At 42.1% G+C, this 144,179-nt stretch overlaps 5 protein-coding genes and 1 long non-coding RNA gene across 25 annotated transcripts; 3 read left to right on the top strand and 3 right to left on the bottom strand.

The window, feature by feature from the left end:
* Positions 1-7,768: 7,768 nt before the first annotated feature.
* LOC142957324 (uncharacterized) lies at positions 7,769-13,917 on the bottom strand. Of its 4 annotated transcripts, none has more exons than XR_012956098.1 (9): positions 12,872-13,917; positions 12,362-12,795; positions 11,542-12,201; positions 11,389-11,469; positions 11,201-11,279; positions 9,417-9,482; positions 8,984-9,089; positions 8,778-8,866; positions 7,769-8,359 (listed from the first exon to the last, which is right to left on the bottom strand). XR_012956098.1 is itself a non-coding variant. In XM_076099061.1 (8 exons), exons 5-8 carry the CDS (start codon positions 9,464-9,466, stop codon positions 8,317-8,319), a joined length of 288 nt encoding a protein of 95 aa, XP_075955176.1. In that variant the 5' UTR covers positions 9,467-9,482; positions 11,201-11,279; positions 11,389-11,469; positions 11,542-12,201; positions 12,362-13,905; the 3' UTR covers positions 7,769-8,316. The 4 variants fall into 4 exon arrangements, 1 of the variants encoding a protein (XP_075955176.1); XR_012956100.1 differs by having other exon boundaries at positions 13,398-13,917; XR_012956099.1 differs by having other exon boundaries at positions 12,362-12,468; positions 12,557-13,914.
* Positions 13,918-14,121: 204 nt separating this feature from the next.
* On the top strand, positions 14,122-33,093 carry LOC142957320 (uncharacterized). 6 transcript variants are annotated; one of them, XM_076099053.1, is made up of 5 exons: positions 14,202-14,352; positions 15,367-15,448; positions 22,832-23,139; positions 23,238-28,079; positions 28,640-33,093. In XM_076099053.1, the coding sequence occupies exons 4-5, from the start codon at positions 27,719-27,721 to the stop codon at positions 32,749-32,751; spliced, it is 4,473 nt and encodes a 1,490-aa protein (XP_075955168.1). In that variant the 5' UTR covers positions 14,202-14,352; positions 15,367-15,448; positions 22,832-23,139; positions 23,238-27,718; the 3' UTR covers positions 32,752-33,093. The 6 variants fall into 6 exon arrangements, with proteins under 6 accessions (XP_075955170.1, XP_075955168.1, XP_075955173.1 ...); XM_076099056.1 differs by lacking the exon at positions 14,202-14,352 and having other exon boundaries at positions 14,740-15,448; positions 23,238-23,447; XM_076099058.1 differs by lacking the exons at positions 22,832-23,139; positions 23,238-28,079 and having other exon boundaries at positions 14,203-14,352.
* Positions 33,094-33,264: 171 nt separating this feature from the next.
* Positions 33,265-47,493, bottom strand: LOC142957326 (uncharacterized). Its single transcript, XR_012956102.1, has 3 exons — positions 40,571-47,493; positions 40,294-40,461; positions 33,265-39,509 (listed from the first exon to the last, which is right to left on the bottom strand). It is a non-coding gene; the product is annotated as an uncharacterized LOC142957326 (long non-coding RNA).
* Positions 47,494-49,478: 1,985 nt separating this feature from the next.
* Positions 49,479-61,967, top strand: LOC142957321 (uncharacterized). The gene is made up of 2 exons (XM_076099059.1): positions 49,479-49,937; positions 59,088-61,967. The coding sequence occupies exons 1-2, from the start codon at positions 49,727-49,729 to the stop codon at positions 60,674-60,676; spliced, it is 1,800 nt and encodes a 599-aa protein (XP_075955174.1). The 5' UTR covers positions 49,479-49,726; the 3' UTR covers positions 60,677-61,967.
* Positions 61,968-69,177: 7,210 nt separating this feature from the next.
* LOC142957369 (golgin subfamily A member 7-like) lies at positions 69,178-86,396 on the bottom strand. Of its 12 annotated transcripts, none has more exons than XR_012956111.1 (10): positions 86,323-86,371; positions 86,189-86,242; positions 84,800-84,925; positions 82,266-82,418; positions 80,519-80,620; positions 78,020-78,072; positions 77,734-77,791; positions 77,061-77,121; positions 71,448-71,615; positions 69,178-70,891 (listed from the first exon to the last, which is right to left on the bottom strand). XR_012956111.1 is itself a non-coding variant. In XM_076099146.1 (7 exons), the coding sequence occupies exons 1-6, from the start codon at positions 86,329-86,331 to the stop codon at positions 78,031-78,033; spliced, it is 486 nt and encodes a 161-aa protein (XP_075955261.1). In that variant the 5' UTR covers positions 86,332-86,371; the 3' UTR covers positions 69,178-70,891; positions 78,011-78,030. The 12 variants fall into 12 exon arrangements, 2 of the variants coding, with proteins under 2 accessions (XP_075955261.1, XP_075955259.1); XR_012956112.1 differs by lacking the exon at positions 77,734-77,791 and adding an exon at positions 71,015-71,122; XR_012956115.1 differs by lacking the exon at positions 71,448-71,615.
* Positions 86,397-105,773: 19,377 nt separating this feature from the next.
* On the top strand, positions 105,774-115,691 carry LOC142957654 (secreted frizzled-related protein 1-like). Its single transcript, XM_076099608.1, has 3 exons — positions 105,774-106,296; positions 109,512-109,592; positions 115,366-115,691. The coding sequence occupies exons 1-3, from the start codon at positions 105,774-105,776 to the stop codon at positions 115,689-115,691; spliced, it is 930 nt and encodes a 309-aa protein (XP_075955723.1).
* Positions 115,692-144,179: the final 28,488 nt, after the last annotated feature.

The following is a 144,179-nucleotide window of genomic DNA, read 5'->3' as shown; positions in this document are numbered from 1 at the left end:
GGGCATACAAAATTACACAGGCCATACCTGGCTCCTACAAATGGGTTTGTTTTTTCTTTCTTTGTGTTTCCTAGAAATCTGATGAAATGTAACTAATAATAATAATAACTCCCTAAATGATAGTTATCATTGGGAAAGTGTCTTTTTTTTACTTTTGTCTACAGGTCAGCATACAGTTCAACATCTTTTTTTCCTGAAATAAATGAAGAGAAACATCAAACGTGATGGTTGAGTGTGTTTTATGATCTGATGAAACCAACCACAAAACAATCATTCAGGAAATTTCAGACAAATTATGGTTATTTCAATTAGGAGAGAGTTTATTAGAATTTAACAATAATTTACTATAGATGCATAAAATAGAGGGAAGTCTGGGTCAGCCTGCTTGGCCTGCTGCCACCACGACCCGACCTCGGATAAGCAGAGGAAAATGGATGGATGGATGGATGGATGGATGCATAAAATATGAATAGTGCAAAGTCTTTGACGATTGGACTCCATCCTGAAGTAGGATAACTGAGGGGTAATGATGTTGAAGTCGGATAAAGCCTAATCCCACAAAAGAGATTTATTTTATATGAATAAATAAAATAAATACCTTACATACTGCTGCAGAGAATTCCTAAGCAAAATAGAAAATTAGTCATGAGAGAAAGTTGAAGGGTAGAACTTGTTAGGGTGATATTTCGTGAGTTGACATTAAACCAGAGTTAAGAGAGGTCAAGTTAAGCAAAGGATAGAGTAGGGTCTCGATGGACCGCAGAACAGGATAGTGCGGGTCTAGATAGACCACAGTAAAGAATAGTGGGATTTCAACCGATCCCAGAAATGATAGAGGGGATCTCGATAGAACGCAGGAAAGGATAGGTTGGAGTTAAGTTAGACTGCAGACAATGATAGGTTGAAGTCATGTTAGACCGCAGAACAGAATAGTTGGTGGTCACAATGCCTCAGCACGACTTGACAGGTCAACTCAGACTGGGAAATGAGAAAATTGGGCAAAGGTCGGACTGGGAATCCTCCAGCATGCAGACTCTGAGGACGTGGTGGGTCGGCTCCTCGCCGAGGCGGGGTCTGCCACATCTCCTCCTGTCAGACTGAACCGAGGGAGACGATTAAGCTGTGGTATTTCATCAAAAACATTTTATTCTACATGTCATTTAAAATCTCTCCACAAATAAATCGTCAATCAGATTGTGTAAAAAACATTAAATTGTGAGCTCCTCAGTGAAACTATGAAGTCATGATTGATTCATCTGAGACCAACAGTCATGTGACAACAAATCAGTAAAACTTTGAGTGAACTTCAGGCTGCTGAACACAGAGCAGAGAGGAGAGGCTGAAGTAGAGGATGTTAAAATGTAAATAGTTTAATATTTATAGCCATAGAGCCTTCATTTATTTCCACTTCAACTGTTCCATTCTAACTGTTATTCTGGGATGATGACGGCATGACATTTTAGGTAAAAAATATTAAAAGTTACGGAGACTGGGAAATATTATGAGAAAAACCTTAAAATAAAAGATGTACATTTATAGAAAAAAGTACACATTCTCTGAGATTCAATTCGTACATTTACAAAAAAAAACGTGAACATTTTCTGAGAATATTAATCATAAATTTGCAAGAATTTTTATTTTTATTTTTGAGATAGATATTTTATATATGAATTATTTATTTATCATTTTATTTTCTAATTTAGATTCATTTAATTTATTTTTGATTTACTTATTTATTTTTTAACTATTCATTCTATAGTTTTTATATATTTATTTATTAATTGTCTTTTATTCATTAAATTGTTTTTATTTATCATTTATTTATTCATAATTATTTATTTTGTTTTTATTTATTCATTAATTTATTTTTGTGTTTACTCACTATTTATTAATTAATTTGTTATTCAATTATTCATTCAGTATTTTCTTTACTATTTAATTATTGACTATTAAATTGACGAGAAGATTTGGTAAATCTTTCATGGGCGCAACCCACATACTCAGCTCTGCTGCTCATCCCACAAATGCATGTTCCTTATGAATGTGGCCCCATTTAAAAGGCAAGGCAAGTTTATTTGTATAACACATTTCAACAACAAGGTAATTCAAAGTGCTTCACATAAAACCATTAAAAGCATCAAAACATAAGGCAAAAGAAAAGGAGATTTAAAAACAATTAAGAACAGTCATTAAAACATTAAAAAACAGTGTAAGAAATAAAATACAGTAGTAAAATGCAGAAATGCAGGAAATTGATTAATATATTAATTGAATCTGGTTCAATTAAAGGCAGCAGCAAACAGAAAAATCTTCAATCTTGATTTAAAGGAGCTGAGGGTCTCAGCAGACCTGCAGCTTTCTGGGACTTTGTTCCAGATATGTGGAGCAGATAAACTGAACGCTGCTTCTCCATGTTTAGTTCTGACTCTGGGAACAGAAAGTAGAGCAGTCCCAGACGACTTAAGGGGTCGGGATGGTTCATAAGGTAGCAGCAGATCAGAGATGTATTTTGGCCCTAAACCATTCAGTGCTTTGTAAACCAACAGCAGGATTTTACAGTCAATTCGTTGTTTGACAGGAAGCCGGTGCAAAGACCTCAGAACTGGAGTAATGTGATCCACCCTCCTGGTCTTAGTGAGGACTCGAGCTGCAGCGTTCTGAATCAGCTGCAGCTTTCTGACAGACTTTTTACAGAGACCTGTAAACACACCGTTACAATAGTCCAGTCTGCTGAAGATAAATGCATGGACAAGTTTTTCCAAATCCTGTTGAGACATAAATCCTCTAATCCTTGATATATTCTTCAGGTGATAGTAGGCTGATTTTGTAATTGTCTTGATATGGCTGTTCAGGTTGAGGTCTGAATCCATAACTACACCCAGATTTCTGGCTTGGTTTGTGGGTTTTAACATCAGTGATTGATGCTGAGCGGTGATTTTCAATCGTTCGTCCTTGGTACCAAAAACAATTACTTCTGTTTTATCTTTGTCCTTTTAAGCCCGAGGGGAGACCATTTGGGCGTCTCGGGCTCAGAACCCCTCAAACTCAAATGCGGAAAATAGCATGATTATTAGCCAGTAGTGTGGACGTGGCCACTTTTTTTTTTGGATGAAAGAGCAACGTATGGGCAACAACATCATATAAGTCACTTCTTACAAACTCCAAACACAACTATAGGCTACTCATATAAGCAGAAAAATATCGTGGCATAAAAGCACCAAATCCTGGCCCGAAATCGGCGTTATGAGTACAGTAAATCAATGTTTGTACCCTCATGCTAACGGCTACCAAGTCATGCAATGCATTTATTAGCATTAGCACACGTGGCGGAACACGTAACTAACTTCTGTTTTACGATCCGTATAAACACTAAACAGTTGTGAGTGATCAAACGTACCTTCGTGCTGCCCTCCGCCGAAAAAAATCGTAGGTATGTGCCCAAGTTTTATGAAAATATGGATAATAACTTCGCAGAATTTCCGTTCCAAAGCTGTAGTCATTGTTGCCAACTGCATACTGTTGACTTCCGACTTGTTTCCAGAATAAGAGCGGTCAAGCAGGCTTGGGCGAGTGGTCAGACTGCCTGCGACCGGAAATTTCTGCCGGGGTACACGCGTCACTTCTGGCGTCGAAGGAGGGGTTGTTTTTTGAAATCGACCGAGGATAGGCTGACGTGCAGCCACATACACACACATGAAATGAGAAAATCCTACAGATGACAGCCAAAACTGGCTCTGATGATGTTATGAATATGAATATGATTCCTATTATCTGTATTTGGATGTATTGAATCATATGAGTGATAAAGAAAGTGAAATATATAGTTATATAGTGTATAAAAGTACAATGTAAGAGCTGCAACAGCTGGTTCGAAAATGATGACCTCGCCTGACTAAAACCTCTTATTATTCACTTTATTCCACTTTATTCCACTTTAACCTTTTTTTAATAACTACTGATCAGTTGTGCTATGACTTGGGAAAGTTTTAGGGAGATAGCTGCATTATTTCAATAACCTTTTATCAATGAAAGTGCATTTTTCCAGGCGAAGCTGAATATTTTCAATTTCAGCTGTGTAATGTCTTATTTTCCTATATTAACCAGCAACATATACACAATATTACCTATCTAAACTATCTCACAGGTGTTGTGATCTGATTATATCAACAAAAATTATTAAAATCGACCTTGTAGTTACAGAACTATGGTCAGTTTTGTAGGGCTATGCATTTTCGCTCAGAGACCTCAAAAACGGCTCAGGGCTTAAAAGTTGAAGAAACTTCTGGCACATCCAGTTGTTGATTTGTTCAATGCAGTTACCCAGCCCTTTTATGGGATTATAGTTCCCTGGTGACATAGTTATGTAGATTTGTGTGTCGTCTGCATAATTATGATAACACACTTTGTTGTTTTCCATAATCTGAGCGAATGGAAGCATGTAGATGTTGAACAGAAGAGGCCCCAGTATTGAACCTTGGGGAACACCACATGTCATTTTAGTCAGCTCTGATGTGTAATTAGCTACAGACACAAAGTATTCTCGGTCCTTCAAGTAGGATTCAAACCAGTTGAGTGCTGTGCCAGAAAGTCCCACCCAGATTTTTAGTCTTTCTAGGAGTATGGCATGGTCGACCGTGTCGAATGCAGCACTGAGATCCAGTAATACTAAGACTGAACTTCTGCCATTGTCTGTGTTTAAGTGGATGTCGTTGAAAACCTTAACAAGAGCAGTTTCAGTACTGTGGTGCTGTTGAAAGCCTGACTGGAAGACATCAAATCAGTTATTTACGGCCAAGAAGTTGTTCAGCTGTTGGAAAACCGCTTTTTCAATTATTTTACTTAAAAATGGGAGGTTTGATATTGGCCTATAATTTTTCATTGTTGCGGAGTCTAAACTAGCCTTCTTTAGGAGTGGTTTAATAACTGCAGTTTTTAGGGCTTGTGGGAAGACACCTGAGAGAAGGGATGTGTTTACAATTTGTAAAAGATCAGTGGTCATGCAGTTTGAAATATTTTTGAAAAAGTGTGTTGGTAGAATATCCAAGCAGCAGGAGGATGGCTTCAGATGTTGTATAATGTCTTCTAGGCTTCTAAGGTTGATTGAATGAAATTGTGTCATGATATTTGAATGGATGTTATTCAGAGAAGGGGACAACACATGTCCTGTGGTTGGTGTGGAGGCACTGACTGCTTGTCTAATTTTCTGAATTTTGTCAGTAAAAAAGGAGGCAAATTGATTGCATGTGTGACAAGTTGGAAAACATGCACTTTTATAAGTTAAGAAAAATAGTAATTTCATGGTCTATTGTGTGGAATGTAATGTGATTGAGAGGATCATTCATAGATAACTTTACGATTTACTGAAACCAGGAGTTAAAACACATCACACATGAATACGTGGTTGAGATAATAAGATTGTGTTTTCTTGCATCGTTTGTTTTGTTCTGAATTGTGTAGTTGGAGATACGTAGTGTTAAACTGTGATCTACATAGTGGTCTTGATCTTGAGTCTGAGATCGATTGTTTTGGTCTCCACCCACATATCTCGGGGAAATCGCGATCTTTTCCTCATTGCAGTAAAGTTCTTGCTGAGGAAAAACATCATATCACTCTCGTGATTATTTATCCCCCTTTTTTCAGGTATGTTGTGGATTTTAAACAGCGTTAACATGTCGGTATGAATCTGCTAACATGGTCCTATGTTTTAAGAGAATGTTGTTACATTTTTGGGTACTTTAGAGCTAAGTTTTACCGAGAGTACTGTAGTGTGTGTAACTTACGTGAGTTCCCGCGTGTAATAGTAGCTGCGTCTACTGCCACCATTTTGTGAATTCACATGTACACAGACGGTAATATTTAGTAGTGATATTTTATTTGTTTTATCTGTAGAATATGTTTTATGCACTTTGAGAGTTTTAACAGTACTGAATGTAAGCTAGTTTGTGCTCGGGGAAATATCTGAAGTAATACTTTGAATAGTGTTTAACATAAATAGCGTATGTACTCTCTACTCTCCTGTAAATCTCTTCCTGTGTAAATTATTGTATTTTTGTACAAACATTTGCAGTAAAGTTCTTGCTGAGGAAAAACATATCACTCTCGTGATTATTTATCCCCCTTTTTTCAGGGGTACAACACATGCCCAGGTGGATTGGAGCTCAGCAGCTACTGGAGGGTTTGTTAGCCTGTCGACGGTAGCAAATAAGACGCGTGCATTGTTATTGTTTTTGGTTATGATGTCAGAGAAGGACTGCCTTGTCACAGTGAACCTGGAGATTAGTTTTTCGCCACCTGCGCTCAGCTTTCCGACACTCTTGTTTCTCTATTTTGACCAGCGTAGCATTTCTCCAAGGAGATCTTTGCTTACCCGAGACAACCTTCACTTTAGTGGGTGCAATGGCATCAATAATATTTTTAACTTTAGAATTGAAGCTATCTACAAGCTCATTGACTGAGATGCAAGAGGGGGCTGGTGTGGAGGAGAACTTCTGAATAAATAGTTCACTGGTGTTTTCAGAGATGCAACGCTTTGTCACAACCTCGGTTTGGACATTTGTGTGCAAGGAGATTGCACTCTCAAAGAAAACACAGAAATGATCAGAGATTGCAACATCAGTCACAGCGACCTTGGAAATGTTTAGACCTTTGGTGGTCCAGAGTGTGCCCCCTGTTGTGGGTGGGTCCTGTCACATGCTGAGTCAGATCATAGTAATCAAGGACACCACATAGTTCTATAGACCCTCTGTCCTGGGGATTATCAACATGGATATTAAAATCACCAACAATAACAACACAGTCAAAATCAATACAGATTATAGACAGCAGTTCAGTAAACTCATCAAAGAAGGTTGCACAGTATTTAGGCGGTCTGTAAATGTTTAGGAATAAAGCTCGAGTTGAATTCAGAGCCACATATTCAAAAGAAGTAAAATGACCAAAGGACATCTGCTTGCATTGAAGAGAATCATTAAATAAAATAGAAACTCCACCTCCTTTCTTATGCGCTCTTGTTTCACTCATGAAACTGAAGTTCTGAGGCGTTGATTCAATAAGAACAGCTGCACTGTTATCTTGATTTAACCAAGTTTCAGTTAAAAACAAAATGTCCAGTTTGTGCCAAACAATAAAATCATTGATTAAAAATGTTTTTACTGACATTTAATAAAGCTAAGTTTAATGTGGTTAAAGCTTTCTTTGCCCAATTTATTTGGACAGGCTGACAAGGAACGTATGTTAAGTTTGCAGGTTTACTATTGTTTCTTTGCAGCCTCACCTTTCTTTTTCTATAAACTATCAGGACAGGAATTGAGAAGGCTAGCTGCATACAGGGCCCCGACTTTTCCTGGAGAGAATCATTGATGCCATTAGCCTTGTAGCCTGGACCCAGAAGATATCAATTATAGCATCCAAGATAGTGGATCACATCACTCCAGCTCCGAGTCCTCCGCACCGGCCTGCCCTGCCTTTATCAGGTAGGGGAGACAGAGGATGGTTGTGGAGCCGAGGTGGTTATTTTAAAAGGGAAATAAACCGGCTTTCCAACGGTATGAGATTTATTGCCAAGAAGCATTGTTACAACAAAGAATGTAATGCTATAACATACAACACATGGAGAGAAATACAAATAAAGTAATTCAATAAGACTCATTTGTGCATTAAAAACATTCAATATATAAGTAGTGTGATTAAATAATAGTAATTGTTGATATGAAATGAAAGTTCTGTATAGTAGCTAGACTTTTTAGACAGAAGGAAAGACAATGATAAATTAGGATTGACAATCTCCTTTATTGGCCAAGTACGTGTAGAAAATCAATTTTACAGGGTTTCTTTGAACTGCTCTCAATTTATTTGTACAAAATGATATCTTCAGTTCTGGGTGTCCTGATGTTGTAGTCTGTTCCTGTCCAGTTCTAATCCAAACCACACAATGATGGATGTGCAGAGAACAGACTGGATTATTGCAGTGTAGAACTGGATCAGCAGCTCCTGAGGCAGGTTGAACTTCCACAACACAATTTACATTACAGTCATTTAGCAGACGCTTTTATCCAAAGCGACTTACAAGAAGTGTGTTCAACATCGGTATTCAAGAGAACTGCTAGTCACCAGAAGTCATAAGTGCATCTCCTTTAAACAAGCATCTAAGAGCATAAACCAGAGCAGAAGTACAGAAACAAACTAATATGAATACAATAAGTGCAACAAACTAGTACAAATACAATAAGTGGTAAGTGGAAGGCTCAGGGTAATACTTCTTGATTTTGAATTTCAGGCACATGCCCGACAAGTAGTCCTGATCTGTGGAGGGATGGCCTACGCATCCCTGGTGAACCAGTTTGCAGGTGGTGCACTCAATCTGAAAGGGAAAAATATTGCCTTTAGTATTTTCTTACATTTTGTCTGGTTCACATCACTCATCCAGATTAGGATGTAAAATTAACTTCATTAAACAGTCATTCCTTATAATCCTGTGGCATTGTATGAGTCTCAGATACTGGGTGTAAATCTTAGCTGTGTTCCTTCAGCTGCTCCTCCGAGCGCACGCACACACGCACACACACACACACACACACACCCCAGTGATGTTGAGGTAAGGTGCATCCCAGTCTTCCAGACAAATGTTGTTGGTCAGGATATAAATTAATCTTCTTACCCACTCGTCAATCTCAGCCCCTGAACTGAGCTCCCCACAAGCCCGACACAGCTGGGATAGGTCATCTCTAAAAATAAGTTATTAATGTTGGTTAATGCCGACACAGAACATTTATGTATACCTGTTAGAGTCCTGTATAACCGAGTTAGTCAGCAGAGTCACTGCCATGTCCAGCCTCAACTTGGCCACCCCCTCACGGTCCACAGGGTACTGAATTAAAAAAAAAATTTAAAAAAAATCTGCTCTGCAAGCTAAAAAGTCCTGATAAATTTAGTCCGATTACTTTTTTTAAGTGACAGATGGCCACAGAGATAATCTCATTGTTACCTTGCACACAAACACGCCACATGAAGTGGCATCCATTTGAATGGGATGACCAATTGTGGAGCATGTCCATCTCCCAACTGCTGGACACTTTTTACAGACTAGTGCTCTACAAAGACATCACAGATTGATTACAGTTTGCCATTTTTACAAACATAACAAGGACACTAGTTTAAGCAGTAGTAACAAGGATTATTATTTAATGAGCCATGTGTTGCTCCTTAAAGATTAGCCTAAATGCATGACTTTTTTTCCACACATTAAAACTGATATTTCACTCAACTTGTCACATCTTTGCATTTCTTAAAAATGGGTCCAGGTATAAGGACCGCATCACCTTAAAATACATGATTTATAGAAATGCAAATACCAATTATAGCCAAGCCGTCATACATCAGATGACTGAGTCTAGATCTGAACATTGAAGATTACTTACAATGAGTGTCCAGTGTCCTCCGTTACAGACCACTCCAGCTGCCACGTCATGTTTGAAAAGGTCCAACTGATAAAAAATGAAATAAATGCAAAACACACACTTTTTGCTTTTTTTTCCATATATACAGACAGTGTCCTACTACAGTTGTGTGAAAAAGTGTTTGCCCCCTTCCTGATTTCTTATTTTTTTTGCATGTTTGTCACTTAAATGTTTCAGATCAAACAAATTTAAATATTAGACAAAGATAACACAAGTAAACACAAAATGCAGTTTTTATATGAAGATTTTTATTATTAAGGGGAAAAAAAAATCCAAACCTACATGGCCCTGTGTGAAAAAGTGATTGCCCCCTAAACCTAATAACTGGTTGGGCCACCCTTAGCAGCAACAACTGCAATCAAGTGTGTGCGATAACTGGCAATGAGTCTTTTACAGCGCTGTAGAGGAATTTTGGCCCACTCATCTTTGCAGAATTGTTGTAATTCAGCCACATTGGAGGGTTTTCGAGCATGAACCGCCTTTTTAAGGTCATGCCACAGCATCTCAATCAGATTCAGGTCGGGACTTTGACTAGGCCACTCCAAAGTCTTCATTTTGTTTTTCTTAAGCCATTCAGAGGTGGACTTGCTGGTGCGTTTTGGATCATTGTCCTGCTGCAGAACCCAAGTGCGCTTCAGCTTGAGGTCACGAACAGATGGCCGGACATTCTCCTTCAGGATTTTTTGGTAGACAGCAGAATTCATGGTTCCATTTACCACAGCAAGTCTTCCAGGTCCTGAAGCAGCAAAACAGCCCCAGACCATCACACTACCACCACCATATTTTACTGTTGGTATGATGTTCCTTTTCTGAAATGCCGTGTTACTTTTACGCCAGATGTAATGGGACATACACCTTCCAAAAAGTTCAACTTTTGTCTCGTCAGTCCACAGAGTATTTTCCCAAAAGTCTTGGGGATCATCAAGATGTTTTCTGGCAAAACTGAGACGAGCCTTTATGTTCTTTTTGCTCAGCAGTGGTTTTCGTCTTGGAACTCTGCCATGCAGGCCATTTTTGCCCAGTCTCTTTCTTATGGTGGAGTCATGAACACTGACCTTAATTGAGGCAAGTGAGGCCTGCAGTTCTTTGGATGTTGTTCTGGGGTCTTTTGTGACCTCTTGGATGAGTCGTCGCTGCGCTCTTGGGGTAATTTTGGTCGGCCGGCCACTCCTGGGAAGGTTCACCACTGTTCCATGTTTTCGCCATTTGTGGATAATGGCTCTCACTGTGGTTCGCTGGAGTCCCAAAGCTTTAGAAATGGCTTTGTAACCTTTTCCAGACTGATAGATCTCAATTACTTTGTTTCTCATTTGTTCCTGAATTTCTTTGGATCGCAGCATGATGTCTAGCTTTTGAGGATCTTTTGGTCTACCTCACTTTGTCAGGCAGGTCCTATTTAAGTGATTTCTTGATTGAGAACAGGTGTGGCAGTAATCAGGCCTGGGTGTGGCTAGAGAAATTGAACTCAGCTTTCCAAAGATGTGATAAACCACAGTTAATTTATGTTTTAACAGGGGGGGGCAATCACTTTTTCACACAGGGCCATGTAGGTTTGGATTTTTTTTCCCCCTTAATAATAAAAACCTTCATTTAAAAACTGCATTTTGTGTTTACTTGTTATCTTTGTCTAATATTTAAATTTGTTTGATGATCTGAAACATTTAAGTGTGACAAACATGCAAAAAAATAAGAAATCAGGAAGGGGGCAAACACTTTTTCACACAACTGTATTTTGCTCTACTCACCCTTCTTAAACCACCTTTGTGTGTTCCCTGCCACAGTGCCGTCATCATATACGTGTCCAACATGGTAGCATTTGCTTTCCTTCCCACCATTTGAAGGTATGCATTCATGATTAAAACAGTAACTTGTCATCAATGTCAAAGTAAAATATCAGTCCAACATGTTTTGCATTTGTTTTGTTTTTATGCACCTCTTCCTCCAACTGCTTTCCTGGGGCCAATCCTTGACCACAGCGTCTCCCCTCTCCTCCCTGTCCATAGGTCTTGGATTACTGTAAATATAGCAATGACAGTTATTTGATAAATGCATCATTTGAGATTGTATTTCGTATCAGTTTACTTACAAGTTTTAACGTTGGTTGTTTCTTGGCCCTTGGATGGAGGTTTACAGCCAGTCGGTGGTGGTGGTGGTGTTGATGTTTGTGTGTCGTGTGTCTGTTGTGGACCAGCCAGAGGAGAAGGATCCAACACTTGTTTCAGTTTGGCTGGGATCCTTTCCTCTGGCTGGAAATAATGAGTCATGTGGTCAATGTAGGTTTTAGTTGCTCTTTTCTGTGGAAAGGACGGCATTGTTCCCTTCCAGCTGGGCTATTTTGTACGGACCCAACATGTCTGCCTCCATTTTTCCCCCTTTTCTTTGCTCCTGTTGAATGTTTAACAGAACCAGATCCCCCACTTTAAAATTGGCCTCCTGGCCCATTTCTCTCTCTTTTACGGACTCTTTCCTTGCCTTTTGTTATATTTTCTTGGACCTCACTAAAAATATAATTTTGTTTTGTTAGTCCTTCGCTTAGCTCCTCTCATTTAAAAAAAGGATGAGAACATTAGAGAATCTTATGTCATACTATTGTGGCACCTCTGAAGGGTACCGCGCCTCCCTCCCAAACATAACACACATAATACACTTGGTTGTCAACTGTTTTTTTGTGTGGAGGGCAAACATAGTTGACTGGAGGACTCTGTCCCATCTTGTCGGGTTATCGGCCACCAGTTTGTTCAGGGACCTAAAAATGCATAAATCAAATACAGGCATTTGGTACAATAAAGCAACCTATTTTCATAAAGTATATCACTACCAATTGCCTGATTCTGTTCTGAACAGGTAATCAGTTTGTTATTCTATGAAAAGCTCAAACTCATTGAACTATTGAAATGCAAATATACCTCTGTATTGTGCCATTTAATTGTTCCACAAGGCCTTTGGTCTGTGGATGGTCGGGCGAGCACAGGCTTCTCTCGATGCCCAGCTTCTCACACAGGTTATAGTTGACCTTAAAATTATCATTTGGTTAAATGTAAAATAAGCATGCGCAGCAGTAAGCCTACATAGTGGGGATTCATAATACATCATCAGTATACCTTATTGTGGAACTCTGAGCCCTGGTCTGTTAGCAGTCTTTTAGGTGCACCAAATTTGTAAAATAAATAAAGAATACAACTGGTCACCTCATCTGCTGTTTTGCTCTTTAGTGGGTAGGCCTCTGCCCATTTGGTGAAATAATCAACCATGACGCATATACTGTATACTGATTGCCGCCATCTGTTAGTGTGAGTTTTCCCACTAGGTCCATACCCACCAGCTCAAGAGGCTCCGTTACCTGGGAGAAGAAAGAAAAGACTAGCATTACAAGATCGTTCTGGTGTTTAAAAGATAAAAATAGAAGTTTCCTTTACCTCTATTAGAGTGTACTCCTGCTTTTCTTTGATATTGGCCTGGCACTGTGGACACTGAGCAATCTAAACAGACTAACTTCATTTCAAACTTATGCTGAATATGTTATATTGAAAATGTATAGTAAGAATTGATGCATACAAAATCAGCATTTTTTTTATATCCACATGACACTCTACTGTGCTCTACTTTTGAACCTCAATGTGTTTTCCACGTAATTATTTTGAAGAGAACAACTTAGCCACTTGCGAATGTCCTCCTCCATGCCAGGCCAATATTATCGCAATATAATGGCATGTGGGTTCTCTCTACTCCACAGTGACCACAATATCGCTGCAGTGAGACTCCTCAAAGACACAGGTTGCTTCCTCTGCAGTGGAAACAACTTTTGCCAGGTGCTCCGATTTTTTTTTTTTTTGCGCCTGCAGATGTAGTACAGATCTCCATCTGGTGTTTAAATGTCATAGTATTAGAGTCATTGGGAGTTTGATCATTGTGTTCTGAAGTCCATGTGGCATGCATCCTTACCCTTTAACCTGAAGGTGTTGGCTCTCCTTCTTGATCACATATGTTTCTTTGTTGGTTGACCTCTCAGGTTGTGGACTTTGAAATCCAGTACTTGTCTTATAATTGTAGGATCCATTCCACAAATGTCACCGACACCAAATACGACTATACGACTAACTATATGCTGTCTCTGTCTCTTATCTTCATTAACTCCTCACAAACCCACAAAGTTGTGCCATGTTACACCACCTTTTATACCATACCCTAATCATTTCAGTTGTCTACACCTGCTGCAGGTAGTTAAGAAATGAATGCCTCTTGATCACCAAACTAGAGTAACAGCCATGTGTCATCCACATAATAATAACAAAACATTAATTTGGGTCGCACTGTTCAAGCTGGGAGCACAACGTGCTTTAATTAACTGATTATTAATTAGGAAAAACAATATTATGAAAAAGAACTATGAATGGATTATTGAATATATGATTAAAAAACTGATTAAACACACTAAACTAAAAACTTCAAAGTGTATATACTGAAAAGGTTTTAGTTTAATGTATTTATGTGTATATATATATATATATATATATATATATATATATATATATATATATATATATAATCCTGTTGAGCAGGGATTATATATCCGAAGGATGCAGCCCCTGAATTGAGACACAGCTACAGACAAGTCATCCTCGGTAAAATGGGCGGAGCGAGCCACATCCGGGCATTTGGACCGTGCTTGGCTCGAGGCGGACTTTTATATTGGAACAGTTCAGTGGCTGAGACTGATGACGTTTCACATTACACGAGAACACAATACAGAGAAGTACGCATATTGAGAAAGGCCCTCATGTTATGGACCTCCAGCTGCTTCTTCCTCCGGTCGATCTCCCGCCTGAAGCCCGACGCCTCCTCCTCGTAGCCGGCCACGGTCCTCTCCACCACCGCCAAGATCTCCTGCGCGGCCGTGGTGAGTTTCTCGGTAACGATTCCTCTCAGAATCTCGGCTTTAGACATGTCGAGCGTCTCGGAGTAGCTGCTTCTCTTCATCCAGTAAAACATATTTTAAATATGTCCCACACACACACTGGTGTGAATTCACGCGCAACAACAACTGAAGATGTAGTTCCGGGTTGTGGAGCGGTGCGGCTGTAAATGATGTCCGACGAGATACAAAACCAAAGGGGAACCCTTCATCTGAAAAGTGAATTAAGACAGATACTTTATTAATCCCAAAAGGGGAAATTTGTTCGTTATTATATATATATATATATATATATATATATATATATATATATATATATATATATATATATATATTCATAAAGTATAAAAATGCACAATATATACAATAAAATAGAATAATATTAATTTAACTAACTAAACAGTAGTGTACCGTTCGAATGAACTAACTAATAATTAATAGTAGTTCAGGGCAGTATAGATTCAAATCCAGCCTTAATCTCAGTTCATGCTTGGAACTCCTCTGGAATTCCTCTAGGCTGCCCTATAGCGTCTAACTGGAGATGTTGGTCCGCCGTGTATTGTCTTCTTTACCTACGCCTCCCATCAGACGCTTCCCCCATCACTCACCCCCTCATATAGCACCACTATCGGTAACCTCATCAGAACCAATGCGCAAAGCCCAACCCATCTTGGAGGCAGAATATTCAGTAAAACATTTTCCCCACACATCCAATAACTGTCGGCTGTGCCTGTTGTTTGTTCACTTAACAAATGGAGAGTGGGAACGGTCATAGTTATGTTGTCAGAGTAACGGCTCCATTATTATTGTTATCTCTTCCCGTTGTAACTGATGGGGCCGCTGAGGTAAGTTGTATGGTAACCCTGCTGCTCAACTCTTGGTTTATTATCATCCCAGAGACACTCAGGGAACTGTCCTAGTCACACGTCCCCCTTCACTGTTTACGGCTATACATTTGAGTGCATATGTTCTGTTGGGTTGGATTATCTCGTCTTTCAGTTCCATCACCCATCCAGATGTCTTCGGTGCCACCCTCACCCCACACTCAACAGTTTTCCATGCTGACACACCGGTGACCAGGGTAGGAAATTTACATATTATACATCTTTTTTTTTTTAACAAAAAATAAACATAAATCAGAAAATCATATTCAATTGTATTCTTATTTCTTTTTGGTTATTTATTGTTATTACATTTTTTAAACAACTATTAACAATTATTAAGTCAACGATGCCTTGATTACATATACATCAGTCATTGTGTGGAATTTTTGAGAAAAACATTTTTATAGCACCTTAAAAATTAAAAAAATGTGCCATTTGAAGGTACAAATTCAGAGTTTTTGCTTAGTAAAATATCTTAATTGACTGTCAGTCAGGTATTATTAATTTCCAGCAACTCTCAAATCAAAGAATAAAGACACTTGTATTTTCCCTTTAACTCACGAGATGCAGGTAGCATGTTTTATACTTAATGTGAATATAATTCATTTAATCTAATTTCCATTATGCAATATGTATACTTTGTTGGCATCTTATTCTGAAAACCGGATGTTTGTCTGAAGAAACCGGATGTTGTCTCACGTTAATCTTTCCGTTAACTTTCAAAGTCCTTCGCTCGCTCCCGATCTGTGCCGTTTGAATGAGTTTACCGTGAATTTCAGCATATAGGTGCACTAAAATTTAAGTGTCTGCTGAGTTGACCGCAGCCTCGCAGTCACAGGTCTGACTAAGAAGCGCTCCATTTATTTATTCGTTTAGAAAGTTCGGCGGCATTTTTTGCCCCTCTTCTAGTGATATCAGGGGCAAAATTATATTTCTTAGGGGCAGTTTTGCCCTTTGCCCTCGTGTATTTCCGACGCTGCCTGATGGGTTGAATCATGAATATGAAACCTTTTATAAACATAAATATATAAACCTTTGTAATATGCGTGTGTGTGTGACGCTCAGGAATGTTTCAGCAATGTTTTTGTTTCTTCTAAAATCGGATGTCTCTCAATGCAGAGTGCAGAAACACCAACTTCTACTCATTTTAATTCAGATTGAAGTCGATGCGTTTCCTCTCAATTGACTGAAATAGAGTTCCCCCGCAGGATTCTTCTGGTTGATATTGTGCGGCTGTTTTGTGCTCAGACAGACAGGCGTTTCAGTCGTGATGTGTGGTAGGTGGGCTGCGGATCGTGACCTCGGGGCGGAAGGGTAAGGGGGGGGTGGACGGGGGTTGTGTTGCGGAGGCTTTACGCGCGCTTTGTCTGACGGCACTCACTTCCTCAGCACGCCGATCTCGTTCTCGATGCTGCTCTCCTTCCCCTTCAGAGCCTTCTTGGGGATGCACTTCACCGCAAACATCCGGCCGGTCAGCGTCTCCTGGGCCAGGACCACCTCGGAAAACGCTCCCCTGTGAACACATTTAAACAGAAGGGCACGCGAGTCACAAGCTGATCATTTATGCCAGTGTCCCACTAGTTTTCACAATAAATAGGTTTTCACTATACAGAAAAAAAAAAAAAACAATGGTCAAATTCTAAGTATTGGAGCTCGAGCTAACCAAACAAGTGTGGTCAGTAGAGTGTACCGATTCAACATTTTTTTAGTGCTATTTGCTGTTTCCAGATTAAACCTAATCTGGAAACAGCAAATCTGAAAACCTAATTTTTTCACCTAAAGGTGAAAAAAAAAAAAAATGTCCAGCCTAAATAAAATTGGAAAGAATTTGGTTATTTTGCCTTTGAGATCTCATTGACAGCAGGTACAGGTATCTGATCTTAACATGCAGAAAATTACACTGCAATGATCATGGGATTGGATCTGCCAAGTGTAACATCACCAATTGTTTTTACTCATTCACTTAAAACGACTGCTACGGATGAAAAATCATTTCTGTGCGTGTGTGTGCCGGGGAGACGAGCAGGGCGACGAATGAAGATGAGCCTATTGAGAGTTAATCTGCCTGAACCGTGCGTTGACTCCTGTGATGATCTGCCATCAGCTTCACTGACGTCGCATTAGTGGAAAACAAACGTCTCTCTATCCTCATCTCGCCATTTGTCTCCGCTCCCTCTGCAACGTCCTCTGTCATCTCTTCCTGTGCAACATTCAGGCAACCTGCAGCCGACACAAATCCAGATTTATAACGTACTAGGGCCAATAACATCGAGTTTAAAACCACAAGACACCTTTTAAGGCCCAGAGGAACAACCGTATGAAGTTTAGCAAACAGTTACCTATCGACACATCCAGCAGACACGGCGCAACATTAGCATTCATTTGGAGTCGCGTTCGTTGCCCTATAATGAATGGAAGTACAATATTCACTCGTCTTTTAGCTCTGTTTTGTTCTCCACCAACTCCTGAGGTAAACGGTTGATATAAAAACACACTGTCTGCTGTTGTGGTCAATAAAATCCAAACAAATTAGCTGAAGCGTGCAACCTGAATCACTAAAAAGCAATGTTCACACTTCGAGCGTCAAATCAAGAGGCCACAAGTCCTTTTTCCGTGGGAGCCGGTGACATGAAGCTACAAACTGACGCCCGACACTTGCCGCCACGTGACGCTCTACAAAACGTATTTGAGCCGGCCTCAACAGCGAAGCATCAACCAATCATATGTGTTTGGTTTCACCATTTCCAGTCCCCTTCCCTTTACCCGCCACCACTGTTCCGCTCCGTCGGAAAAAAAAACGAAAAGAGAAACGTATTCTTGCCGCTAGCCAGTTCTCAGTGCTTTTAACGACATAACTACGTCAACGAGCGCTTGAGCAACACAACGATGTAGCAGGCTACGCTTGGCCGCAGTGTGAACATAGCATAGTGATATTCCCATCAGCTTCAGATGTACTTTGCGTCTGGTGCTAATTAGCAAACGTTAGCATGATAACAAGCAAAACAAAAACGGTGCCCAGGTGTAATGTGCTCAGGTGTAATGTGTTAACATTACACCTGCTAAACATCCGCATGTTAGTTAGCATGCTAATGTTTAACATTTAGCTCAAAGTGCCGCATCGGGGAGCTGCTAGCCTCCGGCTTGCTAATCTGTTGCCTTTTGTGATACACTGCGTGTCTTTTCTTTTAAATAGTGCTTCTTAGGGTTATTTAAAAAAAAAAAAAGGGAAACGTGGCAAAATAACAGCAGTCAGGTTCATAGGAAGGACTCTGAGACTGCACTAGACTAATGGGAGCAATAAAAAGAAAGAGTTTTAATATTGATCTACTAATCTTATTCTGCCGATTTAAACATTTCATGTGAATATCTGTGAAACCCTCAGTCGAGACTCAATTCATGAATTTACTTCCATCTCTCCATCTTACGCCTGACTGCATAAAAAAAAGTCTCATCAGGCGGCCTTTCATACACTCGTCCACTGGACGTCATCACATCACACCTTCGCCCTCCCTCTCCATGCCGAGGTTTCCATTCATCCATTGTTACCTTTGTGTGTATTTCGGTGTGTGTGTTTGTGCTGTAAGTGTGTTTTAAGAGCCTCATCCCGGCGGTAAGAGGCTGTTGTGAATGAGCTCTCCATCACATCGATATGCGCTGCTGTGCGGCAAATCCCTCAAGCCCCTTAGAGAAGGAGCACATTTGACAAGCCGCCCATCAGCCTCTAGGGAGACCAGCCCCAAGAACGCCAGCGTGCCGTCACAGTTACCGGTTTGTTGCCGATCTTCTCTGAGGTGCTTGCTCTTGGTGTTTTTCTCACGCCTCTCGGCGAGAATCTCGCTCTCTTCTCACCTTCACTTCCTCCTCCTCCCTCCTTCTCTCTCTCTTCCTCTTTGCGTTTCTCACCTCACTCTCGACGCATCTTTTACAGTGACAAGTGATCATATTGCCTGTTGGCCCCCCGGGTGATCAAGGTGGACTTTCCGGCAAACCAATGAGATCACTCCAAATGCCCTCGCACGCCCGCACGCACAGCGGACACCTGCTGGCGCTGATAACAGCTGCTGTGGGTTTTGGTGACGTCAAAGCCAGATGAAACGAGCGGGCCGTAGTGTTTGCATTGTTGCCTTGCTTACACGCATGCGCGTACACACACACGCGGAGCTTTTCATTCATTACCCGCAGAGACTGAAAAAGAGACACACGTACACACACATGAATGAGCATCCATTGACAAAAACAGCCACACAGGGATACGTAACCACTCAATCTCTCTGCCACGCACTCCGTGTGTGTGTGTGTGTGTGTGTGTGTGTGTGTGGTGGGGGGGGGTACTTTCTACCATTCAGTCGTCGCCCTCGTGTAAGAGCCTCTCAGAAACTGCAGCACTGATTGGAGCCTATCCTGCTTTCAGAGCCATAATCACAACAGTGATGTGACCGCCAGCTCCAATCTCCAGTTTGCAATCATGATTATGATCAACAATATTGTGCTGTCCTCACTAAAAGTTGTTTTAGTAAAACGTAGTTTTCAGCTATACAGCCAGCTTGACAATATATTTGCCAGCACCGTATCCTCCAAGGAACAGACAGGTTGTTGTATTTGCAAGGTTTAATGGTGGAAAATATGTAATATTTTTGTAAAACTGAAAAAGAGCACAAACAATACAAAACGTAAGTGCCTTTGTAAGTACTTAATAATAGCTAGTACATCAGTATAAATACTACTAACACAAACCAAAGAAATATTAATATAAACATGTTAATATAACTTGCCGATTTTGTGGACTTCAAGACACAGGATTATATGGATTGAACACTGAGATGCTCAGTCAATGAGTCCATGGGCACACGGCACTTCTTGAACATCACTTCCTGTTACTCTGACTATTTACACTTCGCTCACTTCCTGTTCAGTGCAGCTATTCACAATCGCCACTAGGTGTTGCTAAAGGGCATATAAAATAACCAATATATTGAATACAATACAAATATGATTATTATATCAGTAAAAAATAAAAGATTTTTGCTCAGTCAATGAGTCCATAACCAACACATTGAATACAATACACTCCCCGCCTGGCATATTAAGACATATGCCACTATGTACATATTAACCCACAGTCCTTTCTCATCTGAGTCTGTACAGGAGAACTGCTACTGTACTAAATGTAGGACTGCAGTCTTACAGTGAGTTGACCGGGCTGTCACTCAGCGACTCATCCCACCTATGGCTTTGCCCTCAGCAAGCTGTGGACTGTGTGACACGTCATTCCCATAATTGTCTTTCTGGGAGAAAAGCAGGACCACTTCAGATATGGGTCTGGAGAATATCTTGAGCGTCTGATTTCTTGTCACTTTGACTTCCACCTTTCTTACTAGTCCATCTTTACTGGGAATAGTATTCACAACAACTCCCATTGGCCACTGATTTTATTTTTGCCTGACTGTCCTTCATCAGAACTATGTCTCCTTCTTTGAGTGGTGGTGCAAGCTCAGCATGCTCATTGTCAAGCATTTTTTGCATGAACTCAGTGAAGTGCACTTTCATTACAATGCACTACAATACAAATATGATTATTATATCAGTAAAAATAAAAGATTTGGACAGAATTTGCATTGACACACACACACACAGAGACTATGTTCATTCAAGCTGAATATTATGTCTGAATGGTGGGAAGAAGTGAATGAAATGTGAAGCTGAGCTATACTGAAATGACGAAAAAGGTCAGTAGAGAGAGAGAGGGAGGGATTGAAAGAGTGTGACATACACACACACGCTGAAAGACCTGTGGGGCTCATTTGATTGGAGAAAAAGGGAGCTTGTATAACATCTGGCTGCTGAGTTCACTAGTGTGTGTGTGTGTGTGTGTCGACTGGCTGGCAGTCCCCGCTTGCCGTTACCCGTGGCAACAATGATTGCATTTCCTCCTGTATAAAACCTGTGTAACTGAGCTCTCCGAGTGTGCCGCGCAAGAAATGCATTGGCATTAACAGTGCGTGTGTGTGTTTCTCCATCAAGTGCATATCCAACAGAGAAACAGTCTGTCACACACACACACACACACACACACACACACGGTGTAAGACAGAGATAGGAACGGAGAGACTAGAACAGGCCGACAAGGTGACAGTGACACAGTTAACATGGAGACTGACAGCAGCCATCAGTGTTTCTCAATGTCGGGCTGAAAGTACATTCATTACAAAAAGTTGTTCAGTCATCAGATTCTTCTGCATTTTTACTTAAAGCACAAATCCGCCTGCAACCAATCAGAATCAGCTTATCTTCTGTCTGTAAAACCCTGTCTCGTAGTGTTATAAACCAAAAGGTGCGTTGCTTTGCTGTACGATACACTTTCAACTCAACTTTTTACTCAAACTGGCAACCAGTATTGTATTTCAAACTGCTATCTACCTGCCGAAGCACATTTATTGCCAGAGTCAGAAACACAAAATCTCTATTTGACAGATAAAGGTGTGAAAATGGCTCAAGCTGTGGTCTAATTGGCATGATTTCACACCTCCATTAACAAACCCTACATAAAACAGGGTTGTTAAACAAGAGTTGTTGATGCAGGTAACCCAGACAATGCCAGAGAGTCCATTAATGCCCTTCTGTTGGCTCACAAAGTGGTCAGGTACACTGGAACAGACATAAATTGAGGCTGCGAGATGGCATTAATGGCGCACGGTAGCTGTACTAAGTGCAAATTGTTAACACATCTCTCACAAGATCCGGCGCCGCTCAGCCACAAACACCCTCCCCCTGCACAATCTAATCTGCGGCTCCTTTGTTAACCCTGTTATTCAGCGTCTGTCCTAATGCTTCCAGAGGTTTTCTTCACTGCTCCCATCACTGGGAAGGGATTTTATCTTTAAGTTCAGTTTCATTTTGGCTTTAACGCCATCGATCTGAAGTCTAAATGCAGCACGCTATTAAAATTAAATCAAGCAGAGCCTCAAAAACACATTGCTTTAACTGACAAGAATGGCAGAAAATGACAAAAAAAAAAAAGGCAGCTGGGAAAGAACCGGTAAGCTTTCTGGATGCATATGGTTCTCACACACACACACACACACACACACACACACACATATTCAGAGAGGGATAATGTCAGCCCTGTAAGTCTGCTCCTGCCCAATCAATAATTAGCAGTTTAATCAAAGCAGAAGCAGTTACCTCTGAATGTGCTCAAACACACGCACACACACATCCGAAGGCCTGATAATGACAGAGCATGGGCATGGACAATTACACACTACTGTCATCACTGAGCAGACCACGTACACGCACACACACACACACACACACACACCATTATTATCCTGTGCTTTGAATACAAAGTAATATGCTTGAGTCGTGTGTCATTGTCTCGATGCCAATGAAAAGATTGTTGCGTTCGTTGTATCGTTTTAGGTTCATAGGCTCAATTGCCCAATTGCAGGGCAGCCGATGCTTATTTGTCACATGGTGACTGTCAATTTTAACAATTAAGTATGAGTTACACGTCATCCTCCACCTCCTAAATAATTTAGGGTCCTTTCCTGTATCTCACGTTTTCATGGAACTTTTTTCAGGAGTCTCCGTGTTCCTCTCCACCAGCAATACCACCACAGATGGGACGAGCTCTGTGGCACACAATTAAACGGATAGACGTGAACCGATGCATGCTGGGCGAGATTACTTCAGGCCACCATGGAATGATAAAAAAGAAACTGTCATAATAGACGAATCAAAGACATGCAGAGATCTCAGGACACGATGCAAAACCCAAAATAGAGATTCAACAAAAACACTGGATACCTCCAACCTGTACACAAAACGTATTAGAGTTATCTGGACCTGAACTGCGAGGTGTCACATTCCTCACTTCCACAGAAAAAAGGTAATGCCTCCTTTAAATGGATTCGTTTCATCTTCTAGTTTCAGCTTATTATTCCTCGACAGCTAGTCATGATCAAGTTATTTTTCTAAACGCTACAGAGCCTGGTGACCTGGACCCCCCCCCCGAGATAAGAGAAACCGAATTCAGGAGTGGCATAAGAAGCGTCTGTGTGTTTAATTAAGCGGAAAAGGGGAGTGACACATGCACAGACCAACGCAGCCTGTGCGGTACGGACTTGCCATGGCAACAGCTCTGACTACTACTGAGGCTGTCAGGAGACTTCCCTTCTGTTTACATTAATCGCCATGGTAACAGCTTCAGCCAGTGTGTGTGTGTGTGTGAGGATGCGCTTGAACTCTGGGTAATTTTATGTGTGAAAGCGAGAGACTGAGCGGGTTCATGGTCATTTGTCACGATGCATGCTGTGTGTGTGTGTGAGTGTGTATGACCGTGTGTCAGAGAGAGAGTGTAAAATCAATCTGAAAGTCAAAATTTGGAACGTGCACAGTTGTAAATGGAAAATGAGTTGTGGGAGCATGGAAGGAGTGTATCATGAGTGCAGCGGTTGTGCAACATCACTCCATGGCTGTCAACGCTAAATTTGGCAAACAGCCATAGTTGTTGTGCTAGCTGATGGTGTATAGATGAGGTGTCAAATCAATGAATTTGGGATTTCGTGTGAGTGTTATTATATAAATGTACCATTAAAGAACGGCTCGAATCTACAATAGAAACCGCGGAGAAGAAACTGCTGCAGCGGAAAAAGCTGTTTTGACGACAGAGCAGTAGGTGACTCAGCAGTTTATCTCCTGTCCTGTGACCTTGGAGATTCCCCTAGCCCCACACACACACACACGCTCGCACACACACACACACACACGGTGGATGGCCCGCAATTGATCAGATGTGGCTGAAGGTACAGGGCTGACTGCAGTGACAGCAACATGAACACTGCCAGCACAGCACCGCAGTCGCCTCGTCAGTATAACAAGATCCAACGTGATGATAGTTTGTTTTTATGATCTGATGAAACCAACTATAAAACAAATTTCGGACAAATTGTTTATTTCAATCAGGAGAGAGTTTATTAGAATTTAACAATAATTTACTAAACATGCATGAAATAGGAATAGTACAAAGTCTTTGGCGATTGGACTCCATCCTGAAGTAGGATAACTGAGGGGTAGTGATGCTGAAGTCAGATAAAGCCTAATCCCCCAAAAGAGATTTATTTTATATGAATAAATAAAATAAATACCTTACCTACTAACGCAGAGAATCCCTAAGCAAAATAGAAAATTAGTCATGAGAGAAAGTTGAAGGGTAGAAGTTATTGGGGTGATATTTCATGAGTTGACGTTAAACCAGAGTTAAGAGAAGTCAAGTTAACCAAGGCAAAGCATACATACCTGCAAACTTGTCACTTTTCGGTGAAATTCACCGTTTTGAATCAAAAATATATCATCCACGTGAATCGTGTAGATCCGTAGAGGTTTTTTTTCGGGGGGCGGGTGTCAACTGGCCAGCCAGCGTTTCTCAGATTGGAGTGAGACGAGGAGAAAATGTGATGTCGTGATCTTCGCAATAGAACATCTTTGACGTGTCGAGTCTTGGCCAATCAGCGTTTAGATGTCTACAGCGTCTTTCCCTCCGTTACAGTTTAAATTACGTTATGTTCCGTTACCGTTCAGACTTGCTGGGTTAAGTTAACTTCCACTGCATGCAAATCTTTATCGACTGTTAACGTTCGTCATCATTGCGATTTAGAAGGAAAAAACGTAACGTGATGAAACATGCAGCCCCCCCCCCCCCCCCCCCCGTGTTCCGGTTCAGTTCACGCGGTCACTCATTAACGTTAAACTGGAACACCGGCGCATCTGGTTGCAGGTCGTTTGTTTTAACTCAAAGTAGAATGAGGCGATTTCGTGGTCAGAATAACTTTTATGACCACGAAACATGAGGCCCAGATACTGATGAGATGATGAGGTCAGAGAGCTCCAGGGAGAGGAGGCTGTCTGTAGCGCAGCTTGACGCAGGGCTGAGCTGTGAGTGGAGCTGGACCTGGATAAAGGTGGAGTTCTAAACAGACGTGAGTACAGCTTCCTGCTGTCACAGTATTTTAAATACATTGATAAGGCAGGGTATGCTAAATGCAGCCTCTGCTCCAAGGAGATGAACTACAGCAACAAGGGCTCACATGTCCTCTCATCACACTGTTCACACTGTTCACTGTAATGACCACAGCCAGTGTACTAACAGTCCCAACAGTCCCACGTTGCTCCCAAGGACCCTGAAGTAATGAGAGGGTTAAGGAGCCTGTACCTTCATTTCAGCAGGTTACTAATGCAGAGGTGTGTATAAATTACAGATATTATTTTACTCTTGATAAACTACTTTAGCCAGAGTAGATTATCATTTTCATTTAAATAATTGAACTGGGTTGAATGCATATTAATTGCAAATAGAAGATAGGCCACAATTCTACCAGCTTTACAGTAACAGTGGAAGTTAATATGAAGCCATACAGTAACAGGGTTCAATGAAAACTAATCACTTTATTTGTACAGGCGATGGTTCTCACTACTCTTGCTATCTGTGTTTTTATTTGACCAAAACTTTTGAAAATGAGACCTCGGTCTCTATGGATTTTGTCTAAATAAAGGTTAATATTAATAATAGAGCTGAAATAGTGATTAATAACTGAATATTATATTAGTTTTTTTGCTTAAAGTAAATGTCTTATCACTTCATTTTCTTCTCAGAATACACCAGAATGCTACATTTTAAAGCTCATATTTAAGATAAAATTCCCGGAGCACCCCTTACCCCCCCCCCCTCCCCTCCCGACAGGGTTTCGGTCTTGTCACCTTTTTCACCTCTCATGAGTTTGCAGGAATGGTTTCTGGCTCTCCTCCAGGATGGCTGAGTCACCGTCTGGGCGCTGACCTGCATGCTCTGTGGTGTCACAGGTTTCAGCACCGTCAGTCTCTCCTGCCCCACGCTTCCTAACAGCATCCATATCAGAACGCCCATTAGTTTCAACACATGTTCCAGGCTTACCTTGTTTGTCATTTTTTTCTCACTTCGCACTGCCCTTGGTTTTGTCTTGGACTTTCGTGCAATGGCTCAAGTGATACTACTTTGTACTTCTTTCGACCTGGACCGCTGGTAGCATTGCTCGCACCACTCTATAGGGACCATGCCGCCTTGGCTCGTGCCACTTTCGTCGGAAGACTTTAACAGACACCTGGTACCGCTGGTTTCTCTGGCTTCTGGTCGGAGCCTGGCTCTTTTCCCTTCTCCTGCAAGTAGATGGATCTATGTATGGCAGTGAGTTGCTTCATATAGTCCTTTAACTATATTTGCAGCTGCTCTAGTGGGGTTTCCTTGTAGGGGCCTCTAAGTTGAGGTGCGAGCACAGGTCTACCTGTTATCATTTCATGCGGTGTTAGGTGCATGCTCCTGTGAGTTTGCATGCAATAACTCATTAGCGCGAGTGGCAAAGCATCCACCCAGTTTAGCTTAGTGCTTGCACAGGTCTTATTCAACTTCGCCTTTAACGTTGCGTTATTCTGTTCCACTAAACCTTGACCTTGTGGGTGGTACACGGCCCTCAACTGTTGTAAAATCCCCGTGGCTACTTTCTGCACAAATGCTGAACCATTATCTGAGCATATTCCTGATGGTATGCCAAATCGTGGAACGACTTCCTTTGTCAGAAACTTGATTACAGTTTCAGCTCCTATGTTTTTTGATGGAGTTGCTTCCACCCAGGGACTGAATTGATCAATTACCACTAGCATGTAGCGCTTTCCATATGCTGATTTTATCATGTCTACATAGTTTATGACTAAGTGTTTGAACGGCCCTTCAGGGACTGGGATGTGTCCCATCTGTGTTTTTATGCTTTTCCGCACATTGTTTTGAGCACAGATTTCACTTAACACCGACCAACATCTCCACTTAGGCGCTATAGGGCAGCCTAAAGGGATTCCAGAGGAGTTCCAAATGAGATTAAGCTGGATTTGAATCTATACTGCCCTGAAGTACTATTAAGAAGAGAACTAAGGTATAAAAGTAAGACATAAAAACTCTGACATTTTGGATCTGTTGTGAACTTGTCATTGTGAGCACAAGAATAAACGGTCCCCGCTGGTTGCAACAAGAATTGCGTCTCTCCTCTTCATTCTGCCACAACACCTCCACCAGGGTTGTCCCTTGTCACCAATCCTTTGTGATTTTCACGGACAGGATTTAAAGGCACAACCGGGAGGAGAAGACTGTTTGGTTTGGGGACCTCAGAATTGCATCTCAGCTCTTTGCAGATGATGTGGTTCTATTGGCTCCTTCAGAACGTGATCTTCAGCACGCACTGGGGTGGTTTGCAGCTGAGTGTAAAGTTCAGGGACAAGAGTCAGAACCTCCAAGGCCATGGTCCTTTCCTGGAAGACTATGGATTGCACCCTCAGCTTTGGGAGTGAGTCACTGCCCAAAGCGAAGGCAGTATCTCGGTATCTCAGGTTCTTGTTCACAGTGAGGATGAAATAGAAAAGAGATGAAGAGATGAAAAGAGTGTGAGATGGACAGGCGGTTTAGTGCGGGCGTTGTGTCATACAGCTGTGGTGAAGAGGGAGCTGAGCCAGAAAGCAAAACTCGATTTAACCAGTCCATCTACGGTCCGACCCTCACCTATGGTCATGAGCTTCTGGTAGTGATCGAAAGTATGAAATTGTGGATACAAGCTGCTGCAATGAGCTTCCTTCGTAGGGTGGCTGGGATCAGCCTTAAAGATAGAATGAGGAGCTTAGACATCTGGAGGAAGCTTGGCGTAGAGCTGCCGCTTCTTCACGTGGACAAGGATCCAGCTGAGGTGGTTTGGAGAACTGATCAGGATCTTACTGGACGCCTCCCTTTAGATGTTTTCTGGGCACATCCAACTGGTAAGAGGCCCCGGAGTACCAAGAACACGCTGGAGAGATTATTGATCTGGACTGGCCTGGGAACACGTTGGGGTTCCCCAGGAAGAGCTGGAAAGCATTGCTGGGGAGAGGGACGTCTGTATTACCCTTTAATTTACATCTTCGTTCAGCCGACGAAGCCTCTCTGATATTACTGTATTACGTTCATAAGTATTGACACAAATTCAACTTCAGAGCCATATTTCACTGTTTGTCGTATTTGTAGACGAGCCGTGGACAGTAGATAAGGACACTTGTATATACATATGAGAGAAAAACACTCCCACTACGTCTGTAGCGAGTGGAAGCAGATATCTGCTGTCGCATATCGACTCAACTCCAAAATACGGCTCTTAATAAAGTGCTGCCATTCTTAAAACCGTACTAATGAAATGGGGTATTGAACTGTTTGTTAATGGCAGGGTATTGCGACACTTCTTTAGTATCGGTATGATGTGTGACACTAGATCTCAGTAACATAATGTAATGATACCAGAGACATCAGTGTGACCTCACAGTTGTCCATAATGTTCTCCCTGCAGATGTTCAGCCGCTGTTAGTGATGAAAGAAGTTATCCCCCCTGAGTGGAGCCCCAGCCTGGACCAGGAGGACCAAGAGCCCCTCCGCATAAAAGAGGAGCAGGAGGACCAAGAGCCCCTCCGCATAAAAGAGGAGCAGGAGGACCAAGAGCCCCTCCGCATAAAAGAGGAGCAGGAGGACCAAGAGCCCCTCCGCATAAAAGAGGAGCAGGAGGACCAAGAGCTCCTCCGCATAAAAGAGGAGCAGGAGGACCAAGAGCTCCTCCGCATAAAAGAGGAGCAGGAGGACCAAGAGCCCCTCTGCATAAAAGAGGAACAGGAGGACCGAGAGCCCCTCTGCATAAAAGAGGAACGGGAGGACCGAGAGCCCCTCTGCATAAAAGAGGAACGGGAGGACCGAGAGCCCCTCTGCATAAAAGAGGAGCAGGAGGACCAAGAGCCCCTCTGCATAAAAGAGGAACCAGAGGAACTCTGGACCAGTCTGGAGGCAGAGCACCTCAAAGAGCTGGAGGAGGCAGATGTCACCAGGTTCCTATTCAATACTGTGCTTTTGAAGATTGAAGATGTCGATGAGATACCTCAGTCTTCACAGCTTCATCATAGCCAAAAGGAGGATAACAGAGAGGCAGAGCCTCCAGCCAGCAGCTCAGCTACTGATGGAGAGGACTGCGGAGGATCAGGACCAGCCGGGAACCTAGATCCAGATTGTCTTGCACAACCGAATGCTAATGATGAAATGGTTTCTGACTCCCCTGAGACGGAAGTCAGTTATGATGATTGGCAAAAGCCTTTGTTAGATTCTGGATCTGAAACTGAGGACAGTGACAGTGATCTGAAGGAGACCAGGGTACCAGATTCTGCTACACATGCTCTGAAAGTTAAGGAAACAATTGTAAAGGATGTAGTCTGTAACACTGGCAAGAAATCCTTCAGCTTCTTCAAGTGTAGTAATAGATTTGACTACAAGGGCTTTCTTAAGAGACACATGATGTGTAATTATGGAATAATGTCCGTGAGCTGTTTGGTTCGTAAGAAATGTTTGAGAGTGAAGATGAAGGTAGATTCACAGAAAAGAGTCCAAACGGGACGGAAACGATTTGGATGTGACATTTGTGAGAAAAGATTTACAAAGCAGGGAGATCTGAAGAGACACATGAGAGTTCACACAGGAGAGAAACCATTTGGTTGTGATGTTTGTGGGAAAAGATTTACAGGGCAGAGAAATCTGAAGAGACACATGAGAGTTCACACAGTAGAGAAACGATTTGGATGTGATGTTTGTGGGAAAAGATTTGGAGTGCAGGGAAGTCTGAAGAGACACATGACAGTTCACACAGTAGAGAAACGATTTAGATGTGATGTTTGTGGGAAAAGATTTGGAGTGCAGGGAAGTCTGAAGAGACACATGACAGTTCACACAGTAGAGAAACGATTTGGATGTGATGTTTGTGGGAAAAGATTTGGAGTGCAGGGAAGTCTGAAGAGACACATGAGAGTTCACACAGGAGAGAAACTATTTGGATGTGAACTTTGTGGGAAAAGATTTACAGAGCAGAGAAATCTGAAGAGACACATGACAGTTCACACAGTGGAGAAACCATTTGTATGTGATGTTTGTGGGAAAAGATTTGCATTGCAGGGAAGTCTGAAGACACACATGAGAGTTCACACAGGAGAGAAACCATTTGGATGTGATGTTTGTGGGAAAAGATTTACATTGCAGGGACGTCTGAAGAAACACATGAGAGTTCACACAGGAGAGAAACCATTTGGATGTGATGTTTGTGGGAAAAGATTTACATTGCAGGGACGTCTGAAGAAACACATGAGAGTTCACACAGTGGAGAAACCATTTGTATGTGATGTTTGTGGGAAAAGATTTACATTGCAGGGACGTCTGAAGAAACACATGAGAGTTCACACAGGAGAGAAACCATTTGGATGTGATATTTGTGGTAAAAGATTTACATTGCAGGGAAGTCTGAAGACACACATGAGAGTTCACACAGGAGAGAAACCATTTGGATGTCATGTTTGTGGGAAAAGATTTGCAGAGCAGGGAAGTCTGAAGAAACACATGACAGTTCACACAGGAGAGAAACCATTTGGATGTGATGTTTGTGGGAAAAGATTTACAGAGCAGGGAAGTCTGAAGAAACACATGAGAGTTCACACAGAAGAGACACCATTTGGATGTGAGGTTTGTGGGAAAAGATTTACAGGGCAGAGAAATCTGAAGACACACATGACAGTTCACACAGGAGAGAAACCATTTGGATGTGATGTTTGTGGGAAAAGATTTACAGGGCAGAGAAATCTGAAGAGACACATGACAGTTCACATAGGAGAGAAAGCATTTGGATGTGATGTTTGTGGGAAAAGATTTACAGGGCAGAGAAATCTGAAGAGACACATGACAGTTCACACAGTAGAGAAACGATTTGGATGTGATGTTTGTGGGAAAAGATTTACATTGCAGGGAAATCTGAAGACACACATGACAGTTCACACAGGAGAGAAACCATTTGGATGTGATGTTTGTGGGAAAAGATTTACATTGCAGAGAAATCTGAAGAGACACATGACAGTTCACACAGTAGAGAAACCATTTGTATGTGATGTTTGTGGGAAAATATTTGGAGTGCAGGGAAGTCTGAAGCGACACATGACAGTTCACACAGTAGAGAAACCATTTGTATGTGATGTTTGTGGGAAAAGATTTACAGAGCAGAGAAATCTGAAGAGACACATGACAGTTCACACAGTAGAGAAACCATTTGTATGTGATGTTTGTGGGAAAAGATTTACTGAGCAGGGAAGTCTGAAGAGACACATGACAGTTCACACAGAAGAGAAACTATTTGGATGTGATGTTTGTGGGAAAAGATTTGGAGTGCAGGAAAGTCTGAAGAGACACATGAGAGTTCATATAGGAGAGAACCCATTTGTATGTGATGTTTGTGGGAAAAGATTTACATTGCAGGGAAGTCTGATGACACATATGAGAGTTCACACAGGAGAGAAACTGTTTGGATGTGATGTTTGTGGGAAAAGATTTACAGGGCAGAGAAATCTGAAGAGACACATGACAGTTCACACAGGAGAGAAACGATTTGGATGTGATGTTTGTGGGAAAAGATTTACATTGCAGGGAAATCTGAAGACACACATGACAGTTCACACAGGAGAGAAACCATTTGGATGTGATGTTTGTGGGAAAAGATTTACATTGCAGAGAAATCTGAAGAGACACATGACAGTTCACACAGGAGAGAAACCATTTGGATGTGATGTTTGTGGGAAAAGATTTATATTGCAGGGAAGTCTGAAGCGACACATGACAGTTCACACAGTAGAGAAACCATTTGTATGTGATGTTTGTGGGAAAAGATTTACAGAGCAGAGAAATCTGAAGAGACACATGACAGTTCACACAGTAGAGAAACCATTTGTATGTGATGTTTGTGGGAAAAGATTTACTGAGCAGGGAAGTCTGAAGAGACACATGACAGTTCACACAGAAGAGAAACTATTTGGATGTGATGTTTGTGGGAAAAGATTTGGAGTGCAGGAAAGTCTGAAGAGACACATGAGAGTTCATATAGGAGAGAACCCATTTGTATGTGATGTTTGTGGGAAAAGATTTACATTGCAGGGAAGTCTGATGACACATATGAGAGTTCACACAGGAGAGAAACTGTTTGGATGTGATGTTTGTGGGAAAAGATTTACAGGGCAGAGAAATCTGAAGAGACACATGACAGTTCACACAGGAGAGAAACGATTTGGATGTGATGTTTGTGGGAAAAGATTTACATTGCAGGGAAATCTGAAGACACACATGACAGTTCACACAGGAGAGAAACCATTTGGATGTGATGTTTGTGGGAAAAGATTTACATTGCAGAGAAATCTGAAGAGACACATGACAGTTCACACAGGAGAGAAACTGTTTGGATGTGATGTTTGTGGGAAAAGATTTACATTGCAGGGAAATCTGAAGACGCACATGAGAGTTCACACAGGAGAGAAACCATTTGGATGTGATGTTTGTGGGAAAAGATTTACACAGCAGGGAAATCTGAAGGAACACACGAGAGTTCACACAGGATAAAAATGTATCTTTTCACTTTGTTGTGAAAGATGAATTACCTAAATGTGTTGGTAGGAACCACTGTAGTTTTCATTGTCTTATATTTCCGTCTTTGTTTGTAATTGAGAAGAAAGGGGAAGTGTTTTCCAAACATATATATCTCAATTACATTCAAAGCAATGACAAAAAACAGTAGTTCTGTGATGGTGGAAACAAAAAAAGGAACCAAAGACTGTTCATCAGAGGAAATATGTGTATTTAATATTCAACATTTAGTTTGTCTAATCAATACATATTCAAACTGATTGTATTTTGAAAGTGTAATAGGATACCTTCTGTATGAAAATAAACTACATCAATGGGTTTGTTTTTCCTTTTTGTGTTTCCTAGAAATCTGATGAAATGTAACTGATAATAATAATAACTCCCTAAATGATAGTTATCATTGGGAAAGTGTCTTTTTTACTTTTGTCTACAGGTCAGCATACAGTTCAACATCTTTTTCCTTAAATAAATGAAGAGAAAGATCAAACGTGACGGTTGAGTTTGTTTTTATGATCTGGTGAAACCAACCATAAAACAATCATTCAGGAAATTTCAGACAAATTATGGTTATTTCAATCAGGAGAGAGTTTATTAGAATTTAACAATAATTTACTAAACATGCATGAAATAGGAATAGTGCAAGGTCTTTGGCGATTGGACTCCATCCTGAAGTAGGATAACAGAGGTAGTGATGCTGAAGTCAGATAAAGCCTAATCCCCCAAAAGAGATTTATTTTATATGAATAAAATAAATACCTTACCTACTAACGCAGAGAATTCCTAAGCAAAATAAAAAATTAGTCATGAGAGAAAGTTGAAGGGTAGAACTTATTAGGGTGATATTTCATGAGTTGACGTTAAACCAGAGTTAAGAGAAGTCAAGTAGGATAGAGTAGGGTCTCGATGGACCGCAGAACAGGATAGTGCGGGTCTAGATAGATCACAGTAAAGAATAGAGGGATTTCAACCGATCCCAGAAATGATAGAGGGGATCTCGATAGACCGCAGGAAAGGATAGGTTGGAGTTAAGTTAGACTGCAGACAAGGATAGGTTGAAGTCATGTTAGACTGCAGACAAGGATAAGTTGAAGTCATGTTAGACTGCAGAACAGAATAGTTGGGGGTCACAATGCCTCAGCACGACTTGACGGGTCAAATCAGACTGGGAAATGAGAAAATTGGGCAACCGTCTGACTGGGAATCCTCCAGCATGCAGACTCTGAGGACGTGGTGGGTCGGCTCCTCGCCGGGGCGGGGTCTGCCGCGTCTCCTCCTGTCAGACTGAACCGAGGGAGACGATTCAGCAGTGATAATTCATCAAAAACATTTTATTCTACGTGTCATTTAAAATCTCTCCACAAATAATTCGTCAATCAGATTGTGTAAAAAACATTAAATTGTGAGCTCCTCAGTGAAACTATGAAGTCATGATTGATTCATCTGAGACCAACAGTCATGTGACAACAAATCAGTAAAACTTCAGGCTGCTGAACACAGAGCAGAGAGGAGAGGCTGAAGTAGAGGATGTTAAAATGTAAATAATATTTATAGCCATAGAGACTCAATTTATTTCCACTATAACTTCCATTCTAACTGTTATTCTGCATTAAAGACATGTTCTAGTTCTCTCTACTTCTAGTCATGATGGTTCTGTTTCCATAGAGGAGCAGGACTTTTATATATTAAAGATAAAAATATAACTCGTCAGTTTGTTCAACATAAATAAAGTGACAGCGTCTCGACGGATTTTACTTTTGGACAGAAACAATCTAATTGTACACGTAGTAAAAATGATAATACCGATAATATTATTATATCAAAAATAATTTGTTCAATAAATCAAAATGTATCCGACACAAACAAAAACATCAGAATTTTGTATAAATTATTGCAGTAAATATGTTATTCTGATTTTAGTTATACAGGTTATTTATTTTTATTCAAGTTGGGTTTTTTTCTGTGGGATGATGACGGCATGTTCGGGACATTTTAGGTAAAGAATAATAGTAGTTACGGAGACGTGAAATATTGTGAGAAAAAACTTTAAATTTACAAAATAAAAGATGTACATTTATAGAAAAAATAACACATTCTCTGAGATTATTAAATCATACATTTGCAAGAATTATTTTTCACCCTTCTCTCTGAGACCAGACACCTGAGGTCTCTCCTCTCTGTGACCAGACACCTGAGGTCTCTCCTCTCTGTGATCAGACACCTGAGGTCTCTCCTCTCTCTTACCAGACACCTGCGGTCTCTCCTCTCTGTGATCAGACACCTGAGGTCTCTCCTCTCTGTGACCAGACACCTGAGGTCTCTATTCAATTCAATTCAATTAATTTTTGTATAGCCCAAAATCACAAATTACAAATTTGCCTCAGAGGGCTTTACAATATGTACACATTTGACATCCTCTTGTCCCGGGACCCTCACATCGGAACAGGAAAAACTTCCCCAAAAAACCCCTTTAACGGGGAGAAAAGAGGAAGAGGCCTGTGGGAGAGCAATAGAGGAGGGATCCCTCTCCCAGGATGGACAGAAGTGCAATAGATGTCATGTGTAGAACAGGATAAGTGAATTACAGCACATTCAATGTATGACAGAACCACGGCAGGAGGCAAGACCTGGTCCAGGTATAGCCTGGATACACAGGAGCCTGTGAGGCGAGAAAGCAGACACTCTGGTGAAGTCAATAATGTGCATTAATGGTATCGGTAATATGAAATAGTAATGCGAATAATAATAAAAGTGATATTAGCAGTTGGAGTCAGCAGGGCCATGGTAGGAGGAAGGACCAGGGTCCAGATGAAACCATGCTCCATGGAAACCTGTGAGGAGAGAAAGCACAAGGACTCCGGGGAAGAGACAAAGTCATTAATGTGCACTAATGGTATCGGTAAGTGGATTAATAATGTTAATAATGAAGATTGTAGTAGGTGTCAGCAGGGCCATGGCTGGTTGAAGGACCAGTGTCCAGATAGAACTGCGGTCATAGGAACCTGTGAGGCGAGAAAGCACAAATACTCCGGGGAAGAAGTAAAGTTAGTAATGAGCATTAATGGGACATCAATGCATACAGACAGAGGTGAAGAAGAGGAGGAGAGAGGTGCTCAGTGTATCCTGAGGAAGTCCCCCTGTAGTTTTTGTCTATACAACTTTGTCCAAGGGCCGGTCCAAGGCAAACCAGAGCCAGCCCTAATTATAAGCACTCTCAAAAAGGAAAGTCTTAAGCCTACTCTTAAATGTCTGCCCCCCGGACTGAAACGGGAAGCTGGTTCCACAAAAGAGGAGCTTGATAACTGAAGGCTCTGGCTCCCATCCTACTTTTTAAGACTCTAGGAACCACAAGTAACCCTGAATTAATGGAGCGCAGCTCTCTAGTAGGGCAGTATGGTACTATAAGCTCTTTAAGATATGATGGTGCCTGACCAATTCGGGCTTTGTAGGTAAGTAAAAGGATTTTAAATTCTATTCTAGATTTTACAGGGAGCCAGTGCAGAGAAGCTAATACAGGAGTAATATGATCTCTTTTCTTAGTTCTTGTTAGTACACGAGCTGCAGCATTCTGAATCAACTGGAGAGATTTAAGAGACTTATTAGAGCAGCCTGAAAATAAGGAATTGCAGTAATCTAGTCTAGAGGTAACAAATGCATGAACTAATTTCTCTGCATCGCTTTGAGACAGGATGTGCCTGATTTTTGAAATATTACGTAGGTGAAAAAAGGCAGTCCTAGAAATTAGTTTTATCTGAGAGTTAAAAGACAAATCCTGATCAAAGGTAACTCCAAGATTCTTTACGGTGCTGCTGGATGCCAGCGCAATGCCATCTAGAGAAACTATATCATTAGATAACTGATTCCGGAGGTGTTCTGGGCCTAGTAGAATAACTTCAGTTTTGTCTGAGTTTAACATCAGGAAGTTGCAGGTCATCCAGGTTTTTATGTCCTTGCTGTACATGCTTGCAGTTTAGCAAGCTGATTGGTTTCATCTAGTTTGATCGATATATATAATTGAGTATCATCTGCATAACAATGAAAGTTTATAGAGTGTTTTCTGATAATATTGCCTAAAGGAAGCATATATAAGGTGAACAAGATTGGTCCAAGCACAGAACCTTGTGGAACACCATAACTGACGTTGGTCTTCATCGAAGCTTCATCGTTTACATAATCAAACTGAGATCGATCCGATAAATAGGATCCAAACCAGTTCAATGCGGTTCCTTTGATGCCAATATAATGTTCTAGTCTCTGCAACAGGATGTAGTGGTCTATAGTGTCGAACGCAGCACTAAGGTCTAACAGGACAAGAACAGAGACTAGTCCTTTGTCTGATGCGATTAGAAGGTCATTAGTTATTTTTACCAGAGCTGTCTCTGTGCTATGATGCTTTCTAAATCCTGACTGAAAATCCTCAAATAAACTATTGTTACGCAGAAAGTCACACAACTGATTCGCAACTGCTTTCTCAAGGATCTTAGAGAGGAAGGGAAGGTTAGAGATCGGTCTATAGTTAGCCAACACCTCTGGATCGAGAGTGGGTTTCTTAAGAAGAGGTTTGATCACAGCTACTTTAAAGGACTGTGGTACATGGCCTGTTAGTAAAGACCGGTTGATCATATCTAATAAAGACGTGCTAATTAATGATAGCACTTCTTTAAGCAGCCTAGTCGGTATAGGGTCTAAGAGACAGGTAGAAGGTTTAGACGTAGAAATTGTTGAAGTCAATTTGTCAAGGTCGATGGGAGTAAAGCCATCTAAACATATATCAGGATTTACAGCTGTTTCTAAGGTTACCCTATTTGCGGAAAGATCGGTACCAGTTGAGGGCAGTACATTGTTTATGTTCTCTCTAATAGTTATGATCTTATCATTAAAGAAGTTCATGAAGTCATTGCTACTGAGGTCTATAGGGATACTCGGCACAACAGAGCTGTGACTCTCTGTCAGCCTGGCTACAGTGCTGAAGAGAAACCTGGGGTTGTTCTTATTTTTCTCTATTAACGATGAGTAATAAGCTGCTCTGGCATTATGGAGGGCCTTCTTATACGTTTTAAGACTGTCTCGCCAGACTAACCGAGATTCTTCCAAGTTAGTGGAACGCCATGTTCTTTCAAGTTTTCGCGATGTTTGTTTTAATTTGCGGGTTTGAGGGTTATACCATGGAGCGAACCTCCTTTGTTTTACTAACTTCTTTTTTAAAGGAGCAATAGAGTCTAGTGTCCTTCTCAGTGAGCTTGTAGCACTATCGACAAGATGATCAATCTGGGTAGGACTAAAGTTATCACAGGAGTCCTCTGTTATATTGAAGCATGGTATTGAGTTAAATATAGACGGAATCGCTTCTTTAAATTGAGCTGCGGCACCATCAGATAGACATCTAGTGTAGTAACTCTTGCTTACCGCTGTACACTCCGCTAGTAGGAATTCAAAGGTTATTAGATAATGGTCCAATAAAAAAGGGTTCTGTGGAAAGACTATTAAATCTTCTATGTTAATGCCATAAGTCAGAACCAGGTCGAGGGTGTGGTTAAAACAGTGAGTGGGTTTCTGTACATTCTGACAGAAACCAATCGAATCTAATAATAAGATAAATGCAGTACTGAGGCTATTGTTCTCGACATCCACATGAATATTAAAGTCACCTACAATAATCACTTTATCTGTTTTAAGGACTAGACTTGATAAAAACTGAGAAAATTCCGATAGAAATTCAGAATACGGACCTGGGGCTCGGTACACTATAACAAATATAACTGGCTGTATTGTTTTCCACGTTGGGTGTGAAAGACTAAGAACCAAGCTTTCAAATGAGTTATAGTTTAGGTTTAGGGTTTAATAATAGGCTTGAGTCAAAGATGGCTGCTACTCCTCCTCCTCGGCCGGTGCCTCGAGGAATGTGAGTATTAATATGACTTGGAGGAGTTGATTCATTTAGGCTGACATATTCTTCATTACACAGCCAGGTTTCAGTAAGACAAAATAGATCAATATGATTATCTGATATTAGCTCATTTACTAGTACAGCTTTAGATGACAAAGATCTGATATTTAAGAGTCCACATTTAATTATCCTATTTTGTTGCACTGTTGCGGTAGTTTTAACGTGGATTAGGTTACTTTGTTTAACTCCTTGACCATTTATTTTTGATTTAATTAATTTAAGTGGCCGTGGGGCAGACACAGTCTCTATGTGGTTTTGGGTGAGTAACTGCTCTAATGGAAGCTCAGAGAAGTGTGTAAGACTGCAACTCTGCTTCCTGGTCTGAACTCTGGGTTGTCATGGACCAGGTCCATACAGAAACTGGGTCAGATTTGCAGAAATGAGATCTGCTCCATCCAAAGTAGGATGAATGCCGTCCCTCCTAAGCAAACCAGGTTTCCCCCAGAAAGTGTCTACTCTCTGTGACCAGACACCTGAGGTCTCTCCTCTCTGTGACCAGACACCTGAGGTCTCTTCTCTCTGTGACCAGACTTCTGAGGTCTCTTGTCTCTGAGACCAGACACCTGAGGTCTCTCCTCTCTGTGACCAGACACCTGAGGTCTCTCCTCTCTGTGACCAGAAACCTGAGGTCTCTCCTCTCTGTGATCAGACACCTGAGATTTCTCCTCTTTATTTACATGCTGAAGGTTTCCGTCTCATCAGCTGATGTCATGGCCGAGCCGGACGGAGACCCAGCAGGTCTCTGCAGACCATGAAGGTCTTCACTATTGCTCTGAGGATCCTCTCCACCCTGAAACAGAGTTTAAAATTCAAATCTCAGTAAAAACTTTATTGATCTTTGCTGAAATCACAGTCTCATTTCTCATCTTTGACATTCTGACTTTGTTGAATTATAAATAAGCTTCCTGTGGTCCCAGAGAGTTCTCATTTAATTTAATTTAATTCATTTTAATTAATTTAACTTTAATTTATTTCATTTTAATGTCCATTAAATGTAATTAAATTTCCATAAAACTTAATCAAATTCCCATTAAATTTAATTTAAAGTCCATGAAATTCAATTTAAAAGTGCACATTAATCAACATTTCAGTTTTCACCTCAATGTAAATGTGTCACCGTTAGCTAAAGAGCTCATTTTCTACCTCATATTAGTACACAGACCAGAGGAAACTATGGGTATATGTATATATGTATGTGTATATGTGTAAATATATATATATATATATATATATGTATGTGTATATGTGTATATATATATATATATATATATATGTGTACTAACTGTAGAATGTCTATAGTATAAACAACATCGCTGCTGTATTTATGTAGAGATTAGCTGCTACACTGTTAGCTTAGCATAGCACTAATCAAACCAAACTCCATTCAGAAAAACAACAGTTTAAAAGTTGTTTGCCTGTCGTCTTGCAGAGAGAAAATATAAAAGATTAATTCAGACTTTTAACAAATCAACATCATTACGTTGTTATTTCTGCATCTTTTTTATCTGCTTATTGCGATTTAATTAGAGCTAAATCTTGATATGTTTTAGCAAACCAGCTGACTTGTGACTCACCTTCAGGCGGATGTAGCGGGCAGAGTTTCCTCGCACGGAGAGCCGGATGCTTCTGCAGAGTCCTCCAGGAAGCAGACCCTCAGGACCAGCTGGCTCTGTGTGTCAGTGCTCAGAGGTCTGCCGGGCCTTCTCCTGTCAGACTGGCCTCTTGGGAAAATTAAGCTTCCGCTGAACAACAAAGCAAAAGAAAGTGAACTTATTGTAACTTATATAAATACACATCAAAACTAGCATGCTAAGCTAACTAGCATACTAAGCTAACTAGCATGCTACATACTGTGTGGTTTGGTAGTCCAGGTCCTTCAGGTCTTTTCGTCTCCGTCTGGAGCTCGTCGCAGCTGCTCTTCGTCGTCTTCATCATCGAACCACAGGAGGCCCAGACTCCCAGTGTCCTCCACAGCTGGACCCAGACTCCCAGTGTCCACCACAGCTGGACCCAGACTCCCAGTGTCCATCACAGCTGGACCAGTTCAGACCACAACTCCCAGTTCAGTTCATCACAGACTCTTCAACTCCTTTCACTGTTTCAAAACGCTTCTACTGTACATTTTAAGTGACAAAGTACTTTTACTGTGATAGAGTACTTTAAAAGTGTGGTTTTAGTACTTTTACTGCAACAGAGTACTTTTACTGTGACAGACTACTTTAAAAGTGTGGTTTTAGTACTTTTACTGCAACAGAGTACTTTTAAAGATTGGTTTTAGTACTGTGACAGAGTATTTCTACAGTGTGGTACTAGTACTTACAGTATAATGTGGTATTTGTACATTTACTGAAGTAAAGGACCTGAATACTTCCTCCATCACTGGTGAAGGAACATTATATATTATTTATATTTTCATACTTTCACTAATACTTTATAAAGTAACTCACGTAACTGCTGTGACTCCTCCCCTGACTCCTCCTCTTCCTCCTCCTCTTCTTCCTCACTCAGAACAACCACCTTGTAGACGCCGAGTTAGGTGGGTTGAAGCTGGGAGGGGAAAAGTTTGATAATTTGGCCTTGAAAGCAACTTTTTGATTTGGCGGTTGGCATAAACTGGTTTGTGACTGGATTAGGGTGGCAAATCAGGAAATGGATGAGGATGATGATGTGGCTTGTGATGGCTGGAACACAGTCTCTGGTGGGAGAGGAGGACGAAAGAAGGGAGAGAACAGGCGGGCTGAAGGAAGTTTGAATGGGAGTCATAATAATAAGAGAAGCTTGGAGGGAAACAGTTCTGATGAAGGAAACAGAGTAGTTCGAAGCAAGATTGTGAGGGAGGAATTTAAAATTATCCTTAAATTCAGAAAGGAAGATGAGCATATCGGTCTGAGCCCCATAGCTCTGTCTAGGGAATTGAGAAAGAAGATCGGAGAAGTGGAAATGGCTAAAGTCTTGAGGGACGGAAGCTTATTGATAATATGTAAAACGGAAGAACAAAAAAACAAAACTATGGATATAGAAAGTGTCTGTAAGGAAATAAGTGAAAAAAGATCTGTGAGTGAGAATCGAGTGACACGAGGAGTGATAACAGGTATTCCTGTAGACGAGGACCTCGAAAAACTCAAACAGAGTGTTTGTGGGGGAGAAGTGAGCAGAATGAAGAGGTTGCTAAGAACAGTTAATGGAGAAAGGGTTGATAGCCTATCTGTTCTTATTGAGTTTCAGGACTCCGTACTTCCTTCCCAGTGAGGCCGTATGTCCCTCCCCCGCTTCGCTGCTACAAATGCCAGAGGTTTAGACATATAGCAGCAGTTTGCAAAGGGAAACAGAGATGTCCCAAGTGTGGAGCGGATCACAGAGTGGAGGAATGTAAGGATAATGTACAGGATGAATGCTGTAATGGTGGTGGCCAGCACAGGGTAACATATGGTGTATGGGAAGTCAGGAAGAGGGCTGTGGAAATCCAACAGGTAAAAGCAGGAAACAACATAAGCTATGCAGAGGCTGTGAAGAGGCTACAAGGACAAAGAGTAACGAATGAAACACCTAAACAAGTTTTGAGAGTAGAGGCAAGTCTGTCCGAGGAAACCAATACAGCACTGACAGTGTTGATCCTGTTTATTGCATATGTAATAAATTGTACTGGCCAAGTCAAACAAAAAACAGAGAGAATCTAAATAATAGTGAGGGGAGCTGAGAGATTTTTTGAGATAAAAGAAATGTCTTGGGAGCATATTAATAAAAGACTCGGAGAAGATGGGAAGCCAGGAGGCCCAGGGGATAGGACAGTATGATTATACTACAGTGGAACGCAAGAAGTGGACAAGAGTTTAAAGGATTCATTAAAAACCTTAAAAAGAAACCAGAAATCATATGTGTTCAGGAAACCTGGCTTAAACCAGCATTAGACTTTGTCATTAAAGGATATGATAGTATTCACAGAGATAGAGTGGGGGAAATGGAGGAGGGTGTATAATATTTGTAAAACAAGGAATACAGTTTAAAGTTTTGGAGGTAGGAACAGAGCTGGGATATGTGATGATTGAAATTTGGACAAGAGAAGGAAAGATTACAATTGCAAACTATTACAACCCATGTAAGAAACTTTAAATCAAATTATTGATGAATTAGTTGTACATTTAGAAGGAAAAGTGATATGTTGTGGAGATTTGAATGCTCATAGCACATTATGGGGTAATAGTAACGATGACAATGGAATAGTGATAGAAGAATTAATGGAGATAAAAAACCTAGTTTGCTTAAATAATGGAACTGGAACAAGATTTAACATCAGAACAGGGACAGAGTCGGCAATAGACCTTACTTTACTATCTGATTCATTGGCAGGTGTTAGCTCCTGGGAGCTAATAAGAGGAACAACAGTAGGAAGTGACCATTATCCAATAATGATTGAAATAGGGCAGGGTTTAGAAGAATATGAGACAGAAGGACTACAGAAATGGTCTTTCAGCAGTGCTGACTGGGATACATTTAGAAGGGTTAGTGATCAAGAAATGGAGAAAGTGTGTATTAGTGAAGATGTAGAAAATGTAAATGATTCTATTTGCCAAGCTATTCTAGAGGCCGCAAAGCAGTCCATGCAGAAGAAGGGAGGTAAGCATAAGCAGAAGATGGTACCTTGATGGACTAAGGAATGTGATGAAGCTATTAAATCTCAAAATAAAGCTTTCAAAGTATTAAAAAAGAATCATAGTTTTCAGAACCTTATTGAATATAAAAAGTTGGAAGCAAATGTAAGGAGGATCATAAAAAATACAAAGAAGGAATTTTGGAGGAAATTTTGTAACTCAATAGGAAGAGAGACAAAAATGGATACGGTATGGAAAATGATAAAAAGAATGAATGGGATTAAAAGAGTTTGGGTATCCAGTCCTAAATGATGGTGAAACAGCAGCAGTGAGAGATGCAGAGAAAGAAAAGATGTTGGCAAAAACCTTTGTTCAAATACATAGTTCAGATAATATTAGTGAAGAAGGTAAAAGGGGAAGGGAAACTACAATAGTGGAGAATGAATACTTATTACAGCAAGAGGAAGATACTAATGATCTGCTAAACAAGCCTTTTACAAAAACAGAACTTAGCCGATGTCTCAAGAAAACCAAAACGTCGGCACCAGGCAAAGATCAGATTTGTTATATAATGTTAAGCAATCTAAGTGAATCTTCTAAGGATATATTACGCAAATTATATAATAAAGTTTGGGAGGGTGGGAAATTGCCTCAAAGCTGGAAGGAGGCCATTGTAGTCCTGATACGCAAACCCGGTAAAGATTGTACGAACCCAGGAACTATAGATCAATAGCTTTAACATCAAATATCTGCAAAATAATGGAGAAAATGATAAATGAAAGATTAATATATTATGTAGAAAGTAAAGGATATATATCCAAATACCAGAGTGGTTTCAGGAAAGGGAGAAGTCCATTAGATCCAGCTTTAAGTTTAGAACATGAAATTAGGAACGCACAGATAAACAAGGAAAGTGTTGTGGCTGTCTTCTTTGACATAGAGAAAGCATATGATATGATGTGGAGAGAAGGGTTACTAATTAGACTCTGCAAGTTGGGTATTAAGGGTCGAATGTATAGAAGGATAAAGGATTTTTTATTAAAAAGATGTATAGAAGTCAGAGTAGGAAAGAGCTATTCTGGAAAGTTTGGTATTGAAAATGGAACACCTCAAGGTAGTATTGTCAGTCCATTACTATTCTCCATAATGATAAATGTGTTCAGTGAAATTGAAAATGGGATTGTCAATATTTGCAGATGATGGGTCAATTTGGAAGAGGGGGAGAAATGTGGAATTCATAGTAAACAAACTGCAGAGAGCCATTTTGAAGGTAGAAGAGTGGTCATATAAATGGGGTTTTAAATTCTCAGTAGATAAGACAAAGACAATGTTCTTTATAAGGAGACAAATTGGTAGTGAAGTAAAACTAGAACTATATAATCATGAATTGGAGAGAGTAAAACACTTTAAATATTTAGGTTTGTGGTTTGACGAAAGGATCACATGGGCTGTACATATTAATAAAGTAGAGAATAAATGTAAAAAAGTATTAAATATAATGAGGTGTTTGATGGGAAGTGGATGGGGGCAGATAGAACTGCTTTGAAAGCCATATACAGCGGATTAATTAGGTCTATATTAGATTATGGTTGTGTGGTGTATGGATCAGCAGCAAGCACATCTCTCAAGAAACTGGATATTATTCAATATCAGGCAATGAGAATATGCAGCGGTGCCTTTAAAACAACCCCAACAGCTGCATTACAGGTGGAAATGGGTGAAATGCGGCTTGAACTACGAACACAGCTAGCATTGAGCTATTGGGCAAATCTACAAGGACACAGTGAAGAACATCCAACACAGGAAACGCTAAAACCTTGCTGGGAAAAGGAGAGGAGGGAGACAAGAAGCTTTGGTGGACAGTAGCACAGAAAGCAACAGAACGTGGCACAGCTAAATTAAACTTCAGTCCAACAGTCCCATTACCAACAACAGCACCGTGGATACTTCCTGATGCAACAGTAGACTTTACATTATTAAAAAAGAAGAACGGTAGAGCGGATCATTTAAACCGGCATACAATACAGGCACATATCGACAGTTATATCCAGGTGTTCACAGATGCATCAAAGAATTTAGGAAACAAGGTCGAAGTGGCATTTATTGTCCCAGAATTTTATATTAAAATAGGTAAAATGATCACTGAGGGACTATCAGTGTACACAGGGAATAATGTAATCTTAATAATAATGTCAGCACTACAGTGGATTGACACAAGACCATTGAAGGCAATTATTTGTTCAGACTGAGGCCATGTCCATACTACTCCGTTTCTATTTGGATGCAGAGTTGTCAAATAGAAACGATCGCCGTCCACACGGGAGTTTCAGCATCATTCTCGAGTTGATCTGCAGCCACACGGCAGCCTTCGAAGGCGGACAGCACGTGACCATTAACGTACACTGGGCATGCGCGTGACGATGTAAACAGGAAGTGGATGGCTTGCTTAGTTTAAAAAAAAAATACGACAGAGTAATAAAATACTCTTAAATAATGAAAGGTTGTATTTGATACTTAAGATCTTCCTCTATAAACTCAAACAGACACAGTTCGTGGAAAGTTTTATTTTTCAGACCGTAGTTACAGCGCTGTGGGTGGGTCTCTCTCTCTCTCTCTACTTTAAAATCAACACTTACATGTAAACGTTTACTAGATTATGGGTCCATAAATGTGGTCAACACACGTCGATCACTCGTTTCCTCTGTGTTGTTGTCTGTCACTCCTAGCTCTGAATAGCATTTATTGCTAACTGTAGCTTCAGACAGCCGCTCCGTGGGGGCTGATGATGCCGCTGGTCACGCCGCTCGCTAATCGCTCCAATAACAGCTGCTTCCTACTATGTTATGTGGCTGGAAGTCCCTCTCCTACTGCAGAGCAGCATTTATGCATTGTTCGCCAACAGTTTCTTTGTGAACCTCACAATAGTTGTGGAGCACAAAACAAGCATATATGACAAAGGGAAGGTCCTCCATGTTTATGTCCATTGCCCTCCTTAAAGTTGCAAATCTTGCCTTCAAACGTCCGAATGAACATTCAATCAACATGCGTGCCTTGCAAAGTGATAGCCCATAATACTGCTCCTGTGGTGTAGCTCCGCCATTGGGGAAATGCTAACCGCGATTAGCATTTAATACAACACAAATGCTATTCTAAAAGAGCGAATATAATATATCTTCGTATATCTTTTCATGCTTCATACAGACATACTTACAGACGAAGGTCTCTCAAGGCTACCAAACGGAAGAAGTAAAACGAAGCAGCGTGTCTTCTCATTATAATCTAAAAATAACGTAGCTCACTCGTAGCTCTGAATAGGGACGGAGACGTCATGGCTTCTAATAACCAATCCAGTAGCGAACACGGGTGTGGGCGTCATTTTTTTCTAACACACATCCGTTTCCGACCGTCCACACTCAACCAAAACCCCGGAGTTTTCAAATACCTCCAACCTCGGGGGAGTTTTCAGACTCCTCCATTTAGGGTGCTCCAAAACTCCGGCGTAGTGTGGCCGCTCAGTGTAAACGTAGCAAAAACGGAGTAAAAACGGAGTAATGTGGACATGGGCCTCAAGCCAAGGGCGTAGGTTTGGTCTCAGCATTGGTAGGGACACTGCCAGTCGTCGTCGTCGTCTGCCGCCATCTAAAAAAGTGTTAGTTGATATCAGGAGCGTTTCTAGGATTTAAAGAAAGGGGGGGGCTTAGCCCCAAGGGGAGAGGCATGTTTGCGCGCGGAATTTTTTTTGGGGCCCACTTGGGGCCGCGGATATCCATTGTTTCAGACAGTTCATAGATTGGTTCAATCAGAAAGAGTGTGATTTTGCTCTGTAGTTTTGCTTGCATTCAATACATGATAACATAAGAGACAGAATTTCAGGGTCATAGTGAAATTTGACAACACAAATATGAACTTTTCTCAAATAAAGAATATCCGCGTCACTCCCAAATCCTAATTCTTAAAGGGACCGCACACAATGGATGGAGAATGGACCTGACAGTGCCAACTTTATATCGTTAAGTATGATGATAGACTATTGGATTGTAATTTGAAGGGGGGAGAAAACATATAAACCAGAACGCACGCACATATGTAGCATGTTAGAGTTATAAATAACTTGTCCATGTGAGAAACAATAGTTTAATTTAATGACATCACCAAAATAAAAATATATATTTTTTCTTTTAAGTCAATAATGCCAAATTATTTGGGGGGGGGGGGGGGGGGGGGGCAGAACATTTAGGCCTAACGACGCCCCTGGTTGATATTATGTTGACCAGGCAAACTTTATTAAAATATATTAACATTTGTGTAACTTGGAACTGATTTAAACATAATAACAGTAACAAAACCTTAGTTTAAATACAAAACAGTATTCTGCACCAAATAAATAATAATAATAAATAATTAAATAAATGAATAAAAAAACGTTCTGCTAAAATGCCAATATACAGTAACAGTATATTCTATATCCAAAATATATATAAAAAACTTTTCCCAGTTGTGCAGACAAAAAAAGACAAAAAAAATTAAAAATAAATCTATTCTGCAGCACTTAATAGGCTACAAATAAAGTGCTTTCCTCCTTTATGCAATTATTAGTAGTGCTGGGCAACGATTACAATTTTTAATCGCAATTAATCGCATGGATTTTTTGCGATTAATCGCAATTAATCTCATTGTCATGGCAAAATTCAATAATGAATTCAAAAGTAGTGTATTGCGCACTTTTATTTCAAAAGTACTGCTATATGAACAAAAGTGCAATAACATTTGGTTTTTAAACACTTTAAACAAATCAGGTTATTTTTAACAGCAGTATTCCCTTTACACAGCAGCAGTTCTATCTCTTCACTATCTGTGCTCAGTGTGTGACTGTATGTGAAATGTTCCACTGTTGTGCAACAGGAATAACATGTTTCAGCACGTTTCATCTAAATGTCTGTCTTCATGTCAGAGCATGTGAATGGAGCTCTACTGTTCATCAATATAATGCTGTAACTCAGAGGTGATGATGGTTACCCAGCGATCAAAGAATAAAGACACTTTACACACAATTTAGGTGTATTTTCCCTTTAACTCACGAGATGTAGGTAGCATGTTTTATACTTAATGTGAATATAATTCATACTTTGTTGGCATCTTATTCTGAAAACAGGATGTCCGTCTGAAGAAACCGGATGTTGTCTCACGTTAATCTTTCCGCTATCTTTCAAAGTCCTTTGCTCGCTCCCGATCTGTGCCGTTTGAATGTGTTTACCGTGAATTTGGTCGGGAAATATTGGTGGGGACAATTGTGTCTTTCCCAAACTTTGGTCGTGACTAGTCCCTATGGACCCTATGCAAACCTACGCCCTTGCCTCAAGCTCATCATTAGCCAGTTTACAGAACAGCCATTCAGACAGTAGACCAGACATCCTTATTGAAATACAACAAACATTATACAGAATTCTAATGATGGGTCTGACAGTCATATTCCTATGGGTACCAGCACATATTGGGGTCAAAGGGAATGAAATGGCAGATAAAGCTGCAAAAGAGGCCACAAAAAATAACTGTACGAATGTTGCAGAAAAAAAATAGCTGTACGAATGTTGCAGTCAGCTTCAGTAAATCAGAAACTAAAAGTATCATTAAACAGGTTGAAGGAAAGGTGGCAGAAGCAATGGGAAGAAGACAGGAAAGGACGATGGTTTTAGAGGAAAGTGGGAGACATGAGATGTGCAGGAAGGACCAGGAGAGATGAAACGGTGATATCAAGGCTTAGATTTGGACACACTGGCCTAAACAGTATGCTTCAAAAAATAGGTAAACAGGAAACAGGAAAATGAGACTATTGTGAGCAAGAGGAAACAATAGAACACGTTATTGTGCAATGTCAGAAATATGAGCAGGGAAGAGGGCAGCTGATTGGAGACCTCGGCAAGATGAAGGTACGGTTGGATATAGTGGATATTCTGCAAACGAACTCAAAAAGTGAATGTTATCAAGTATTATTTCAATATCTTAGATTAATTAATATTATTAAGAAAATGTGAGCCCGTTGTTTTGTTTCTTTTTTCTTTTGAATTTTTATATAAGTAACCCATTAGACATCCTGATCCACACCAGTTGGTGGCGGTAATGCACCAATTCATTGTTTGCCAACCGCCAATAAACCTCAAAGAAGAAGAACAACCACCTCGTGACCTTCCTCATCTGGAACCAGGGCTTCGTGTTTTCCACCGAAAGTAAAAGAGAGTGAGACGCACATTTAAAAACGAATGTAGCCGAACACGAACGGAAACACACGAAGGTATTTCACCATATTATCATATTGATTAGTGGAAAACGGGCATAATTTGTTAAACTTAGTTACACTTTATGTGTTCCGAGTTGTGAACCACATCACCACAAAGTGTGTACGCGTTTTATTTGATGTCCTATGAAGTCTGCAGCTTCGTCAGGAAGCAAACAAAGTGAAATGATGAACGGAGTTCCGCCACAGACCTCTCCTCTCCAGAGAGACACGAGGCTGCAGGAGGACCTCCAGCTGCTTCTTCCTCCGGTCGATCTCCCGCCTGAAGCCCGACGCCTCCTCCTCGTAGCCGGCCACGGTCCTCTCCACCACCGCCAAGATCTCCTGCGCGGCCGTGGTGAGTTTCTCGGTAACGATTCCTCTCAGAATCTCGGCTTTAGACATGTCGAGCGTCTCGGAGTAGCTGCTTCTCTTCATCCAGTAAAACATATTTTAAATATGTCCCACACACACACTGGTGTGAATTCACGCGCAACAACAACTGAAGATGTAGTTCCGGGTTGTGGAGCGGTGCGGCTGTAAATGATGTCCGACGAGATACAAAACCAAAGGGGAACCCTTCATCTGAAAAGTGAATTAAGACAGATACTTTATTAATCCCAAAAGGGGAAATTTGTTCGTTATTTATATATATATATATATATATATATATATATATATTCATAAAGTATAAAAATGCACAATATATACAATAAAATAGAATAATATTAATTTAACTAACTAAACAGTAGTGTACCGTTCGAATGAACTAACTAATAATTAATAGTAGTTCAGGGCAGTATAGATTCAAATCCAGCCTTAATCTCAGTTCATGCTTGGAACTCCTCTGGAATTCCTCTAGGCTGCCCTATAGCGTCTAACTGGAGATGTTGGTCCGCCGTGTATTGTCTTCTTTACCTACGCCTCCCATCAGACGCTTCCCCCATCACTCACCCCCTCATATAGCACCACTATCGGTAACCTCATCAGAACCAATGCGCAAAGCCCAACCCATCTTGGAGGCAGAATATTCAGTAAAACATTTTCCCCACACATCCAATAACTGTCGGCTGTGCCTGTTGTTTGTTCACTTAACAAATGGAGAGTGGGAACGGTCATAGTTATGTTGTCAGAGTAACGGCTCCATTATTATTGTTATCTCTTCCCGTTGTAACTGATGGGGCCGCTGAGGTAAGTTGTATGGTAACCCTGCTGCTCAACTCTTGGTTTATTATCATCCCAGAGACACTCAGGGAACTGTCCTAGTCACACGTCCCCCTTCACTGTTTACGGCTATACATTTGAGTGCATATGTTCTGTTGGGTTGGATTATCTCGTCTTTCAGTTCCATCACCCATCCAGATGTCTTCGGTGCCACCCTCACCCCACACTCAACAGTTTTCCATGCTGACACACCGGTGACATTATTAATACTCCACCCACACAGCTCATTCTGCTTCTCTTCACCCTCTATCATCTCTAATACATGGATTTCTCTTTTCGCTAAGTTAACTGTCACCCCTTGATATTGGATGCGCAACTTTATGTTGTTGTTTACCAATTCATACGCTAGTATTATGGGTTTAGGATCACCATTATCCACTCGTACTAGTTAATTCGGTCAAGTCATTTGGACTCCTTGTGAAGTGTCAATGTTTTTTATTCCCACATGTACACATGATTAGACATGATTTGGGTTCCACAGTCGGCTCGTTCTGACCTCAACGTCAAGCTGATCTCCTGCCGTTATGGTAATTAAACACTGGTCCAATCCCCACTTTAACGCTTGCTTACCTTTACTATGCCTGCACAGTTTTGACACTTCTACTTTATACTGTTTTTCTCCTTCGTCGTCTATTTCTACGTGTATTAGCGTGCAACTGTCTGAACCCTGGATAGGCCGGTTTGAACTTAAATGGCAATGCTGGCATAGGTCCTGGTCTAGCATGGGTTGGAATATGTGTGGTTGCGTCATACTCATCTGAGTCATGGTTTCTGGCTCTCCTCCAGGATGGCTGAGTCACCGTCTGGGCGCTGACCTGCATGCTCTGTGGTGTCACAGGTTTCAGCACCGTCAGTCTCTCCTGCCCCACGCTTCCTAACAGCATCCATATCAGAACGCCCATTAGTTTCAACACATGTTCCAGGGTTACCTTGTTTGTCATTTTTTTCTCACTTCGCACTGCTCTTGGTTTTGTCTTGGACTTTCGTGCAATGGCTCAAGTGATACTACGTTGTACTTCTTTCGACCTGGACCGCTGGTAGCATTGCTCGCACCACTCTATAGGGACCATCCTGCCTTGGCTCGTGCCACTTTCGTCGGAAGACTTTAACACACACCTGGTACCACTGGGTTCTCTGGCTTCTGGTCGGAGCCTGGCTCTTTTCCCTTCTCTTGCAAGTAGATGGATCTATGTATGGTAGTGAGTTGCTTCATATAGTCTGTAGGAGCCAGGTGTGGCCTGTGTCGTTTTGTATGCCCTTTTTTGTCACTTCCGGTGCACTTCCGGTGATTGAGTCACGTGGTGCTGGGAATAGCCACAATGGGGGTTTATCAGCTGTCAGTAGAGTTAGACTAGGGAAAGGATTGGATGGAGAGGGGGTGAGAGAGGGAGCCTTATTTTTTGTTGATCGTTATTTCATGTTATTTTTACACGTTATTCACATTAATACTGACAAATTATTGAGTTATGATTGTATGCTATCTAGAATCAACGTTTATTTGTTGCCCACAAATAAACACTCGAAACTCATCCACTGGATTCCGGAAGTCATTTACGTTACAGCCAGCGCGTCCGCAAGTTTAAATCTCCTCTACTTAGCCTCTCGTTGACTAAAGGAAAATTGCCGATAGTCATCTACATTGTCAACAAAAATCGAATTACAAGTACAACAAAACTTATGGAGCCACGTCACTTTCGGCGTTGATGAAACTGACGCGGAGGATTGCGATCGCCGTGTTGAGCCTTCACTTTGCTCCTGACAGCGACCGGCTGCCCGACAAGATCGCGAGCCGAACGGTGGTATGTAACCTGCGTTTTCTACTGTGTGTGGCTTGTTTGGAACGCAGTTTGAATCGGTTACTGCCGCATGTCGAAGTGTGTGTTGTTGCCCTTTCGCCGTGGGTTTGCCGCTGCGTGGATTAACGTACATTGTGTTGGAGCCTTGAAACGGAGCATTGTGCGCTGTGGACTCGGCGCGTTGGACGCTAATACGGCGCCTTTATTCCAGTGCTACATCTGTTGAGGTTGCTGGCTTCAAATTGAATTTCTACTGTGAAGGTCATTGCCTTGATTGTTTGAAATGAGTGCCTCAAGGACTGGTTCGATGGTTGGCACATCGGAAAAGGAGAAACGAACAAGATCTCTAACTGAAAAGGCTCTGGCAAACAAAATTGAGACAATACAGAAGAAATGTAAAAAGGAAATTAACAGAATAAAATACCAGATACAGTCTCTAAAGGAGCTCATAAGAGATGATGAAAATACTTCACAAGTTAAATCACAACTTGATGTTTTGATGCAATCATTCGAAAATGTCACAGCATTGCACACATCTCTGATGCCTTTACTTCCATCCGATGAACAAGAAAAACTAAATGCATGGTTCACAAGCATCAACAAATACAACCAAGGATTTATTGAGGATGTTAAAGCGTGGTTTACAAATCCCAGCGAACATCCAAACAATCCTCTATCAGAGCTACCTCATGACATGGAATGGCTGCAGGAAACTCTGCCAGGGAAAGAAAATGGAGCTCACAAGAAGTCTCTATCTGGTCAACATGATGTTCAGGATGAAATATTGCCATGTGACAGTATTTCAAACCACAGCAGCAGGAGACGCACTTTAAATTCAAACGTTTCCACAACATCATCTGCACGTCTCAGAGCAGAGGCTGAAATGGCTGCTTTGCTTGACCGTCAAAGGTTACTTTACATTACATTACAGTCATTTAGCAGACGCTTTTATCCAAAGCGACTTACAATTCAGAGTCTGTCACATTTCTACACCGTAGGCACAGCTACGGGAGCAATTGGGGTTAAGTGTCTTGCTCAAGGACACATCGACATGCGGTTTGAACCGCCGACCCTCTGATTGAAAGACGGCCCTGCTATCCACTTAGCCACAATCGCCCACTTAATCGGTTACTTAATGAAAAGCATGCTCTCGAGGAACAGGAAGAGCAAATAAGAAAACGCAAAGAACATCTACAGTTTGAAGCAGACATTGCTGCATCTGTGGCGAAAGTCAACGTTTTACGAGCCTCTGGATCTGGTGTGTGGAGTGCTGCTTCCCGGCGATCAACCGGCATGGAATCATATTTCGAAAAACAGGTGAAAACTGTCGAAGTGCTTAATATTGACGCAGAGACTTTCATACCACATACTACTGAAAGGACTGGAAAAGGAGAACCAGCAATTGGAAATGCTGAGTCACATTTTGGAGCGACAAGACCAAGACAAAGGGAAGCAGTTAACGGCATACATCTCCACCAGGAGGCACCAGAGCTCATAAGACAGAGCACACTTCCAATCACCACAGCTCATCCAGTATCGTATCATAGAGATGTCAATACACCCTCTTTCATGAACAGCAGTAATAATCTGAATCAGTTATTGTCTATAATGGAAAAACAAAATGAAATAACTGCAATGCTGGTGCACCAACAACGTCTGTCATCTCTGCCTAAGAGAGATATCCAAACGTTTGATGGAGATCCTCTGCAGTACCATGCTTTCATGCGAACATTCGAGCAAATAATTGATGGAAGGACTGACGATGCTGAAGATTGCCTGCACTTCCTGGAACAGTACACCAGAGGGCGACCAAAGGAGCTTGTCAGAAGCTGTCAACACATGACTGATGGCACCGGATATGGAAAGGCGAAAGCTTTACTGCATGAACACTTTGGAAATGAGTTTATGGTAGCATCTGCCTATTTAGACAAAGTCTCTTCATGGCAAACAATTATGTCAGAGGACGGAAAGGCTTTACAGGCATACGGCCTGTTTTTGCGTGGATGTTGCAATGCCATGGAGGAGGTTCACAGTCTGTGCGAATTAAACACACCTGCTAATATGCTCACTGTGATAAGGAGATTACCCTACAACCTAAGGGACAAATGGCGAACAGTGGCATGTGACATCCAGGAAAGGCATAGCCGAAGAGCTATGTTTGCTGATATTGTGGGTTTTATTGAGCGTCAAGTAAAGATTTTAACAGATCCTGTATTTGGAAACATACAATGTGTTCCAAAGTTACTGGTGCACAAAGAAGACAACAGAGCAAAACCTTCACCACTCTCGAGGGCTAAAGGAAATAGCTTTGCCACTACAGTTGAAAGAAAGACCACGTCGGAGAACACTGTTGTAGATGGACACTCACCTGAAAGGACTTGCTTCTACTGTAAAGGTGGACACATGTTGGAGTTGTGCGCTTTATTGGAGAAGAGGGCACACAGTGAGAAGATTGATTTCCTGAAAAAGAATGGAGTTTGTTTTGGCTACTTGTGTACTGGGCACATCAGCAAGGACTGCAGGAAATGTCCTGTCTTGCGAAACATGTGGTTTAAGACACCGTAGTATGCTTCACATCCATCCTGAGGAAAGAGCACATTTGGAGAAAGGCAAGAGCAACCTTGAGTGTACAGTGGATAGTTCTCTGGTTGCAGTCCAAACCAGTGGTCTCACTGGGGCCGGTGAACGAAACTGTAAGCTAGCTATCGTACCAGTAAAGGTCAAATCTACAAAAGGTCAAAGGACAGTGGAAACCTATGCCTTCTTGGACCAAGGAAGTTCAGCATCCTTCTGCACAACGGGTCTGATGGATAAACTGAATCTCTCTGGGAGAAAAACCAAGATTCTTTTGCGCACCATGGGCCAAGAGAAAATTGTGGACAGTTAGATTGTATCAGACTTGGAAGTGGCTGGATTGGATAGTGGGTCGTACTGCAAAATGCCAGACATCTTTACTCAACATAGAATGCCCGTGAACAGGAGTAACATCCCGCAACACCTGCACAAATGGCCTCATTTGAAACAAATCTACCTGCCCGAAATAGATGCAGATGTGGTCTTGATGGGCATGGATGTGCCCAGAGCTTTGGAACCACTCAAAGTCATCCGGAGTGTGAACAAAGGGCCATACGCCATCAAGACAATGCTTGGTTGGACAGTGAATGGACCACTTGGTGGAGAATGCTGTGATGGAGCTGTGAGTCATCCTGCGGTGACTATCAACAGGATTTCTGCTGAACTCTGGAAACAGCAATTTAAAAGCGACTTCCCTGAATGCAGTCAAGATGTACAGGCAGATGGCCAACAAGACTGTGAAACTTTTGGACTGCCACTACAGCATTGCTTTACCTCTAAAGAACAGAGAGATGAGCATGCCTAACAACTGAGACTGCAGAACAGCCTGCCCTTAACCTGAAGAGGAGGCTAATTAGGGATGTGTCATTCCACAAAGAATACAGCGCCTTGATGAACGACCTCATACCCGGTGGATATGCGGAGAGCGTCCCAGCCTCGGACCTGGAACGCAGTGACGGAAAAGCTTGGTATATTCCACACCACGGGGTATACCATCCCAAGAAAGGAAAGATCCAAGTCATCCTTGATTGTGGAGCATCATTTCAAGGGTTGAGTACGAATACGACAACTCCAGAACAAGACCTCGACCAGCTGTGTATGCAGGCCCATAACCACGATCTGCCTTCATCAGGAGTCGGTTGAATCCCGATTACTCTACCTTGACGATACGACTTTGATTTGACTTGACTTGACTCAAGAGTGATGGTAAAGATCACTCTCAACGCTAGGCTAAGTGCTAGAAACCTCTGGCCTAGAGAAGAAAGAAGACTTTTTTGTTGTTTACTTTTTACCATGGACTATCCTACATTTAAATGTGTATTCTCTTGCACATGTAATGCATTTGTAATTATTACTACATAGAAGGTAATAATTAGGGGCCGGAATGTAGGAGCCAGGTGTGGCCTGTGTCATTTTGTATGCCCTTTTTTGTCACTTCCGGTGCACTTCCGGTGATTGAGTCACGTGGTGCTGGGAATAGCTACAATGGGGGTTTATCAGCTGTCAGTAGAGTTAGACTTGGGGAAGGAGAGGGGGTGAGAGAGGGAGCCTTCTTTTTTGTTGACCGCTATTTCATGTTATTTTTACACGTTATTCACATTAATACTGACAAATTATTGAGTTATGATTGTATGCTATCTAGAATCAACGTTTATTTGTTGCCCACAAATAAACACTCGAAACTCATCCACTGGATTCCGGAAGTCATTTACGTTACAGCCAGCGCATCCGCAAGTTTAAATCGCCTCTACTTAGCCTCTCGGTGACTAAAGGAAAATTGCCGATAGTCATCTACATAGTCCTTTAACTCTATTTGCAGCTGCTCTAGTGGGGGTTCCTTGTAGGGGCCTCTAAGTTGAGGTGCGGGCACAGCTCTACCTGTTAGCATTTCATGCGGTGTTAGGCGCATGCTCCTGTGAGTTTGCATGCAATAACCCATTAGCGCGAGTGGCAAAGCATCCACCCAGTTTAGCTTAGTGCTTGCACAGGTCTTATTCAACTTCGCCTTTAACGTTACGTTATTCTGTTCCACTAAACCTTGCCCTTGTGGGTGGTACACGGCCCTCAACTGTTGTAAAATCCCCGTGGCTACTTTATGCACAAATGCTGAACCATTATCTGAGCTTATTTCTGATGGTATGCCAAATCGTGGAATGACTTCCTTTGTCAGAAACTTGACTACAGTTTCAGCTCCTATGTTTTTTGATGCAGTTGCTTCCACCCAGGGACTGAATTGATCAATTACCACTAGCATGTAGCGCTTTCCATATGCTGATGTCTACATAGTTTATGACTATGTGTTTGAACGGCCCTTCAGGGACTGGGATGTGTCCCATCTGTGTTTTTATGCTTTTCCGCACATTGTTTTGAGCACAGATTTCACTTGACACCGACCAACATCTCCAGTTAGATGCTATAGGGCAGCCTAAAGGAATTCCAGAGGAGTTCCAAATGAGATTAAGATGGATTTGAATCTATACTGCCCTGAAGTACTATTAAGAAGAGAACTAAGGTATAAAAGTCAGACATAAAATCTCTGACTTTTTGGATCTGTTGTGAACTTGTCATTGTTAGCACAAGAATAAACGGTCCCCACTGGTTGCAACAAGAATTGCGTCTCTCCTCTTCATTCTGCCACAACACCTCCACCAGGGTTGTCCCTTGTCACCAATCCTTTGTGATTTTCACAGACAAGATTTAAAGTCACAACCGGGAGGAGAAGATTGTTTGTTTGGTTTGGGGACCTCAGAATTGCGTCTCGGCTCTTTGCAGATGATGTGGTTCTATTGGCTCCTTCAGAACGTGATCTTCAGCACGCACTGGGGTGGTTTGAGGCTGAGTGTAAAGTTCAGGGACAAGAGTCAGAACCTCCAAGGCCATGGTCCTTTCCTGGAAGACTATGGATTGCACCCTCAGCTTTGGGAGTGAGTCACTGCCCAAAGCAAAGGCAGTATCTCAGGTTCTTGTTCACAGTGAGGATGAAATGGAGTGTGAGATGGACAGACGGTTTAGTGCGGGTGTTGTGTCGTACAGTTGTGGTGAAGAGGGAGCTGAGCCAGAAAGCAAAACTCTCGATTTAACCAGTCCATCTACGGTCCGACCCTCACCTATGGTCATGAGCTTCTGGTAGTGATCGAAAGTATGAAATCGTGGATACAAGCTGCTGCAATGAGCTTCCTTCGCTGGGATCAGCCTTAAAGATAGAATGAGGAGCTTAGACATCTGGAGGAAGCTTGGAGTAGAGCTGCCGCAACTTCACGTGGACAAGGATCCAGCTGAGGTGGTTTGGAGAACTGATCAGGATCTTACTGGACGCCTCCCTTTAGATGTTTTCTGGGCACATCCAACTGGTAAGAGGCCCCGGAGTACCAAGAACACGCTGAAGAGATTATTGATCTGGACTGGCCTGGGAACACCTTGGGGTTCCCCAGGAAGAGCTGGAAAGCATTGCTGGGGAGAGGGACGTCTGTATTACCCTTTAATTTACATCTTCGTTCAGCTGACGAAACCTCTCTGATATTACTGTATTACATTCATAAGTATAGACACAAATTGAACTTTAGAGCCATATTTCACTGTTTTGTCATATTTGTAGACGAGCCGTGGACAGTAGATAAGGACACTTGTATTTACATATGAGAGAAAAACACTCCCACTACGTCTGTAGCGAGTGGAAGCAGATATCTGCTGTCGCACATCAACTCAACTCCAAAATACGGCTCTTAATAAAGTACTGCCATTCTTAAAGTAACTGTACTAATGAAATGGGGTATTGAACTGTTTTTTAACGGCAGGGTATTGCGACACTTCTTTAGTATCGGTATGATGTGTAACACTAGATCTCAGTAACATAATGTAATGATACCAGAGACATCAGTGTGACCTCACAGTTGTCCATAATGTTCTCCCTGCAGATTTTCAGCCGCTGTTGGTGATAAAAGAAGTTATCCCCCCTGAGTGGAGCCCCAGCCTGGACCAGGAGGACCAAGAGCCCCTCCGCATAAAAGAGGAGCAGAGGGACCAAGAGCCCCTCCGCATAAAAGAGGAGAAGAAGGACCAAGAGCCCCTCCGCATAAAAGAGGAGCAGGAGCACCAAGAGCCCCTCTGCATAAAAGAGGAACCAGAGGAACTCTGGACCAGTCTGGAGGCAGAGCACCTCAAAGGGCTGGAGGAGGCAGATGTCACCAGGTTCCTATTCAATACTGTGCTTTTGAAGATTGAAGATGTCGATGAGATACCTCCGTCTTCACAGCTTCATCATAGCCAAAAGGAGGATAACAGAGAGGCAGAGCCTCCAGCCAGCATCTCAGCTACTGATGGAGAGGACTGTGGAGGATCAGGACCAGCCGGGAACCTAGATCCAGATTGTCTTGCACAACCGAATGCTAATGATGAAATGGTTTCTGACTCCCCTGAGACGGAAGTCAGTTATGATGATTGGCAAAAGCCTTTGTTAGATTCTGGATCAGAAACTGAGGACAGTGACAGTGATTGGAAGGAGACCAGGGCACCAGATTCTGCTACACATGCTCTGAAAGTTAAGGAAACCATTGTAAGGGATGTAGTCTGTAACACTGGCAAGAAATCCTTCAGCTTCTTCAAGTGTAGTAATAGATTTTTCTACAAGGGTTTTCATTCACAGAAAAGAGTCCAAACGGGAAGGAAACGATTTGGATGTGATGTTTGTGGGAAAATATTTACAGAGCAGGGAAGTCTGAAGAGACACATGAGTGTTCACACAGGAGAGAAACCATTTGGATGTGATGTTTGTGGGAACAATTTTACAGAGCAGGGAAGTCTGAAGAGACACATGAGAGTTCACACAGGAAAGAAACCATTTGGATGTGATGTTTGTGGGAACAATTTTACAGAGCAGGGAAGTCTGAAGAAACACATGAGAGTTCACACAGGAGAGAAACCATTTGGATGTAATGTTTGTGCGAAAAGATTTACACAGAAGGGAAATCTGAGGACACACATGATAGTTCACACACAAGAGAAACCATTTGGATGTGATGTTTGTGGGAAAAGATTTACACTGAAGGGAAATCTGAGGACACACATGACAGTTCACACAGGAGAGAAACCATTTGGATGTGATGTTTGTGGGAAGATATTTACACGTGAGGGATGTCTGAAGACACACATGAGAGTTCACACAGGAGAGAAACTTTTTGGATGTGATGTTTGTGGGAAAAGATTTACAGAGCAGGGAAGTCTGAAGTCACACATGAGAGTTCACACAGGAGAGAAACCATTTGGATGTGATGTTTGTGGGAAAAGATTTACACAGCAGGGAAATCTGAAGGAACACATTAGAGTTCACACACGAGAGAAACCATTTGGATGTGATGTTTGTGGGAAAAGATTTACACTGAAGGGAAATCTGAGGACACACATGAGAGTTCACACAGGAGAGAAACCATTTGGATGTGATGTTTGTGGGAAAAGATTTACAGTGCAGGGAAGTCTGAAGATACACATGAGAGTTCACACAGGATAAAAATGTATCTTTTCACTTTGTTGTGAAAGATGAATTACCTAAATGTGTTGGTAGGAACCACTGTAGTTTTCATTGTCTTATATTTCCGTCTTTGTTTGTAATTGAGAAGAAAGGGGAAGTGTTTTCCAAACATATATATCTCAATTACATTCAAAGCAATGACAAAAAACAGTAGTTCTGTGATGGTGGAAACAAAAAAAGGAACCAAAGACTCTGTTCATCAGAAGAAATATGTGTATTTAATATGCAACATTTAGTTTAATGTCTAATCAATACATATTCAAACTGATTGTATTTTTAAAGTGTAATAGGAGACCTGTATGAAAAGAAACTGCATCAATGGGTTTGCTTGTTTTTTCTTTCTTTGTGTTTCCTAGAAATCTGATGAAATGTAACTAATAATAATTAGGGGTGGGGGAAAAATCGATACAGCATAGTATCGCGATTTTTTGCGTGGCGATATTGTATCGATACAAGGACGCCAAGTATCGATCTTTTATTATATACATTTTTTTTTTTTTTTTTAGAAAAATCAAATCAATTGCTATTTCAGTCCACTATATGGTTATTTTTCTGGTGAGGTCAGCAAAGGTCCCGGGTCAGCGTGATTGGTAGGAAGTTGGTCAAAACAAAGATAGATACATCTGGCCTCACAACGGGGTAAAATCTGCCAACAGTAGCCAGGCTCATGGGGAGAGTGCAGCGCATAACTGGCTCTCTGCCCTCGACGTCCACGCATCGCAAGTTATACTGAGTTATATAACTCTTATATCCTACTTATATAAGTTATAGTTCATATACTGAGTCCACACGTTTGCATTTAGTTAAGTTGGACTGTAGTAATACATTCACTTTGTCAGGTTCATGCAACATTTATGACATTGTTGGTCAGTCTGTCTGCTTGACAATCATATTTTGCTGCAATAAAAATGATTGAAGTGAGATGAACAGACTGAAAACTTTATCTTATTAGATAAAACATGTTGACACAGTTTTCCGTTGGGGACATAATTTGAAGTTGAAAAAAGTAATAAATCGCAATATAGGCCTATGGTATCGCAATACTCAGAATATCGTGATAATATCGCAGTATCGTGATAATATCGTATCGTGACCTAAGTATCGTGATAATATCGTATCGCGGGACCTCTGGTGATTCCCACCCCTAATAACAATAATAACTCCCTAAATGATAGTTATCATTGGGAAAGTGTCTTTTTTTACTTTTGTCTACAGGTCAGCATACAGTTCAACATATTTTTTCATGAAATAAATGAAGAGAAAGATCAAACGTGATGGTTGAGTTTGTTTTTATGATCTGATGAAACCAACCATAAAACAATCATTCAGGAAATTTCAGACAAATGATGTTTATTTCAATCAGGAGAGAGTTTATTAGAATTTAACAATAATTTACTAAACATGCATAAAATATGAATAGTACAAAGTCTTTGGCGATTGGACTCCATCCTGAAGTAGGATAACTGAGGGGTAGTGATGCTGAAGTCAGATAAAGCCTAATCCCCCAAAAGAGATTTATTTTATATGAATAAATAAAATAAATACCTTACCTACTAACGCAGAGAATTCCTAAGCAAAATAGAAAATTAGTCATGAGAGAAAGTTGAAGGGTAGAACTTGTTAGCGTGATATTTCATGAGTTGACATTAAACCAGAGTTAAGAGAAGTCAAGTTAACCAAAGCAAAGGATAGAGTAGGGTCTCGATGGACCGCAGAACAGGATAGTGCGGGTCTAGATAGATCACAGTAAAGAATAGAGGGATTTCAACCGATCCCAGAAATGATCTCGATCGCTCTCGATAGACCGCAGGAAAGGATAGGTTGAAGTCATGTTAGACTGCAGAACTGAATAGTTGGGGGTCGCAATTACTCAGCACGACTTGACGGGTCAACTCAGACTGGGAAATGAGAAAATTGGGCAAAGGTCGGACTGGGAATCCTCCAGCATGCAGACTCTGAGGACGTGGTGGGTCGGCTCCTCGCCGAGGCGGGGTCTGCCACATCTCCTGTCAGACTGAACCGACGGAGACGATTCAGCTGTGGTATTTCATCAAAAACATTTTATTGTACATGTCATTTAAAATCTCCCCACAAATAAATCGTCAATCAGATTGTGTAAAAGACATTAAATTGTGAGCTCCTCAGTGAAACTATAAAGTCATGATTGATTCATCTGACACCAACAGTCATGTGACAACAAATATGTTAAACTTTGAGTGAACTTCAGGCTGCTGAACACAGAGAGGAGAGAAGAGGCTGGAAGTAGAGGATGTAAATAGTTTAATATTTATAGATATAGAGCCTCCATTTATTTCCACTACAACTGTTCTATTTCTAACTGTTATTCTGGGATGACGACGGCATGTTCGGGACATTTTAGGTAAAAAATAATAAAAGTTACGGAGACTGGGAAATATTATGAGAAAAACCTTAAAATAAAAGATGTACATTTATAGAAAAAAGTACACATTCTCTGAGATTCAATTCGTACATTTACAAACAAAATTGAACATTTTCTGAGATTATTAAATCATACATTTGCAAGAATTTTTTTTTTTGAGATAGATATTTTATATATGAATTATTTATGAATTATCATTTTATCTTCTAATTTAGATTCATTCATTTATTTATTTTTGATTTACTAATTTATTTTTAAACTATTCATTCTATAGTTTTTATATATTTATTAATTTATTAATTGTCTTTTATTTATTGAATTGCTTTTATTTATCATTTATTTATTCATGATTATTTATTTTGTTTTCATTTATTCATTTTTGTGTTTACTCACTATTTATTAATTAATTTGTTATTAAATTATTCATTAAGTATTATTTTTTTACTATTTAATTGTTGATGATTAAATTGACGAGAAGATTTGGTAAATTTTTCATGGGCGCCCCAATGTGGCCCCATTTAAAAGGGAAATAAACCGGCTTTCCAACGGTATGAGATTTATTGCCAAGAAGCATTGTTACAACAAAGAATGTAATGCTATAATATACAACACATGGAGAGAAATACAAATAAAGTAATTCAATAAGACTCATTTGTGCATTAAAAACATTCAATATATAAGTAGTGTGATTAAATAATAGTAATTGTTGATATGAAATGAAAGTTCTGTATAGTAGCTAGACTTTTTAGACAGAAGGAAAGACAATGATAAATTAGGATTGACAATCTCCTTTATTGGCCAAGTACGTGTAGAAAATCAATTTTACAGGGTTTCTTTGAACTGCTCTCAATTTATTTGTACAAAATGATATCTTCAGTTCTGGGTGTCCTGATGTTGTAGTCTGTTCCTGTCCAGTTCTAATCCAAACCACACAATGATGGATGTGCAGAGAACAGACTGGATTATTGCAGTGTAGAACTGGATCAGCAGCTCCTGAGGCAGGTTGAACTTCCACAACACAATTTACATTACAGTCATTTAGCAGACGCTTTTATCCAAAGCGACTTACAAGAAGTGTGTTCAACATCGGTATTCAAGAGAACTGCTAGTCACCAGAAGTCATAAGTGCATCTCCTTTAAACGAGCATAAACGAGAGCAGAAGTACAGAAACAAACTAGTTCGAATATGTGTAATGTAGTAAGGCAGCAGCGCAGTAAATAAACGCTGCGTTATGTGTCGCTTGAGACAGAGAGTGGGTGTAAGAATGATGCGTTAATGCTGGTGGTCAGGGAGTAAGTAAAGAGAGATTGTAATCATTGGGCCATTTATCAAACAGTTACAAAAGTCCTCTTTATCCAATCCTACCCCCACCAGAGGCTCATAGAGGTTTATCCAGGGACTTAATAGGGAGTCATATGCAACCCTTTATCAACTATCAATCTCTCCTTTATGGTATGAATAAAGAGTCAGGTAGAAAGTCAAAGAGACAGACAGAAACATCACACAGAAAGTCAGAGAGAGAGAGAGAGAGAGAGAGAGAGAGAGAGAGAGAGAGTCAACCAGAGTCAAACAGAAAGTCAAAGAGACAGACAGAAAAATCACACAGAAAGTCAGAGAGCCTTACCCCGCCCCAATTTACATGCACTGGCAAGTGCTTTGAGTTCAGCAGCCTGTGCAAAGGCTCAGACAGCAAAGTTTCAAATGCGCTTAGCTCTGGATTTGGAGAAACTACGGCATACCCTGCCACCAGCCCGGAATCAGACCGGTAGCAGGAGCCATCCACAAACATGGAGAGCTGGGGGCATGGCAGTGGCTCAGCCTCCAAATCTACCCGTGCTTTAAGGAAACGACTTGAGAACTACGACGCAATCGTGAGGAGTACCTTCATGTGGAAGAGTAAGCCGTTCGGCCGGGTTAACTGTATGACACCGAGAAATTGTCACTTCCGGCGTGGACAGAATTACGTCATAACCCGAGCGTCGTGCATTTGTGATAAAGAAATTTGGGGCTGTCAGAAGCGCGTGAAGACCGTGACTGGTGTACAACGTAAGGGCATGACCCATGGTTATGGTAGAGGCCTTCTCATAGGCATAGGTGGCAGATGCCAGACCCCTGTAACAGGGTGGCATGCCTCTGACAGTAGAGTCAAGCTGCGTGCTGAAGTAGGCCAACGGCTGCTTATGGCCTCCCTTCTGCTGAATCAATACGGCATTAGCAAAACCTTGTTGCATAGGAGGAAGATAATACAGCATATGGGAACAAAAGTCAAAGGAGAAATGAAATCACAACAAAGCTCCACAGCAGAACGAATGAGTACCAACGTGATAGCAAGAACTACGGAACAACAATAAACGAAAAATGTGATTGCACGACCCATGTAAAAAATAACCACAAAATAGGAGATTCAAAGAAATACTGCGCAATGGCCACGAGACTACAACACCAGAACAAAAACCTGTCCCTGAGAGTCAGAGGTAGCCACAGTAATAACACATAAAAGTCAGCGACACTGAGGTAGAGAACAAATGATTGTGTAGTAAGGCAGCAGCGCAGTAAATAAACGCTGCGTTATGTGTCGCTTGAGACAGAGAGTGGGTGTAAGAATGATGCGTTAATGCTGGTGGTCAGGGAGTAAGTAAAGAGAGATTGTAATCATTGGGCCGTTTATCAAACAGTTACAAAAGTCCTCTTTATCCGATCCTACCCCCACCAGAGGCTCATAGAAGGTTATCCAGGGACTTAATAGGGAGTCATATGCAACCCTTTATCAACTATCAATCTCTCCTTTATGGTATGAATAAAAAGTCAGACAGAAAGTCAAAAAGACAGACAGACAGAAAGTCAGAAGAAAGTCAGTCAGAAAGTCAGAGAGACAGACGGACAGACAGAAAGTCAGACAAAAAATCAGAGGGACAGACAGAAAGTCAGACAGAGTCAGAGAGACAGACAGAGCCAACCAGAGTGAAGCAGAAAGTCAAAGAGACAGACAGACAGAAAGTCAGACTGATAGAAAAGAGAGAGAATGAAAGAGAGATAGACGGATAGATAGTCAAATATATTATGACTTAAAAATGTCATTAAAATACATTTAATATATTTGTGCAACATTTCAACTGTTTTCATCCTTCCCCCATGCATTCCATCAATCTTCCAAAGCTTGTGTGCTGAGTAGTCTTTAACAATAACATACTGTGGCATTAGCACAGAATGTCATGACGTCTCATATCAGAGTAATGATAAAATCCCTTCTCTTCTACCTCCAACTAACTAAATCAGTATATTTGTTGCACAGTTGGTAGATGACGCAATTCTAAACACTGTATTGGTTGTAGGAGTCTCTCTGCACAATCAACTCATCACAGAATTCACTTCCTCCTCCGAACACTAGATGGTGGGCACGACTTACTCAGTAGTGTCAAAACTTCCATGGCTTTATATTCAGATATCACATTCAGAAGTAATGTTGTGTCACAAGTCCAAAGATTATTCCAAACCAACTGTTTGTTCACATTCAGTAGTGGCATTACCGTGGTTTAGTCTAATATTACAATATCTGTTAAGCAGTAGAGCGGAGCAGAAACAAGAAGACTGTCAAGTTGAATATGTAGTAAAGTTACATCTGAAAGTGTTTCTAACTTCTATTCACCATTGTATTGTAGGCGTGGGCTTTTTATTCCTCACACGCACACACACACACACACACACACACACACTAACGGCACAAGTACAGACCCAACTTGTGACACACACTCTTAACGCACTGAGAATGTGCACTCAGCTGGGGTGCAATGTGCCCTGGAGTCCCATCGTCATACTCCCAGCAGTCGGCAACTGAATCCTAAGTGTGTGTGTGACCTTTGGGCTACATGCGGATGCTGATACGGAACCTGCTTTTAGGATGCGAGTCTTCACCCGTCCGCTGGTAGTTTCTGGAGGATCTGCATAACGTCCAGGTTAGATGCTGGCCGGTTGACACGGCAACCCGTCAACTTTGACGATCAAAAGATGAAGGTGAACTTGGCTGTCCCAGACATTTAAGCTCCTGTGTTCCCATTGAGCAACGATCCAAAGTTAGTGGAGAGAAAAGCAACAAAGAAATGCATTAAGGTTAGAATTCCAATGTTAACCTAAAGAAAAAGTGTCAATTCCTGCACACAAATTATTAGCTCTGCAGTTGAATTATTGAAGTAATGATGTTTTGGACACAAGGGCCTTTTTGAAGACAGACCCACCACAAATGACTCAGTGATGTACAGTCCTAATCTAAGAATTATCCACCATAGAAATGGCCCATCATCAGCCATGTCCTGAGGGACACAAGAGCCTACCTGCTGTCTCTGAAAACCACAGCAGGTCAACTGCTTCATTTATCCCCATTAATGAATAAGCTATCAAATGCATTCAAATCATTATTAGAGAATTAGTGATCTCAACAAGGTTAATTAAGCAGCTGCTCCTAGAGAATAAATGTAATTCCTTGATTCAGGTGTATACTGTATGTATTTCAGCATTGCCCGTAAATCGCAGTATAATAGGATTTCTCTTAGTTTTTCTACACCAACCTGCTCTGATAGTCTGTGTACTGACTGCAGTCGGCTTCATTGTGAACATCGACAAAAAAATCTTAACAGGTTCCTTCCAAGATCACAAATGTCTTGTCATACAAGATGCTATGCTACACTCTTGACATTTTAGCTTGCAGACCACAGAAGCTACTATATCTGAAATATGTCCTAAATATAGTGTACACTCGCATATTAATATTATTTTAGGTGTCTAAAATACATTTTGATGTTTCCCCCCCATACAGCAGTACATTACTTTTCTTACCTGCCGGTACTCCTGTCTGCTTCTCCAAACTGGAGTCGTGAAGATCTGGATCGTCTGGATCTCCTCCATGTGTTGAAGATGAGCAGTTGTGTCTCTATCCCTTTGTCTCAGTGGAAAAAAGTGTTTCTCTCCCGTAATGGTGCATCTCTATCCAAAGGTTGTTTGGTTATGGCTAAAGACACAGAGATTGTGATGAATGCTGAACCAGAACACAGAACATTCTGAATAGAATCTCTAGGTCACCTCATGGAACCTTCCTAACTCACTGACATCACTGATCCTCCTGTCAATGTACACAACAACAATACAGGCTTATTAAATCTTCAACATGAACGACAGTACTCTTTGAAACATTAATAACCAGAGTGCAGAACAACAACAGCAGTGTTCTGCAGAATACAAGGCTGATGCTCAACTCAACTTTTTCAGAAATCTATTTGTTAATATAGTAAATCATTTCTGATTTTAGGAACTATTAATGATATGCTCATTAATATTGATTAAAAAAGTATAAGCACCTTTCATTGATGTCCATCCAAGAGCAGTGCTCGACTACCAAATGGCCACACAGCGCAGACTTAGTCGGCCCTGTTGTTGCCTTTTAAAATAAGTTCATCCGAAATGTTTATGTTTGTAAAACACACAAGAATCAACCAGAAGAGACTAATGCAGCCTGCAATGAATATTGTTTTCATTAGCCAAACTATAAATATATATAAAGTAAATATATAAAGTTCAATTTAAAAGAAAAAGGCTCAATAGAAAGGGGGTTTGTTCAGTGGGAAACAGGCTTAAGAGACGACACAAAATATCGCCCTTAAAATCTGAAAGTAGAAAGGTGCAGTCAGCTGAGAGCAGATCTTCTCCAGGTGTGTCTACAACAACCGCTGCTGGGTTGTGTGATTTAATGAACACAACCAGCTTCATTTAAAGCCTTTATTTAGGCTTTAAGTAAATTTTCGTCAATACTTGTGTTAACGCGAGCTTGATGTCCAATAAAAAGGTAAAAGAGCAACCGTGTGTGTAGCTCCGTTAGCTGTTAGCCAAACACAACGTCCACATAGATAAAAGTGGGCGAACAGTTTCCCCCATAGACACACAGTTAATGGTTCCCCCCTACTGTGTGTCTATGGTCAGCGGCTGGGCTTCAGCTGTGTTAACACTAGCGGCCCGTTCAGAGTCATGAGTGAGGATCAGCAGGCAGTCAATGGCCGCATAAAAGGTGCAATAAGAGAAGCCAGCAGGATGTAAAATATGTACACATTTTATTTGTTAGCATACAAGTTTTAGATTAATAACATGTTGGATTTCAACTGAAAAACAGAACATAGAAAAGTCTAATTAACAGAAGTCCAGATAAATAAAGTATGAGCTAAATCAAAACATTATGAATACAATTATATTTACATATTTAGAAATCAAGATATTTGTTCTAACAGCTATGCCATTCAGAAATCTATACTTGTACATGTAGTTATTTCATAATTCACCAGCCATACGCACTACAGTTGTTTATTCAACCTTTGTTAAGGTTTCAATGACATTAAATCATCATCTCAGGTTTAAGATGCTTTTTTAGCAATAAGTGAACAAAGCCACGTTGTGACTGACATGATTTCACAGTTTAGGTTTGGTCACTCCAGAAAGAGGTGCAGTGAAACTAATCTGTGCATTTATGCAAAGTGTTTGTTTTTAGAACCTAGCTAACGTAGCTCCAGTGACTATAACCGCAGGGCTGGGCTAGCTGGGGCAGTGCCGCAGAGCAACACTCTGGAGCTAACCCCACCGGCTGGAGATTTTCCCTCTCCTGCTCTGTTGATTCCTTCCCCCCCCCCCCCTAGCTGCTAACGGGATAATAACTCCACACAGTTTATTCAAAGGACATATTTGCACCATTGACTCCGGTCTCTTTACTGTCTACAAACCATTGTTCTTTTGTGGAACCGCTTATACTTGGACAGAGCAGGTTAAACTAAATTTGATGGTGCAAATCCACTGCGAGCGGAAAAAAATTCCATTGGAATGAATTAAGATCTGTGGAAAACTCTGGGGTGACCAGCCCTTTAGACTTTGACAAAGGCAACATTCAAAACCATCACAGGCACTGTCAACTAACAAGAGCACTTTGATTACTTCGATCGAAGGCAACCTCACAATATAGGAATTTATGCTTATTCAACACGAGTCAAAAAATGAACAGTAGTCACCAAAACACTATGCATAGCACAGTTTACAAAAAAACAACAACTTGAGAAGTAGCATTAATAATATTACATGCTTAATACAGAGCGAGCACAGGTTTTGACTTTTCTTTTATAAATAAAAGAAGTACGTTACGGTCAGAGTCTGTTTGATTGGAATGTTTGGATCCTGACAAAGCGATGTCAGTTAAGGTCAAACGCTACAAAGTACACATGCAGGAAAGATGATAAACTACCAAACTCCCCTGCAAGAATACACAAATAAGAATAAAGCAAATAAACCGTAATAACCAGACTTCTATTTCTTGATGAAATGATATCTTCAGTACAGCTAAGACAATCACTTAAAGCATGGGTGTGGATGAATTCCATATAAAAAATAAATTACCCTGTCAGTTCACTTAATTATTCAAAAAGGAGTGTCCAAAAATAAACGTTAAAAAGTTGTTTTCAGTCCAAATTAAAGGACATAATAACTCATGGCTAGAAGATTGTCAATAAATTGTGTACGTGAATTTGTTTTTCTCCAACCTAATAACGACCCTCATAATGCACGGGGAAAGTCATGTCACAAATAATGACACAATAATAGTTAAATAAGTGAACTTGGCCACAAAGGATGCTCCTCTGAATGATAGTTAGTGGAATGGGCTAGATTGTAGAGACGCAGTATTAAGGGTGCAGGTCTGGGGGGTGTCCTCTGGGAGGTGGGTACTGGTGCTGGGCTGCTGTGGACCTGGTAGCTCTGCTCAGACAAACAGCTGAAACAGAAACAGATAGTTTAGTACAACAAACATTCTCTTCATATCAATGCAGTCATTGATAACGTTATTACGTATAATCTTAGACACACTGGAACTGATCTTTTCTGCTTGCTGGCTCACCACAAGCAGAGCACTGCAGAGTGGCCTGGCTCACACGACCAGTCAAACTAAGAGATGTGTAGCACACGGACACAGACACACTGCATGGGAGAGCATCAGTCTTTGGTACTAATAACGAATAAGGTATAGTTCTGTCAGGTATTTATAAAGAATGAGTGAATATATGTCGACCAAAGTGCTGTACAATCCTCAGAATGCTTTATCGGATGTTAAAACATTTAGTTTGTACTGTAGGCAGGTAGGAAAAAAAGTATTTACAGACAAGTAAAAGAACAACAAACTAACGATGAACACCATATTTGCCTTGTCCGACATTCCCCACTGACACTAAATGCTCTCATGTGTGCAGCGTAATTCACGACTTTGTTTTTTAGGGTTTATTTTAGCGTGCTGTGGCTAAGCAGCGAGTTTGTACGCGGAGCCAAACAAACACCTCGTCAGGAGCAGCACATCTTTTGGACGAGATGCCGGCACACCGACACGGCGCCTTCTGCATCTGAACGAACGCTCGGCAGTCAGGAGCCGTCCGGGCCAAGTCTGGTTTTCCTACAGTGCAGTCGTCCCACTAGAGGCTGATCCATCATGCTGTTCAGCCCTCCACCTGAGAGGCTCCCAGCCAAACAAAAACAAAAAAAACGGATTTAAGCCAGCTAGGCCTTCAGCCACAATGGGGAAGGAAAGCTCAACAGACACGTGATGATGGCTTTAAAAAAAAAAAAAAAGAAATAGTAGCTCATTCAACTAAAACAACATAAATAATTTGGAGGGGAAAAAAAACGCAAATCTGTGCAAATATTTTTTAACTGACATCGGTGCACAGCAGGGACGCTGAGCACTGGGACTGACTTTGAGATGGAGAGGCCTTACATGCGAGGTCACGGAGAGCTTCAGCAGAAAGCGTTGGGGCAGTAGTTTTAATGCTAGTACAGTTTTTCTCGGTATAAAGACGATCTGATGACGCCGAGGACCTTTAACACTCTTTAAGATGTCTTCCTGACACGTGCCTCATTAGTGTGTAGCAGCGCGTCGTCACTGCACTGGATCAAAACAAGAGCGGCCCGGGAAAGGCGAGGTGAGCCGGAACACTGGTCCCGGTTGGTCACCTTCACGATGGAAACGACAGCCAATCAGATTTCAACAAAAACAAAGATCAGTCCAAATTAGGAGGGGGACGCTTGTAACCCCCCCTCAATATTGAGAGTAATTGAGAGTATTAGATCGGCCCAGTGTAAAAAGTCAGCGTTGTGCCCGGTGCTGTCTGTGGTGGCGAGGGGATGGCCGAGGACCGTACAGTAGCTACCGACTTCAGAAAGTGAAACAATAAAAACCCAGATCCTTGATTAGAAATAAAAACGGCAGGCCTGGTTAACTTCAAAGTACGCACAGGACATCGTTGGTTTTCACAAACCAGTCTTGGTTTAATATTACATTAGCTTAATGAGCTGGCTCTCCAATGTTTTTCCCTCTCGCTTCAGTGGTGCACTGAGGTAATAGCTCTGCCGGAAAAAAACTGAAAGTGAAACCTTGTTCCAGGTGGACATTGTTCCCATGTGCAACTTTCAGATGGCTTTTTCCTTTCTTTATATTATATACTTCTTTCTGTTTTTTGAATAGTTTATCTGGAGTAGGCTTGAGTAGTTAAACGTTATTGTGGACAATGCTCCCTATCTTTAAATAATCGGGGGTGACTATGGCTCAGTGTTAGAGCGGGTTGTCCTTCAATCCTAGGATTGGCGGATCGATCCCCAGCTCCGCTGTTCCATGACGATGTGTCCTTGGGCAAGACACTTGTCCCCAAAATTGTTGCGTTTGTGAATGCTTATGTAGTCCTTATGGTCAGGTGGCACCTCGCATGGTAGGCCCAGCATCACCGTATGAATGGTTGTGAATGACATGTAGCGTTAAAGCGCTTGAATAACTAATACCAGTATTTTTCAGCCCAATGTTTTGGTTTTCTGGCCAGCAAATATACTGTTTTTGTTTAGCAGTTGTGTAAATAAAAATACTGATTCTAGCCAATTAAAAAAAAAAAACATACTTCTGAACTATAGGTTTCCTTGTAGTAGAGACAGGGAGGTTTCACTGCAGATTTGTTACAGGCCTGAAGTTGGTGAACTGGCAGAGGGGGAAGCTGTTATATGATTATGATGGAGCTTAAAGATGCAATGTGTAAGATCTGCCCAGAATTTTAGGGAGAACGAACCGAAAATATGTTGTTTTCTCGTTTCTGCCACTTTGGAATATGGCTATTTTAACTATAGTCTGAGATAGCATTGTTATTTTGATCGGCTCTGAGATATACTAGTGTGGTACTATATTGCGTATTGGTATTTTGCGTTGGCTGCGCCCTATCTGTGTGGAGCATGTTACACCCTCTAATCAGACTGGAAATTAAACTATCAGCTAGCTTTCCAACACTGTGACAAGAGTGTGTAGATGAAGCCTTAAGTTGAATTCTTCTCATTTAGCGGCTGGCTGGTTAGCTAGCTAACGTTAGCTTGCTGATTCCGCCATGTTCCAGAACAACGCTGGGCCCCTGCTCCATGAGGTTACATCTGTGAGAACAAAGCTACATTTGGAGTTGCTACAGCTGTGGCGGTCCGTATTGGAAGCTGTCAACAGCTCGCCTCTGAGCAAGGTGGTCTCCCAGCTGTGGGGAGGGAGGCAGAGGGGCTGCGGGGGGTCGTGTTGTCTCGTTCGTGATTGATAAACAGTAATTTAATCAAATTCAGCGCCTCGCATTGCTATTATCCAAGCTACTGTAGCCGTCATGTTTGACGACGCTGCATCGAAGCCTTCGCCAACGAAAGTGGGCGTGGTTAAATCTCTCAGCTCCTCCTTGCCCATTTTTCCAAAAATGATGCAGTGGGTGGACTAAGGCTCAGAGGTGAGGTTACACATAAATTATGACTTATTGGCCGAATATGATTTTTAATAAAATGCTCATGTCTGTTTGATACTCGGGTGTATCAGTGTGAGCCTGCATGAGACAGAGAAGAAGAGACCATGGCAGGATAGAGAGGCTTAAACTCTGGGAAGGATGGATACACTCTCTGCTCGCTGGCTGTGGTTTATCCCGTCTTTCTGGCAAAGCTCCAACGCACTTTTCTTTCAACAGCTACTTATAAAAGTCCTGGGTTTACATTCCTCAATAGGACATGTTTATGTGTCCAGGCGCTCAGCAGGAATTTCAAATGGGAAGATAAATCCCTATATGCTTCTGTACGGTAATAGGCCAATGGATTATCCATCCACAGGGGTGGATGGTCTCAAATCACTTGCCAAACACAACATTCCCCACAGGTGAAATATTTATGGCGTATGTCTTACTCTGCCTGACGGTAGCGTCTACGCTACAGTGCAGACTGGGCCCCGTCCAGCGTCTATGCAAAGTACTTTTCAGTATGACTTTGGGCCCAGCACATCCCAGAATGACACCATGAAAACAAACTTCCTCTCAGTGCACCGCAGGAAAAAGAAGGGATTTACTGTGACAGAGATTGAAACAATTTATGGGAGATGAGCCGTGCTCTTGAGGCAATGACCGTGAAAGATTTGCAGGTATATCAAAGCCATCTGTGGACACTGTCCTGCCTATTATATCACAATGCAGATACAGTATCTCTAGGAATTAAAAGCCTTTGCATTGGGAACCTTTCTTACATTTAGAAAGCAGAAATAAAAGCCAGTACACTGCTAATACTGCTGTAGACAGACTTTAGTAAGATAAGATAAGATAATCCTTTATTAGTAGACTGCATGACAGCCTGCAAACAGCAAAGTAAAAAAAAAAACACTAGACGTCATTTTCTCTGCGCCGTTAATTACGCCAAGCTGTCACACAGTTAAAACGTGCAAGATCAACGTGGGCTGGTGGTCCATCCATAATAAGTAACGACATGCATTTCTGTGATAAATACTGAAAGCTATTTTGTTGCGTTGCCTCTTAGCGAAATGCTGAGAGTGCATTTAAGTTCCGCCCGATAAGCGGCGATGTAGCGTACATTTCTATGGCTTTTATTGTGAAAGGTAGAAACGGAAGGAAGTTTAAGTGCCGCCAGTGCCAACGTGAAGGGCTATAAGCGGATTTTCCCAAATGAATACCTCCATCCATCCATCCATTTTCCTCCGCTTATCCGGGGTTGGGTCGCGGTGGCAACAGGCCAAGCAGGCTGACCCAGACTTCCCTCTCACCGGCAACATGTTCCAGCTCATTCTGGGGGATCCCGAGGCGTTCCCAGGCCAGCTGGGAGATGTAATCCCTCCAGCGTGTTCTGGGTCTTCCCCGGGGTCTCTTCCCAGTTGGACGTGCCTGGAAAACCTCCAGTGGGAGGCGTCCAGGAGGCATCCTAATTAGATGCCCGAACCACCTCAGCTGACTCCTTTCGACGCGAAGGAGTAGCGGCTCGACTCCAAGCTCCCTCCTGATGACCGAGCTCCTTACCCTATCTCTAAGGCTAAGCCCGGCCACCCTACGGAGGAAGCTCATTTCGGCCGCTTGTAGCCGCGACCTTGTCCTTTCGGTCACGACCGTTTGTCGAACCTCAGATTCAAGAGGAGCAATGCGGATTCCGTCCCGGCCGTGGAACAGTGGACCAGCTCTTTACCCTCGCAAGACTACTGGAGGGGTTCTGGGAGTTTGCCCAACCAGTCTACATGTGCTTTGTGGACTTGGAGAAGGCCTTCGACCGGGTCCCTCGGGGGTTCTTGTGGGGGGTGCTGCGGGAGTATGGGGTGCCGGACCCATTACAACGGGCGATCCGGTCTCTGTACGACTGCAGTAGGAGCTGTGTCCGCATTCTCGGCAATAAGTCAGACACGTTCCCGGTGGGTGTTGGCCTCCGCCAGGGCTGCCCTTTGTCTCCGGTCCTGTTCGTGACTTTCATGGACAGGATATCTAGGCGCAGCCGGGGGGTGGAGAACGTCAGGTTCGGGGGTCTCGGGATCGCCTCTCTGCTGTTTGCAGATGATGTGGTCCTGTTAGCCTCCTCAGATCGTGACCTCCAGCATTCACTGGGGCGGTTTGCAGCCGAGTGTGAAGCGGCGGGGATGAGAGTTAGCACCTCCAAATCTGAGGCCATGGTGCTCTGCCGGAAACCGGTGGATTGCTCCCTCCAGGTGGGGACGGAGTGCCTACCTCAAGCGAAGGAGTTCAAGTATCTCGGGGTCTTGTTCACGAGTGAGGGTAAGATGGAGCGGGAGATCGACAGACGGATCGGTGCAGCTGCAGCAGTAAAGCAGGCGCTGCACCGGACCGTCTTGGTGAAGAGGGAGCTGAGCCGGAAGGCAAAGCTCTCAATTTATCACTCGGTCTACGTTCCTACCCTCACCTATGGTCACGAACTCTGGGTCGTGACCGAAAGGACAAATGAATACCTACAAAGTACTTTGTTGCCGTTTGTCTTGTGATGTTCTGCTCACGTTATATTTTCATGCCACAACTCTCAATTTGTCTCACTCTTGCTGCCGTCTCTCCTCTCGTCCGTCTGCATTGCATTCTATATTTCTCTGATCTCATGGGATCTGTAGTTGTTTTGCTGCTGTTGCTTTCTTTAGCTCCCTAGCAGAGTCAGTCGCATCAACAATACAAAATATGCAAAAAGAGAGAAGTATCTGCTACAGTTTGTGTTCGGTTGATGGAGACACAAATACAAGTATCTCACTAGTGAGCAATGCTTTCAAACTAAGGGCCACTTCCACCCACAGGACTTCAATGTGGTAGAACCCTGGTGGCCAGCAAACTAAACAATGTGATAGTTTGATTTGAGCTTCTTAAAGACATGTACGGCCTTGTTCAAACTGTCAGCTCAGATCACTTTTCTGGCATGGACTTGGTAAATGGACTTGCGTGTACACAGCGCCTTTCTAGTCTTTCGACCGCTCAAGGAGCTGTGCACGTCATGTCAACATGAAGGTGCCACCTGTCCATCAGGATCTAAAGGGATGCACATTCAAGCACAGCCTTTGAGAGCAATTTGGGGTTCAGTATCTTGCCCAAGGACACTTCAACATGCGGGCTTGAGGAGCTGGGGATTGAACCACTGACCTTCTGTTAAGGGGACGACTCCCTCTACCTCTGAGCCACAGATTGATTGATTTTAGAAAGTCTGGACAGTAAAAAAAAAAAAAAACACATGAAAAGTGATTTTTGCAAATCGGATCCAAACCACATTTGGAGAACAGTCTGTGGACAGACGCCGAAATAAATTGTCTGCTGGCATTTTCTTTTTTACTCTGATCTCGCTTTCTGCTGCTTCCCCCCTCACAATTTATACCAGCCGCTCTGCTCCGTGACTTGACAGCACGTTTGTTTTCTAGGGCGAATGCTTCCTGGTTAGAAAGGCGCATCATCAGCGTAGCTACGTAGTTTCTCACGCCTACGTCGTTACCACCCTATAAAGATAAGTTGGTGATGTCTGCACACACAAACACCATCCGATTACTTTGTCTCAAGATCTGATTTGAGAAATAAATCAGATTTGCTGGTGTGCCGTGCTCAAAGAACGCCTGATCACTGTTTGGGTTCAGCTGCTGCTTGGCTTGTTCATGTGCTCTGGACAGCAGCACTCCGACAGTGGTGCATGTGCATATTTTATAGCCTTCAGTGAGGCAAATGACAGAGTTCTATGCAACGTAAAGTCATAAAGTAAGCAGAAATCCTTTAAATGCTTTATGAAACAGCTATCCTGACTGTAAAGCAGTTAACCACTATTACTCACAGATGAAGAGGCTTTAAACTTTGATGTGGGATTTTGCTTTGAATGCAGAGGAGGCATTCTGCATGAAAGCAATGGTACACAAAGAGTGAGCCCTCTTTTATTACCGCTCTTTGACTCCAGCACTTTTTCTTTGCGCTGAATGTGACTCATAATTAGAAAAAAAGTATTTGTGCGCTTTTAAAAATGTGTGCGTGTTTGTGTAAATACTCAACAGCCCAGCAACAAATCTGTACTCGACAGAAAGTGTTAAAGTCGTTATACATAGAATATTATTTACCAGACTCACCGTGGCAGCTTTTATCTCGTCAGGCTTCTCTCTTCAAACACGGTAACCTCAATCTGAACAGGATTCAGTCAAGGAAGCACATATAAAGCAAGGTCGGACTCATTTTACATTCAATGAAAGCCAACTGGGCTGCACGGTGGTGTAGTGGCTAGCACTATCACCTCACAGCAAGAGGGGCCCGGGTTCGATCCCCGATCCCGGGTGGTCCTTCTGTGTGGAGTTTGCATGTTCTCCCCGTTGCAGCGTGGGTTCCCTCCGGGTTCTCCGACTTCCTCCCACAGTCCAAAGACATGCAGCTTAGGTTATTTGGAGACTCGAAATTGCCCGTGAATGTGAGCGTGAATGTTTGTCTGTCTCTACATGTGCCCTGCGATGAACTGGCGACCTGTCCAGGGTGTACCCTGCCTTCACCCAATGTCAGCTGGGATCGGCTCCAGCGCCCTGCAACCCTGAACAGGATAAGCGGTTTGGATAATGAATGAATGAATGAATGAAAGCCAACTGAATAGTCTTCAAGAAAATACAAACTCAAATGGTACAGCAGCTATTGATTCATCAACAGAGCATGAAGCAGAGTTTGGACGTGTTTGTGGTAACAAACACGTCCAAACCACAGAAAGGCTGTTACCACAGCCTTTCTGTTGTTGCTTGTGGCAGTAGCTGACTTACATTTTGCTGGACTTGGCTAGAATGTTGGCATGACTTTCTTCAAGCTGAAATCGGGCTTCACCATCACGAGTATATTTAGAGTTTGTGTTTAACATGAGGAGGAAGGATCATGGATGAATGAAGAAAACTCAACACAGCATTGGAGGCAAAGCTCCATTCCTATGAAAGTTGCTCAGTGGCGCACGAAGCAAAAAGAAAGTCAGACTTCCGAGTATAAGATTACCCCACGATTGCTCCAAAATACATTCTCCGTGCATCAAACAGAAGCATGTGGCTAATAATTATGTAAATTGATGTAAGAAGATTACGACGAAAGCATGACCCGCCCCACTCTGCCTCTGGTTGGCTAACCCTGATATTCCTACCCGAAACCTAACTAATCTCACTCCTCATGCCTAAACCTAAGCACCCCCACCAATGAAGGCAGCAGGTAACTCGGCAATACAGTCAATACATTGGGGAGCAGTGGGGAACAGTGTTTTTGGGGCCAAAGGCATCACCGGACGGACCCGGACGTTTCCAAAGTTTGCCCACTATGTTACATTTGATTCACCTCCTGGGGGCTTGGAAAGGACTTCAACCCCTCAAGCTGGGGTCATACTCGCGTTAGTGAAGCCGGCCCAAGGTTGAAACTTGCCACATCTCGGCTTGCGCGTCCAGCACGAATTCTGCTCGGCTGCGAACCTCTGACTTTTGTGCCATCTGTGGAGGCTCGCGCCACGCCTAAGTACAAACAAAGCTTCAGTCTTAAAGGGAATGTAAATACTCAGATGGTAGTATTGAGCAGTCACTTCGGTTCAGGTGAGACATTCCTGTCAATCTGCCGGTGCTCCTGTGCCAAAGTCAGCACAGCAGCCTGACAGTGTCTGAGAAATAATCCAGATCACTGCCAACGCTACAGAGTCCTGGGCGAGAGAAGGAACAAAGCTCAGCTGTGAACAATTTCAGTCATATTTTGTTATCCCTAATCCCTCATTGCCGCCCAGTTACAATTAATTGAGATGTTGAGTCACCCCACACACACACGCACTCGCTGGCACAGCCAGGATGTTGGTGCACCCGCTGATTTTACACAGATGCTATGGATTACATAGTAACTTTTATCTGGTGTTTTTACAGGGTATCCCTACATAGCGTTGGATTTCCTGTAAGCTGCTCGGACTGCTGCTTTCCATTTTCAACCAGCAGTTAGAGGGTAAGACGTGATGGGGGCAGAAGGCCCGTAAATCACTTCATCTATTAGGTCATTGTGAAAGCTCCTTGTTGAAGCTGTGGTGGGATTCCATTCACATTTCCTGATCTCAGGGTTTAAGTTACCACAAATATTCAACTTATCATTCCTCTTTGCCAGACACCCTCAGTCAAGATTTTTTTTGGTTTATTGTAAAAAACATTGTTGCTTTAAACCTCGACTGTGTGAGTAATTTGTTTGTATGATTGCCAATCTGAGTTTGAGTCAGATAAATGCCTGAACATTTCGGTAATTCAGGACCATTCAGACAGAAAAACCTTTCTTTTAAGTTTAAAGTCAAACACCAAATGAGTGCTCATGCAAGCGGAACACAAACCATGAACTGTATGCTTCCTAATAGTTAATAGTGCCCACACGCGCACAGGGCGGGAAAAAAGCGAGGCGGTCAGTAACGTAACGGCCGCTGAAAACAATTACAAAAAGCCGCAACAGGCTGCTAAAACACGCTCCGTCTGACCTCAGGGCTCACTGTAAAGTTACACAAGGCTCAACAGTTAAGGTTGAGGAAAAATTCCAGCTGAGTGAAGAGAACAAAGTGTTTCCCGGCTACAGCACTACGACACTTTTTGGTAGGATACGACTCGCAGGCCTCTCTCGATGGGATCGGTGAGCAGGAGGCCTCGCGGTGCGTAGATCTTGTCATTCTGCTCCTGTATGTACTTTGCGATCTTCTTCAAAACCTAAAAGGGCACAGCAATCACAGTTTCACATACGTGTCTTCAAATGGATGGCAATTATGTTTGCAAGTGCCTTCGCTAATTACAGATGCTTGCTAACACATAGCTAACATTAGCGTGCTAACAGCTAACCTTGTCATCATCATCCTCCATCATCATTTTAGTTACCAACGCCACCCCTGGTAGACATGGGGTGCTGCGATCTCATGCTTTTAGGTAGCTACAGCTCATTTGTTTGCGTTTCAGGCCTCGGTTGCATATTGTGGACGCTGATTGTTTTCCTTTCCTGTGGCCGTGGGTTTCAGAAGCGCTGTGCTCCGTCTCTACTCTGTCTTCTATTGCAAGCTTTGTTGAGCGTGCTTCTCGGACAGACAGGACTGTGAAACTGCATTGGAAAGGTTCAACACACGTGTTTGCTTAGTTTCATTTAGTAAGGCTAAATAAAGTTTTTAAAAGATATACACTTTGCAGGAATAATAAAAAAATTGCATGTCACCTTATCTTTGTTTTTCCTTGTCTTTGGCCATGCATAATTTCATTCATTTTAGGGTACTGTTACGCTACCTGAAGGCCACCGTAGTTCTCCGACACGCTTGGAAAGGGAGGGGTGAGCGGAGGTGTTCAGCTGGATGCAATCTGCAACTTTACCACTAGATGCCACTAAATCCTACATACGGCTCCTTTAGGGAACTGACTTAAAGGGCAAATCTAGAACAATTTCAAACCAATATGGACAACAACAGGACAACTACATAATGAACAGCCATGTCACCAATAAAGATCAATCTCACAACATAAATCAGCCGATAATACTTCTCCTGTTGCTCCTCACTTTAAAGAAAACAATCATATTGTTTCCCAACTCAGGTGTGGAGGTGTAGAAAAAGTGATCCACCGCTTACTACAGCTTCACTGTGAAGCTCAGTGGGTTTCTATGTTGTATGACATGACTCAAGGTCATTTAAATGAGGAATGTCTCCTGTAACAGCTTGTAGAACATTTACACTTTTCTTACACCACAATTTGTCTTGTACTACAGTGATTCAGAATATTTGAATCGTAGTGTACCACAGACTGTTCATTATGTAGTGGTTACAAATTGTTTCCAGAAATGCCCACATGGCTCACATTAATATGTCACCATCTGTTTGCTTGTATAATCTGTATATAGTTCTGTTGATGTATGTGTCATTTTTGCTTTTGGTTGATTCATGGGCTTTCATGTTAGGAGAGGGCCCTCTGATTTGTTTCAGAGAGGCAGGTTTGAAGACGCCTCTAACTACTGCAATAAGTTGATTGACACTCATTGTTATTAAATAGTTCAAAAGAATCACGAGGCTCCAGAGAGCGACCACTCTGGTTGCAAACGCAAGCAGAAATCTGTCAATTGCAACTAAGTAAACCGCACCCTGTTCTCCTTCCTATACCGGTAATTCTAAATGAAGAGAACTATCGGTCAGGTAAAATGCTCCGAAAAGGCCCAGCCCAGACCCGACATCATCGGAGTAGGCAGCCGGTTCACACGGATAGTACTGTGAGCATCAAAGCTTGCATTTCGTAGCATTTTACACGCCGTTTTCTTCATTTGCTCTCGTCGGTGATGCGGGACAAGGGGCGTAAAGTGCTCCACAGGTGAAACGTCTCTCGCCTTCTCGTAGTGAGTTTCCATACACAGGAAGATGATGTACGCCGTGAGGCAGGCCAGACAGCCTTCAATGTACGACTGGCTTCCCAGCTTCTCCGCTTCGGCGTACAGGTTGTTCAGCGTCCGCACCGTCTCCTCAAACTGCTGCTTGTCGATCTGAAACACATGAAACATGAAGAAAGATCAAAGGGTTAAAACCTTTAGGCACAGAGCCAAATGTAGACTTGGACTGGAAGTGTCTGAGAGCTTTCTGTCTCTGTTGGGATATCCGAGTGGAAACTCGTCTAGCACCAGATTGTTTCCTTCCATTCGATCCATCTCTAGATAAATGAGGAGGTGTATTTTCTTGGGCTGGTCATGAATCATTGGATTGCTGGGCCACCTTCCCGTACTGGAACACCCCCTGGAATTACTGGGATGCCTTGGCAAAATGCTCTGTGAATGTTCTCACTTAAGAACTGACAGGACAAACGTGCTGAAAGCAGGACACACACACAGTGACAATCCAGAAAGGAATGTTGATCCTTGGCACAGGCACACCTGGACTAAGATAAAGACATATCTCTGATGTTCTGCAGACTGCAGACAGCTTCCAACTGTAGCCAAGACTGGCTGATAATCAAATCAGTGTTTCTCACAAATTCCTTCAAACTGAGACTTGCTGCGGGGAAGACGGATGGAGGGTGAAGAGCTGCTGGACTCGGAGACCGTTTGGAGTGGGGGGGAAAGAAGGAGCCTCCAGACCAGAAGTGGAGCCTGTGAGGGCCTCCTGAGCCTCTGTAAACCCTCCAATGTTCTGCTCCCCTGTGACCGAGGAATGCAACAACGAGCTCCAACACGTCAGTGGTCTAAGGCATGTTTGATTGCCGCCATTGGGAGCCTTTGTTCTCCTTCTAATTTTCCGATTCAAAGGCTCCGATTCAAACCACATTTCGCCGTCTGAACGTCTTTCCACTATGTCTAGCGTTCCAAAAATGTTAAGATGGGATTGCACGGCTGAACAGGGCTTACACACTCAAGTGAGGATGAGGGATTTATCTTAAAGCTAGGGAAGGATACATTGGAGAAACCAGAAAGAGCAAGCTAAATTAAAAAAACAAGGATTCAAGAGAAAAACCCAGCCCAGTGTTGCTAACTCTTTTCCAATGAAAGTAACTGCAGCATTAGCTCCAAAAGTTGCTAAATCCCTCCAAACCCTAATAGCTGAAAGCCTCTTGAACGGTTTGGCGATCTAGCTGCCAAATGCATTAAGAACACTGAGTGCTTTCCCAGTTCTTTGGTGCAATTCTCCAAAAAGCATTAAAACAGGAACGAACTACCAAAAATAACATAGTCCGCCGCCTTAGATAGTTACGTGCAAGAATGATGATGTTACAGCAAATCAAGAGCTGAACTGCATGGTAAAACCAAGCACAGGCTGAAAGGAACTGGAGCGATATTTCAACATGAGGTTCTGCAAACATCGTACAAAGAGACATAAATGAAAAATGGAAGCCACTGAACAGCTTGGCATAACACTGCATATTTCTTAAAGTAGGATTACAGTAAAACATTCAAAAATATACGTGGGAAGTCATTTTGATCCCAGAGGAGGGAGCATTCTTTATTTGTCCGGCAGTTCAGTGTGTCTGTGTGAACTGAATCCTACCGGAAAACATGGGAGACCACCCAATCAAGAGGGAAGTGCCAATAAACCACCAGCGAGCGGTTTAAGTGTTCTGAGGCTGCTCCTTTCATGTGGTGCACACATTTAAAAACTGAACCCTTCTGTCCTGCGAACTCTGAACAGTATTTTTGGCTGGCACCTTCTTTAATGTGGCATTAGGGGCTGTTGGGTCTCAGCAACCTGCTCTTCCTCCTCCACATCACTGCCGGTGCCTGCTCCTAAGAAAAGTGACACCCACAGAGCATGAGTAAAGCAGACAGGGGTCCGTGTTTCAAGACGGGTTGGCGACAGCGGCGCAGGCTGAGGACACCGGAGAGAGAGAGAGTGCAGCGAGCACTAAGTGTGGAGCGGTGCTGTAAACCGCTATTTGGCAGTTGTAGTCTACAGAGCGATTATAATGCGTGTTCCCGGCTGCGTAGAGTCCATAAATCTATCTTTGCCATCACAGTAACAGAAGAAGTGTCAAAGGGAAAGTTCTATAAGAGACTGCAAAGAGAGGAGGAAGGAGTGAGGTGGCGCCCGGACGCGGCCGACTGATGTGACACGAGGCCAGATTATCGTTTTATTTCATAAAAATGCAGCGCAGCGACGTTTAAGACATTTCTCTCGAGTTTCAAGTTGTCAAATTGTAGTTGCCAGCTCTATTTTATAATCAAGAGCTGGAACCAAATCACACACCACAGTGTCAGTGCACAGCAGCAGTAACAGCAGCAGCCTCATGTGGTAGATGACTGGATTGTACTCTCTCCAGGAGTCTGTATGGATTCAGTGGGACACCAAATATCCTCAATGTTTTCATGCCCGATATAATCTTCATCACAAGGAATCTATACAAGTCATGTCTGAAGATCAGTGAGGAGGTGCGTCCTACCCGGGACTCCAGCTCAGAGGGGAACTTGGTCTGGAAGTGGCACACGGTGCCGTTGGTGTAATCTCTCTGAATGAAGACTTTGGCAGCGACGGCTGCCTGCTGCCTCATGTCCTGCAAGCTGTGGGTCTGTGAGTACAGGAGACGACAATTAGTATTATTATACATTGATACAACACCCCTCTGTCTGTTCATCACCGAGCAGGTTTCATTAACGGTAACTTTATGTTTGTATCACGTAGAGTCAAGCTGAAAGAATACAAACAGTTGAAAGTGCTGTGGGACTTCCATAAAGTATCACTTTTACATATACACACCACAACGATGTTTTCAGTGATTTAGCATACAAAGACTGTCAATACAAATTGTACAAAAACAACTTGGAATAAAATTCTTTACAATCTTAAAAGTTCTTGTTGTACGTTAAATGTTATATTTTTCAACTGTGTAATTGATTGATAAGTCAGACTTATGGCTGCATATGTGCTGATAAAAAAAGAACACCATACATGTGAGGTAAGATGCCTGAAGATCCTGAACAAAAAAAAACAATATTCGTGGAAAGACCAAAAAAAAAAAGAATCACGAGTGTGAAACAAAGGTTTGTAATTATCTCTACAGTTTATTTATTGACCATTTAACAGAATAACATATTGCAAGGTGCACATATTTTTGTCATACTCTTTATTAATTAAATGAAAACATGGTGTTATGTGTACCAACAGGGGGGGGGACACCTAAGGTAGTGAGACATTATTTTTCACAGAAGACACCTGATATGTCACAGGAGGAAAACCATTTAATTTGTTGTCATAATGTCTGATCTTCACAAAGGCCTACTTTAAGATTACATACATACATTTAATTATGTATTGATTATATGAGTGTCTATTCATTTTCTGGCATCGATTAGGGGAATTGATTTGTCTTCTAGTCCTCTCTGCACTAGACCACCATCTGATGCAGAATGAGCACGTAAACGCTGCTTAGCTCTACTGTGTGAACTGCTGTGAGCTAACGTTGGCGTTTAGCAGATAAATGGCAGTGAAGGACTACTGTCATCGCTCACGAGCGTTGCCATCTTTACACTGTCACGAGGCAAAGTTTCTATGATGTCACGTTACTCCCTGGAGCCAGTGTGTTGCCCTGTGGTCCAGTTGTGTTGCCAGATGTGCAATTAGCACGCTGCCAATTAACGTAGCGTCACTTCTCAAATCCAGCTAACTAAGCGGATATAACTACCGCTACGCAGCTTCGCTCCTCGTAAAAAAAATTAATAAAAACATGTTAGCGACAATGTCGCTAGCTTGTTAATAACAATGATACAACTACTAAGGCTAGTAGTCACGATACACATGATGCTAACGTTAACCCGTCAAGTTACCGACTGACCAGAGAGCTGTCACTGTTCAGCTTTTTAATCAGACGCACGTCCAGAAAACAGGCCTGAAATCAGACATTAGGAAAGAGTTGTTCACACACCACTGACGTGCGAAAAAAATATGGTTTCATCAACGTTAGTTTACCTCTGCCATGTTGATCAAGATGTCTGTTTACCTTCTGCTAGAAGCTACTAGCATGTACTACAAGATAACCTTTCCGGGATGGAACGTTTGTGTAATAACAAAGGTTCCGGTTGTAGAGGACCGTTCAAACAAGAAAGTCCTTAAAACAATTAATATAATTACTTTTAAATTAAGATTTAAAAAATATATAAAATAATAAAATACAATACACTGCCCAACATCATATAAACAAGATACAATATAAACATGTTAATGCAACAGTAGTAACAATCTAATGATATAATATGTAATAAAATACTTCTGACAGAGGGCATTTTGCCTGCATAGTGGGTACTTTGAATTCTATACTGAAAGGAAATCGTTAACATGATACTTCTGTTTTTTTTAATATCAGTAGGCTACCGTTTTTAATGCAGTAAAGGATCTGATACTTCCTTCAGTGTGTTACATAGATCACTGTTGATGGTAATGCAGAGTTCATTTTATAAATCAGTCTATACTTGTGACTGAATGAGCATGCATCAATGCAAATGTTACTGTGTAACAATGTGTAGATTATAGTTTTACAGTTTTGCAAGTTGACTGAAGTGGAAGTCATTGAAACGAATGAACACCGATGGAATATACAGCATCTTTTTAAAATGGTTACACAGGCCAAAGTATTGCAGCAAAACACTGGTGTTTTCCTTTAAATAAGACATGAATTCATCATACGACTCAGAAGTTTTTGTTTTGTTTGTTTGATAATGAAGTCTGAGAACAACACTGACCTCATTTTGGGTTTCTGTTTCAACAACAGCATTAAGCCTGTATACCCGAGAGAGGCAGATGTTTCTGTCCTCAGACAATCACAGACCCCGACAGCTGTGGTTGTGCAACTAGATACACTTTCAAATTTTTGTATATAAAGGGATCCGAGCCTAGAAACAAATAGGCTTCCTGTGTTTGAGAAAAAACAGAACACCATGCAAAATATTGCTATTACTTGAATATTTGGAAGACATATTGTGACCATCCAGAGGGGTTTGTTGTTTGAGAGTCAGCCAGCCACTAAAGCCCTCTAAAAACACCATGTAGTGTAATTAGTTCGACAGCGAGCAGCAGAAAAATGACCCTCGCTGCATGCCTCTTAGGGAATTAGAGAAAAAGTATAACAACTTTGGCAAAGTCAAGACAGATTTTCACAGCCTGTCAGGGGTTGGTTTTCACTTTTGAGATGTGAGTGCCTTGCCTGTGAGGAATGCTTCTTTTCACAGCCTGCCATCCCATGCATCACAAGGCCTGATCCCGCCTTTCAGTGGGTAATTAGTGGATCTGTATAAATGTAAAAATGCAACTATTGCTCCTGCACTGGACCTGTTTTGTCCCCTGGCATGGGGCTGGGCCTTTTAAGCCCCTCTCCTATGCGGTGGCTGGTGTGGGAGAGACCACTAATGAGCACCATTTGGGCCATTCATTTACAACACATGCTGGTTAACAGCCCACGACAATAGTTTTACTGCTGCTCAGGCCGCTCTGGCTGAAGTGGCTCTCTAATAGAAACACTATACATCCTCCCTAGAACCGCAGCTGGATCATTCAGCTCAGTAAATGTCATTTTTAGAGGGACACTATGCACAATGCACAACCCCCCCTCCCCCCCTCCCCAAAAAAAACATGCACTCTCATACTGCAAAGTGGAAAGAAAAAATTGGCCATCAAACAGTATTGTTGTGAACATGAGAGGTAGAAGGGAAATCTGCACAATTACGTTTTTAGGTTTTTTTTCTGGTAATTTTTAGTTTTGATGACTTTGCCTGAAGCGCTTGTGTTTAACCACAATCACTCACATCTTGACTCAAGCATTGAGCATTTAAAGCCAAAGGTAGAGACAAATTAAAAAGACTCACACCGAAGATAAAAAAAGGGGATTTTAGCATCAGCGTTTTAAAGAGCACCCCGTGTCCAGACTCCAGACAGTATCCAAAGATCAAATCACTTCTTGACACAATTTATCTGTCGGTGTTGCAATATAACTAAGTATGTCTTTCAGAACCATACTTAAGTACACTTTTGAGGTACTTGTACTAAAGTACTTTAGAGGGAAATGCTGTACTTTCTACTACATTTATCTGAAAGGTATTATTTAAGTTAGCTGGTTTCTAAACCGGTTGTAAATTAGGAAATTTTCGTCCTTCAACAGATGAATCTGAAAACAGCCGTCTTGTATAAAAAACTCAAACATCCAAGTCATGGAACAATAAGCAAAAGACTTTCTTTTTTCCCCTGAGGAATGCAGGACTTTTACGTGTTATGGAATAGTTTTCTATTGCGGTTTTGGAACATTTACTGAAGTAAAGGATGTCAATACTTCTTCCACCACTAAGCATGTGACTGGCCTCCGTATTCCGTCTCCTCATTCTGAAGCGGTGCACCTCTCGGTGAGGCCTTTCATGCCTTGGCCGGAGATCCACACATGCAGGAGTTCATCCAGACACAAGCTGGTTCCTTTCACTGAGATTTATATTCAATTGACTGACAACTAAGTATCTACAAGTGCAATGCGTTGCCAAATTCACGTCCTTGACAGAAAGTTGCTTCTTGTGCTGCTATTTGAAATCCTTTTACCCCTTAATGTACCCTCGAGCCCCAAAGCTCCAGGCTGCTGTGAACATGAACCGACAGCCAAGCAGCACAGCAGTGCTGAGCTGTTTCTGACGTCTGATCTCGGTATTTTATGTTCACGTTATAAACAGGTATCCAGCAGTCCGCTCCTTTTAGTGACCTCTATTGGCAGCTTGTAGGAGCTGCGGCAATTTCAATAGATCTGGCACATGTTGGCGAGTGAGAAATCAGAACAGAGATTATAAGTATTCTGCTTTGAGAGAAAGGCTTTTAAACCATGGATCACTCAGGAAGGACTAAAGATACATAAATAATAAAAATAAAAAAATAGAATTGTTGAAATTCTGATAAGGGTTAGGTTTAGGGTTATCAATACAGAAATAATCAAATAAACGTGGTACTAATTAATAATACATAATTCTATATTAATAATAAATGCTGAAATTAAATTCAATGCATAAATAAATACATATTAGTAATTGATCAGATGTCTATTTCTACATATATATATATTTATTCATGTATTTCTATGGCTCTAGATTGAGGTAAGTACAACCTAACTTATTACACAAATACAAAAACAATACATACTTTGTTTTCGTGCATTTAATTATGATTTATGTCTCAACACGTATCATTTTATTAATTAATGCCCATGTATTTATTTATTTGTTTATTTATTGATGATTAGGCCATTTCCTATCCTTCATATAGAGCCTCTACTGCTGAGCAGCTGAAGATGCCAGCATGCGGAGGAGTGTGCTGAAATTCCAGCAAGTGTGGACTTCTTGTTGCAAATCCGGCTGGTAAATGAAAGCCAGAAAATCTCAGCACCTGCCCACATAATTATTTAGTCATTTGGCATTCATCAACAACCACATTAACCACCATAGACAACAGGCAAATTAACTCTCGGTTAATCATTTAATCTTTTAATTTAGCCTTTTAAAATTGAGTATAAAGAGCTGGGATATTCTTTAAAGCTACGTATAAATCACAGAATTGATCATTTGACTGTATTTCATGCACGAATGCCTCGGTCACACATGGGCTTATGTGTACCAGGAGTCCCTCATGCCACCCCAAATTGCCAGTCTAATGGCATGACGTTATTATCTCACCTCCACATGACTCACTTGCATCAGTTGTGGTCGACAGTATGCATTCAACAGACCGTGGAAATTCAAACAATCACTTTCCTCAAGATGCCTGCAGGATTTAAAGGGAAACATACATGCCTCTAAATGTTTATTAGCTGTTTAATATCCTGTTTAGGGTGTCTTTTATCATTTTAGTGTTGTTAAGTCCCTCTGTTAAGTTACCGTTTCCTGTATAGGTACCAGTGTTCCCCTCAAGCCACTCTGTTTCACTGGCCCTTGGTGAAGATATATACAAGTGATCAAATTCAGAGTCCACATGGCCTGTTATGTGCTGACACACACAACCTTTGCACCCAAAAGTAATATTATACACTTTGGTTTTTTTCTGACAGAAAATGCAATCTTTATTTTGTGGCGCAAATTGAGACGCACAATGACAAAAGCTCCCTCATTCATTGTAGCAGGATGTGGGTTGCCCTCATGTTGGGCATGTTTTGACTGGGAATGGGGAGTCGGATTACCTCATATTTCATTCTGCAGTCTGAGAGGCATTAATCATCCCGTTAAATCCAGACAGTTTTATAGTGTTGTGTGTGAGAGTGCTTATAACCCACATAACTCTGCTGCTCATTTAAGACCTATACCCAAATGTCCAACTTAACAAGCACACATCTTTGCAGCTGGCCATTCCTTCACAGTTCCAATGACCAAAACCTTCCTCCACTAAAACAGTGGCCAAAACGTTCACAGTAAACAAAAAGTCATTTCAATCCTTTTGTTTTTCGTTGGCCTATCTGTTGTTGTTTGTTGAATAGAAAGACAATAGTGAAGTGGTTAAAAGTATAGAACAGAGAAGTAAAAGTGTTAGCTGCTGACTCCATCTGCTAACTGCAGAACCATACTGTATGTACTGTCAGAACAAAACCTTGTTTCCAATGAATGCAGCGTTTACTGGTGAAATGCATTCAACTATATGAACATTCATCCAAAGCCGTTCAGAATTGAGACCATATTTGTCAGGAAAAATAATGTTTTCTTTATTAAAACTTCTGAGAAAATTTGCATGATCGTAAAATAAAGCTTTTCTGGAATAATGCATATATTCGTAGTAATAATAACATAAACTGTACATATTCATAATAAATAATTATTATTTAGGTAATTTCAGGGATATTCCAATTTCCCCTGTAATTAGTGCTGAATGACATCTTACAGGATAAATCTCAGAGGAAATGATTAGGAAATCAAGAACCCATAAAATAATGCTTTACCACAGTAGTGACTGAATGACTTGGGTTCAAAGTGAGCTCTTTTCCTTGTGCCAAATTGCATAATTTCTTTCAAGTAACTTAATAGAATTATAAGGAAATGATCTGCCAGATGCCAGATGAATTGAGCATAAAAGCTAATTTTTATCCTAAAAAACAATTACTGAATTCCTTAGTTATTAAATCTGCTTCGGAAGATCACTAGATATGGTTGAAAGCTCCAATAAAAGCTAGTAAGTGGACCTTGAAGAACAAATGAGTTGTTTATTTATTCATTTCTCAAACAATGGGCTTCATGGTATGTGTTGCAGTAGCTTGAACGGCTTTTATTTAAAGCTCATGCAGGTTTTAAGCTGTGCCGTTTTGCTAAGCTAATCTTCTAACGCATTGGAAATATACCATACAGACATATTGTTCAACATTTAAGAGTTTTTGGTCTGATCACATGCTAACAATATATATACTGCATTTGAAGTTTACAGTACACAAATGTGCTGCGGGACAGAACTCATGTGACAGTAGACGTACTATTGCAATTAGTTGAAGAGAGTCGGCAGAAATGAGAAGCTCGGCAGTGTATCTCAAGGAAGAGACCAAACAACCATGCGGTGCTGATTGGTTAGATACACACAGATGTTGTACATAAATGTTGTCGTCTATGGCAACATACCCATCCGATTAAACAAAGCAGACTTTGTGCAAAAACTGATTCCACTATGAAGAACACATCCTGAATCATAATTTACCATTTGCATTAAATGTTTGAAAATGGCTCTACTTCTCACTTGATTTATTCCCTCCCTTATTCCCTTCCCTCTCTTATTCCCTCGTGTAAACATGAGTTTATGGTCTCAATCTCTAGTTTCATGTCTTCTTCAATACAGCAAATTATGTTCCTTTTAGAGTCAAATAGACCATAAAACAGGGTGTGCTTTAGGGCGGCGTCTTTACGTCACTCCTCCGCAGTCCAAATATGGTGACTTCCGTTCATTGGTCGCAAAAAGCCACGATGGCGACGGCCAAAATCCAAGATTGCGACGGTCAAACCGCTAAACTCGAGTCTTCAAATCGTCAGTCCACAAACCAATGAGTGACATCACGACGTCCTATATACAATCAATGGTGCACACACATTGCCATCCTTAGAGCCACACTGCTAGCAGGACCAAAAAATAAATTATTAGAACACAGAAAAGCATTTCCAGAGAATCTTGATTTTGTCTTGTTTACAGCAAGTGAAAAGGCTTTAGCTTTTGTGTCCCAGTCTAAAAAAAATATTTTTTTATCTGTATTGTTCTTTAAATCAATTAGGATTATTTTTGCCATTTTGTTTGTAGAAGCACAAGTTCAATCTGCCCTAGTTTACCCTCAATACCCCAATGCTTTAACCACTCGTGCTTTATTCTTGTCCCCTCATTATGTCGTGACGGACTGAGAACATTCAGCCAGCACAGTAAGACCTGTTGCACAATTTGAAATAGCACAGGCGAATAAATGCATTGTACTGTTTGCACTTCTTATTGCTCTGTTTCTACTCGTACCAACTGCAACCACTCGCAAAAATTGTCACCCCTCTCAGAGAGAGAAAATTAGACCGATCCAAGCAAACCGCAGTCTTTGTACGGATCTCCCTCCCAACACTGTCGTAACTATGAGCTTCATAAGAGAGACGATAGACAAGCCCAATGAGTGACTTGCGCAAACCGAGCTGTCTAGAAGATCGATCGTGTTTATCCTTCATAAAACCGCGTCATGGTCCAAGATTGAATCGTCTGCTCGCTCCTCTGGCTTTCATTACCTCGTCTCGGGAACTCTTGCGTCTTCTGTGGGGAAATGGTGCATTCCATGTAATTTTAATGCAGTGATTGCCAAACAATAAGGTGCTGGGAAGAGCTATGCTATTGTTATAAATGACCCTGCCTTCAAAAAGCCCCTCTGTATCTTGTAATATCAGGAGTTCTCTCAAAGAGTACTCAAAGAGCATATTTCTCAAGAGGCCTATTGGATCTAATAAACTCTAGCTGGTGATTTTGAGGTGCAGCCATGTTTCCAATATATTTACTGCCACAAGATGAAATTGAAAGTGCTCAAATTTGATGACTAAATCTTAAATAAAAACCAATGGTGCAGTCATAATTTCATGAGAAAGTGTAGAAAACCCACTGGAGGGATATTGAATGTAATTATCCTATCAGGGATGAGTCAAAGGGTTTAAAGGATTGTATTCTGTTTCGTCTTAACAATACTCACATGCCATGTATGTACGTGAGAGAGCAATTAGTGGTTGGGATCACTGTCCCATACTGAAGTGATCCCTTGTTGGTGGGACTTCACTGTAACGCATAACATGACGCCATATGTTGTGAATTGAAACTTGAAATACTTGCTGCCCACCACTGCTCAAGAACACAAGTGCCCAGGAGCATGATGTGCGGAAATTAAGAAAGGTTCAACGTCTCCTGACACGTCGCAATGACAATCACTGTTGTTTTCACCCTCTATAAGTGAAACAGAAGTACTTTACCAACATTAAATAAAAGCAGATGAATGAATAAGACAAACTCTCTGCAAATGAACCCCTTCCTTGTGCACCAGTGTAGTGGCAACGTGAAAAAAAAAAAACTTTTCAATAAGAGCTGAGTATGTAAATGATATGCTGAGCACAAACACACCCACAAGACGCTCCAGGCTGGTAGTGCTGCATTCATATCATTCAGACTGCAATTATGAGCAACCAAGTGGGGAAGAATGGTACACATCAGCCACCGAGTTGTTATCCAGAGTCAGTGATACCTAGAATTTCTCACAGCTCTGGTATCTCCCGAATGGTGAAAAGAACTACAGGAATACAACCGTGTTTTAGGGCCATTGTGGGTGAAAAAACTAGAATTACAGAGCTAGGAGACGGTGGTCAAATTCCCCAAAAACACTCAGTTGTAAATATAGAGAAAAACACATCACAAATTTAGAAAAAAACATTAACATCAGTATATTTTTTTCTTCTAATTATGCCCAGTTCACCGCTATCTCTCTTGAAAGGTTCTGGGCTAAAATTTCGAGTATTGCCTTTTTACAACGTGTAATTTAGCAAGAGATGGAGTAATGAGGTTATCCAACCTTGCAAAAACAAGTGATGTGGTTCCTTCACAAACTTCACAAAATATTCAAGTTTGTTTTCTCAGAACTTTATTTATTTTTTTGTGAATTTACTACTTTAATCAAAGAGATTTCAAGTATTTTTCTCAGAATATTGCCCAACTCCCCAGGCTCCCTAATTATGTTTTTTATGCATATAATGGCTCTATGCCATTCTACAGAAGTGTAAAAACAAACTGCATAAACATGGCTGTGAAGCCTCTATTGCTGCCAGCTAAATAAAACCCAATGTTACCACTAGTATAATGACGACAGGTCATTTAAAATACGATCATTTGTTTGCATCCGCACACTTGATATCTAATTGCTACAAATATATAACACAAAAAAGTAGCTAATTTAGGCTGTTTAAAAGGTGTGACTACAAGGCTAGCAGTTGGGGTAATCATTTTGCAATAAAGCTCAAACACTCCCAATTTGGAATAATTGAAAGCTGTTTGTCCAATTCTGCTGATATCACAAGAAACTGCATGCTTTAAGGATCTGTGTGTGTGTGTGTGTGTGTGTGTGTGTGTGTGTGTGTGTGTGTGAACGCTCAATAAGAAGTTGTAGGAAAATCCAGAGTGCTCAATACTTTCAGGAATGCATGATGAAGTCTCGCCAAAGTTAATATGAGGCTTCAGCAGTCTACGTTTGCCAAATAAGGTTATCTTCCAAAGATAGTCTTTTAGTATGAGATTCCCTCTTTGTATTGCCATCCAGCAACGAAACACTGTTTTGGGAAACACAAAGAGAGAATTCCAAACATAAAAGAGTGGACCTTTGAAAATAAACCACTTGATTTAGCTTTTTCAGACATGCATTTGTGTCCATAACAAGAACTGAGGAGTTTTTTTCTTTTTCTTTCTTTTTCGTATTTCAACAAATAAATCCCAAAAATGGAAATGTCTTTAGTTTGCTGACATACTGGAGGTCAAGGTCAGCTACATAATGGTGGCCTCTTGCTCAAGGGCACTGCAAGCAGGGTGGGCGCCAGCACGCCTGCAGTCACATGGTTTCAAACACTAAACCTCTGTTTGTGCACTACTCCGATTCAACTTCTCAAACAAAGCATTATGTATTCTTCAGTGTCAAAGTTCATTGTTGACCTTGACGAAGACGAGGTCCACTTGCTAACTTTCAGCTGCATCGTACGCTTTTCATCAGTGGTCAAGGAGATGGCCCAGTTGGTATCACTTGTCATACTTCCATACTCTGGTCAGATGATGACAGCCTCCTCCTTAACAAATGGGAAAACTACTCCTGCTGATGAAGATCGTAAAATGCAGTTGCAATTGCCCTAAGTGAATTGTATCAGCCGCAAAACACCAACAGTACTTCTACCAACAGTACTGTGACCATGAGAAGAAACCATCATGCTTTTTGTTGTCTGAGGTCTTTGCAAAGCGACAATGTTTTGGCATTAATTTGGTAAACGTGTTTTGCAACAAAATCACCACTTTGGAGAGTTTGGGCAGCTTGCTGTTTGGTTGCAGGTCAACTTGGAGGCAAAGTAGTTGAGCGTGGGGGTAACAGTAGACCCGTACCTTGTAGGGAGCAGTTAAAAAGCACCTCAGTGGTCCACGGGAATGAGAAAAGTCTCATTGATTGGTGAATGGTTATGGAAATGCCATGTACAATGACCCTGAGATCAGCCACCCTCAAGCCCCTAAACAAATCCATTGGGTCTGACTATGGGGAGCTGGGTGGAAGGCAGGGGGAGCAGAGGAGGAGGGGGGTTATATCCATGTGAAACCAGCCCAAACAAAGACTCCCTGTTTCTGGGGCCAGACAACCCCCACCTCTCCGAGCAAGATAAATAAATAAATACAAATGGAAAAAGAAACCATATACGCCCACTGAAAAGGCCTGCAAGAGAGTGACTGACAGACAATTGAAAAGACAAATTGTTGCATTGTCTTTGGGTGGGGGTGGCCAAGGGGTTGATGCGCAAAGGTAATTACGAGGAGATGTGGACCGGGGGGTCAGGGGTCAGAGTATGTGTCTGACCCCCAAGTTTTAGGCCATCACTGGGGAAGAAAGAAGCTCTGAATTGGGCCAATGTCTCTCTTAACCCTTTAGCTAACTCCTGCAATGGTCACCCGCTGACAAAAATGTCTCAGCTCTCTTTTGGAGGGTTCTCTTTTTCACTTTCAATACACTTCCTTTCAATACCCCTTCTCAAGAAAAAGAAGAAGAAAAAAAAACAAGACAACACCAGCTTTTCTCTGGCTGAGCTGAAAAACGCTGACGAGGCATTTGTCCTGCAGCTACTCACCCATGTTTGATTTAATTGCTTTTCCACCCCTCTGTGCCACAGCTCTCAGCAGCAACAGCTCTGACGGACAGTGCTGGAAGCCGGAGGGGAAGGTACTGTTATTTTGACAGTCAGGCGAGGAGACAAGGTTGACCTGACCCGCGCTCACTTGGCTGGCTTTCCCATGGTGCACAAGGGGCTGGGAACTGGATGGCTTGGGAATAGCTCCAGTCCCCCCATGTCTCTGCCTCTGGTACTTGGATTTTTTTAAAAGGGTCTCCTTATAGGTTAAAGGGAAGCTTGGGTTAAGGCAAGAGTGCGTCAACATTAAGATTCCTCATTCATTCACGTCTCTCTGTTTCAACACTCCATCCTGGAGCTAATGCGTGAACCATTAATTGTGTGGAGGAACTTATTGTTATTAGTTCATTGTTACGTCATTATTAAATGCGTTGGGTGATAATTCTCTGTGGGTTCATTATTATGGTATCTTTCATATGATATGTATTCATTTCATCTATTGTTAAAATAAATTAAAAAAAATATTGGTTTGAGCAGCTTGAATGCAAACAAACAAAATGTTTGGGGTTGATGCACTGATGGGAAATTTGCGCGTGTGATGAAAGGCGAAGAGTTGTACTTTTAATGGACATGCACAAGCACTTCCTGTGATTGATTGAAACATTCGGCCAGCAAAGCCCTAGACCTGGCAGCTTCTTTAAACGCTATATTCTTACCCAAAACCGAGACAACAGATGCACTCCAGCACAAGTGTGTGTTACGTGAAATAGTAATGAGATTGCAGGAGCTTTGAGTAGGTGGGTAACGAGGGAAAGGGGGGGGGGGGGGGTGTTCAAATGAGTTATGAATTTCCAAACAGCAGGGTAATAAGGGGAATGGGTGGAGCGGTGCAGAGAATCTCCAGTTGTGGAGGATGGCTGAACTCGGGGCAACATGCTTTCCTGATTAACTGCAGTGGGTTCCTGTTGAACCCACACTGGGGTCGGTTTTGGGGGGGGGTGGAACTACTGGAAAGATTCCCATTTGGTTGTTCTAAGTCAAGAATGATGCATTTGGCCCCGCATCACCCCAGCTTTGGGCAACAGCTGACAATAGAATGCAGTTAAACCCGCTGGCACATCGGCACTGTCTCTGTTTAATGCTCACTTACCTCTGCTGACTCCTGTTTTTTAATGCTGCAACAACCGAACGGATCATTTAACATCAATTGAATCTAATATGTCGCTGAAATTGCAATTTGTGGCTTTTCAGACACGTGATCGTTTTACATGAATCATCTGCTGCCAGCATGTGTGCCGGAGCACCAGCAGTAATGATGTAGAGCTTTTTTTCATTTGAAAAGCTGTTGGCTATTCTCAGTCACCACAGTACGGGCAGTTTCCATTTCTTCAGTTGGAGTGAGAAGAAGAAAAGGCCCCACACAGTCTCTATTTGGGTAGCAGAGCCACCAGTGTGTGTGTGTGTGTGTGTGTGTGTGTGTGTGTGAGTGAGGAGGGGGAGTGCAGCTGGGATTGTTTATCGTTGCACATTTTAGTTGCAGCGTTAGTCTCAAGGTGAGGGAGAGGCCATAATCGATCACATGAAAAATGTCTCTAAATCTGTTAACGAGAGGGCGGGTTGGGGGGGGGGCATTATAACTTGTGCCGTCACAAAGGCTCATTAATTGTGATGTTTATGCCTGTTAATGTTAGCCAGAACACCATGTGAGCCCTGCTTTGTGTCAAACGGACGGCACGCATCAATGGGAGAGCCTGGAGGGCCCGTGTGTGGATGTATGGGAGAGCTGGGGGCCACGGAGCCCGTCTCTGTGTCCACAGCGCACCGTGCCCAGTGCATTGGAGAGGTCCTCGACTGCTTTCACTCAACTGGTTTACCTACACTGGGAGAGTGCTGCAAAGATGGAAAGTTGCTAAAAGGGCCCCCATTAGGCTCCTCCAGACCGCCATCCATCTCGGCTGTAAACTGCTTTTCTTGAGTCACAATGTTTAGACGTCAAGTCAATGTGGGACACGTTGTCGTAGAATAAAATGGAAAACGTGTTAAAGCTTTATTTAACATGTAAAAATAAACCCATTCTACCTGTTCTATAAGCCTACATCACCACCTATAGAAACCAAGTCACACTGACTGTAATGGGGCTAGTGTGCTTCAAACAAAGTGCTTGCTTGGTTGTCAAGCAGTGCCTGAAAAACCCTCCCCCAACACTTTTCCAATGTTGGAATTGAGGAGGCTATTCTGTCAAATTTTGTAACTTTCTGGAATCGAAAAAGCCAACTAAGCCCCTCCTCTCAGGCTCTTTTATTCATTCTTTTCACAACTGCTTTTTATGTGTTGCAACTTTTAGAAGACACAGTACAGAAGTACAGCTACAGTTGATACGTTGGAGGTTTGGGGCGAACGGACTGCACAAGCGGTGGAGGTAAGAATTAGCTTAATTCAATCATCGATTATCATACGATTGCAAGGCAAGCCGCGGTGACTCCAGGAAGTCACTGCTCCCAGCCAAGACACAGTGCAGCGCATAACCCCAGTAAAATAACAATTAACAGTTACAGGACACTTTTGTTTTCTCATCTAAACATATTTTTCTAGGCTGGGGCTTTGCTCAAAACCAGTAAGATTTTCTGACTGCTTGTGTTTCTCGCCCCAACAGACTTATTTTAGTGATGTCACCATCTATAAAAGTAATAACTGACAAAATAATGGACAAAAATACAAATATAAGAGCCACCATGACTAATGAATAACCTTTATATACACCCTTGTTGGCCAAATGAAATTTTGCCATCAACATATTTCTCCACCAACAGGAGCTAACACGAGTGCAAACCATCTCGCAATGCAGACAACAGAAAATGGCACGGCAAAATTCATTCTCACAAAATACATGTTGCCATTGCTTTTGACTAGTTTCAGTGGTGCGACACAGCTTAACATACTAGCCTTCTCAATTTTCGGATATTCCCTCCAAGGTCGGCACCGTTGCATGATGTCTTATTGATTGACAGTGCAATTCGAAGTTGAACTCAAAGCCAAAGCACCAGAACTGGAGAGTATTTATTCAGTGAAAGAAGAGCAAAGAACGTCACTGAATGCTTCTCCGTGGAAACGATCTTTTCGCTCCTCTCCCGACTGCGAGAGCTTGATTGACAGGCGGTTCATCCAATCGCCAAGTGTTTTTTGAAAGCGGCGGCCCTTTTCCAAAACACTTTCACAATGACGGCTTATAACACAGAAGAAAGAAAGATTCACAGGCCAGACTGAGATGTGAGAAGACATCTGATGTCACTTTGGCACATTTCTGATGATCCCATTTCCACAGCAGTTTCCTCTAAATGCCATTTAAGTCCACCAAAGTGAAAAAGTCACCAAATGCAGCTTAAAAACATTGAATACAAAATCCTGGTTGATTAGGACTCATGCTGAGTAAGTAGAAGACAATTACCCAATTGTAAATTAATGCCATAAATTATGATGATGAATGGAGCTTTGCTGGAGCTGAAATCAAGTCCATGTCATTTTTGCACAGATGGTTGACTTTAAGCGAAAGTCCCCCTCTCCTAACCACATGCACTCAGTCTGGACTTCCTTCACCGTGATGTCTCAGTTTTTAGTATATACTCAGTGTCTGTCAAGACGATTATTCATGATGGGTTACTCATGTTCTCATGGAATCTTGGCAGGTTTGGAAGCACAAATAGAATCACGATGAAGCCCTTTCATCGGTCGTCGATACAGCTTCATAACTGCAGTGGAAATGGCCGCCATCTGAAGAGGAACGCTGGCTCACAATGTAGATATCTGCAAACAGAAGAAGGGATGCACATAATCAAAGTCTGACGGCCAGGTCCGCATTCGGAGTATTGTGGTTTGGCAGAATTGCAGATAAGTGATGTTTGCACGCACCAGTTTAATAAAGCACAGAAGAAACCTTGTGTGTTCCACACGTGTGTGTGTGTGTGTGTGTGTGTGTGTGTGTGTGTGTGTACAAATACATTTCTCATCAATCCTCTGCTAAAGGAGCAACACATATTGTGCAACACAAGAGATTTCCTCCGTTTCTTTTATTTATTCTATAGTCATGCTATGAATCGGGGTATTGCCACAAAAAACTTCCCATTTTCCACTCCAAATTCTTACTTGAACAACATATGAGCACACGGACTGAGCAAAAGTACATCCTCAAATCAAGTATGAAAGCGTTTCGCCGCTAACTTTCAGCATCGTGACATTCTGAAGCCTACAATGAGATGTGGGCAAGGAGTGGGACTCTCGGACTCTCCGTGGGCCAGATAAGCATTGACTCTGCCCCCTGCCGAGCGGTAATGCTGCCTCCACAGCACGACGTATGAGTTATGTGAGAGGTATTTTGGCCTCGGTCTTCAAGCGCACAGAAGCAGAAGCACCATGAAGCTGAAGAAACTGCAGTGTGTTTTCTTCTTCTCGCTTCTCTCCTCGCTTTTTCTTCTCCTCCTCGCCTGCAACCAAATGTCACAAATTGCCTGCATTAGTCACGGCGAGGGCCGTGCATCCAGGCAAGTCATCATAGGCAGCCGAGCACTGTGGCTCACCGGCTTGTGAAAACTCCCTTTGAAGAGTATGTGATGCTCCTTAATTATCAGAACTAGCTGGACAGAAAAACGTGAGGCATTTGGTGAAGCTGAATGTTTTTAAATGCGAACAAAACCAAGGCTTTCTCTTGACAACTTTTTATATGTGCTTATTATTCTAAACCTACAGCAAGACAAAAAAAAAGTTGACTGAAAGCGTTGATTTATTTTTTTCCTGGCTGAGATTTTTCAGAAATGTGTATGTAACTATATTTATACCTTGCAGTGTTTATGTGGAGGCAACACAGAGACAGAGTTCATGTGAAGCACTACACACAATAATACCAACTATAATTTATTTTATTATCAAGGTCAATTATGATTATATAGTATAGGACAATGGTTCTTTTTTAAATGAGCACTCCATCAATGCCCTGTATGTCTGTGGAGCCAATATCATATCATTTGATCCCACTACCAAATATTAATATGGGTCAAGCTACGAAACACTCAATCCTACATTAAACTGCCATGTTAAAACTCTCCACAACCAAGCCCAGATAAGCCCCTGATGACATCACAAGGGGTTCTTTTCCTCAGACTTAAAGGGTAACTTTGGTATTTTAGGACCCTATTTTTCCATGTTTTTGTGTCTGAGTGAGTCAATATTTTTTTTAACTGGCCCAGTATTGAGGCAGAGCACCGCAGTCGCAAAATGGGCTGCGATGTAATCACTCGGGGCACCGTCAGGGTTCTCCAACCCCAATTACAGAAAGGTTTGCTGTTTTTACCAGCTATAATGAATATTCTATACTAACAATGTATCAAATTAGAATGTAAAAACAATGTGACAATATGAATGGTGCCTCTGGGAGTGATGAACCCAGAATCGGCAGCTCCTCTCGGCTCCATAGTGAGTTTCAGCTCATTGATTGGCTGTGGGCCGAACAGATAAGGAACTCTTTTGTTTCACTCTCACTGCTCTCGTAGTGTCATTATCAGACACAGCAGGCAACTGTACACTACCTGCTCATCAGCAAACAGCAGACAGACACCGTCAGAGACCAGCTGGTGAACACAGCGGAGCATTTAGCTGCTAGAGGGACGGATACATTTCCCTCAGCCGGTAGAGAGATCAAAAACACAGCGAAAAGAGAGCGAATATGGGATTAACGTTCATCAGGTGTCCAGCAACACGACTCCACATGATTGATGGTGTTGCTACGTAACCGCTGGATGTGTATAAGCAATTGTTTGGTGATGATATGACATTGGAAAAGGTTCAAACGCCATGCAACCCGACAAGCACTTTGTTTTAAACGTAGTGATGCCATTAGGAGAGCTCAAAGGTCAATTAGCTTGAGGGAAGAGCGACAGGAGGAACGCTCTGAAAACGAAATAAGTCATTAGTCAAAGGAAAGTTCCCCAGATTGAAGTTTCAACACATTTAAATGTTAAGCATCATACCGTTTGAGACAAGCCTGTTGCCAATCAGCCACAATGTAGCAATTATGGGTTTTCCATGACAACCCCTCTTCCAAAGCTGCTGGTGGAAAGTCAAGTCAAGTCAAGTACACATCTCTTCATTATGAAGCTCAGGATACTCGAGAGAAAACAAAATGTCACTGAGTGAAACAATGTCATACAGTACTAGAATATAACTCTGCTGGTGTTACCCGACATGAAGCAGGCAAGCTTGTTATTTCTACATTTTAGCATCCGCCATGTGCACGCACCTCGTCGGTCTGCGGCTGACGTCGCCGTGCTCTAAAGCAGGACCAGTGTTTCAGCCAGCGCCCGCTGATGACAGATGCTTTAATGACACACATGTTCGTTCTGCGTGGGCCCAAAATGCCTTTTTATGGCAACGCATGCACAGATACATGCGAGATTGCGACTTTAAACACGAGTGAATAAAGACGGATCGCCGGTCTTTGGGAGCACTCCGTCCTCCCAGAGGCCCGAAAGTCCAAATATTTAGCCGTTCTATTGTTAGTTACACTCTGTTAAAGCACAGAGTTTGGGAGAGGGAACATGGTCGCGATAACAGTGACATCCACACCTAACTAATCATATCTGCTTTTGTTTGCAGAAGCTTTTTTTTTCATTTCTTTGCCGTACAGTCACATGGAAAGTAAAATGCAAACCTCAACGCTCGCAGCGTTTTCTTTGTCTCACAGAGGTTTTGGCTTGTCGCTGTCGCGCTGATGGTTTTCAGCAGGCCTATTGCTCCTGACAGGAGGCTTCCTCATGCATGTGAGCAAAGCCAGGTCTAGCCTGGAGGGGGAAAAAACAAACCGTAGCAACCATCTATGTACAAACTGTTGTTGGATGCCATCAGCCCATAAAGCTGTCTGTGTGTCATTGCCAAAAAAACACAGCCACCCTAAACCATCAGCATTTATTTGAAATGTTACCGGAGGTGTCGTCTTTAAAGTGCTTTGGGGAATCAGCTGGCCTTCTTCTCTGCACACATCACCCCTTTGGCATACAGATCTCTACGTGGAGGTATCAGTCAATAGGTCGTCTCACCAATGAGCAATCTAAGCATTTCATGTTGTTGATTATAGCTCAATAATGATTCAGAGCAATTTTCTGACACTTCGACTTTTCATGCCTGACCCTTTTTGTCAACCAGCAAACTTTTGATTACGGTGCCATCTGTCACCATCCACCCATGCTGCATAATGCATTTAACATTCCGCACGCTGTTGCAGAGTGTTTTTTCTTCTTCTCCCAGGAAGAAGCGGAGGAAGACGAAGGTGAGCGGCGTTCCTCTGCGGTACGCGGAGACAGCTGCAGAACACATTCATTTGCTGAATAACCTCAGCAAAGCTATTACTCTAAACGCATCCACGCTTCAAATCAAATTAAGTGCCGTGTGTTTTTTCTGCTGCTCCGCGAGAACTCTTACCAACACAATGGAATGCAAATTGCTCTTCATTTAAATAGAGGGAATTCACACCTTCGGCTGGGAGGAGATGGACACCCGGGGCTCAGCAAATTGACTCTAGCCTGTGTAGCGTGGAGGCCGGATAAGGAAGTGCTTCTCCAACGTTTGCATGGCCAACGAGCACAAACAGATCTGTATTAGATCACCAACCCCCGCTAAAAAGATAAGATAATGTGCACAACATCTCCTCAAGACAACTGTTTATTGTCAGATAAGACTTGGCTCCGAGCTTCAAAACTTTATCGCAAAGTAAAAACAAATCAATTTGATCTATTACGTTCTCTTGCAGGAACAGTTATTTTAATAAAAAGTAGAAATACTATTTCCTCCTTTTGTTTGTCTCTCTTTCAATATCCACAGGGCCTCACTGTGTTCCTGCAACACATTTTGGGAACAACTGGAAAGAAATGAAGCCCATGACCCACTTTGAGACTTTAATGTGTTATCATTATCCAAGCATCACATTCTCTAAAGATAAATACCGTGCAATTAGAAAAACAAACAGAGGGTGTATATGCACTGTAGTAAGTGTAGCACGCTAAATCTAGAGGTATTAGAATCCTCTTCTAAAAAATTTAAATAAAAGTATGTTAGCCGGAAATTACATATTTCATATCACTTCTATTCTTAGATATTGATACTGTTAAAAGTTGTTACTTTTACATCTTATTATATATATATTAAAACAAAAGAGCAAGGTGATACATTAAATATGCAACTTGAGAAAAGAGTTCAAATCTTTTTTTCGAAGATAAAAAAAATTCTCCTTAACTTTTGTTAAACAAGTTCTGTGACTCAATAACGAGAACACAGAGGGGGGGGGGGGGGGGGGGGGGGGGGCACTAACTGAGGCTTCTCATTATCATCATTAATCAAATTAGCCTTAATTAACTGGAGTGAACTTCCTTCGTCTTCACCAGAGACTCACGTTGTTCCCTGCACCACACTTTGGGACTGGGCACTTTTATTCTGTGCACTTTACATGAGAACTAATGTATAAACCGCAATCCCAGGTGCCATTGTGTGCGTGTCTATATGTGTGCCTCCATTTACCATTCTGATTTTTCTCTTTTCTGTGTTTGGTTTTTGACAAAAGAAGTAGAAGCAGGGGAGTAAAAAGGACGGGTAGGGAGGCTCCTGGAGAGTTTTTTTTACACACTGTGTAATTAAGCGTTTTGACTGACAGCAGAGTGCCAAAAGGCGCAGACGCATTCCGATTGGCTGGAGCGGAACTTTACAATCCGCTCTTGTCTCCAACCTCCGCACAGGCAAGAGCGCTGTACCTCCCCGAACTCTCGCAGGGAGCCAGACGCACCAGAGGAGCGCGACGGTGGCTGCAACCAGAAGGAGAGTGCGTGTGGACTTCACCCAAACCAGAAAACTCAACACGCTTTACGCGCGTCGATCAGCAGAGCTCAGCCTCTTTTTCCCCCCCAACTTTGTTTCTACTCTAAATTTGTTCATGAAGTAAGTGTTGTCCGAGCCGCGCTGAGTTGCATTCATTTGATTGCTGCTGCTGCTTTTGCTGCAAAACCAAAAACCAAAAAAACCACAAAACAAACCATGAGGTCTGCCTCTGAATCGTTCTGGAGGATGATCCGACTGGCCGCGACAGTGGCGCTCGTGTCGGCGTGCAGAGCGTCAGAGTACGAGTACCTCAGCTGGAAGTCGGACGTGTACACCGGCGGGCGCAGCTACGGCAAGGCTCCCCAGTGCGTGGACATCCCGGAGGACCTGCGGCTCTGTCACAACGTGGGCTACCACCAGATGCTGCTGCCCAACCTGCTGGAGCACGAGACCATGGCGGAGGTGAAGCAGCAGGCCAGCAGCTGGGTGCCCCTGGTGCACAAGAACTGCCACCCGGGCACGCAGCTCCTCCTCTGCTCGCTCTTCGCGCCCGTGTGCCTGGAGCGGCCCACCTACCCGTGCCGCTGGCTGTGCGAGGCCGTGCGGGACGGCTGCATCCCCATCATGGAGGCATTCGGCTTCCCCTGGCCGGAGATGCTCGCGTGCGACAAGTTTCCCCAAGGCGACTTGTGCATCGCCATGAACCAGCCCAATTCGACCGAGGCCACCAAGCCGACAGGTAATCCACACTTGACAAGTGTTAATTATTACCCCACTATCAAGCAACATGCAAAAAACACCCATCGCATACATGTTACCAGAGTTGAGTTGGGACATATGCGGGTTTTAATGCCTGGCTCAAGAGCACGTTAGTGGTAGCTGATGGAGGGGGGGGGGGGGGGGGGTATTTTTGGTCAGAAGCCGTCTTTTCTGTACTTTGGGTTAAAAAAAGAAAAGAAAAGTGGTGGTAGTCTAACTGGTATGGGCATAATTGTTTTTACTATGACTGCAACTAATTGTTTGATTCATAATGGATTCAACTGCTGCCGCTCAGACTTTGTTGCCATGAATTGATTCATTTTTTGGGGTTTATAAAATCCCAGAAAATAGTGACAAATAAACCGCCACAAGTTGCCTACGCCAGGGCTGTAACCGGGTTTTAAAAAGGTCATGAGCAAGTTTTCCTGACACATAATACTCCCCTCTCCAGAAAATGACCAGACACTAAATTGAGATTTTGGTGTTTTGATGTTTTCGATAATGTTTTGTGTAAATTTTATTTCCCTACATCGAGGTCTAAATTACATTTCAAAGCCTGCTCCACACTGCCACGAGTTCAAAGTGGCCTCAAAGTAGTCACATTTAGATATATTATATCGCCTAAAACAGAGAGAAGCAGCACATTCTCACTTTCAAAAAGACAATGGGAGCAGCAAGCATGCAGCATTTCTTGCTTGATAAATGACTCTAACAATTCATCAGTTAAAAAAAATTACTACCGATTACTTAGCCGTCAATTGGTCACAATGCGGCCATTTGTGATTCCTTAATATAACCAAAGATTGACCATCTAAGCTCAGAGTGACTACCTCACTGAGAAAACAAACAGCCACCACTTTGGCCCTCTGTAAAAGCCGACACCCGAGCACTTAAATGGGCCTGAGAATGTTGTTACAGGGCTGAAGGTGTGCTTGCAGATGCAAATCCCAACACAAACAAACCGCATACAACCTTTTAGGGGGGAAATCAGCTGTGACACCCTGGATTTGATCTCACTTTAACAATGCCCCCCCTCCCCCCCACACACTGCTCCTTATAGAAAGTCTCATGCGGTTACATTTTCTTTTTCTATCTCTAAACTGCCAAACTCCGGCTTCCTTGTGAACGTGAAGTTGCTCGCTATCGACTTGGAGTCATATATTGAAAAAGCTCTAACAGATGGTAGTGATTTATTCCAAGGTGTTTGTTGAGCTGGAGTACAATGCTGGGAGGAAGTCCAGCAGCGAATACCTACATCCAATAATTCCCATTTTCTACCGCAGCATCACTGTTAAAACTGCCGAAAGATGGAAAAGCATAATTCGAAAAACACAGTGTCCAAACAATACGTGTTAAAATCCAGTCTGGAGGCCATCACTAATGGCTCCTTGGCTGCAGATTCCTGAAATCTGTTGGCACTGTGTGTGCGTGTGTGTGTGTGTGTTGGTATGAAACAGAGTCAGACACTTCGTGCAGCATCAGTAAAGGAGGGGGGGGGGGGGGAATGCTGTTCCAGCACAAACCCAATGGGCCGAGCTGACAAATACCAGAGAAACCCCCGAAGAAATGAAGAAGAGCAACATGTCTGGGGAAGATAAAGCTCGGGCTGATTCCGAATAGTTTTGGTTTGAAGCTTTGGTTTGCTGTCCCTTCTTATCACCTAAGTGAGGTGGACACCAGCAGGAAAGGAAAAGTACAACCACCTTATTCACTTTCACCATGAAACAGACGGGCGATTTCCATCACCAACGGAGTCAGCTTACTTATATTTCAGTCCTAAGCTGTGAATACATCACCTGAGGACATGTTGGCTGAAGAAGTGGGCCATAAATGGGGGGACTGTGGATCTTCCAGCGTTTCACACAGCGCTCACTGTATCTGTAGAGTGAACACGAATGCAGAGGGGGGGTGGGGGAGTGTTACTGACTGACATGGTGGTATGGACGGACAGAGGCCCGTTTTTCTGGAAAAGAGGGACCACACAGAGCGCCACGCTCTGCAGACATGACCTGCTATCATTCGTCGTCAGCGCAGGTGATGAATAAAGCCGGAGTTACTCCGGAGGGTCTCAGGATGTCACTTCTTTTGCCATCAATACTCTCCCCGGAAAGCAATGATATCTGATGTTGATTGCTGTTGATGAAGTCGAAACCAAAGCAGCGTAATCTTCTCAGTCATGCCCCTTAATGATTGTTAATAGAGGTCAGCTAAGAGTGCTCACCACGGTGATAATTGATTTAAAGGGGAGCTAGGCTGAAATGGGCCGAGGGACCCTGTGACTCTGTAAACAGTGTCTGTTTTCATAAGCTCTTCACACCTGGGTGTAAGTTTCACAAGCTTTCGTTAAACACATGTAATGGACAACTGGCAGCCCCCCCCCCCACCAGCACCCCCACTCAGTCGAGCCAGGTCCACGCTGTGACATTGAAATGCATTCGGTTTCAATTAGATGAATTAGGATGCAGCGTCCACGTTGGTTTGGAAAGTGAACTCAGCTGTTTGGCATGGAGCGACCATTTGCGATAGTAGAAAAAAGAAGTGAAAATCGTGTTGGTAAGATATTCGCAGATATGCCTCTAGACTGAATTACTTTTTTGGCAAAAACTAATTTTGGCTTTGTCTTCAGTTGTTTTGGGCTTTGGGCCAGCTATTATTACCTTTCTTTTTTTTGAATTTCAGAACATTCCTTCAAGCTTGGATTGAATATCATTACCATTTATTCCTTCCACATTTGGAATCCTTCTTTTGTGCATTTAAGGTACATACATCGCCGTTGAGCTTCATGGACAGCTCCATTAGGAGAGTGAGTGAGGATGAGTGTTTACTGCAGCTCTTGGTTACAGCTGGCTATAAAAGCTGGACATTCCTCACTAAGGTCAGGTCATCAGAGCCTACGAAGCCCAAGAGACCAGACACTAGATAGGATCTCTGCGTGCAGAGAGGTTAGGTGTGTGTGCAGAAATTTAAGATTGAAATGTAAGGGGAAATGTGGGTACGATTTTTAAGGATTTAGTTTAGCTCCCCATCATTTCAAATGAGAAATTAGTGTTTTCTCTCCTTTCTGATTCTCTCTTTGTTCTTTTAACCACATGCCAAGATGGTGGCGATGTGAATAATGCCATGTGAATGATCCATTGCTGCTATCACTGCAACTCACATTTGATATTTTGCCTCTTTTCCGCTGATGTCCCACAGGTTTCTCTCCCGTCTGCCCTCCGTGTGACAACGAAATGAAAACAGACGCCATGCTTGATCACATGTGTGCCAGCGAGTTCGGTGAGCGCCCTCTCAACACCCAACGCAACATTGCGCTTACCCAACATGCAAATGCACACACCCCACTCTGCTGCACCGTGACATGTATCACAGCGCTCCATGAAGTCAGAAGAGCAGCATGAGATTGAATCAGTTGTATCTTCCATCTTCAAGCTTTAAAACAGTCCATAAATCCCTGACAAAGTATGTAAAGATGCATTTTATTCCCATAAGTGCACCCAGTTTTTGACCATACTTTGCAACTTCCACCCCAGTGGACTCTATAGAACTTCTTGCATGCCAGCAATGTTCTTTGGTTGGATTAATGAAGATGTGTTTATGTTAAGGTTACATGTGAGGTATTATCTCTTGGTGAAATGTCTGCTTTGGTAGAGGATGATGTTCTGTGAGTAATGAATTGGGGTCATTAAAGTTTGATGTGGCAGGTCCTCGCAGTAGTAAAGTGGGATATTTGTTCCGCATTCAGGACAGGCTGTTGTTCCAGAATACCTTCTGCACATGGGGGCATTAAATGTCTTCTGAAATGAAGGAATTAATGATAGACCAGACTCCTTTTAGAAGAACAGTTATTTTACTGGGTAGAACACACAAGTTGCTGATCTACCAATGTGGACATGTCTTCTACTCATGTGATGGTCGCTCTCAAAATTCACTGCATGTCATGTTGCCCCTTCAGTAAGCTAGGCAATTGTTGTAGTCTTTGCTAACGCAAAAGGGAGAAATCTCTCTGTGCTAAACAAACAATGACGCATAACTATCTGAGAAGTAATGTGTGGAATCATTTTGAATTCAACGGCATGGATGAAAAAATCTGATTAAAGTAAAGCTGCCATTGTAAAGTGGGACTGCCTTACAGTAACGTTAGCTTGACACTCAGGAGGCACCGCAAATATCACAGATTTTAAAAAGTCTGTATTTCAACAACACAATTAATTGTGAGGGGGTTTTCATGGCCGCTAGAGGCCATGAAATGAATGACGTAGAAGAACACGTCTGGTCAAGCCAAGGAATATTTGAAAATGTAAGAGTTATAAGAGATAACCTTCGTGAAAATATTAATTTCAATGGGGCATCTGCAGTACAACTGGATTGGAAACCAGACAGAAAACAACGTTAACAATCCAGGAAAGACGGAACATCTTTAGCTGATGGGGGGGGGGGGGGGGGGCACTTGATTTAGTTGTGGAAATCTTTGCATGAGAAACCCAGTACAAAAGTCTTGACTTCAATTAAAAACACAGACATCAACGAAATCGCAGTTAGGATGACTTCCAGGAATGATATGCGCATGATGCATACAAGATGCAAGATGTTAGGCTTTCGTTTTTTATTCCCTGGCTGGACCAAAACTTGTGGCAGCTTGAATTCCAGGTGCCGTTCTGAGCAAACATAGACTGGATGCACATTGGAAACAGACTTTCGACGACGTTCTCAGGAAAAGTTAAAAGTTGCATTTGTTTAACGAATTGCCTCGCTGTTTATGCTGCGGTGATGGGGCTCGCCTTTTTTTTCAGTCTGAGTCTTGGTTTGTCAAGAGGAGAGTGGCAAATAATGGGCTTGTTTCATCTGGGATGAAGACAGATGTTGTTTTGCTTGCTTGTCATAAGCTCCCTAACCAGCTGACATGTGAGGATACACAGACAGATTTAGTACCAGGCGGAGGATGAGACACTGTGCGGCTTACGTTGCAGGTTTGAACCCACAAGGGGCCAGCCTCCTCTGGAATGCAACAAGCGTCGCTGTGATTTCAGCGTGGTGTAGGAGTTGATTACAGTGGGTAAACATCTAATGCACAGAGATAGCATCACTGGTTATATCACCAGCTAGGCTAAAGGATTTGTTTGTTGCTTTTTCCAGTCGGCCAATTGAGTTCAGTTTTATATAAATATATCTGACAGCAGCTGAAGCCAAACATGAGTAAATGTTTTGTCTTGAGGAAAAAGAAAATATGCAGATGGAAAAACAACAACTCCCAAGCTTTAATCACGATGTGTTTTATCCCTCCAACGAAAGATTAGACCAGCATTGTGATTGCATCCTGCTACTTTTGACTTTACTGAAAGTGGACGAACACGGTAAGTAGCAGCAGTTTTAGGAGCACACATACCAGTTTTTGGTTGTTGTTTATAGATATGATGGATAGATTTCTTGTTCTTCTCCATGGAACACGGGGATGAAAAAACCATAGAGAGGCTCGAGGAAGGAATCTGTAAATTGCACCGAAGTCTTAATTAATCTGCATGGACCAATCATGTGTAAAATATCCCCCACCCTGGCAGTGAATTAGCATTTTTCTACACTGAAAAACTCACTTACTGGAAGTTGCGAAAGGTCTGTTCTCAGTTACGGTAACAGTTAAGTGTGAAATAGTTTCTTTTTGATAATACCCTTTCTATTATTTGACGCCCTGCATAATTGCTTCCCATCAATTGCTCCAGCGCATTGGACTTTTCCTGGCGTTTTTTACCCCGATACAAGAGGAGAATACCGCGGCAAGACAGCTTTCTGACATAAGGTGGTTGAACGTGACATCGTTCTGGCAGAGGAGGAAAGGTTCTTGTAAGTTAGAGGAGTTATTTCAGAGTTGCCGTAACAAGGATCAGGTTTTCAGCCCAACACTTTTCTTCAGCCTGATGTATCTCCTTCTAACACACAAGCACACACACACACACACATGCCTAAATGCACACATCCCATTTTGAGCGGCAGTCAGCTGGTAACAGATTTACAGCTCATCCCACTCAACACTTTGTTCCCACCGCAATTTATCTCTGTGCTTAAGGTTTTATGGTGCCTCATTGTCCCAAAAAACTCCAGTGCCCTTCAATTAAATCTCTCCTCTGCCTCGGACAGCTCACTTTGTTGTCGTTGCCAAATTGCTCCTTTCCTTTGCTAATGCTGTAAACAACAGGGCAGCCCAGCACTGATCACCTCAGATTATCAGATTACTTGAGTTTCCATTATTGTGAATGGGGAGCAGTACACACCCTCCTGCTGGGTTTATGACTCCCTGGGAGCTGGAGGTCCCGTCTGTGCCTCTGAACCGGCAGAGGAAATCAGGTCGAGGGTCAGGGAAGTCCTCCGAACCAAACAACCATTGTAACATTGCATTACTTGAGATTTTTAAAAGCATAAATGATTTACAGTCGTACATAAATACCTAAACCTGGTTTTATAATAAGTGAAATTAGCCATTACAATTTTGTAGTCTATTCAAAATAAGGTTTCGGAAAGATCATTGTTCGGGTTAAAATATCCATGGAAGTGCCGTTACTGAAGTACAAAAGCTACGTGACAAAAACACCAACATTGATTTCTCGTTTCACACGGGGAACAACCAGCGGCCTCCTGGCTGAACGATCGCTGTTTCTTGGTCCCGCCCGGTGTGTGACTCAGCAGTCGTTATGCATCCTCGTTCAAGATTACGTGGACAAGATACGTAGAAATTGTCTGGGATATCTACGAATTATGGCGCATTATTTTTCGTAGCTTTTGCTAGGAATGCTGGGTGAGACCAGCCTGCAGTCGGTTCACCAAAGTCCACGGCAACTTTTCATTGGCCTTTTGAGCTGGTAGCAGTCTATGAGCAGGGAAATAGTTGTTTGCTTAATTGCACACTGGAATTATGTGTCGATTTCGCCAGTTTCGCCGACTGTTAGCAAAGGACAGCATTGTTAAAAGTGTTCAATCATTTGGTGTTAACTTCTCACTGTATGCAGTTGCTGAAGCGATTAAGCTCTTAAACAACACAAGGTGCAAAGAAAGTTCATAGCATGAAAGGATTATCGAGGATGGAGGATTTATCAAGATGAAGTCCTTTCAGGGGTGGGCCAGGGTTTCTCTTTTATGACTCACTAATGATGAATGCTGCCCATTTTGATTTCACTGAACACTAAGCCTCCTCACAGAGGCTCATATGAGAGACTAGAGACAGGGGATAAGAGTCTTAATCCCTAGCATGTGCACTCTTAATTCTGGGAAAAACAGGGCCGCTCTTTTTTAACACTTAATCAGCAATGGGACATTCTTGCACAAAAGGAAGAGATGAGACGCTGGGAGCTTTTTTAAAGTGACAATTCAGGTTTAGTCAAGCACAATTCTGTAAAAAGTTAGTCAAGAGGGAATTGGTGTCTGAAACTGTTGTGGAAATTAGACAGAAGTTGAAGTTGTATCCAGATCTTTGCTTGAGTGTGAAAATGATCCATGTTCAATCAGGCTGTTCCTTGTAATGTAGAGGTTACAAGACTTTGTCTCCGGCATGACTCGTGATTTATCCCGACACCAGCTCCATCACTTAGATTGGACATAGCATGCTGCAAGTTTTTTTCCTTCCCGTAGCCGTGTCACAAGGTTGTCCGTGCCGCACACACATCACTATATGTCAGTGGAAAAGGAGAGGACGTACTGCAAGGAGGGGAGGCATATGGAGATTTGGACCACCAAAGTCGGACTCGTGCTCTGTTTCAGAAGGGGAACTGGAGGAATGAGAGATTAGAAGATTAAATAGAGTTTAGTGAACAATCAGGAGTAATATGGTCAATCTGAAAACGAGCCTGAGAGTCAGAGGGAGGGCAAAATCTAGAGGGGTGCACTGGCTTACTGCTATACATTATTTTCATTAAATAAAAACTAATTTAAGGTATTTACAAACTGGGGCGTGACAAATAACAACATGAAAACTCGTAAAAAAGTCACACCGGCAGCGATGCAAATTTGGTTGCGATGCAAATTTACGACAGTTGCAGCAATTTTTCAGTAAAGGTTGAATAGATTCATGCAGGCAGAGGACCAACTAATGGGATCCTATTGACCCAGAGTAGCATCTAACAGTCTCTCTGAGTGAAACTGTTGTATAGCCTAAGCTACTGTAAGCTATTTCAACCAGTTTTGGATTAGAATTCCGTCTGGTAAACAGTGTTATTGCGTTGGGCTTTTATTGTGAAAGGTGAGAACGAAAGGAGTTGATGTGGTATGCACGAAAGGAGTAATCAAAGTTTGATTTCTTGGTTTGGCGCAAGGAGCCTCCATGTTGCTGTACAATACTGTGTACATTTTGAGGTGATCGGTTGATCAGAAGAAATGATGTTGCTTCTTTTGCTGTATGATATTCTTGTTCTGTGTGAAAGTACTCCTTTTTAAAAGATGTAATGATTTACGAATCATTAATCACATGAAAAAAAACAATGTGTAAAGACTACAAGTATAGGAGACATTCTATCTTCCTTCATTAGACAGATCTGCATATTTATGAAAACACAGAAAATGTAAGTGGCAGAGCGTAAGCATGACTCAGTTAGACGTTTTTATGGTATTATTTAAACCCGTTCTCATTCCCAACTCGTCACATGTCGACTCTTTGTCAGGATCCCTTGGCGTCACTACTTAGTTAGATTTAAAGTTAAATTGCGCTCAATCTGAAGGAATAGGCTGTGTGTCGAAATTAAGAGGTGCCTGCTCAAACCATTTATTGTTAAGAATAGGGAAAGTACATTGTAAAGGAAAGAAAAGGCAGTAAATGAAATATTCCAGTGGAGGTGGATATTTTACTAAACCAGTATACCTTTACAGAATCACACTTGTATACTTGTCCCCGAAAAGAAGGTGCTGATACCCTTTATTGTGTTTCCTTTTGCTAGGGTGACACTTTGTACTCATAAAATATTAACTAGCAGTCTTTAGAGGCAACGGTGTGATAAGACCACACATTCTGTACAATAACTCATCCACCTTTAAGCACGATGTAACTGTTTATTTTTACTTTTCTCCAACGCAGCTTTCAAGACCAAGATCAAGGAGGTGACGCGAGAAAACATGGACCGCAAGGTGACCCTGCAGAAGAGGAAAAAGATGTTGAAAGAGGGCAACCTGAAGAAGAAGGACATGAAGACGCTGGTGTTGTACCTGAAGAACGGTGCGGACTGCCCCTGCCAGCAGCTGGACAACCTGGGGAACCATTATCTAATCATGGGCCGCAGAGTGGATAAGCAGTACCTCCTCACAGGCATCCACAAGTGGGACAAGTCCAGCAAAGAGTTCAAAAAGGCCATCAAGAAACTCAAGACCTACAAATGCCCCGCCTTTGAGAATGTCTTCAAATAAAATGACCCCCACACTTTCGGTCGCATCTCATCCTACATATGAACTTGCACAAGCATTAAAAATCCCAAACTTTGCTTTCTATTTTCCTGTTTGTATATCCATCTATCTTTGTATATTTACAGATGTTTGAATGCCCATTCTTACGTATTAGTTGATTGTGGTGTGTGATGACACCACAAAAAAGGGTTGGGTTTCTTTTTCTTTCTTCCTCTTAAGAAAAGTTCATCGTAGTAAAAGCCCTTCCTCACTGAAATCATTTTCACTATATGTAGATACTTTGTACACTTTCATTCAACAGGTCAGTGGATTTTGCTTAAAGGGATGGTTGGACAATTTTGAATATACACTTTTGCTTTATTGCTGAGAGCTCAAAGAGAGGATTGATACCGCTCTCATGACCGTAGCATACATCTGAAGCTAGAATCAGCAGGCTGTTAGCTTAGCCTAGCATAAGGACAAGAAGCAGGGGTAAACAATAGTAAAAACTCACACATTCAACAGCTTTTTCTACAGATTTTACAAATTCAATAATGTGTTCATCAGTGAGCTTTTGGACAGAGCCAGGCTCGTCTGAATGCTAACATAAGCTAACCATCTGCTGGCTCTAGCTTCATATTTAGCCGACAGGCATAAATCCTCTCATCAGCAAAAATATTCAGCTATTCTTTTACATCTCTCTCATTGTGATAATGTAATAGTAAATCATAAAAGCAGTGATTAGTCGACAGAATTGGCAGTTGCAGGTACACACTGTGGGCTACAGAGCAGCTCCACACAGAGTTCCTGTTGAGTAACTTATTGACTGCTTGACGAGAGGGCGCCGCCTTCTGATTGTTTTGTCAAACTAAAGACTGCAATATTTTTGATAATTCCTTTTTCATTTCTTTGTTTCATTGTTACATTTCTTTGTATTACTTGGAATATCTTAAGAGAATAACCACCAGTCTGCATCATGAATTAGCATTAACATTTCTTGTTGCGCGCTGTCGGCACTGCAGTAATCAGTATTCATTGGTAATAGAAAATGTCTCGTAGTCATACATGCTAGAACATAATTTTCAAAGTGCAAATATTGTCAACTCTTTTTTTCTCGTTTGTTTTTTGCTCAACTGTTGCTGGTCTTTTTTTAGCACTATTTTGTTTCAAATTTGAATGTCAGCAGTGCATTGCTGCCTATTACATGTACATACACATTTTACATAAATATGGAAAAGTGAATGGTGTCTCTTATGTTATTTAATCTTTGCTCACAGATTTGTATAGTCATGGCAATGTTGGTTGGTTGGTATAGGTCCACCACTTCGGTCCAATGAAATACTTCACCACTAACTAGAGGATGGATTCTCATGACATTTGTTACAGACATTTGCTCCTAGAAGATGTACCAAATGACGTGGGTGATCCCATGACTTTACCCTGTCGCATAAGCATCAGGTCAAAAATGATGCAACACTTTTAATGAAAAAATTATTTTCTTTTTGTAATCCTATTGTTGCTGTTTTGTGTAAAATCAATTAGTGAGAGGAAATCTCACCACGGTCCCCTATAGAATAAAATAAAATACAGCACGTATATAAAAGCATACAAGCCACATTAAAGTATGTGAGTTACTTCTACACCTTTGGCATCTTAAAACCCTCTTTGCAAAGACCTCTTTTATTACCGTAAACCATCAGTTCGGTCTTGTGCGTGCAATGCTCTTAAAACATTGCCAAAACAGCCAGCTTCTGCTATGACAATAATGTCAAACAGGGAGCACTCTTTTCTCAGCTCAGCCAAAGTAACACTTTAACGCTTTTTGGAAAGATAAAGTATGGCGTTGCCAGATCTCCACGCTGAAGGAGCTCTCATGTTCGCATGTTTTTCTAACCCCCCCCCGTCCCATCTCTCTGACGGGTTCATTGTGGTTTCACAGGCTGTTGCTGCCTCGGTATGTGGTGTGTAAATGCTAATCCCGAGATATACATCATTAACAGCTCATGCCGATAGTGAACTCCAATGCTTTCTTAACCAATTGGCAGCGCTGACCAAATTAAAAGATTTGTTTTCACAAAGTCTGTGCTGACGGATATGGTTTCCATGCTCAACAGGCACAACTTTCCCTCTTCCATTTCATTCCGTTCATGAACAGTAACATGCAAATGACAGAGGCAGCTTGTATTTTTCCCATAGATTTGAGTAACCCGATGATAAAGGTTTTAATGTAGAAACTTTTACGAGCTGAAATCCATCATGTCAGTGCAACAAGCGTAATCAACAAAACATGAAACCATTCTGTCAATAAAAGGGCTTGTTAAAAACCAGGAAGTATCAAACGGACCGACGTTTTGCCCCATCTGGTTCCAGTAATGGCTTTGGTATTGGAAAATATATCTCAGATGTGGACTTAGCTTTCTAATCATTACTTAAGCTGCCTTCAAACAAGGCCCAGAAAAACCAGGGACCAACATCCAGCTTTGACCTATTAGGAGATGATCTGCACAAAACGTCCTGTTGGATTCGTTGTCTCAACAAAACCTTCCAATTGACAAAGCTCATGAAGTACTATTTTGATTGTTTCTGCGTCAGACGCTAGGAAAGTATCCAATTACTTGTCCAACATTAATAGCACACACTTGATTTCAGTCTGTGTGGTAACATGCTACTAAGTTGACAAACTGAAAAGTCGGGATTGGATAGAGAAAGAAAGACAAAAGCTGATGCTGATGCATATTTAATCTTCACTTCACTGTCTCCACCGCGGCCTCTCTGATCTGCTGTTTGCTGACTTCTGTGTGTGTGTGTGTGTGTGTGTGTGTGTGTGTGTGTGTGTGTGTGTGTGTGTGTGTAGTTGGTGGAGCTCAGCCCCGACACAGAGAAGAGGAGATACTTTAAAAAGTTGAATAATTTAGCACCAATGCCTGTTTTGGGTTTTGGTCCTTCCCAACTGGGTACTTGTTTTCCGCTGCAGATGGTACCCGTCGATTCTTAGCTAATAATGGAAATTACTGAGCCTTTTTTTTTTCACAGTATTTGTGAACCTCTTTGAAATATTACATCTTCAGTAGGAACCAATGGATCTGAATGGCACAGGCCGGGTACAGAAAGTACTGATGAAAGGACAGATGAACTTTGGCATTTTCATGTAATTTTTTTGACAGTAAGTATTATAATTTAAAAGTGTGGAGGTAATATTTTGTTCACACTATTCACAAGTGTGAAACCTTTTTGTGTACAGTTTCAGAAGTACTTCCTACTAAACACTTTACCACCCTAACATTTCAGAAAAGTGCTTCTCAAAGACCTCTGAGATCACCGTGAAGGCAGTCTGTGACTAACAACTCCATTCCAGAGAAGGCTCTACTTACCTCTCTTTCTCCCCTCTGCATTTTAAAGGCACATCTGGAGAACTTTTGGACACCACTGTCTATTTAAGATGCAACTTCACTTCCTCACATTATTAACAGGAGGAAACAATAAAGTGTTATGAAGACTTATAGTGCAATATTGGCAGTAAATAAGCCGTAACGTGACTTTATTTTTTATTTCTCCTCACCAGGACCAAATGTTTGGTTTTATGGATCTCTGAACCATGGATAAGGCTCGAGGTTTTAAAAATTGAGGCACTTCTCTGTTATTATGTATATGCTTTCAAAGCTGCTGCCCTTGGGCCCGACTGCTATAAAAGTGTCCTTGTATTCAACGGTATAGTATTCCCTATTTTATGGGGCACCACCAGTAGCCAGCAACTTAAAAGATCATTTAGAAGGATTTTGTGTCGACAGCTCAGTCATCTATAATATGCGTCATCATAAAGCGGGAGCAAATATACAAATCACATTTTAAATGCAACATGAACATGATTTCATGTAGTTCCATACTCTTTGACACAGTTTGGACTGGATATTGAAATGTCTAAGATACAACACCAGCAAGCTTCTCCAGTGTGTGACATTTACAAAGTCTTCTAAATACAGGAATGTTTTTGGCTCTATTAACTGACCCTGAGCTACAGCGCAAACCATTAATGTCTCCGGCTTGTCTGCAGGACACGGTAAGAGGGATGAGTCAGCACGCTGCGTAAGGGACCGGGCTCCTCTGGAATTCTGGGATCGCAGTCAAACGGGTAGATTAGTCATATTAATCTTCTGGCTGTTAACCGCCCAGAACCTCAGGCTGTTTGCCTCTCACTAGTGCAGCTCGCAGCGTGCGATTAAGACTATATCAACCATTCAGAGGGGGGGACAGAGAAACAATTTTACAGTTTTATTTTTCAGTCCACAAGTGAGCAGGGGGAGGGGTGGGGATGGACTACACATGTGGACGGCGGACATATGTCTTTGAATAATAGCCATTAGTTTTAAGAGGGTGATGTCATCGTTGCTGTTCCAGTAACTATATTCCTGCAGTCCTGGATCGGATCCCTGAAATGACTCCTGCATTGCTTGATCCTTATTCTTCACTGAGGAAGGTGAGGAAATATTTGCCGCAAACATACATTGGTGTATTTCCTGAGCCTGATAATGTCAAATTATAATCAAATCTGGCTTTTGTTGCATTAGAGATTGGTCTATAGGAGGAGGGGGGGAAATCAAGTCTCCTAGCAGCGGTGGTAGATGTTTTGATTCACTCCGATTTTAATTCATAGATTTCAGCAAGCAGTTAAACCCTCTTCAGAAACCTGTCACTGAGCCTTATGGACTTGGGTGAGGATGTGAGCAAATCCAAGTCACCGGATAAAGTTGTGTGATGCCAGTGTCAATATGGCCGTTCTGTTTTTGGGAGCACTTCCCCGGCTATCACCAGTGACCGGCCACATGTTGTAAAAACATTTGGTGAGAAAATGAGAATTCATCAGCGGCCATTAAAACCACGAAGACCTGTCAGAAATAATCACAGAGGGTAGTTCAGAATTGCTGTAAAGGAAGCGGCTGGGTCAACTTGGTGACCTGATCTTCAGATGTTTTGTGTGATGGAGGAGACTGTTGGTCATCTTGTAATCTTTCCCCATAAAACCCATAAATTCCCAGAACCTCAGTTTGCTATGTTTCGCAATAAAGATTTAAAACACAGCAAACTATTCGGCAAATTAAACTGCAGGCGAGCTGGGCGAGTTTCGCTGTTTGCAGCAAGGCACATAATCTTCAGCCGCGTCAGCCTTACAGTGCTGTAGTCAGTTCACGAGGACTGAGGGGAGAGCTCCATGGCTCACAATGAGCCAAATCCATCCTGACTGCCTGATTAAAGTTCAGTTGTTGCTCAATAATGCCTCTCCTGCTTCCAAAGCCAAGTGAATTTCATAAATTGTTCCCTTAATAAACCACAAGCATCTGTTACTTAGCAAAGTTATGACCAGGATGTAGGGGAGCGAAAACCCAAACTCCCTTTTACCAGAATTTTAACTGCACACTGGAGTTTATTCATTCCACTGACATGAATCTTCCTTACCATTGCCTTCATACCGTCACGTGATTTCTCACATCAAAAATGAACAATTATGACTCAAATACACCCAATATTCTGTAAAAGTATGAGTATACACTTTGTACTGATGTTGGCAATGCATCATTTGGAAAAAAGTGGTGGAGGGTTGTGTAATCTTACTTTTGCTGGAGGGACAAAGCCTCCATGATAAAACCCATTGTTTGTCCATGCCCGCTGTAACGACACACATCATCCGACACCCTCATCAACAGGACAACAATGTTGTGCCAATCCATGTTGGAGATGCATTTTATATCTAATACATTATACATATTTGACCTGCTGCTGGCGCAAGAGGAAGTCACAGGATCAGAGCATCAGCAAAGTCGCTCCAGGGACCTTTGAGGGGTCCAACGAAAAATGTATCAACACGGTTCAAAAAGTGACACATAAGGTTCAGCCTTCCTCCCCGCCCCAATCATTTTTGTATGGCCCCGAACAAGATATTATGCAAAAACAAATTTCACTCAAATTGCAGCTTTGGAATACAACAGCATACAGACATCTGCTTAATGTCTCTTCCAATCAAAGTATTTTGAAAAATTCATCTACACAGGGTTAGTATTCTATTTGTATCCCATACTAGTTATTGCAGTAACACAATAATGGTTCAACTTGCTGAGGTAACCGTTGCTGTTATGATAGGTCGTTTTGGTTGCAAACTTCCTCCACTGCACAGAAAACCCCACTGACCTGTCTAGGCCTGTCTTTACAAACTCATGCTGTGCCACCAAACTCTGTTCAAATCCACAGAACTTTATTTATATGATTTGTACTATCTATAGAAATTCCAGTGGTTTCCAGAGTTTCCAAAGATGCCAAATAAACCAGGCTGACTTGTGGGATAATGTGTTTAAAATGTGCATAACCCATCTACAATGTTTTCATCTGATATGGTGGTGCAGCCATAACAACATGGAGCTTTAATGAAGAGTTGGAATAAGATCCTTTTAAACCTTAGGGCTATTTTCTGATCCATTCTCCATTCCAGGAGTCATCACACCATAATACCTTGATAAATATATATTTTTATTTTTTATCTACTGAAAGCTTTAGCATTTCCCTCAGACAGAAAATGTGTTTTAAATCTCTCAGTTTGTGTGCAATGAACAGAAGAAGAACTGTGTACTAAACATGAGCAGTGATTACCACCAACTGTCAAACAACAAGACTAAGACTCAACAGCCATGCTAGCGGCTCTGTCAGCTAAATACTGACGTTAGCATACTGACATGCTCACAATGACGACGCTAACCTGCTGATGTTTAGCGGGAACAATGCTTTCCATGTTCGTCATCTTAATTTAACAGCAATAGACACAAAGTACATCTGAGGCTGATGCCAGATGCGATGGCTCGGCAATTTTGACCAGATGATGACGCTAGAATAGATGAAAGGTCGCAGTCGCCAAAGGGGTTACATTACATTACATTACTGTCATTTAGCAGACGCTTTTATCCAAAGCGACTGACAATTCAGATTCTATCACATTCATACACCGTAGGCACAGCTACGGCAGCAATTTTGGGGTTAAGTGTCTTGCTCAAGGACACATCGACATGCGACCAGCGGAGCCAGAGCCGGTGATCGAACCGCCGATCTTCTTATTGAAGGACGGCCCTGCTCTCCACTTAGAGTTTCTCCTGGGGGAGGGGGGGCTTTAATGTGTGAAGCCGAGTTCATGGCGAGCCATTCAACTATTGCTGAGACGTTTCGCTCAAAACCACAAATGTCAACCTCCTGTTGACAACAGTCAACAGGATTCATTGTCTGTTAGGATCCCTGTCTGCTCCTAGTTTGTGCTCCTCTGTTTTGAGGGTTATGGACCAGAGGAGCGGTGCTGGGTGCCGCGATCCCGGATCTTTGACCCGGGGCTCATACGAGACTACCACCGACAGAACCCCGGTAAACCAGGCGGTTCGCCAAGAGGCTCCCGTTAAGGGGGGGGGGGGGGGTACTCTTAGGATCCCTGTCTGCTCCTAGTTTGTGCTCCTCTGTTTTTCCCCCTGTCTGTTTTGTTATTGTGGGCCATGTGCTTATGTTTTGTTTTTGTGTCAGCCTACAGTTTCCACCCCCGAGTTCCGCCCACTTCACGCCTCTCTCCTTAGGCTCAGCTGTGGCTCATTCCAGTGATCGCCGCTGGCTGACTTAAATACCTCGGCGTTTCATCGGCGCGTCATCAGTCCGTCCGGTTACCGGTCTGGTCACGTAAGTCTGAACACCCATTTCAGTGAAGGTCGTTACCTGTTTGTTTTCTGTTCCTTCAGTTTTGAGTGCGGTCGAGTTTCCCTCCTGACTCCGGAGGCTACCTGTCCCGGCCTCGGTTGAGCTTCCCTCCCGACTCTTCTCCCCGAATCCCCAGGAGCACACTAACCATGTCCGCCAGGTTCTGCAACGACTGTTGGAGAATCAGCTCTTCATTAAGGCTGAGAAGTGTGAATTCCACGTCTCCTCTGTGCAGTTCCTGGGCGTCTTCATTGAGGAGGGTCAGGTGAGAAAGGACCCCGAGAAGGTTAAAGCAGTAACGGAATGGCCGGTGCCCGCCTCACGAAAGAAGCTCCAGCAGTTTCTGGGGTTCGCTAACTTCTACAGACGGTTCATCCGGGACTACAGCCGAACGGCAGAACCACTGACGTGACTCACCTCCTCCAAGGTGTTGTTTTCATGGACGAGACACGCCAGTTTGTCGTCGAGGTGGACGCCTCCGACACCGGAGTCGGAGCCATACTGTCTCAGCCGTCAGTTTCCGACTCTAAACTCCATCCTTGTGCTTTCTTCTCCCGTAGACTTTCCCCTGCGGAGAGAAACTACGACGTAGGCAACCGAGAGCTGTTGGCTGTCAAGTTAGCCCTGGAGGAGTGGAGGCACTGGCTGGAGGGATCGGTGCTCCCCTTCATCGTATGGACCGACCACCGTAATCTGGAGTATATCCACACGGCGAGACGCCTCAATTCTCGCCAGGCCCGCTGGGCCTTGTTCTTCGCCCGTTTCAATTTCACCATCACCTATCGGCCCGGCCACAAGAACACCAAGACGGGAGCACTCTCCCGTCAGTTTGCCCCGGAAGAGGGAGACTCTACTCCCGACACCATCCTGCCTGCCTCGTACGTGCTCGGTGCTGTCACCTGGGAGATCGAGAGGGTGGTACGTGAGGCCCAGCACACCCAACCTGACCCCGGAGGGGGCCCTCCGAATCGTCTGTTTGTCCCTCCGTCCGTCCGCTCCCAAGTCCTGCGGTGGGCCCACGACTCCCGTCTCTCTGGTCACCCCGGCATCCGGTGGACTATAGACTGGCTCCGCCGCACCTTTTGGTGGCCGTCCCTCGAAGAGGAGACCCGTACGTATGTGCGGGCCTGCACTACATGCGCCCGGAACAAGGCCTCGCACCGACCCCCCATGGGGTTACTACGTCCACTCCCTGTTCCACAACGTCCGTGGTCCCACATCGCAGTGGATTTCGTAACTGGTCTCTCCCCGTCAAACAGTAACACCTTCATTCTGACTGTGGTAGACCGGTTCTCAAAGGCGGCTCACTTCATTCCTCTGCCCAAGCTTCCATCGGCCCGTGAGACCGCTGACCTACTAGTCCAACACGTCATTAGGCTTCATGGCATTCCTGCGGACATAGTCTCGGACCGTGGCCTGCAGTTCTCATCCCAGTTATGGAAGGCATTCTGTCACACCCTCGGCGCCACAGCCAGTCTCTCCTCGGGATTCCATCCGCAAACTAACGGCCAGACGGAGAGGCTGAACCAGGAGCTCGAGGCCATCCTCAGGTGTGTGACCGCCACTAATCCCTCCTCTTGGAGCCATCACCTCCCGTGGGTTGAGTACGCCCACAATTCCCACACGTCTACTGCCACCAGACTGTCTCCGTTTGAGGCCTCCTTGGGCTATCAGCCTCCCCTGTTCCCTAGCCAGGAGGTCGAGGTGGCAGTCCAAGACAATGCCCGTCATTGTAGACGGGTGTGGAGAGAGACTCGGGTGGCTCTGCTCTGCACGGCAGAGCAAAATAAGAGGGTGGCGGATCGCCGTCGTGTTCCAGCTCCGGCCTACCGTATCGGACAATCGGTTTGGCTTTCGACCAGGGACATCCCCCTGCGCACAGAGTCTAGGAAGCTCTCTCCCAGATATGTCGGCCCCTTTCCCATCATCTCCATCATCAATCCAGTAGCGGTCAAACTGCAGTTGCCTCGCTCCATGAGGATTCACCCGGTGTTCCATGTCTCCCTCCTCAAGCCTGTTGTCTCCAGTCCCCTAAATCCTCCGCCAGAACCCCCTCCACCCCCCCCGACTCTTCGAGGGGGGCCCCGTCTACACAGTCAATCGCCTCCTGGATGTCCGCCGTCGAGGTAGGGGGTTTCAGTACCTGGTGGACTGGGAGGGTTATGGACCAGAGGAGCGGTGCTGGGTGCCGCGATCCCGGATCTTTGACCCGGGGCTCATACGAGACTACCACCGACAGAACCCCGGTAAACCAGGCGGTTCGCCAAGAGGCTCCCGTTAAGGGGGGGGGGGGTACTCTTAGGATCCCTGTCTGCTCCTAGTTTGTGCTCCTCTGTTTTTCCCCCTGTCTGTTTTGTTATTGTGGGCCATGTGCTTATGTTTTGTTTTTGTGTCAGCCTACAGTTTCCACCCCCGAGTTCCGCCCACTTCACGCCTCTCTCCTTAGGCTCAGCTGTGGCTCATTCCAGTGATCGCCGCTGGCTGACTTAAATACCTCGGCGTTTCATCGGCGCGTCATCAGTCCGTCCGGTTACCGGTCTGGTCACGTAAGTCTGAACACCCATTTCAGTGAAGGTCGTTACCTGTTTGTTTTCTGTTCCTTCAGTTTTGAGTGCGGTCGAGTTTCCCTCCCGACTCCGGAGGCTACCTGTCCCGGCCTCGGTTGAGCTTCCCTCCCGACTCTGGTGGAGATTATAGGAGTGACTTTAATTTGCTGGACAGTTAGTCTTTGTTTTTTTTTTGTTCTTTCTGTGACTCCTCCTGCACAGTTAAATAAAGTCTTGGCTGGAGTAAACCTGCTGTGTGCGTGCGTTTGGGTCCACTAACTACACTACCACATAACATTGTCTGGAAACTGTGAACGTCTGTTCCACATTTCATGTCATTCTGTCCAGTAGATATTGAGGCATTTCACAGTGAAAACGCTGACCTGCTGGTGGCGCTAGAGGATCACCAAAGTTATGTATGAATGTTTGTCAATGCAACCCATCTGTTACTTTTTGAGATATAAGTGGTTGACGGATGGCTAAAAAACATCGTCTCTATGGAAAACTAAGAAAAAAAGACATGACAGCGTTCAAAAGTCGATTCAACAAATCAAACATCCCTTGATTTGACGTCTTTGATTATTTCCAACAGCCTCCTGGAAAATGAACAGTGGATCCATCGAGCCGGCAGTTATTGAAGGGTAGTTACTCATTTATAATAACAGCTTTCACTGAACACTATCTTTCTCCCAGGTTTGTTCCATCATGCCCCTTGTAACTCCAGCACATTAGAGATTATTCTCAGGGTCGACTGTCTAACTTACTCCAAGGGGCTTTGAACTGTGGCCGCCTACTTATTATGTTATCATGGTGTATTTATGCAAAAAACGACAGCTTTATGGGGATTTTCCACCTGAAATGAACTCGCGTTGCATATTTACTTTTCCTGGCACAGTTCCCTTTGGAAAATGTTAAAGAGTACAGGTGGTCTTTGAAAAAGTATGCACACATTTAGGAGCTGTAATTATGAATGTACTCTTTCCAGGTAACAAGTGAAACAATTAACATAAGAGTCGCTCAGAGACGGCGAGAAAACTAAATGCACAATGTTAGCCATGTGTCATTTGCACCATCTAGTATATCTAAATTCAGATACTCTTTGTCTTATGTGCTAAATTGTGCAACAGTATGTTCAAGGACCTAAGGTTTCATTAGTTACTCAATTATAGAGAAAAAAAAGGATTCTTGGACTCAGAGACGTGATACATATCATAATTGTTAGATTACAGACGCTCAGATAATTTTGTAAATTATGGTTGATAATGGCAGGTGATGGTAGAAAGACAGTCTAGTGTCTGTTTGCTTAATGACCTACAATTTCAATTCATGAAGGCTATAATTGTGATTGTTAAAGCAAATTAAAACTAACTTGAGTATTTTGATTCTGTACGTGGGTTGGATCATGAGTCATGGTGTGGATGGTTCCTCTCAGCAAGCACTCTACATGTAGCTCTCCCAAGCCCATTTCTGCCAGGAAAAGAAGAAAAAAAAGATGAAATATTAGGAATAACAAAAACAGAAACACTCAAAAGGGACATTTGTGACTTTTTTCTGTTACAAAAAATTTGACTTTCTAATTCCAAAAGACATGACACATATGAAACAATTCAAAATGATGTTATACTGGGTCAAAATGTTTACTCTCTATCTTACTTACTAATTTTGACTTTGTAAACCCAACATTTATAGGAGCTGTAGTTATGAGTGTAATCATGAGTACATTCAAAACTATGAGTACATTGATACTGGTGTCTTGCAATTTTGACACAAAGTACTGAGTAAAAACCTTGTGATTTTGATTTAGTAAGTATAGATTTGGACCTAGAATCTCATAATTTTGACTTCGAAAGTCCAAATTTAAACTAGGTTTCTCATAATTTACCATTAACATGAGACTTTCTGTTTTTGTCATTCCTAAGTTTCATCAGTCATCTTTTGGCTTTGGAAGGAAATGTTTCCATTACCTGCTTCGCAGGTATAATGTGAATTTTACACTCGCCAACAAACAACTTCATCCTACAAAACTAGCTGGAACAAGGAGGCCAAAGAGTACAGCCATGAACATAATGTTCCCTAATGTTTGAAATGAAATGAAAATGTTCACTCAACAGGCATGATGTCATTGGTTGTTTTAGCTGTATGAGCAGTTACAGAGTCAAAGTCCTGACGTCACAGCGAGCAGCACTCTAGCTGTTCTAGTAGTTTACCATATTCTAACATAAATATTCACTACAGCTTTTGCTATTAGATTTAGCAGCCAATGGCAATTGTATATATATTACTACTCATTTTTTCTTTTCCAGGTGCCATTTGAAGCCGCATCAATATTAGACACTCATAGACTTTATGAAGAGCAAGGACGTCTGCATAGGGAGGATGGATGGGTGAAAACAAACACAGCACTTTCACCCAGGAGGCTGATGCTCATGTCCCGTGTGAAACCAAAAGTCCACCTGGACTTATTAACACTAACTACTTAACTTACGTTAGTGACTCAATTTAGGTAACAGACATACTTATTTTTACCCAAACCAAGATCTTTTCTTAAACCTTACCAAGTTTTTTTTTTTTAATTCTCAATGTTAACAACGTGTTTGAAACTGTGACTGTGCGTTGGTATGTGATTTGTTAGCAGATTTTCCAGCGGGGTAGCGTGTTTACTTAGGTTATTGTAACTTGGCTTCTTCCAAATACAGCACTCTCTTCTTATCTGACTGTTCAACTTTTAAGCTGTAAGCTCTGCTATGTAAAAGCACCCTCTTTATTCTGACCTTTGTCCTGCTGTTAGTCAAGTCCTATCTGGACAAATGAAATAAACTGCTTTGGCTCGTCTGCATTCCAACACTGGGTGTTTTTGGTAATTTGAATTATTGCAAATGTCAACATGAACATATAATTTACATGGGAGCATTTTGACCATTTGTTTAGCAAAAAAGTGTCACATTTATTTACTGTGAAATTTAAACAGGCAGTCATCGTGTTAACAGTGATCGCGTACCTAAAATGACATTCTTTCAGAAGTATTCTTGTGCAAACACTACATGTATTTCACATAGGATGGGTGCCATCTTTTTGATTCGCAGCACACAAAATCATGTATTCTTCTTTCAATTTGTTCGTGTTTGTTCACCACCACAGTTAACACTGTGAGTCACTGCCAAGACAAAGCTCATGAAAAAGAACCCGAGGCGGGGATCACCCTGTGATGAGCCTATCAAGTCTGGGCAAGGCTTTCGACGGTGGCTTGTTCACAACATGTCTGATGATGTGGGCCTTTGAGTTTGCTCTCATTAAATAAACTTGCAATCACAAACTGCTGAGAAAAGACTCATAAATTTGATGTCAGAATGATAATCCAGTGGGAGGATTTTCCCAGCTCTATCTGTTTATATAATACACTAAAGGGGGGTTAAAAACACTCCCTGGGGGCCTCTGTTTCATGTGCTCACACACCAAACATACTGACATACACATACACATACACACACTGAAGTGAAGTCCATGCCTCATCGACACATGTTCGTCTACAGTAATCTGGCAGTCTACAGTGTGGGGTAACAGTCACAGTCCAGTCCAGGGTTTTTTTCAACTGTTTCTGACACATCTTCCCATTTTGCCATAAATTGGCATCATTACAGCAATCAAGAGCATAGACAGAGCTCCAATTATCAGTGCTTGAAAGCTCCACGTGCATATTTTACCGCATACAAAACCACATAAGGCCTTGACCCCAAAGTTGAGAAACTCCAGCGACTTCAGGGGTTTGACTTCTGTCGTGTCGACTTCAAGGCCAACCTGGAAGTTTTCATATGTAAACCCTCTGAGGGTGGATCTTGTTTCCACTTCAGTTGTACTATATTTCAAGAACTGTTTTCAGGGGAGTTTTTCCTTAACTGACAAGAGTATCCAAGGAGAGAGGACGTCGTATGTTGTACAGATTGCAAGGCCCTCTGAGGCATATTTGTGATTTGTGATATTGGGCTACAAATATAATTGAATTGATGCTCGGGAAATGCGTCAATGTGACATTTATTCTTCCCTCGGCACTTGATTTGTTAGTCCGATTAGCTGTTTCTGTCATTTTCTTGCAGCTCCTTGTAAGAGTAGTGCTTTTGGCATGCTGACGGAGTTCCTATCAAAGATGTGATGACTCATTGTGGATGTTTCTCGTCGAGAGAGCAGAACTCAAAATTTGAATCTGTTCTCTGGCCAGAAATGGGTTCTGGGAAGTAATGATTCCTTTAAAGGAGCTCTATCACACATTCTAAACATTGATATAGCTGCAAACCACTATTTGCTATGTAAAGATGCAGTGGAGTAATGTCTACCTGAGCAGAGAATAAACTCAATCTGCCTCTGTGTGTGCTGCTATACGAGTTTCTCCTTGCTTTGTTGACATAGGACATGTATGCTTTCAGTGCATGTGAGCTCACCCGCTGGCCGACAGCGTAGTAGTAGTTTGTAGTTTGTAGTTTACACTGTTAGCTCATTTAGCACTGTTAGCTGTGAGACGCTGGCCATGTTGAGAGCCATTGGGAGGCAATCAAAATGCCAATCTCGGGTCCTGCACCTTTAAATTGGGTGGAGTTGACTGTGTTCAGAGAGCAGTTAGTTTGAAAGGCCCACTGATGTTGGGGGAAAGTGGTGTTTTCTCATTGCTTCTCACCTAAATCTAACGGTAAATAGCCATGCAAATGTTGTTGTTTTAGTTGCCGTTTTTTTGCGAAATCCAAGTCTGAGATTTTTTCATATATCTAAATTCTGTGAATGAGGTGCTGATAGTGTTAAAAAATACATCAACAGTAACCCTCAAGAATCACTGTCCTTGTTGCCCCGAATAATCCACATACTGAACGCTTGTCATTGCTTTTCACAGAAGAAATAGACCCAAAGAAAATGGTTGAGAGTTTTAAGGATGCATTTTTAAAGCAAATTAAACCAATAATAACTGTAAAACTAGATGAAAAGTCAGGGACAGAATGTATTTATTTCAGTTAATGATCAAAATGCTTTTTAGGAAGAAAAAAATGCACAGTCAATTTTGGATATTGTCATTGATGCTACTGACCTAACAACAATGTTCTCACTTGTTCTTGCTTTGCTTATTCAACAAAAAACATATGATCTCATAAGATCCGTTTGAAGGTATAAAAAACGGATTAGAACCCCGGTTACCTGGAACATGGCCAAAGTATCAGCTTTCTCCAGGAGAAATCTGGCTGGGTTAATCAGGTTTCTCTAATCCCAGAATTTGCCTCAGAAAGACAACAGTAACCCAGTTCATCCATGTACATCTCTTAAGAACCCAGGAACTCAGTTTCAGCATTCAGGGAGTTTATGGCAATGAAAACAGCCCAAACGTGTAATTGAATTTCTGTCACAATAGAGTGATGACAGGGTATTAAGATCCACACATCCTTAAAGAATTCCGGCTGTGGTCCAAGCTTTAAAAACACATTGCCCTGGCACTGAGAAACAAGCAGTTTGGCATTCAAATAAAAGCAAAGTGGAGGAGGTTACATTGATTGATGCATTCACTCTAAACTCTGATGATCGGATTTTAATTCAAAACTTATGCTAGGATGTTGTTTTCTGTGAGTGAAGTTTTCAATTTTGGTGGATGTTTTCTCATTTAATCATGACCAAAAGCACACATTTGAAAAAAAATTGTAGCTGTCAAAACTTAAACCACAAGCCTAAACCTAATCTTAATGCTAATTTCCAATCAAGATCATTTTCATTTAGTTCAGTTTAATTTTAGCCACTCTCTTTCAAACGGTTGATCCAGATCTCCTCAACAGTGGACTTCTTTACAGGGAGGTATCGTTTGTATTTTAGCAACGTTTCGTTAACGATTTATTGAACCGGGAATCCGAATCTGTCAATATCTTTCTAACTTTACCTAAATTCATCATCAAGCCATCTTGGATTACGACCGTCACCATGTTGTTGTTTTTGCAGCCAATGAACGGAAGTGACCATATCTGGAATGCGGAGGAGTGACGTAGAGACGTCGTATACGTCTCTGGTAGTGTCAGCGACCTGTCAATCACAGTAAGCCCGCCCTGAATCATCATACTCATACTGCTTTATCGTCTATTTGACTCTAAATGGAACATAATTTACTTAATGAATATCATGCTGTATTGAAGAAGTGTCACGGGACATAATGAGGACTCAGGAGCAGACAGTCAGGTGAAGTGAAAAAAGGTTTAATCAACAAACCAAAAACCAAACAGGGAATCCAAGGACAAGACGGAACAGGCAGACTGGAAAACTGGGAACAGGACGAGCAACACGGACGGGTAGGTAGGGAAAAAAAACAATGACCTGGCAGTGAGTGAGTGAGAGACAGGGGTTTAAGAAGTGACTAGAACAGGTGCGGAGAGTTGTGCTGATGAGGGAGTGCTGGATTACAGATAATGGACAGGTGAAGGGAGTTGGACTGGTGCTGAGGGAGTGACTGAGTTGAAGAGTGAGGAGCTACAGAAAAAGACACACCCACAACACATAAGGCAAAGCCTGATTGTGACAAGAAGACTTAAAACCATAAACTCATGTTTACAATGTTTACTGAGGTACTAAATCAAGTGAGAAGCAGAGTCATTTTCTCACAGACCTTTATACAATCGGACTTCTTTTTGCATCGGGAGGAGTCACCCTCTGATGGTCAGTAGAGAGAATGCAAGTTTTACGACACTCCAACGGTTTTACTTGGCAGAACCGGAGTTTGCCGCCTGGCACTAACTAGCAGATGTTAGCATGCTCACACAATAAACTAGTGTTACCAGTGTGAGCCGCATGAGGTATGTAATCATATGATAATATGATATACACAATATATACCAAGAAAACATACAGTTGCTATACTACTCAATACAGCTACACCTTTCATACACAAGATAGCAGTGTGTGCGGCTCAGGCCTGCCAGTTTTGGTGGCCCACTGGAGCACCACTGGCTGGATGTACTGTTGGTTAATAATGCAATAGGATCAGCCTTATGCTGCTTTCACACCAGACGCAAAAACAAATTTGCTCCGGAGAGGAGTGGCTTGTATCCATGGAAGCCGTTCCAACTAAGCTATTTCATCGAGCTGTATTCACTGTGTCTAGCGAGCCACACGTCGGCTGGTTTACTACAGCTGTATGAACACAAAATAAACAGATTTAGTTGTGATTTAATTGCAAATAGGGGATAACTACATAATGATGTAGATTTGTACAAAGTCTGAATTCATGTTTTGTTAGTTCTCTCCGCAAGATGACAAGCAAAAAAACGATTTTTGTGTTATTTGCGCCGCCTGGTGCGATTTCGCTTTTAGTCACGTCCATTCGCGTCTTTGCATTGACTTTATAAGTTATCTAGTCGGGCAAACATTTTTTGTTGCTTTTGGTGTGAACACAGCATAACCCCTCAAAAAGAGCGCCAGCCAACTGCTACTATACTGCGTAACGTTGGTGATTGGTCGGTCAGGTTCTTGTAACAGGTCGGGTAGTCGCAAAGATTGAAAAACCCTGACCCGTGCATCACTACAGTGCACTCCGCTCCACCAGTTGCAAAATGTGGATAATTATATTATTCAGAGCCTTTCTTATTAGGTATTCAACAATTTTGTTGAAGAAAATTGTTTTGAAGCGTTCAGCTTAAGGTTACATGTTAGACACGGCTGAGAAGGAGCGGTGCAGACAGCTGGCCGCACAGATTAAAATGAGAGTGTAGCTGTAGAAATGTGAGTTAAAAAAAACGCTTGTGAGACCCTCTGGTGTAGACACGTACAGGGTGGTAGGGAATGATTAATGCTGGAATATAAGTGCAAAAACAATGAAGGAATACAGTGATTCACATCTTAAAAAGAAAGGGGAGGGACAGGGCTATAAAGTGTGTGTGCGTGTGTGTGTGTGTGGGAGGGGGGCAATAGCCCCTTAGCCCCCCTACTTCGAACACCCATAGTAACAGTGTAACTACGTAGATAAATAACAACTGCCCTTCATAGACTTTCTTATGTCACGTTACGTAACAAGCATTAAGTCAGGGTTCACTTTTGGTTTCACGTGGGACCCAAACTGCGGTCTCCAGGGTGAAAGTCCTGTGCTTGTGCTAGTTGGAACACCTGATGGAGCTGAGCCATTGTTGATGAAATTTGTTTCTACTATATTTTTCCTGCCATGGGAAGTCAAAGTGTCTGCATTGAACATTTTGCAAGGCCGTGATTGGATGGATTATAAAGACATAAACACATCATTTCTAAGAAGCATTTTAGAGTTCATTCATTTTACAACATACTGATGGTCTTTGCCTGGATTAGGATTACTAGTGTGGGACTGAAATTGAAATGCAACTAACAAAGATGAGATCCTTCACTGAGCCCCAGACTTTCCATTTATTTATAAAATATCTTCTTGATTGATTTGAACTGAAAATAAACTCTAATCTTGCCCAGCAAGGTGTAAGGCCTTACTGGTTTCTACTACCACAGACATAAAGTAAGGAAGGGAGACTTTACACAAGACAACGAATGAGTGACACCATGTACATCTGCATGGTTTCCGTTCTGATTTGAGCAGAGCGTACAACACAGAAAGCTTTTCCGCCTTACAACATGCCATCTACTCCCCGAAAAAAAAGGTGAATAACGACTAAACTCGAGTTGGTCCCCTGCCTGGTAATATAATGCATACCTTGTGCTGTGATGGTGATTATTAGCTGGGTTACAGTAGAAATAGAGGAATGCCTGTGTGAACCGTGGACAGCAGGATAATCTGAAGAATGGGTCTGGAGAAAAGGCCGATTCATATTTCACTGGCCCTGAATGAGAGGTTGAACTGCTATTTGTTCAAGCCTGCAGGGCTCATAACCAACAACATGGTGTTTCTGTTAGGGCAACAGTATCATGTCATAGATCAGCAGCGTCAGCGAAAGCTTTGCCGACTGGGCTTCGACTGAGATGGGATTTTGAAAGCCGAAACCAGTGTTTTCATACTGCCGCTGCTGATAGTAAATGTTAACACTTAGACATTTAAAAGAAAGTGACAGACGTGTCGGTGTGGAAAAACCTCTAAAGCAACTTTTTTTTAAAAGCCATAAAGGAAACATCCATCAAATCCATAGTTTATGACACTAACTGGCGAATGTCCGGAATTATCGTAAAGGTCAATAATGACGTACTGAAATCAGGCCAAAGTCAAAAAACAAAATTGGATTTTGTGCCAATAGCAGATTATAGAAGGGGAACTCAATGTGCCTCAATGGTCACATGGTTCCTTGGATATCCCCACAGGCATTCCTCCACCCTCCACCTATCTCTCATTTAAAAGTTGTTTTCTTTCCTTTTCAAAGGTCACTTCACCGAAGCGAACACTTTCCATCGTTCTCTGATGTAGCCTGACTTAGCAGAGGGAAAGCCCCGCATAAAATCACTGCTCCTACCTTAAAGGCTGACATAAATCTTAATTATGGGAAGGCCTGGCACACATCACAACAAGAAGTCAAAGGGATGCCGGCTATATAAGAGCAGGGTTTTTATGTGGAAAAAAGACAAAATGTATGCTACTTCATAGTTCTACTTCTACTTCATCCAAGACTGGTAAATATATTACGTGTAGCCATAACAACTGTAATGTTTCAGTGTTGTGTTTGAAGCTTTGTAGCATCCTGTAGTTTTACTGAAGTCAAATGTTGAAGACTTGTGAAGTCATTTTGAAACTGTAATTTATTCGTTGGTATAATTTAGCTGTTGCAACAACCAGCTGTTAACATTCATAGATTATGCACATATCCATGTATCGATAAAGTTTCTGTGTACATGTTCAGAGCCTTTTGTGATCCTATAATAAGCCAACATGAATGCTGTTCCCTGAAGGCATTCATTGTTAGTGCGCCGCCGGTGTTACCTTCAAGGAATGAACAATCTATGTGGCTGGCATTGGGCTCCCTCTAGTGATACAGGAGAGCCAGTGTCACAGCAAAACAGTGCATCGGTCCAGAGGTGGGGTCCTGGGAGAAAGCCACTAGAGTCTCACTCTCCACTTAATCCTAACAGTGTACATAGTTATTTTTGTTTTAGGTTTTACCTCTTCTTCTTCTTCTCCTTTCACGTGAGGATCTAGACCATTGTAAACTATCTGAAGAGAAACTTAGCTCAAGGTGCACTTTCTTTTTCTGAAGCTTTCCACCACATCTAATGGAGAGCACCATCTGCTGAGGACAGTGAGATGCAGACATATGGGGGCAAAAAACTAAGAGTTCCTTGAGCAAGGATCTTTCTTTAAAAACCATTTCCAGGGTCTTTCATATTATTTGCTAAATACATTCTCAGAAAATTCCATCAAATAGGGGTTAACACACATTAATTTCTTCAACATACAATGGTTTATAATTATCAGCGTGAAATAAAAATTATTATTGAAGGGACTTTTTTTTAAAAGCCTGTTTTAACAAAGCTCTGAAACAAAGGGGAAGGAACATCATCTTGGTTTCAAAGTATATAGTAAATAGTTATTTTTTTTCTTAAAGTCAAGGACACTATTTGCTTGAATCATTTGTATTTATCAGATGAAATATTTTGCCGCAGGTTAAAGTGATAGGAAGTTGATGCTTTTTCAATTTAAAGCTCATCCAGCTGACAACTGATCCACAGTGAATCCCATCAAGCCGGGGCTCCTAGAAGCTTAAAGCAAAACGATAAAATGATTCTCACATACTGCCTGACCTCAGGTCTGGTCTCTGGATACCGGCCTCCCCTTCACTGGGCCAGGAGAGGATGAGGTGGGATGCTGTTGGACATTTACACTGATATTCAATCCTCGGCTTGGCAGCACAGGAGGTTCCTTATTCTCTATTTGCTCCACCCTGGGATGCCAAGCCAAACATGCAGCTGCCTGGCAGCTCTCCATCTCTGTGGGTTCGACTGGTGCACGACCGGCAAACCCCCCCCATCAATTTACCCAGTTTCCCAGAGAGGTGACGTCCATGTGTGTTCACAGTGTGCTTCTTTTTCCTTCCCTTCCAAGATTAGGCTTTTTTTTATCTGCCTCCTGGAGTCTTGTTCTTAAATGGAAACAGTCCCGATTGCCTGCCTGTGGTTGTTGGAAGCGGGTGGTTTGGGTTGAGATGCTGTCAAATGAGGTGTGGAGGGGTGAACCCTGGTACATTTCCTCTCCTCTACTCTTTTCCTCCTCTACTTGTTTCCGTTCATCTAAAGCAGGGGTCGGCAACCTGCGGCTTGCTGCTTTTTATACAGCACTCCCCGTTTCAAATCCAAATCCGCTTTTGAATTTTATGTGTGGTTGAAGTTAAGTTTGAAAGGTTAACAGGAAAAAGACCTCTCTGTAGTCTAACTGACTCTTAAAGTAAGTAAGATACGCTTTTAGTTGACTGTGAATTCATTCTGTTGGCCAAAGAGTCAGACGTATTTCATCCACTGGTCATATAAAACATCAGACATCCCCTCGGTGTAATATTAAGCTCAGTTTGTGGCAAAGGGAAGCATCAATACATTTCTACATATTGTGTTTCAGAGGAAAACTTCAGAGCAAAATACAGGCAAGTGAGAAAAAATTCCGGTGAACCATTTTCTGATCAAATAGTGTGTTTATGCCTCAACAACAGAGTGAGAAAAAGGGGCTGAGGTTATATTTTTGTCAGGAAACATTTCGTTTGTTTGTTGTTGTAATACTCATTTTCGCCACAAGAGGCTGAATTGCACCACTACTACCATGTTCTAAATACAGCACCTCAACAGGCCTTTTACCTTAAAGCAATGCTTAAAAGATGCTCATTTTTCCACTAGATAAACTGTTGACTTGAATGTGAAGCTGAAATGTAATAGGAAGGAGGAAATGTGTAAAAAAACAGAAAAACAACAACCTTGGAACCATTCAAATAATGCAGAGATTCAACACCCCTAGATAAGAGATGCAAGTGCCACATGTCTTGAGGCCAAACTACCTTGAGATGGTGCTGTTTCCCAACATTATTGAGGACCCCATCAGCTCTTTATCAGCCAGCACTATAGCCACAATCTATATCGCACACTCCTCATGTTATTAATCATTGTATCTCATTGTTCATGCAAAAGCTACATAAGAAAGAAAAGGAATACTAAAGAGCCCTGCCATTAAAGATAGAATCTTTTGAGGTTCCGAAGGATAGTCCCAGGATTCATAGTTTATTCATCATCACAGATGAGGGTCGGTGGAGGCGTTAGGCCCCGGGTCCCAAGTGTCCTAGTGATTGATGGTATGTTTAACAGTGGACTATTGATCTGCTGCACATGGAGATGTGGTGGTTTCCTCTCCTCTCTCCACTGTATCCTCCCCAGTGGACCATTGATCTTTGAACTACAAGCCATTCTGCTGGGTGAACCGTTAATCAGCAGCTGCGTGGTCCATGCTCACCACAAGCGGAGGGGGATCCAGGGATGGTTGTTTCAGCACATGGTGGAAAAATGATGATGGACATAGATCTAACTAGGTCACAGCTATTGTGAATCAATAAGTCCTCAGGATTATTGTGGCTTTGGTGGAATTTTTTCTCAGAGCAATAAAGATAAGACAGTTGACAGATAGACACTGTTTTACTGAGAACCAGTTCATATCTTCACTAAAGCTGCAACAATTCATATTTATATTAACATGTGTAATGGAAAAAAACATTACCCTCTATTTTGTTTATGTGCCTATATAAACTTTAAAAAATATTGTGGTTGTTCATGGTTGTGGTTGTTCGTGGTTGAAAGTCCTTTTTAAAAAAGGCAGACATGGGGACATTGAGTATGATTTTTATGTGTTTCAAAATGAATATTCAGTGTTTTCATTGTAATTCGTTGGAACTTTTCCTACTACTTCTGTTCTAATACTAGTAATAATGAAGGTCATCACATGTGTAGAAGTGCCATTAATTGACTGTTACACTGAATTTAACCCTATAGACAGGTTTCCCATGGAGAACCAGGGAACTTGTGAGTTCTACAATCACTGCATCATATTAATCGTATCTTAATCGTTTTTTAATGGGTGGGACTATACTCTTATCAACTGTATCATGCAAAGAGAGGGGGCAAATGTAATTAGGCATTGTAGTTGCTGTAAGTAGCTGGGTGTGGTCATGTGGGTATTTGTCATAACCCGGCTCCTAGGCCATGACAAATACAGCAGAGACACAACAAATGATGGTAACGTAAAATATTTATTTGACTAAATAAAGAAATAGTTAACGTTATGAAGTGTGTCAGTCAATAACATCAGTAGTGTCAACGTGAATGCGTGTGGGATGAAGTGTGCGTGTTGTCAGCAAAACCAAAGGAAACCAAAACCAAAATAACAGGCAGCAACTGGCAGGGATCACTCCACGTACGCCGGAGAGAAAACCCGCCCCGAGCAACGCTAGAGCAGGGTTTTTATGCCCTCCCTGTTCCCGGACCAGGTGCTCTGCATCAGGTAATCTGCTCTCTAGGGACAGAGGGACAAAAGCATACTTGCAGTGATTAGAGACAGGGACCGTCACAATCACTATGTTTGGGGCGTGAGTATTTGAAAGGATGAGCCAAGCACTCCTTTTGCAGTTTCAGACAACACTAGCCCTTAGTATGGCGACAGCAAAACAATGATTAGAAGCAGTTTTATTTGTCTTTGATAAATAAATTGATAAAACTATCATCTTCTGGTCCAGGAGCAGGACAGCACAGGGTGGCACCAAAGACAGATGGTAAAAGAATAATCACTGCAACCAAAACACAGCACTCACTCTGCGTAAGGTGACCTCAACCAAACTACCACCACACGCCACTCGACTGAAAATCCAGGTGCCATACTGGATTTACTGAACTAAAGTCAATGAACAGCATTCTCGAAGTAGCAGCAGCATTACTAGTAGTCAACGTGTTTAAGCAACAGGACCGATAGTAGTAAAGTTTCGGAGGAAAGAAAATTGCAATATTAGTGGTAGGAACAATCCTGAAACCGCAGAACTGGTAGTGATAGTAGTAGTAGTAGAAACAGTAGTATTAGTAGAACAAATTCTAGAAGATAATCCATAGTGATGGTGATAGGAGCGTCAGTAATAGTAATACGTAATAATAATAGCAGTACTAGTAACAAGTAGTATTGGAGTACAGAGATGCTAATAAAGAAGTAGTGGTGCCCATATTTCTGCTAGTAGTTGTGGAAGTTATAGAACATTAACATGCAAACAGCCAACACGTTTTCACTCGAGATGCTCTGCATACCGCTCTACGCCAGCTTTACATGTGACAATTTTGCATGTCAATTTCTGGTTGGTTGGGCAACAAAACTACTTGATTAGGTTCAGGAAGAGATCGTGGTTTGGGTCGAAATAAGTACGTTTGTTATGTAGTTATGTAGGCTAAGCAAACTTAAGCGACGCAGTAATGCAACATACCATTATGTATGTTACATTACGAAAGTCATCGTCGACATACAGGACACGAACAGCGGTCTTCTGGGTGAAAGTCCTGTGTTTCTTGACCCATCCATCCCCCCCAACTTCCTCCCTGCACAGACTCAATCGCTCTTGATATTACCTAACCTGACTTCCTCCTTTACTGTTACCACAACTACAGTCATCTAGAGCTGACAAACCATCAACTCAGCTTACTACCGAAAAACATCAACATTGAGTCCCGTGATCACCACCCTATCTAGCTCTATATACTACGTCAGTTCTACTCAGCGACTGATGATGATGCGGGTGGGTTTAAATTAGAGTTTGTTTAAAGCATGGTGCATCGGTATCAGACGCCGGAGGGCACTGGCCGTGCCCCAGTATTTGATGAGCGATTGATTGAGTGAGTTGCGGCGGCTGTGTATTGTCCTCTGTAAAAGAGCCAAGTACTGTAGTGAGGCACTGATGGTTGCCCTTGACAGAATTTAATTCCCAGAGATGTTCCGGGGAGATGTTCCAGACATTCTGGCAGAAACATTAATAACAGAAGCAATGAACTGTCTTTACTCGCAATTTATGAAGCAAAATTAAAAGCAAGCAACCTTGTCTGTCTCAGTTTAAAGACCGAGTGTGTATGCACCTGTCGGCATGTTTGTGTGTCTCTGAATGTGCCAGTTCGTTTCATGAGTGCACCTCAGTGGAATGTGATTGCATGTGCGTGTTGTCATGCAAACAGCTGCGCCATGTTAAGCATACCAAAGCGGTGTAATGGCTGGAAACATGCCAGGTGTGTTCTGTTCATGCACATATTCACCAGCTTGTCCACTTTTTCTCGACTTGCGCATTAAATGAGGCACCACGATAACGACAATAAAGTTCTCTATAAGAAGAGACAGAAATCTACTCCAAATGTCCGAAGTGTAAAAACATTTACAAACTCCATTACCGAATGCCAATACATGTCTGGGGATGATAAATCCCTGTGTGCAGCTCAGAGACTCATCCTTCACTCTTTTTTTAACATCCAGAGGACACAGGACAAGGCTGTTCACTGTCATACACCATCATGGAGTCATATAGCTCCTTCAGTAGAGTCCGTCAGCCTCAAGGTGCGCAGACTGTCGCCCTTGAGGAAGTGAAGATGGGAAGACACTGTCTGTGCCCTACCAAGGGATCCTTGACTCAGAGTTGCGTGTTTGAGCTGGCAGTCTTATTTTGGGCTCAGAGAGCACATCTTCCAGATTGCAAAGAGCTTGACTCAGACCGAAGACGTCTGTATGACAGACAGGGAATAACAGTTTTGATGTTGTGTCCCCATATAGACTGTAAAGAATATGGACGTATTCTTCCTGATGTCACCCAAGGGTTTCTGAAGAGCCACTGTGAAGCTCAAAGCGGTTGGTTCCGGCCATTGCCATCTTGGCAGTGCCGACACAGCCTAACTCCTAATCCAAAAATGTGCAAAAAGTTGGATGGTCAGTCGAGCCCGGTTGAGGCAGCAGATGAGACAGCTAGCGGGAAGCGACCTGAGATGACTCTTAAAGCAACCACTCCCTCACTTAAGCCTAACTTTAAGTCTTAATATAATTTAAACGGGTGAGTTGTCTTATTTTCTCATGAACTTAGATATTAGCTATATTATATTAGCCCGTGCAGTCGGGCATTTTAACATGGAGGTCTATGGAGAATGAACTCAAGTGACTGCAGGTTGCCGCTTGTGTGTTGCTGATCTCTTTGCTTATAAAGCATAGCTCCAAACATAGGGCTCTGTCTTCCCGTTATACTCTGTCATCCAACAGTTACAGAGCGGGAGGTTGGTTAAGGTCTGTTTATTATGCATCATTTGGAATTTGAATGTTTAAAAAATCCAGAGTTCAAAGTTATTATTACCCATGTTGTCCTAAAAATGAGTGGTAAATTGTCAGTGTCGAAAAAACACAACTCTGTCAAGAGCTGCAGACCTCCGCTATGGTCCCCTGAAACCTCTTCATTCACCCGTGAGCGTGTACTGCTCAGCAAAGTGCGTTTTGTGCTTGTTTTCCTCTCAAACCCCCGGTGCTGTTGTCTGCAAATGCGTATTGTCTCATAATTGCAATGTGTGTGAGTAATTGCCAGGTGTGCTCCTGTGATTCACCCGGCCATTTTCATCTGGCACTCAACAATGGAGCACTAGAGTGTGTCGAGCCATCTATGTCCACTTACCATATCTGCCCATTTAACACCAGAGAGAGAGAGAGAGAGAAAGAGAGAGAGAGAGAGAGAGATGAAACTCACTGGTTAAGTGTGACCCTGTGTGATCAGCCAGGTTGGGTTCTGTGTTATATTGAGGGATCTTAAAGGAGGGCAAACTGCTAACGTGCTTCTATGAGACTATATTTGACCTGTGTGCTCCTGAATTATTCATGATTTACAAGCTAGGGAGTTAAGAACAAATAACCCATGTATTGTGCAATGCCATTCCTTTTTTTCCATCAATGTAGGAAATGTTTTCAATGAACATACAGTATAAAAAAATATAAATACTGAATGTATCTTTAAATTTACCGACAACGTATTATTGGATCGTCTTTGAAATACACAATACACTTTGTTCTCCAAGCTCGGGTCCACAAGGGATTCGACGCAGGAGGGGGGCCCGAGGGCCCGAGTCTAGAGCTCTGTAGCTAGATCTGTCTCGTCAATTGATGCTACCTGACGCTTCTGATGTGTGTTGCCTTTCAGAATACGAATCAGCGTCATCATTGTCAACTTTCTCTTTGTACATCATCTACTCTGGCCACCCTCCCTACAACTTGTGTATTGTACAAGCTCCTTTATTATTGAAAAGAAAAATGCTACTGAACATAATCCAGCAGCAATTACAACTGTCCACTCAGCACAATAATCAAATTACTAGTATATATTGAAAAAAAAAACATTTCTAGGAGACAAGATTTAAAGCTTCTCGGTCATATTCAGAAAGTCATACATTTTTTAAATGAAACTCCATTAACCCATCATGTGGGATGTATTTTTGAAGTGAGCAGATGTGCTTTCAAATTCTCTGCTGTGATTCCTAGTTTTACAGAGTAGGCCTATTACATTCTGTCACTTTAACTTACAGAACCAAGATCAAAACAGTGCATGATCTTGCTCAATCCCTCTCAACATGTCCAGATCTGTTACGAAACATTCATTATTCATTTTGACTTGAGAGCACATGGTCTTAGTCTTTTATTATTGACATGCTAGGCTGCAGGCATTCAATGGAGTTAACGTGGACACATGGTTTCTATCTGTCACATGTGTTTGCTAATACTGTGTGCAACCCAAAATAACAGGATATCAGGGGGTTCATTTCGGTAAATTGTGCTTTAGTGTCTGTACCAGGCTTCCAATGTAAACCCACATCGTCATAATTCGACTGTCAAAGCCCCTGACGTTGTCTAAAGAGGTCGGCTGGGTCAAACAAACGCACAACTTTCACCAAGGAGACCGCTTTTAGTTTTCCGTGTGAAACAAAATCAACATTGACTTAGTTTACCTTAGTTTTGCTACGTAACATAAGTAAATTAACAAACTCCACGTACGTAAATTACATGCCAAACGTCATGATTTTCAAAAGACGCAGCATAACCCTGACCCTAACCTAAACTGAACTGTTATTTTGTTGCCTGGACCTAACGGTTCCTGGTTTTGTTGATATAATAACTTAACTTTTGTATTTAACGTAATGTCGTCCTGAAAAAAAAGTCGTGCAGAGGGACATGAAAAAAACGAACAAATAGATTGCACTTCATTACTATTTCACAAACTGCTGTGAGACTGTGTTGGACAGTTAAACCAGGCTTTCTGCTAAAAACGAAAAACGT

The sequence above is a fragment of the Anarhichas minor genome, unplaced genomic scaffold (genome assembly GCF_050575085.1).
Source record: "Anarhichas minor isolate MPS153535 unplaced genomic scaffold, ASM5057508v1 ptg000025l, whole genome shotgun sequence".
Lineage (NCBI taxonomy): Eukaryota > Metazoa > Chordata > Actinopteri > Perciformes > Anarhichadidae > Anarhichas > Anarhichas minor.
The sequence above is the reverse complement of the archived record's forward strand: the minus strand, read 5'-3'. Positions and strand labels throughout refer to the sequence as shown.

Excerpts from the sequence above, each read along its gene's own strand:
- LOC142957324 (XM_076099061.1), bottom strand. The coding sequence starts at position 9,466 with ATGACGTGGCAGCTGGAGTGGTCTGTAACGGAGGACACTGGACACTCA. Across the intron at positions 9,090-9,416 it reads GAGGACACTGGACACTCATT|AGCACTAGTCTGTAAAAAGT; the intron begins GTAAGTAATCTT and ends ATGTCTTTGTAG. Across the intron at positions 8,867-8,983 it reads GTGGCGTGTTTGTGTGCAAG|TACCCTGTGGACCGTGAGGG; the intron begins GTAACAATGAGA and ends TTTTTAATTCAG.
- LOC142957320 (XM_076099053.1), top strand. The coding sequence starts at position 27,719 with ATGGACAGGCGGTTTAGTGCGGGCGTTGTGTCATACAGCTGTGGTGAA. Across the intron at positions 28,080-28,639 it reads TTTCTGGGCACATCCAACTG|ATGTTCAGCCGCTGTTAGTG; the intron begins GTAAGAGGCCCC and ends TTCTCCCTGCAG.
- LOC142957321 (XM_076099059.1), top strand. The coding sequence starts at position 49,727 with ATGAAGTCTGCAGCTTCGTCAGGAAGCAAACAAAGTGAAATGATGAAC. Across the intron at positions 49,938-59,087 it reads AGATCTCCTGCGCGGCCGTG|ATTTTCAGCCGCTGTTGGTG; the intron begins GTGAGTTTCTCG and ends TTCTCCCTGCAG.
- LOC142957369 (XM_076099146.1), bottom strand. Across the intron at positions 84,926-86,188 it reads TGAACAGTGACAGCTCTCTG|ACCCACAGCTTGCAGGACAT; the intron begins GTCAGTCGGTAA and ends CTGTACTCACAG. Across the intron at positions 78,073-80,518 it reads TCGAGAGAGGCCTGCGAGTC|ATTGAGGTTACCGTGTTTGA; the intron begins GTATCCTACCAA and ends AATCCTGTTCAG.
- LOC142957654 (XM_076099608.1), top strand. The coding sequence starts at position 105,774 with ATGAGGTCTGCCTCTGAATCGTTCTGGAGGATGATCCGACTGGCCGCG. Across the intron at positions 106,297-109,511 it reads CGAGGCCACCAAGCCGACAG|GTTTCTCTCCCGTCTGCCCT; the intron begins GTAATCCACACT and ends GATGTCCCACAG. Across the intron at positions 109,593-115,365 it reads CATGTGTGCCAGCGAGTTCG|CTTTCAAGACCAAGATCAAG; the intron begins GTGAGCGCCCTC and ends TCTCCAACGCAG.